The following is a 144179-nucleotide window of genomic DNA, read 5'->3' on the forward strand; positions in this document are numbered from 1 at the left end:
ATGCAACCCTTACATATAGAACACACTGATAAACTGATTAACTAATTAAGTGATTATAAAGACATGTCAAGTAAGAAAATTCTTCAATTGATTTGATATATTTTGTTTACTTTTGAATTTACCTATATACTTGTATTAATTAACAAAAACCAAAAGAAAAAAAAAAAAAAAAAATCTAAAGTCATAGAAAAACTGTTGAGAGGATACGATTCTTCCAATGATAGGCAGCCGTTAATTGTCCTGTTAGGCTTAGCAATGATATTCGAAAATAAGGCTGACAAATTCTGGAATAATTAGAATATGAATTCCAGCCCATAATGACGGCAAAATTAACGCGGTTAAGCTTTTTCCTTTTTTCTTCTTCCTAGCTAAATATCTCTTTTTAATTTTCGAATTTGTATCCTCCTTTTTTAGCTTATTATTAATTATTATAATTACACTCCATCTATTTTCTTCTTCGTGATATTTTAATGCTATTTACGTGGACTAGAATTATAAAGGAAATAGAATATTATATTATACTTATTGTTTGGATATTTTTAGTAATAAGATTCTTTCGTAAAATATAATCTTCATTTATATGTAAATAATACTTTTATTACAATATATATTATTATGTACAGAGCATAAAGCATTGTATACATATATATTATATACTCTATTACTTTGTATATGCATGATTAGTAGTTTTCACGTTTTGGTAATGTAGTTTTTGGATAGTGGTAAAATAAAGAAAACTTTCTATAGGGATGTCGCAGAAAAATTTAAACATTGAGCTTGGTACATGTGACTCGGCCACGGATTACACGTCAAATAAATGATAAATTGATAATGAACCAACTAGCCTAGCTCAACTCTTCTTCATCCTCATTCTAAATTGCCAATTAAGAAGAATGCTTATGCATGTCATTTATTTTAGGTACGTGCATCATATTTCAACATTGCTAGTATCACACTATTATACTTATTTTTATACCATTAATTACACTATATTGCATGCACTTTATATGGAAATATGGAATAGCAATCCAAACATAGGCATAACGTGACACTAGAGAAACAAGCACATGATGTTGCCAACTTAATTGAAAGTGAAGCACTGCCTTTCTACTTTTCATTCTTTAATTTAACGTGTAAAAATGTACTAATATACCGCTAAAAATGTTGTTATTTGTAAAGGGAAAAAAATACAAAACCAAAAGGCAATCCTCCTATTCTTTTTCCTTTAATTTTTATTTACATATTATTTTTTTTTTTTTTTTAAAAAAAAAAAAGAAAAAAGAAAAAAGATGGTGGAGCTTCTATCATTATCCATTAAAGGTTTGTTGCGTGCTTCATTTCCAACTAAGTGATGATTAGTAAAGAATTGACACTTTTTTGCCATATTCACATATCAAGTAGGAGTATTATATTCCTTAGATAACCATGTTCTATAAAAACTTTTTATTTGCACATATCCGTGCTTGCTTATTTAGGTTTGATGTCGATTTTTCACATGGCTTAGCTTGGAGTTGCTCTTACATTATAGCTTTGGTGCCATCATCACTAGCTCACTACTACGGAGTACGGAGTATGTACTTCCTCTGTTCCTTTATTTTTACCTCATTTAACTTTATATGGTCTCCAAGACACATGTTAAAACGTTTATATCTATATTTTTATACGCGTAAAAAATATAGGCTCTGTTTGGTAGTAAGCTTATTGGGGGTATATTAGCTTATTTGACTAACTTTAGCTGGTTGACTGGTCAAACAAGCTAATACAAGTGTTTGGTAGTAAGCTTATTGAAAGAGCTTATTCCACTAAATAAGCTCTTTTTGAAAAAGCTCATTTTATGAGCTTTTTCAATTAGCTTATTCATTAATTATTGTGAAATGACACTTATAACCTCATTTAACCCCACAATTAGCTTATTGGTCATTTCACATACTCAATCACCTTTAAGCTATCAGCTATTTACCAAACACTTTTACTTCGTATATAATCAGTTAATACAATAAGTTAGTCAAATCAGTTAATAGAATCAGCTAGTCAAAATTAGCTAACTCAATCAGCTTCAGCTTTCTCCCAAACAGGGCCATAGAAAGTTGATATTAATTAAATTTATAATGAGACGAAAAAAATTGAACCGAGTAATCATTACTCAATGTAGTTTTGAATACCTCTATAAGCTTTACTTCGTTAATAAGATGTTGTGATTTGTGTAGGGAAAAAAATGTTCTAAGTTGTATTATTATCCACTCAGTATTAATGGTTTTTTGTATTCTATTAACTTGATTTTTACTTATTCTATCGTATAATCCGAACTTAACAAAACTTATTACTCTTAATTGTAGAATACAATTAAGTTGCCTTAGGATTATCTATTAACTTGATTTTTTTTTTAAAAACGTGAGGAGAAGGACCCTGATCATACTTTAACAAGTCAGATAGTTGTGGGTTAGACGTACACTTTTAGAGTGGGAGGAAAAGGATATGAGATCCTTACACTTAAAATGTCTCTAATGAAAATTAAATTCCTAACATCATGATTGAAAGGTGTAATATTTGCCACTAAACCAAGTCTAGCTTGATAATTTTACGTAGACAAAAAGACAAGTAGTTTACATTGTTGTTAAGCTCGATAGTCTAGAAGGTCAAGTTACATGCACTAGCATTTCTCTATTTATGTTGAATAAAAAAAGGTATGTAACTTTCGGTCAATGCATATAAAGTATAAACGTATACTCCGTACTCTGTAATTCGAATATAAATCAAGTCAATCAAATACAAATTCCCAAAAATTAACCGGTCTACTACCCAAGATAAAAGTATATACCACTTCCTAAAAATATACTCCAAATATATTATTGTAATACATGTGTGGTATACGGGTAGTTTTGGAGCCACCAAAAAATGAAAATGAAGAATGATTTTATAAGTTCGAATGCGTTCAAGTTTGACTATTCACGCGTATTACATGATTTTTTTTTATTTTTTTTATTTTTTATTTTCTTGAAATTAAGCGTATTGCATGATAATTACAACCATTATATATACGAGTACATTTTTAGGTATTTACAGCCTAATAGGAAGGATGATGAGAATCAACTTTAGGTTTTTTTACACACGTACTTAGGGCCTGTTCTCATTGACTGAACTCAGCTGAACTGAACTGAACTGAACTGAATTGAGCTGAACTGAACTGAACTGAATTGAGCTGAACTGAACTGAAATGAATATTTTATAAGAGAAGGAAATTAGAAGCTGAGCTGAACTGAACTGAATTTCAACGTAAGAGAACAAACCCTTAATAGTTATCACACAGTTAAAAACTACCTCCACATCCATATTTTACCGAACACGCCCTTAGTCTATAATATTTTAAACATAGATGACTGAAAGTTGCATGGGTGAGTGGTTAACTGTAAAACGTAAAACTCGATTAACTTTAAGTTTATAACCATCAACAATAAAATTGTAATACTACGTAATACGGAGTAGTAATAAAAGTCAATTAAATGGCAAACTTTTATTATTAGGGTAGTTAACGTATGTGTCATAGCTAGCTATGATCGGCAAGCTATTTCGACTCGACCTTATGTCACAAATTTAGTTGTTGGTAGTATGAATGAGGAAAAATACGTAAACAAATATTTTTAAAAGATATAAATGTTCACACTCTATTCTTAAAAGTAAAAAAAATAAAATATAAGATGAAATAAACATTAATGAATGTATAAATAAACAAATATGGAGTATTTTTAAGGGATTAAATATCCACACACTTTGAACTTTTTAAAAAATACAAAGGAGTAAAATAAGTAACAACTAAATTGTGATCTCATCTCTATTAATTTTATTATAAAAATATCGTACTGTAACAACTATATTCTGAGTTTTTTTTTTTTTTAATTTCATTACAAATACGGAGTTCATTACTTAATTGACATTTCTTTTACCGGAATAGTACATGCTCATAGAACTCAAATCACGGTGAAAAGAGTGAAACAGTTGCAAAAAGTCACGAGTAAAAAGAACGAGAAAGGCATGAAGTAAGAAGAATGAGAGAAGCATGAAGTGAGCGGCGCTTCATAACCAAACTCCTTTAATTTATATCTAGGGCATATACGTAAAACACCCTTACATAAAAACGGGCAATACCCAACATAAACTCATCACCCGCATCCGTCACCCGACTCATCCATCATCTGTCAAATAGCCCGTTGATTTCAAACATTGGATTCGGATAATTCGGACAAAAATGGATTCGGGTTAAAATGCCAGCCCTACACACACCTATCCCGCTCCCTTCAATTAGCCTTTCATTTTCTCTCTCCTCTTCTTTTCCCCCAACTCCTACCCACCTTCATTTTTCTCTCTCCTCTTTTCCTCTAACTCTCTTCTTCTTCCTTCCAACCCACCATTCAAATTCACCAGGTTTTTTTTTTAATATTTTATGTTTACATTATTTTCCTGTAACGCCCAAAAACAAAAATAACGTCTAATTTTGTTGGGTTTTATTTATTTTTCAGGGGTATAATTATAAAAATGGAGTGCATGAAGGCAAGGGCGCTAAAATCAAACTTCTCGTCGGAAACAGCCATGAAAAACAACAACCCACCAAATTTCTTCGACGATTTTTGGTGTATTTCAGGTTTACCGACTGAAGACTTCTCAATTGACGAGTTTTTCGACCTTCCAAATGAAGATAATGTTAATGGTTCCTCGCTTTTGGAGGAAGAAGAAGAAAAAGACTCTTCCTCCTTTTCTCCCTCCTCTCATGACCCTGTTGATGATTCCAACTCCAATTTCTCCCCCGGCCTTGCAATTCCGGTAAAGGGCACTTTCGTCATTTCACTCCCCCTCCGTTTTTCTTTGCCCTAAATTTTCTTGGGTTTCAAATGCTTCTCTTTTAGTTTTTGGGGGTAATTTTTAGTTCTAATGTTTTTTTTTGGGGTGAAATTGAAATTTTAGTTCTAATTTTTTTGGGGGGTTGAAATTTTATGTTTATTTTTTTTAATAATTATAAAAAAAAATTGTAGGTTGATGATGTACAAGAGCTTGAATTGTGGTCACATTTGATGGACGATTCTATCCCATCACCAACACTTGCATGCCCAAAACCAAGTTCAGAGAACCGAAAAACAAAACCCGGGTTTACTTTCATGAACCGGGTCGAACCGGTGAGTAAACCGGGTTTAACCCGAGTGTCATGCATCGCAAGCCCATCAGCGGTTCCGGTGAAGCCAAGGAGCAAACGGGCGAGGACAACAGTGAACCGGACATGGACATTCAGTTCATCCCCAAAAACCGATTCAGCATCATCGTGTTCGTCGACGTCATCGCCGGTATCAACCCTTTTATTCCCACCACCGGTTCAATACATGGGTTTGCTGTATAACAATAAACGGTCCATGAAAAAGCCGAAGAAGAAACCGAGTTTAGCGTCTTCGGAAGGAGAGAATCCTTTGGTTCAGAGGAAATGTAGCCATTGTCAAGTGACCAAGACTCCGCAATGGAGGGCCGGTCCAAATGGGTCAAAAACATTGTGTAATGCTTGTGGAGTTAGGTTCAAGTCGGGGCGTTTGTTTCCGGAGTATAGACCGGCTTGCAGCCCGACTTTCTCGAGTGAGGTTCACTCGAATAGTCACCGGAAGGTGTTGGAAATGAGGAAGAAAAAGGAGTCGACGGAGGCGGTCACCGGTTTAGCTCAGACGGTTTTGAGTAGTTAAAGAGGGGAATTATGAACCGGGTTTGAGAGATTTGGGTTTTGGATTAACCCGGTTTAATTTGTACAATTTTAGTAGTGGTTTGGTAGGTTTAGTTGTAATAGATAGTATTAGGGGGGGTTAATTTTTAGTAATTTTAGTTTTAGTAGTAGTAGTAATATTTTTGCCTTAAATTTGTTGTAGTTTCAATCAAACTAGTTACTCCTATAATTTAATTTTAGTTTCTTAGGTTTAATTTGTTTGATTTTTTTAGTGAGGTTGAATTTTTTTCCCTCTTAACTTTTTAGTGGAGTTCAAGTAGTCTCACTACTACTCGTATCGTATATATATTCGTATTTCTATTTAGACTTCAAATTTTAAAATTTTAAATTATATTTTTGATAGGTTATCTAATTATAGGTCGTTTGGGAATTTGGACACCTCAAAATCAAAAGATTTTGTTTTTGTTTTTCACTTGTTGTAAATGGTACGGACTACTTGTTGTATGAATGGTAATGTAGAAAGATTTTTGGGGTAGTTTAAATGATTTTAGCAAACTTTAATGAAGTTTGAAGGGATAAGGTTTTAGAGCTGCGACCTTTGAGTCTTTCAAGTCAAAATCTAGTCTTTTTTTGAATTGTTAATAATCATAAGGTGTGGTTAGTTATATTTGGCTTTCTATGTTTTTATTAATCGATACATATTTGACTTTTATTTTCGTAATTTTCTTTGTTTTTTTAAAGGAAAATGCTATACACAGCCCTTAGGGCTACATATAAGCATTTAATTTACTCTTGAAAATTGTTTAAATTTAAAAAATCATGACAAAAACACACTAATTACACCGATCTGCTCGTGTTTTTGTCATGAATTCCTAACTTTATACATTTTTCAAGAGTAAATTCAATGCTTATATATAGCCCTAAGGTAGTGAAAAGAATTGGAGGGGATAGAATACGAAATTAATAAAATATGATTTATGTTGGGTCCACTAACTTAGAAATGAATTAAATATTATAAAAGCATTCCAAATAAGGAAATTGAGCAAGTATTTAAAACGATCGAAAAATTAAAGTGGAACAAGTATTTAAAAATGGTGGAAGTAGTAAGTACTCTCTCTATTCCTTTTTGTACTTATGTTACTTTGTAATTTATTATATTTTTTTCCGTTAGTAAGGAGAAAGGCTTTATCGGATCAGAATCTCTCACAGGTCCTCCCAATTCAGGTTAACAGGATAGACAATTTAGAAGTTGAGGGAAAAGATAAGAAATCCCTACCCCAAAATGCCTCTAGTAAGATTTAATCCTACAACATCATAGTTGTGGGATACTAATATTACTTTGCAATTGCAATGCTAAATTAATTAATAACTAGCTATTTTGTTATTGTTAGAGATATCAGATATCGGAAAATATATCTTCAGATATCTCATATCTCTAACAATTATACTCCATTCTAGAAGGCCAAGTTCACATGCACTATGCATTACTCTATTTAATTATTAAAAAACAAAAATGTGTGTAGCTTTTTGTCAATGCATAAACGTATATGCAAATCAAGTCAATATAATACAACCACTAAAATTTTAAACGGTCTACTACCCAAGAAAAAATATACTCCACTCCCTAAAATAAATTATTGTAATACAAGTGGTGTAATTTTGGAAACAACTAAAATTGAAGCATCCATAAGAGAATTTAAACAGACAAACTCTCCCAGGTCTTTGATATGGATCCCTCTTTTTATAATGGCTTTAATTGTTAACATGAACCGAGCTGATCTGTAAAAAATTTCGGTCCGATAAAACCTTTTCATTGCGTTACTTACCAATGAAAAAATAAAACGATTGAAGAAGGTGAGCAAATTATATTAACTTTAAATTATTTTTATTGAACTTAAATTATATATTTTATAGATAAGGTGCACAGGGAGCCCCTCCTATCACAAAGGGGGGGGGGGTGATGAGGTTCAAACCCCCGTCACTCGGGAGCGTCCCTCCATCTCCTGATCCTCATTAACTTTGTATATATGAAATATTATAGGTATATCGATAATAAAACTTTATACAATATTTTTATCTTACAAAATCTATTCATAGCATTATATATTCATGTGTCACAATAATACCTATTTGTCCCCTACATGGCACACATGGGACGACAATTGGCGAAAACCTAAAATGCTATCGCTGTATTGTAGCCTGGCTGCGAGACCTACTTTATTTATTAGTGATATGATATGATATTAGATTTTGAAAATTGACAACACAAAAGTGAAAACACTTTTCTTGTTTTTGTTAAAAATAAAATAAAATAAAATAAAATAAATTAAAGTAGTCCCTCTTAATACAATGCCTCTTTCTCTTTATTATGTGAGAAATAAATGCTCAAAAGAGGCATTGTATTAAGAGACGGAGGGAGTATTAAACTACAAACCAACCTGCTAATTTTCAAAACCAGCTCAAACCGACCCGCTAACAAATGAACCATTTGCACACAGCCAAATATGGAACCACCATGCCAAAGTGGCAGTAATACATAAAGTAGTGTGTCTACTGTAATAATTTACCGGCGTCCAGGACACCAAACCTAAAGGATTAAACAACAATAATCCATGGTTATAAACAACAATCAGTAATACACAATACTTCGCCTTTCGTATAACATCTTATTAATTTAGCTGGCAGCATATATTGATATATATAATGACATACTATAGCACACAGAAGAAAAGTACAAGGAAAATAAACACAACGCAAATTAACAAATTACATTCCTTCCGAAATGTTCTGTATTCAAACTTAGAAAATTTCAGATCTTACAACCAACCTCGAAAAATTTGATCTTTCCTAACAAAAATTCAAAAATAATATTCCTCGGTGCCTATTGTTTCCTCTTCTTTTGCTTTGATCCTTCCCGCTTACTATTTTTATGCCTTTTGTACTCTTCATGCAATTGCAGGGACAGTGTAGTAAGACCCAGCTCCCTTCTCAGTTTCTCATTCTCCACTATATCATGAACAACAGTAAAGTGATCTGAAAGCTTCTCCCTCAAGGCTTCCTCATCAACTTCTAATGAAGTTTCATCATCTCCCAACAAATTATTGTTCCCTCTTTTTCGTTTATTATTCAACTTTATGTCACTCTTTATGCTATAATGTTCGCTCTCCAATAGCAGCTCCTTATAAGCTTGCTGAGGAGAAACAGTCGGCATATAAACTTGATTCGAAGTAGTACTTATCTTGGAGATGCTTGAAGCCATGGTTGAAATAGTAGGATGATAATGCTTGGACAGCAGATTCAATTCCCAGAGGACGGAAGCAAGTGCACCGCTCAGGTGTGGATCAGAGGAATATGGCTGATATTTCTGCAGGACAACATGAATAATAATTACCCTGACAATCTATTGGTCCATTGAATTAAATTAACATGGTCCATTAAACTACAAGTGTTTCTTTGCTGTTAATGAGCACAAGTAACAGATAGAGAGTTAATTGATAAATTTTCTCTGTTGCTGCATCAATAAATTGGATAAAGCAGTGTACACAGTCTGTCTTCTCCCCCCAATCCCACCTAGCCCAAGAAGAGTCTGTATAGAAGCATTCGGCTTTAATCTTTCTGTAATATATTGGAAAATTGCAGTGCTACACGGACCAATGGAGTTAAATTATATGCCAATAAAGAAAATAATTATTCAGACGGTGCACTCCCTCTCATGTGATTAAAATTTTTCTGGGGAACATAAAGGGGAAACATTGGTAGTGCCAGTGTGTTCCTTTTTCTTCATATTGTTAAGCATATAATTGTTTAACACTTTCTTCATATTGTTAAAGCATAATTGTTGGAAATAAAAGTATGCATACCGCAACTGATCCTGATACTGAGCCACCTCCCACATCATTTTCTAGCATGTATCGGCACTTGAAATTCTTTTGCAGAAGGTTTTTGGCAGTGACGAGTGCTGGAAAGATGAAAGTCAAAAATTAACTAAACGTTCAGGAACTTGCATCATAAAACAATGGGAAAGTAACCAACCGGCCATGGATTCTGGAGAGCCAAAGCACAAGGAGGAAGACGCTAAACGCTTTATGAAGGCAGCAGCTCTTTGCATATCATGTTGCCTATCATCACATAGCATTATCTTTAAAGCTTCTGCCAAAATTTCACCTTGATCCCTGCATCATCAATATAACAGAGATTTTAAGGTATCTCAAACTCATTAACTTTTCCAATGATTCAAAATAATAAATACTTAATTAGATCCTAGGACATAGCAAACATACTTTCAACCTGAAGATATGACGAGGAAATTAACCCAAATATTTTGGTTTTTGATTATAAAAATGCAGCCCGAAACACCTGCTAATTATTGAATCAAACCCATTGGATAGAAGCATTCTAAACTTAAGCATGAAAGTTTGAAAAACCCTTATCTTATTGTGCTCTTAATTGTATAGTAGCACTAATCTTTCCTCTTATGTCTCATTACAGTTAGGAGTTTTGAAACTGTTTCTCCATCCCGGTGTTTGTAAAATTTTACAATAATCCCAGAGATCCACCTTTCTGAAGGTTAAGCATTAGAGAAGTCCCAATCATTGCTCTGATTTAGTTAATCATTATTTGAATATGCTGAAATTTTACCAGATAATACTTGTCTCATAATAATGCAATTACGACATATAAAAAATAAAATAGATCCACGAAGAGATAATCTTCCTAAGGCAACATGTGTAAGTATCCCTCAACTATGCTTTGTTGTCTTCCCACTCCCTCAGCAATATTTCCTCTTGCTCCACAAAGATCTACTCAGCAGACACACATCCAAGAAGAGAGTGTAAAATGTGGAGCTCAAGTGACAAGTTCAATAGTTCAGTACTGGAGAAAAGATTATGAAATTCTAATGTGAGAAGTGTAAAGTGTTCTCTGCAGTGGGACAATGAACGGCAGGAAGAAATTTATATACAAAAATACGAATAACGTAAAAGTGATTAGATCTTCATGGAGTCGAAGAACCTGAGAGAGGATCTTTGTGGGATAGAGGGTTGTGTATGGGAACTATTTTAATCGTGAACTCCATTTTTACACTGTCAACCCAACTTTTCATCATCGGCAATTTTGTTTTAATTCAATTCATGCAACTCTCTTTTATTCAACCAGTAACTTTTGGATCAACACAGCAATATACCTATATATAATGCATTATAATCTACTGTGAATTTTAATTATATACTTCGTATGTAATATATCATATTTAGATACTTCTATGTAGTACCATAATTGAAGTTTGAAGTAAATACACGATAAATTAATATAGTTCCTCAGATATTGATTACTTAAATCATTCGTATCTTTATACTATTCGTATGCTCTTCTTTGACCATGTTTAGTGATCTATTATAAGGATACATCATACATAGTCATGAGCGGTTTTGTTAAACTAGTCTTCATATACATTTTCAAAGTATCAACTTTTATAAAGTTTACTAAAAAATAATCAAAGATATTCACGGTCAAAGTTATGCATACCAGAATGAAACTTTGAATGGATCGAGTAAAAAGAACAGAGGAAGTATGTGTTTTTAGTCCACCAATAGGTTTTTCCTCAAAAAAAAAAAAAAAGTCCACCAATAGGTATCCTGGTGCGAAGGTGTATAAATATAGGCACAACATAAATATTCAGTCGATGCAAAAAAAATAATGGTCAACTTAATGTGCATGGTTCCACCAACGGATGGTTCTCACCATGAGGGAGATTGGCACATGAACCTCCGATGCGAGTGGTCATGCCTCTATTGATGTATTATAGTAAAATGAGCAGCTGACTTCATGTAATTCATGAAAGCATGTAGAGTACTAACCTTCCTGGTCTATACTCAATAATGAGATTGTAAAGCTGGATAAAGAACTCCTGTAAATCCACATTCAGAGCATCGAGGTTCTTCCTCATAACTTTAAAGGCAACAATACAACATTCTATCCGTTCAGAGACTGTCAAAGAATTATCAGAATTATCCAGATTAGTGCCAGAAGCAAGAATCTTGAGGTGCTTCATTAGATCAGCCATGAAATCTATGTCAATTAGGTGAGAGAACATCCCCAATCCCTTCAAGCATGAGCTAAGTAGTGGATGAGCTCTATTTAACCTGTCCAAGAACAAAATCAAGATGTTAACCAATCTAAATCATTATTAGAATTCATAATTTTGCCAATGCTACTCCACACCGCCCATGTAAATAACATTGCAATAAACAATAATAGCTGACCGGAGATGTTAAGTCTCTTTAATTCCACTCTCATACAATCTAAAGATCAAATTTTATCAACTTCTCCTTTGGCCCAAAGTGGAGCAAAGTTAATAAGATGACAAAACAAAATCACACCTTATTGTATCTGGCTGTATTGTGTGCTTCAAAACACGGAAGTATGTATTAAATACAGCAGACAACGTCTGAGATTGCATTCTCCTTCGCTCTGTTTCATCTTGGGCAAGTGAAGCAGCCTTGAAATCAGCATTTACCTGTTCATATTTCAAACTTAGTGACACAGTAAAAACAAAACATCAGTCAACAGTATTTGTATGTGATGGATAGTTTTTATTAAACAAACACCTCCTCTCTCGTCTTTGATAGTAATTCCTTCTTAGTTTTCTTCTTATCACTGGCTGTAGGTTGAGTTTGTTCCTCGGACTTCTTTCCTTTCTTATATTTCTTTCTTCTACGCTTTTCATCATCATCTGCCTTTTTAGACCTTGCAAGATCTTCATCAAATGACAAAGCCAAGAATACCTAAATGCACGAATAGCCCAAGTTCATGCAATACAATTTAATTAGAAAGGAATTGGTAGACAAAACAACAAAAAAGTGAGACACATGCATGGAAATAAGAGATATCCCGAAAATCGAGTAACATCTAGAAGGCAATGTAAGTGTAAAGACACCTACTGCTATAGAGTCTGGGTTCAATTGGCAATCATGAATTCTAACAAGATCCGCAATCCGCTGTACGGTCTCAACAGTTGCTTCTCCACCATGTTTCCCCTCATTTTTGAAAAGAGACTGGATTGTAGAAGAACATAGCTTCCTGTGAAAGGTTAAATGTCATTCATGTAAACACCAACATAATGTGCAATTTAAGTATGACTAAAATGCTAAATATCACCTATCTTTTAACATGTAGAATATTCAATTATTACTTAAAATAAAACACTTTAAAACATAAACAACAGAAATATTGGAAATTTAATACTGAAAAACATAGTTTAAAAGAAAACCCAAAATGACAGGCAATTCTACACCCGGCAAATTTAAATCAAACCACTACTGTGTTAAGCATTGCTTCCCAAATTAGATCACTCCACAAACCATCAGATGATATCCAACACAATAACCTATGTGCTCCAGCCCAAACATAAAATAATACTCCAGCAAAAAAAATTAAAGCATTGGTTTTATAGGACATGACCCACTGTAACCGATACAGGAAGCTGCAATTTATCAGTGACTTATAGGTCATGGCATCAAATTCTTTAAGCTCTCTTCAACCGCTCAACCAAGCCCACTGTATAACAAATGTACTGTCCTTGAAGACCACAATGTACACCACACTCTTATAAGTACCCACTATCATGTGTGCTGGACACGCAATGATTATGATCTAATCACTAATTGTGTTGGTAGAGTGTGATAACAGCTTTAGGCTAAACCCACTTTTTTTATGGGAAAAGAAGCTCAAAGTGGTTTAAAATGAAAATGAAATTGAAACAGACAATAACATATCCAAAGTCATTTGAGAACAGACTGCATATACATAAAGCCAGAGAGGCAGAGATTGATAAGGGTAAAACAAACCTCACAACATCATCTGCAGAAGCCAGGCACTTAACAACAGCTGGTATTATGTTCTGACGAAAATTGAAATGTGGGTGGGCATCTAATAAAGTACAGAGACAACGAACAGCTACACGATTGAACTCAGGGAGCGATTGTAAGGTGAACAGCCTCTGCAGATAAGCCTGAAAACAAAAGAAAAGCACAAGTATCTCTTCTCAATCATCTTGAAGGCTAACGTAATATAAGGATGTACTAGACAAATCAATTTCATGAATCATGATAAGTTAGCTGATACATCAAATTAGCCTTGCTTTAGAAAGCGAATTCATGAAAAAGGAATGCAACTAAAGTATGTCAAATTAGGGAGGTGAAGTATATGGGAAAGGTCAAATCCTACAACTGCCTGTCTTTTGTGATTTTTAACTTTTTGAAAGTAACTTGGATAAATAATCTGAACCCTTTTTAATTCTTTATAAAATAACCTGAATCTAGGTTATCTGAGTTTTCTAAAACTAAGTTTGAAGAGAGCATTCTTTGAAGGGGGAGAGAGAAAGAGAGAGAGCATTTTAAGCAGGCCTTTAATCATATACGATAATCCATGAGATTATCATCTCTATGTTTCATCTCTCTAACTTTGAGCGAATCATGGCCAATTTCAGCCCTTTTCAAAGCAATAATATAGGTAGTTGTACATCTTTTAGATTGGAGTGGAAACTTTTTCTTTTATTTTCCACGGTGACTCTAAACTGCTAACTCCGCCAACGAGTTTCCCACTACCAATCCTAGGGATAAAGGAGGAGGGTTACGGTAGGCCAGTGATAGCAGTGTAAAACTTTGTGACATCGCTTGACATGAGCCACAATGATTGAGAGTAGTACTAGGATGGGTCCGACCAACTGGGAAGTCCTCATGTTGGTTCATGTAACCGACCGTACTTATGGGATTAACACGTTCAAGCAAAAGAAGAAAGTGGCTCTAAACTTCTGACTCGTATATTTCCATGACTGTATCATATAAAATCTATTTACAAAAATTTAAATAAAATTTGTTCCTCTTCTCCTTACTCTCCGCTAGTTCAAGCACAACTACCTAACCAACCAACCTAACCTCTAACCACCACATACATTTCCAATTCTTGCTATTGATGAAAATGGTGGCGTCATCGAGAGTCCAACAAAAGAGAGAAAGGGGGGGTGAAAGGAAAAAGATAGAGATGGTGGTTACACGAGCAAGAAAAGGGAATTCTAAAGGAAATTTGCAAGTGGAGGTAAAGAGAGAATGAGTAGAGGTGGAGGTGATAGAGGAGGAGAGACAGGTGAGTTGGAGAAGGGGGGTGTTTATGTAGGAAGGGGATGAAAAGATGATTTATAACCCAAAAAAATATATATCCACTCTTCGGAAATTTACAAGATTAGAGTTCATCATCTATAATTTCCTTAAAAAGTAAAAGGAAAAATTCATTTATATAATCACAACTATGGGCAATTTACTTAGAATAATCCCAACTAAAGATTATTAGCTAATAATCCTAACTTTGCTATTAAGTTGCCGCCAGCGATCCCAATTGATTAACAACCTGTTATAACAAATTACCAAGACACGTGTCAACACGTGATTAGTCCAAAATTTATTAAAAAAAATCCCCTAGAAAATGACCGATCAACCCCCCTAACACCAGAAACTGGTCGGCCCTCTACCATCATATTCTCCTTCAATGGCTATTTTTAATAGCCGTGATTAATGACAATAATTGGGTATTATTCCATCATATTCTGTTTATTATCTCCTGATTTTTTGGAAGATTAAAAACCTGTCATTACTCTAGAGTTATATTCTAAGTATTATCTCCTGATTTTTTTGGAGGTTTGGAAACCTTTCGTTTTCTCGAGTTTAATGATAATTTTTCTACTTTCATTATTAAGAAATTTGGTGATAAAAAATATCATACACTTCTTCTCCTCCTGTTTATTCAGTATTTTTCATAAGAAAGATGCATACAATATCACTCATCTTCTTTCTTTTCTATTAAAGAGATAAGTTCGTGTGACTCCAATCTCTAACCTAGAATTGCCATTGTGTGAGAGAGGTGAGTTAACCTCAAGGAACAAAATGAAAAATACATCCAAACACCCCAGTACCGCTGAATTGTCGCTTTCAAATCAGTGGTTCCACATTGCCACAACCCCCCCCCCCCCCCCAATAGTTCAGATGTGAATTCGAATGCGAGGTTCCTCCATTGCTTTGTTTTGTTCTTAATTTAGGCCTGAGACACTTTGATTCCAACATAATTGAACTAAAACATTAAGTGTACTGAACCTCTTTAAACATCAAATATCAAGTAACCAGATCTTAACAACTAGCTAGAAGTCCTCATACTCCTCAAAATAAGAAAAGACATTCAAGATTTCTACCTTCACTATTTTCACCTCTACAAAAACAGTAACCAAAAGGCAGCCAGACAAGAAACATAAATGACAGTCAATTGACTCAAATCAGCATAAGTCAGAGGAGTAAAGCAGTAAAGGTACTGACGGGTCAAGTGTTCATTCACAGCGTTAAGCAATGTACTTAAACTAGATTAAATAAGGGCATAAAGGTAGGACCAACTGCTTCACAAATTAAACCATGCTGTTACTAGTCAGCTGTTACTAGTGAGAACAAAACAACTGCATAGACAAAACAACTGCATAGACAAAACAACTACATAGACAAAACAAACCTTATATGAGAACAAAAGCGTTGACTCAAAAAACCGCATCTTCTTCACAGCCTTAGAAATAACCATCTCTTGCTCTTTCTCAGTAGGAAGCCTAATGCGATAACTGCAACATACAGCCAGTGTGTATAAGAATCAAAGCATCAGACTCGTGTTGAGATGCAAAGGAATATTAAATCAGTTTCTTACCCAGGAATGATGTCTCTAAAAACAACTAATGTTGATAACAATGCCGCCTTTGCAATATCTTTATCTCCATCATTACAGAAACTTAGGAGCTCTTTCAGAGACTTAATATTTGACTCGGGATCTTCAAGCAAGGCAGTACCCAACTCTGCAACTTTATGTTGCTTAGTTTCAGCAACTTCTGCAGCAGTGAGATCTTCTTTAACCTCAGCCTATAGTTAACAGTTGTAATTAAGTAGCAAAGAAATAACCCTGGAGAAAGAATACACACTCTCCATAATAAGGAAAATTCATGTTACAATAGATTTTTAATTCCTCTAGCAGAGATGAATACACATATATGGTTGATCAATGTCTTCAATGAGAAAGTTAACTAGAGTTTATACAAAAATATTCAATATTTGCAGGACACTTTGTATAAAATCTACTAAGAGTGTGCAGAAGCTTATGCCTTGAAAACATTCATAAGAAAGGCATGAAAGCAAACCATACAATCAAAAACTAGGGTTAGGGACATCCATCTTTGGCTGGGTACAGATTCCCTTCAATGTGTAAGTACCCCAGTTTAGAGCAAAAGTGTTTCCCACATTGCTACTTACTATGCTTATTTTATTTTGAAGAGCATGGGAGGACAAGAATGTATCAAAAGCAAGCAAGAGGTAACGAAAATGACTTCCAAAATATTAACTGGATAGAATATAGTGATAGGAAAGCGATTAGAATTCTTCTCACTTTTTGTATCACCGAGACATGAACATGCACAGCCCCATTAGCAACTAAGCATATATAGAAGTATGCTACTCAATGCAGATACCACTTTATATGCAATTAAGGACAACCAAATACACTTCCATCAAGAAATCTATGACTTAACATGGAGAAAGAGAGATGATTGAACATTAAAATAACAAGAAAAAAGCTCCTCTCAGTACAGTGTTAAACACTTTAGGATTGTAATTACTCCTAACGCTTGATGTACATGGTTTAAGGAGTCGGATATCATCTGAATGCCTTAGCTTATTATGTATTTGGTGATGCATTGGAGCGTGCAAATAACATAACTGAGAGAATTTATGGTCATTAACCTTATGTGGTGACCTTTTTTATTTTGTGAAAAAATTGAGAATCAAAGAATCACACTCAAATTGACAGCATGAAAAAAAAAAAAAAAAAAAAAAAAACTTACCAAAACCTCAGACTGAGGGTTCTTAGTATCCTCCTCAGACTTAGCAGGTTCCTTCACCTGCTTCTTTTCGTCTTTCTTCTTTTTCTTCAACTTTGCCCTCCTTTCTGCTTTAGTTAACTTAAATATACCTTTATCTTCATCACTATCATCTTCTTTGTCAGAAGTTTCAAGCTTTCTTTCTTCTTTTGGAACTGCAAATGTTTAAGCATAATGATTACTACTACCTAACTGGCTAACTGACCATCTAAACAAATTTCCGAGAACATAAATGTTAATTACAAACCTGTCTTATAATAAAGCTTCCCATCCAAGGTCTTCACCGGAAGCGCGTCAACACGATTAACCTCTATACCCTTTTCTTCCTTATTCTCAAGCTTTTTCTTTCGTAATCGTCTCTCATATAGTTCTTCCAGCTCATCTTCTTTGGCATTGGCAACACGATTAACATGCCTACCCAGATTAACATAACCAGGAAATCAGCATCCAAATATCCAACTTAACACAACAAATATTACAAACACTACTATCATTTCAAACATGCTCACTACATTCCATCAATTAATTTCCCACAAATTTCTTCAATATACTCTATCACTCAATACTATTTAACACTTGAAATCAACTATCAAGTCAATAATCCAAGTGGGTTCGGGCCGGGTGTGTCGGGTCATATCGAATTTATTCAGCTCTGCCCGAAATCCCAACACAACCATCAAATTTTCATTTACTAAACACCCAAATTTCCAAAATCAAAACAATAAACAATAATAATAATGCAAATCAAAATTAAAGAAAAAAAAAACATACTTGGTAATTGATTGAGTATCCAAACGAGAAACAAAACCAGCATAAGCACGATTTTCAGCGACAAAATTGACATCTTCGTCTGAAACAACGATATCTTCATCTGGAATTTCAGGAGGAAGTTCAGGAGGCAGTGTTACTTTAAGCTTTTTCTTCTGCTGTAATTTCATAGTTCAATGGAGGACGTTGAGTGTGCTTCAATGGAGGACGTTGAGAGAGAAAGAGAAGGTAGGGTTAAAGTTATAAATGGGTTAGATCCGTTTAATAAATAAATGGGCCGGGTCTTGAAAACAAATAAAAGGACTTAGGTTGGATTGGGCCCAACAATTGATATTGAAAAATCTACGTGGAACTGTGGATTCTTTCCATATTCGGGCCTACCCGCATTAGAAGTCCGTACTGCACACTCAAATTCCTCAATTTTATTTTATTTTTAAATTACAGTTGTTTGTCATCAAATCCAATTGATAGGATTTATTTTTTACGTCATAAAAAAATTTGAAGGAAAATACAAAGCCAATTAATTATTTTAATAAATCGAAACGCCTTCAAGTTTTGACTGTTCACGCGTATTGCAATTTTTTTTTTTTTTTTTTTTTGGAAAGTACATGTATCCCATGAAATTTTTTTTTGTATAAATTTGCTTTATACTAATATAGTGTACATCGAGCAATATAAGGGTAATGTTTAGCTAATTTTAGAGTAATTTTTTTTCTTTTTTGTGTAACTTTAAATATAATACAATTTTTATATAAATAGATAACAAGAAAAGTTTTATAAAGGTAATTTAATTACATTCAATAGCTAATGATTGATTTTTAATCATTTAAATTGTGATTCTTTATTAATGAATTGTGGCTAATTTTAATTTGTATTGAATTACTTTTTATGCATATTAGGAGTAACTTTTAATCACTTTACACTATCTTTATAATGGATGTGTTGGAAATAGGTAATGCAAACGGATGACTCACGCCCGATCGGGCGGAGATGGTCAAGGAAAAATAGGGAACTCTCGCGCCCGATCGGGCGGGCTTCGCCCAACCGGGCGGCGGACTCGAGTTTTTGACGAGCCCGATCGGGCGGCTTCGCCCGATGGCTCGCCCGGGATGGGATTTTCAGATCGCCCGACCGGGCGGTATCGCGACATTGCGTCTGGAGAAACCGATCGGGCCCGCCTTTTTTCCTAGGTCGGTTTGCTTTGCGTGTTTCCTTTTCCGGGACTCATATAAATACGAGTCTTATCTTTCATGAGAATTATTCACTTTCTAGCCAAAAACACAAATCTACCTTTTGAGATCTGAACAGATCTTGAGCAATTCCACTCTTCGAGTTTGGGTGCACGGATTACGGAGAGAGTTGCGTCAAACTTGGAGGCGTGCGTCACTAGGAAACTTGTACCGGTGGTGGCGTATTTCGCTTCTAAGGCAGTGGATTTTGTTCCACGGCGCGACTGTGAGTTTGGGATCTTCAATCCAGGAAAGTTCTAATCTTTTTTGTTTGTTATTGATTTTAACAGTTATTTTACCAACAGGATGTACAATAATTATTGTACACCTAGTTTTTTTTAAAAAAAATTGTGATGGCATGATAAAGTGTAGTTATTCCATACAACACTATTACTCAATTTGCTTAGGCGTATTTGGTAATTTTTGTAAGGGTCTGTGTTTATTTACCTTATTTTCACTTATATTAGGTGTAATAAGTTTAGATAATTTTATTTTAGGAAAAATGAATTCTAATAAGGATTATCCGAGTACAAATTACAACTAAATTTTTAATAAGTTCAGATAAAATTTAGAGTTTGAATCCTATCTCACTCTAACTCTAAATTTAATAAGGCCTAAACATCCCCACTTGATAGGATTCGAACTCTTAATTTTAATTTGAGTATAGTGTATTATGTTCACATGATTTTTGTGGGGAATATTTTCAAGCCTTTAAAATCTCACTAGCTTGAACCCCACTGTGATCATACACTAAAGTACGGTGGCGTCCAAAAGGGAAGAAGATAGAGCAAAAGAGTCGCCAACAAGTTTTTAAGGAACTTGTAAACCGTTCACGAGGTGAAGGTTACACCCCTTAACGATCCAAAAGATCGTCAACTCCATAAGGTCATGAACCAAAATAGGGTTCGGGGATGATGGTACAAATCCAACCTAAAAGAGATTGAACCTGCCCTAATAATAGGCCTCTACTTTATTCTGCTCGTATTCATGTGCGCTTTCTGATTAACATACAATCAATAGGATTAACCCTAAACCTGTTTAATCTATGTTAGTTGAATTTAATGCACAAACAAATCTATTATTGGCGATCACTTGAATTATAATCACAATTAACCTAACAAGATTATTAATTATCTTATTAAGCGTGGTTGCAAGTACCAATTCCCTTTAAACATGCAATAAAAGGTGATCAAGCAATAACAAATAAAATAATACATATCAAGCAACGTAAATAAATAATCAATATCATGAATAAAATAATCATCATTAAAATAATCACAATCTCCATGATAACCATAAATTATAATTATAATCATGTTAAAGCATAATAAACATAGCAAGATCCTAGGCATGATACTAACAAGATTAATAACAAACCCTAGCATGTCACTAAGCAATAAAAATCAAATCTTTAGCCCTAACATGATACTAACATGAATAAATATTAGGAAGAAAATAAAAGGCATCATAACAATCATATTTAATATTAAAATTAACCTAGACATGATACTAGGAATCATAATAACAATATAAACATTATTTCTACATCATAATATCAATTAATCAATTAAAGTACTTACTTGGATGCCTCGTACCTCTTTCTAATAACAAAATACACACGTTAGTAACTTCAAGGAAAATAATTATCAAAACAATTAAATTAAATAATTGAAATAGAGATTTGGGACCAAACCCTCAGAAATTAAAACCTTTCACGTCTAGGGCGAAGGCAACTTCGAATATGGCTAGGTGTTTCTAGATCTAATGAATGCGGAATTTTGTATGAAAAAGCAAGAAAGAAAGAAAGAATGCTAAAAGATTAATGCTATTGAGAATTGATGAAAGAAAGATGATGAATAAAGAGAATTCGGTGAATGAGATGAATGATGATAAAGAATAAGGAGAATTAGTGAATGTTGATGATTGTTGATTGTAGATTGATTCGTGAATCAAAACGGAATTTTTGTTACGATATTTATAAAGAAAATCGGCCAAAAAAGATAATTTATCAAAACAGAGTCTGAAGATCACAGAACCAAATTGGCGCCAGGACCAGTGGCTAGCGCCAGACGCCAATGGCTGGCGTCTGGCGCCAATCCTGGTTCCAGGCGCCAAGACCTGGGGTTGGACGCCAAACCGGCTTTTAACACGTTTTCGAAAATCTGATAATTTTACCGTACTGGAAGATAAAATAATATAAGTTCAGTCGAAAATGCTATTTGATCTAATTAAAACTCTAAAGAATCCTAATTGAATTAAGAATGATAAAACCTTCTAGAATGTTCTAGAAGACCAAAACCATTCCTAATTACATTAGGAATGATAAATCATATTAGGCCCTCCCCTAGATCATTGGGCCGTACTTAAAACTCAAACCGGGCCCAGTCTAGTAAATTGGCCATAACTTCCTCAATATTCATTGGAATTGGGCTTATAATATATCGTTGGAAAGGTCTTTGCAAGCCCCATCCAACTACACCACTATTGGACCCATATCATGGACCAACCAAACTGGATCGGCTGTTTTCCCTAAAATAAAGTTTTCAAAAACAGAGAGAAGAGAAAAGAAACTTTCCGCAACACTAGACCTTTCCACACTTTCGTTTCATTCGATTATGGTTCGACGTGAAAGGTACTCATCACTGGGTTTGGTTTTGGGGAGACACAAATGGGTGTCTACAATTTTCATTTATCCAAACTTAACTAACGATAAGTTCAGTTAAGAAAAAATAAGTTTTGATGAAAGCTACTCTAATACAAATTACAACTAAAATAAGTATTGTTAAGTTTAGAAAAGTGAAAATCAGATGAATATAACACGCCTTAAGTTCAGATAAGGTTAGTTAATTCTCTTTTATCTTGGGTGATTTGGGCAGATAGGAATGAGTGGGTGCTTGAGGGAAAAGGTACTCCTAAAAACATTTTGCTAGCAAGGGTCGAAAGATTGGTGGAAGAGCATGGAAAATACAGCAAGAAAATTTACCATTATGTTCGGGTCAAGAGGTACAACAACCCTTCGAAATGGGTTGCCCCACCCCCAAACCCTGTGAAGTTGAATGCTAACGCTTACTTAGCGCAAGAAGGCTGGATTGGAATAGGGGTGATTCACGACAGTAGGGGGTTGGGTGTTGTTTACTTATGTGTGTACATGTAGGAGTGTGCAGAAATGGACCTAGACTGGAAACCCGACTGGGACCAGATCGAAGTTGGACCGGCCCGATTGATTCTGGTCCGGTCTTCGGTCCTCACAAATTGGGGATTCCAGGTTTTCGGTCCGGGTAAGAATCGGAATATTCCGGTCGATCGGAAAGTGTATTTATGTAAATTTTTGGGTGAAAGTTTTAAATTTTATGTTTAAATTTCTAAAAAATTTAGTACAAAACTTGTAATTTATAAATTCTAGGTACAAAATAGGAAAGCACGCAAACAAAAAAAACAAGACGTTAAAAATGTATGTATATATTAAAATACTAAAATGAAAAAGAAAAATAAAAAAATAATGTAACCGGTCCATTCCGGTCCAAAATTGGACCGGAATAAACAGGTCTGGACCGGAACCAGGACTGGTTGAATACGGTCCGGTCCCGGTCCCCAAAAAAAAATCGATTTCGGTCTCGGTCCGATCTGGTTTTGGACCGGTGCACAGCCCTACGTACGTGGAGACAACTAGTCAAGGCATACTGGCCAGTGGAGGTGGCATAAGGTAGAGCGCTCTTCTTACGACGATCTAATTGGCGCAAAAGACAGAGTTTCAACAAAGTGATTTTAGAGTCAGATTGTCATGTTCTAGTTCATCGTCTTTTGAAAGCTACCATTTAATTTATTTTTCCTGAGCTTAATAATGTCCTAGAAGATATTGTTGGGTTAGTGTGACCCAAATCCCATAAGCCCAATTAATTATGTCTCAAGGTATGCAAAAAATTCTAGGAAGTTCTATCATATTGAGAAATTGATGGAGATTTGTGGAAGAATTTAAAATTGGTGAATTGTCATGAAGATTATGGATTTATGTGGTAATTTAAAGAGTATGTGTGTGGAATCTTCCACGCACTTTTTTCACGTTGATACATCACCTATATATAGTGGCGCTGAGCATCATTTTTAAAGTATGTATCCATCTTACATATCTTCCAATAGACCAATACTATCATACACTCTATGAATGTCCCTTTATACATATCATGCTCATCGTTCGTGTTTTTTTTTTTTTGAAAATTTTTCCCACGTTAAAAGTCCATTAATTTACTACTTTTGTTTATATTAACCATAATTATTTCAACAATCTATATATCTTTAATTTGCTTCCGCTAGGCACCCACCAATCCTAACTGATATTCTGTATAGAACACATTTTAAGTTCATATACGTTTAGTTTTTTTTTTTTTTTTAAAAAAAATACGTTCAGTTAATTTTACATAAATTTAAATAAGTAAAAATATGATGAATAGAACACACGTTCAGTTAAGTACTTAGGTTTGGATAAATTTAAATAAGTAAAATTATGATAAATACAATGTATAGGATTGTATTTAAAAAAAAAAAAAATTATAAAATTACAGGAAATAAAAATCTTGACTAGTCGCAAGATTTCTCATGAATATGTTTTATTTTATTACACAAGCTTTAGAATCTGTAATATTTCAAATATGATAATTAATTAGAAATTTAGAAAATATACGAGTTTATTTGGATGAAATTAGGATTTGAAATTATTTGGAAAATAGAATTTCATGTAAAACATTTGAATTTAATTACCCACTATACATTGGTCAATGAAATTCCCTTGTTGATCTTTGCATGAAATTACATTTCTAGCCTCATTCTTAACCTCTAAAATCGGAAAAGGTTATTATATTCATGGTTATTACATACGGAGTAGTAATTTTAATTGCACATGTTAATTTAGAATTTATTACGAAAAATATATGTTAAGCGATGCAATTAAGAATTGTTGTTTTAATATTTTATTTTTCATACCTTATGGGCAACATATACTTATTTCCTATTAAATTTTATTAACAATATCTTATCCAATATACAAAATTAATAACTTTGATTCTATAGAATCTTCTTTAATTTTACCTATACTATTATTACATGTCATATAAAACCACACGCTTAGGTAAAATCAGGTAAGATACAAATTTCATGACAACCTCATCCCATAAATAAGGCAATAAAAATCAATAAAATGTCAAACACTATTGGTAAAATGTCAATATAGATAGAAATTTCCCTACACACACCTAACAATTTTATTTAAAATAAAATTAACAAAATTATTAATTTTATGAACGAAATCCAAAATTCAAAAATCAAAAAACCCCAAAAAAGATTATATAAAAAGTTAGAGAGAGAAAAAAAAAAAGTTGTAAAATTTTGAAGATAAACCATTAACTCACCCACCTATCCCGCCCTTGAATTAGCCTTTCTTTTAGTGTTCTTTCTCCTCTTCTTTTTTCCCCAACTCCTACCCACCTTCTTTTTCTCTCTCTTCTTTCTCTCTAAAATTATTTCTGACTCTCTTCTTCTTTCTTCCAACCCACAATTTTCATTCTCATTCATTCATTCACAAGGTATATAAATAAATTCAGTTAATTAATTAATTATATATGTTGTTATTCTTTGAATATGTACATGTTGGGGAACATTTAATTTTACGAAACGCCCTTTAATTTGGGTCATAATTTAAATTAATTAATGAATTGACAACAAAAACGTTTAATTTTTATGTTTAATTTTGTGGGTTTTTGTTTAATTTTTCAGGGGTATAATTACAAAAAAATTTTGTGGTATAAAAATGGAGTGCATGGAAGCCAGAGCGCTAAAATCGAGCTTCTCGTCGGAATTAGCCATGAAAACGAGCAACCAACAAAGTATTTTCGACGATATTTGGTGCGTCGCAGGTTTACCAAGCGACGATTTTTCAATTGACGAATTTTTTGACCTTCCAAACGAAGAAAATATTGATGGGTCGTCGCTTTTGGAGGAGGAAGAAGAAAAAGACTCTTCCTCTTTTTCTCTCTCCTCCCATGACCCTGTTGATGATTCCAACGATAATTCAACCAATTTTTCACCGGACCTTGCTATTCCGGTAAGGGTACTTTCGTCATTTCACCCCTCTATTATTTTCCTTGTCCTAAAATTTATTTATGTCTAAAAATTATTTTCGGGGGTAAAATTGAAATTTACTTTCTAATTTTTTTTTTTTTGGGTGAAATTTGAATTACAAGTTTTTTTTTTTTTTTTTTTGGGGGGTGAAATTGGAATTACAAGTTATATTCTTTTTGGGTGAAATTGGAATTACATGATTTATTTTTTAGGGGGTAAAATTGAAATTTAAAGTTATAATTTTTGTAATTTAATTTGTGTTTTTTTAATTATTATTAAAATTTTGTGTTAATTATGATTGAAATTTGTGTATAGGTGGATGATGTGCAAGAGCTTGAATTATGGTCACATTTGATGGACGATTCTGTCCCTGAGCCAACACTTGCATGTCCGAATCCAATTTTAGATGCGCAAAAAACCAAAACCGGGTTCAATTTCATGAACGGGGTCGAACCGGTGAACAAACCGGTGTTTTATAGAATTTCGTGCATCCCCAACCCATCAGCGGTTCCGGTGAAGCCGAGGAGCAAACGGTCGAGGTCAACCGGGAACCGGAGTTGGGTATTTAATTCACCCCCAAAAACCGATTCATCATCGTCGTCTTCACCGACATCATCACCGGTTTCAACACTGTTTTTTCCACCACCGGTTCAGGACATGGGTGTGCTTTTCAACTTCGGAAAGCCACCCATGAAAAAACCGAAGAAAAAACCGATGGTGAATTCACCGGCCGGAGAAAATCCTCCGGTTCAGAGAAGGTGTAGCCATTGTCAAGTTACGAAAACCCCCCAATGGAGGGCCGGTCCAAACGGTCCGAAAACATTGTGTAATGCTTGTGGAGTTAGGTTCAAGTCGGGGCGACTGTTCCCGGAGTATAGACCGGCTTGTAGCCCGACTTTTTCGAGCGAGGTTCATTCCAATAGCCACCGTAAGGTGTTAGAGATGAGGAAGAAAAAGGAAACCACCGAGTCAATCACCGGTTTAGCTCAGACGATTTTGAGTAGTTAGAGTGAGAATTATAATGAACCGGGTTCGGGATCATTGGTTTATATATTTAACCCGGTTTAATTTGTACAATTTTGGAGGTGGTTGGCTTGGTAGGCAGGTTAGTTGTAACAGATTTTAGGGGGGCAGTTAAAATTTTAGTATTTCTAGTCTTTATTTTTTTTAGTAGTAATATTTTTGCTTAGTTTGATCAAATTTGTTGTAGTTTCAATTAAACTAGTTTTACTTCTATATTTAATTTTAGTTTCTTAGGTTTAATTTGATTTATAGTGAGGTTGAATTTTTTTTTACCTAACTTTTTATGTGGAGTATTTGTATTACTCCTATTATATATATATATTTATATATGAAATACTTTTATTTAGACTTTATATTTTAACATTTTAGAATTGTTTTATTGATATGTTTTCACTTGTAATTTTAGGCGCCTTTAGGAATTTGGTCACTTCAAAAATTAAAACTTTATGTTATAAGAAGTGGAGTAAATTATAGTGTAGTCCTTGTAGAAGTTTGAAATAAATTTAGTGGTGGTGGTGCAACATTATTGTGCTCATGCTAATTTATGACTTTGAGTGCCCACTAAGGGCGGTATGCCCCACGTGTCATTCTTCAATTATGTATGATGTGATTTATCTACTTAGATTTTTTATTTTCATTTTTATTTTTAATTTTTAAAATTATTCATTAAACGAGATATTTGTCCTATAACAATCAAGACACTAGTACATTTGTACGAATACAAGTTGAGAGTGTAATACAATACACTCCCCTTAAGATGACTGGTTCAACCAAGATATATGTCCCATGATGGCTTAGACTATCGGCTAAACTTTTGAGGTCACAAATTCGAATCCTACTCAGAGTCTATTCTCTTCGGCTTATTTTCAGTTCAGTTCTTAATATTCAGTTAAGTTAATCTCCAATCAGTTCAATTCGGCTCAATTTAATAAATTAAAACAGGCTTTCACTATGTTCAAATCAATGTTGAGAGAGTGCACGATATGTGTAGGTAGGCGCGCCCATAAGGCAGGGTGATAGACCTTTATGATTTATAGAAAGTGTAACGTCTACATTGACAATTCTAACCGAAAGGATTAGTAGGATAAGCTTACAAGTTATGTCAAAACTTCCATGTGCAATTCCCAAATTTTCTGTTCAAAGGGAGGCATATAGATGTTGACATGTTTATTTCAAATTTGTGTAACTGAACCAAAATATTTTCTAAAAGAAACATCTTTCAAAATATTAAAACTCCAAATTGTTCCAAGTTATTAAGCTACACAAATAATATTAAATAAACGTCACAAATTTATAACGTGTCAAGAAATAGACAAATATAGATAGAATTTAGAAAATCATGGCCGCCAAAAAGACCATGTCAAATATTGAAATTTGGTATTATATGATAAAGACATACATGATACAATGATAGATTGATAGCACTTAAAATAATCCTTTAGGTTATAATTTTAAAAATTTTAAATTTCAAAGAAGTTAAGAGTTTAAAAGACTTTTAAGTGAGAGTGAGTGAGTGAGTGTTTCATGCAATGAAATTTCCGTGAAATTGCTTTAAAATAAAAGGGAGTGGAAAATCATGTGAGCTTTGTTTTTATGCACAATACATGCCATATTTTAGAAGAAAAAGCATACAAAATTGGTATAATTCGGTACTATATATTTTTGCATTATTAAAATTTCTTCGTATTTAAAGAGGAGAATCGAATATTTTTTAGGTCTAATAAATTCAAATAAGATAAGCTTAGAAAAAATACATTCTGATAAGAGTAAATTAAGTACAAAGTACAAATTACAACTAAAATAAGTTTTAATAAAAACTAATAATTTCACATAAATTCATAAAATAAAAATCAGATAAATAGAATACACACTATAAATGACGGGGGATTATTAGTAGTATTATTGTACTCGTATAATATACCCTAATTTGGGGTAAAGTTTACGCAAAGTTAAAAATTTGTTATAGTGGGAAAGAATTAAAGAGGAAAATAAATGTGGGTGCAAACGAATGAAAACGTTTGCCTTTGCTTACAGCTGAGGCAAGGTTGTTAACATTTGTCAGAATCATGACGGCTTTGTTTGCTCTTAAAGATTTTTTATTATTATCATAAAAATTATTATTGTTATTTGTTTTTGGATTGGATTATTTTTTTAGCTTTATTTTTTGGTTTGCTTTTTATGATCAAAGATTGCTATTTACTTCTTCTGTATGTTATCTTAGTTTTATGTTTAAAGTGTTGAAACTATAGTGAGGAGACTGAGGACTACTGAGCTACTGAGGTGGCTCTAAAATCCAAAGTTAGGTACACTTGTTTATTGACTAAATTCTTTTAGAGTACTTAATTAATGTTTCTTAACCGTTTATCTTTGTTTATTTGTACAATGGTTGGTTCTTACACCAGTACGGTGCAATGTACAGTCGTTTGGTAGGAAAGAATATGATACATATATAAAAGTAATGAACATATAGGTATAGTAAAAAGAACAAACTATTAAAATGTAATGAACATATACCTAGAGTGAAAATAACATACTATAAAAATATAATGAATATATACTTAGAGTGAAAAGAACATATTTGCATAAAAAAAAAAAATTAAAAAAAAAAAATGAACAGAACATATGTTTATGTTGTTTGATTGTTAGTGTAATGTATTTGCGACATAATGTTCATTGCTTATTGTGAAATGTTTATTGAATTTTGTCTTCAAATTATGGTTATATTTACATATACATAATGTTTATTACATAATATTATCATGTTTATTTATTTATTAATGTTACAGATTTTTTTTGAATGTGAAAAAAATATATAAAATTGGACGTTCATTACAAAATAACTATATTTTCTTTACAAAAATACTGTATATTCTTTACAAAATAGTTACATGTTCTTTTTGCATTTTTTGGCTGTACCCAGAGGGGGACCTTCCGCCGAGGCCATTAGGGGTCAGGCCCCACATAAATTATTGTAATTAATTAGTTAATGTATTTAAATAACATATATTTACTTATAAAATATTGGGGTGCAAAGATTAGTTTTGAGCAAGAGGTAAACTTTTTAAATTCCGGCCCCTCTAATATTCGGCCAAGATCCGCCACTCGCTGTACCAAACAAGGTACAGCCACCTACACCTTAAATTTTCATTATTTGTAATGTCAAGATCTTAGGGTGTATTATACTCCGTAATCACTTTACATGACCTTCACTTATCTGAACTTATGTTAATTTATCTAAGTTTATTGGTTTTCTGATCCTATATTCATCTAAGCTCATTGAAATTGTGGATTATTGAACTTTATATTTTCAAATAATTTTTTATGTCCACTTTTGAATTGGATTTGTAAAGCTTTTAAAGTAATAGTCAGGACTAAACTTATTCAAATTTAATTATTATCCGGTCTAAATTAAAAGTTTAGTCTTTCAAGTAACTTACTTTATATATATGGACTTTTATTTGCCTTAACATTTTTTTAAATAAATAAATAAATAAACTCAAAATAATTAAAAATAAGGTAAGGACTGCACTGCTATTAGCTCAAATGGCTATTAAGGTGTACCAAAAATTTGGGAAAATGTGAGTTTAACCTCGACAGAAAAATACTTGTATTGATTCATATTATTTATTTCTAAGTTAAGATCCCTCAAAAAAAAAAAAAAAAAAAAAAAAAAAGTTAAGGTGAATGATCATGGATAATATTAAATAAAATAGCACCTCTCACAAACACAATCAAGTCTATATATCTTTATAGGTTAGATAGACTAGGATGAATGTAAGGGGGAAAAAAAAATTAAAGATAAGGAAATCTAAACCACCAAAAAAACCTTGATGAAATTTGTTCCTATGAATTTCAAATTATAATATAGAGCCAAACTCTTACTACTAGGCCAAAACTTGTTCGATAAAATATGATAGCTTGTAATCTTGTATTGAAAAAGGTAGGGATGCTACAAAGTACAATTCAACAAACAAAAAATTAGAAACAAATCATGATTTGGTTAATGACTAATCATTAAGTTTTTTATTTTCTATTTTAATGAGGTTGTACCTTGTACCACATGTACTATGGCCGTAGTTTGAAACTTTACAAATAAGAAAGAAAGATATACCACTACTATTACTAAATGAGTAGATGATAGCTTAAAATAAGATAAAATCAATTTTTATTTCTTTTTACAAGTAGATATGAAAATCAGCAATTATTACTAGAGCCGTCAAAAGTTGACCCGATCTGAAATATCGACTCAAATTCGATTATTAAACAAACCATCTGAACCCGAAAAAATGGGGACCCAAACCCGACCTGACTCGACCTGAAACTAACCCTAGACCCGAGTATGTGAGACCCGGACTCGAACATGATATGAACTGACTTGGAGATGACCCGACCCGAATGTAACCCGTAAATTATTGACCTAAACCGAACCCGACTAGAACCGAAATTGACCCAAACCCGTTTTAACCCGTCAAAACCCAAATTTAACCCGACTTGCTACTAACTTGACCTGAATTCAACCCGGCTCGTTCCTAACCCGAGCTAAATTTAACCCAACCCGTTACAAACCCGACCTGAAATCAACCCGACTTGTTATTAACCCGATCCAAATTCAACCCGACTTGTTATTGACCCGACCCGAATTTTACCAGAACTATTACTTACCCGACCAAAAAATTCAACCCGATCTGTTACTAACCGGACACGAAATCAACACGACTTGTTATTGACCCGACCTAAATTCAACCCAAATTGTTCCTAACCCGATTTCAAATCACCTTAAATGCAATTTAGACGACCTAATTATTGTTGATCAAAGCATTTTGTCTAGGAAGACCAAGTCGATCCAGGCCAACAAAACAAAGGAGCATCATCCTCAAATTTAAGAGTTAAATATATTATATATTTGTTGTATGGTAAAATGAGATAATTATCTTCCTAAATTATAGACTATAGTTTCCTAGTATATTGCCATATATATTATAGTCAAAGGAAATAATTAGCTTGATAAAAATGATAATTATCTATTTATAATTAGTTGAACCCGAATAACCTGACTTGAAAATTACCCGACCGAGATGTATTCCTTAGAATTTCAATACTTTTCGACGTCGGGCCCCAAATACTCTAAAAATTCTCAAAAAGCATGGATATAGAATTTAATTTAGGAATATTTTGACTTTTTTTTTTCTCCCGTAAATAAAAATTGCCAAAATGTTTACCATGGTCTCTAATATACTCTGGGAGTCCAATTGGGGAGCGGAACCATCCAATTTGCCTTTAAACGGCCATTTTACAACTAGTGTCGATTTCATCAACTCAAGCCTAGCACAAACATTTATGACAACATATAATGATCATATATGGTTCCAAACGGCATTATATGAACACGAGATGTATCCCATAAAAACTAAAGGCTTTTCGACCCCGGGCTCTGAAACGTCCAAATTTTTTCAAAAAACGTGGATATTAGCCTTCAATTTTGGAATTTTTTAACTTTTTTTTCGTCCGGAAATAAAAATTTTCGAAATGTTTACCATAGTCCCTAATACCCTCCGAGAGTCCAATTGGATGGGTGGAACCATCCTATCTGCATTTAAACGGCCGATTTACCGGTTTACAACTTGCACTAATTTAAATAACTCAATCCTACTACGAACATTTACGACAACATATAATGATCATATATGGTTCCAAACGACATTATATTACCCCGAGATGTATCATCTATAATCTCAAGGCTTTTTGACAACGGGCCTTGAAACCTCCAGAACTTCATAAAGAGCATGGATATTAGCCTTCAATTTTGGAATTATTGACTTTTTTTACCCGAAAATAAAAATTGTCAAAATGTTAACCATGGTTTCTAATACCCTCCAGAAGTCCAATTGGGTGGGTGGAACAATCCAATTTGCCTTTAAACGAACAATTTACCGGTTTGCAACTTGCACCGATTTAATTAACTCAAGTCTACCACAAACATTTATGACAACAAATAATGACCATATATGGTTCCAAACGACATTATATGACCCCGAGATATATCCCCTAGAATTTCAATACTTTTCGATACCGGGCCCCGATGAAACCTCCAAAATTACTCAAAAAGCGTGGATATTAGCCTTCAATTTTGAATTTTTTTTTCGCCCAAAAATAAAAATTGTTGAAATGTTTACCATGGTCCCTAATATCCTCTAGGAGTCCAATTGGGTGGGTGGAACCATCCAATTTGTCTTTAAACATCCAATTTACTGATTTAAAACTTGCATCGACTTCATTAATTCAAGCCTATCACGAACATTTATGACAACATATAATGACAATATATGGTTCCAAACGACAATATATGACCCCGAGATGTATCCCCTAAGATATCAAACATTTTCGACACCGGGCTCCTAAACCTCCAAAATTTCTCAAAATGCGTGGATATTAGCCTTCGATTTTGGAATTTTTTGATATTTTTTTTCGCCCGGAAATAAAAATTGCCGAAATGTTTAGCATGGTCTCTAATACCCTCCGGGAGTCCAATTGGGTGGGTGAAACCATCCAATTTGCCTTTAAACGACCAATTTACCGGTTTACAACTTGCACTGATTTCATTAACTCAAGCCTACCACGAACATTTATGACAACATATAATGATCATTTATGGTTTCAAACGGAATTATATGACCCTGAGATGTATCCCCTAAAATCTCATTTCTTGTCGACACCGGGCCCTGAAACCTTCGAAATTTCTCAAAAAGCGTAGTTATTTCAATTTTGGAACTTTTTTTTGACTTTTTTTCACCCGGAAATAAAAATTGACGAAATGTTTACCATGGTTCCTAATACCCTCCGGGAGTCCAATTGGGTGGGTGGAACCATCCAATTTTCCCCTTTAAACGACCAATTTACCGGTTTACAACTTGCACCGATTTCATTAACTCAAACCTACCACGAACATTTATGAAAATATGATGATCACATATGGTTCCAAACGACATTATATGACCTCAAAATATATACCTAGAATTTCAAGACTTTTGGACACCGGGCCCCGAGGACTTTAAAATTTCTCAAAAAGGTGGATATTGGCCTTCAATTTTTTGACTTTTTTTTGCCCGGAAATAAAAATTGTCGAAATGTTTATTATGGTATCTTATACCATTCGGGAATCCAATTGGGTGGGTGGAACCATCCAATTTGCCTTTAAAAGGCTAATTTACTATTTTACACCTTGCACCGATTACATTAATTCAAGCCTACCACGAACATTTATGACAACATATAATGATTATATATGATTCCAAACAGCATTATATGACTCCGAGATGTATTTCTTAAATTTTCAAGACTTTTCGACACCGAGCCTAGAAAAGTAGAAATCTCCAAAATTTCTCAAAAAGCTTGATCTTAGCCTTCAATTTTGGAATTTTTTGACTTTTTTTTTTCGCCCGTAAATAAAAATTGCCGAAATGTTTACCATGTCCACCGGGAATCCAATAAGATGGGTGTAACCATCAAATTTGTCTTTAAACGACCAATTTACCGGTTTATAACTTGCACCGCGACTCCATTAATTCAAGCCTACCAGGAACATTTATGACAGCATATAATGATCATATATGGTTCTAAACGGCATTAAATGACCCCGATATATATCTCCTAAAATCTCATTGCTTTTCGACATCAGTACTCGAAATCTTCGAAATGTCTAAAAAACGTGGATATTAATTTTCAATTTTGGAAAATTTTGAATTTTTTTTCGCCCGAAAATAAAAATTACCGAAATTTTTACCCTGGTCCTTAATATCCTCCGGGAGTCAAATTGGGTGGTTGGAACCATCCAATTCGTCTTTAAACGACCAATTTACCGGTTTACAACCTACACCGATTTCATTAAATCAAACCTACCACGAACATTTATGGAAACATATAATGATCAAGTATAGTTCCAAACGACATTATATAACCCCAAGATGTATCTCCTAAATATTCAAGGTTTTTAGACATCGGGCCCTGAAACCTCCAAAATGTCTCAAAAAACGTGGATATTAGCCTTTAATTTTGGATTTTTTTTTTACTTTTTTGCGCCTGAAAATAAAAATTGCCGAAATGTTTACCATGGTACCTAATACCCTCCGGGAGTCCAATTGCCTGGGTGGAACTGACAGGGTAAAGTCGTATCCCCTAATAAAAAATAATTACCTAGGTCCTCTAACTAAAGTAGATAGGGAAGTAGGGTTGAACTCCACAGGGAAACAAGTCTTTCTATTCCTAATTAATTATTATAATCTAAATTATCTAAGTAACCAATATGTGAATTTGAATAATAAACTAAACTATGGAGATCAAGAATAGGGAGAAAATAATATATAAAAAGATCTAAGGCACAAGTTACCAATAAATAATATTTCAGGGTAAAATATAATAATCATTCATCAATGCATATATTAATCAGATTATAAAGGGCTTTCGCTACGTATTATAATCACACAATTAATTTATCGGTATTAAATCTCATCTTTCGAATCTCGACCTAACCATTTATAAATTAACCTGCCTATTGAAACTAGACCTAAACATCAATTCTCATCTGTCGAATCTCGAATCAATATTGTCAAACTCGTGCATAAAAGATCAGGCCTAATCTAGTCACAGAGCATTAAATCAATCAATAGGAAATTAATCTAGCATTGACAATCAACAACAATAAATTAATCCTTCATATTATTTATGGATCCCCATAAACCCTAGAAAGAAAACTACTCACACATAATAGATATTAAACTAATCAAAGCGATAAAGCAAGACATGATTAAAGGAATAAAATAAACAACTAAGATTAAGAGAAGAGAAATCGTTACCAAACAAATCTGGAATTAAGAATGGATTAAGAACAAAGGTTTAAGAGGGAGAGAATCTAAGAAAACAATTAAGAGGGTAAAGAAAGAGTGAAAGAGTGAGAGAGAGTAAAATCGTATTACGGAGGAGTATTTATACTCCGTACAAATCCTAAACTAAAACAAACTAAAACGACGCTAATCGTCTCCTAACAAAAACACGCACCCGATTGGGCGCGCCTCCGGGCGCCAGCCTCTTTGGCCGGGCGGCTCACTTGGGCCACTATTTGGACTACGATTGGGCTCCAATTCTTCGGGCCAATCTGGGTTTCCTCTTCCGGTCTTGAATACTCTGTCCAAATGCCCCGGTATCACCTATACCGAGCCCTTAATCACCGGTTCGATGGCTCTAACCGGCCCTGGGCTATAAAATCTGGTCGTGTTTCTCCAATGCTCGTGATTTCTCCAAAATAACTCGGGAAAGAACTCCAAAAGTGTGATTCACTGCAAAAGTCAACCAAATCTACGAAAACACTAGAAAACATCAATTAGTAATAAAAGTGGCTCTAAAGAGCAAAAAACACTACTAATTACGACCAAGGGACGGGGGTAAAATACTATATAAAATAGACGCATCAGGAACCATCCAATTTTCCTTTAAACGACCAATTTACCGGTTTACAACTAGCGCCGATTTCATCAACTCAAGCCTACGACGAACATTTATGATTACATATATTGATCATTTATGGTTCCAAACAACATTATATGACCCCGAGATGTATCCCTTAAAATCTTAGTTTTTTTTCGACATCGAACCTCGAAATATTTGAAATTTCTCGAAAGGCTTGGATATCAGCCTTTAATTTTGGAATTTTTTGATTTTTTTTCGCCTGGTAATAAAAATTTGCCAAAATGTATACCATTGTCCCTAATATCCTCCGGGAGTCCAATTAGATGGGTGGAACCATCCAATTTGTCATTAAACGACCAATTTACTATTTACAACTTGCATCGATTTCATTAAATTAAGCCTATCACGAACATTTATGACAATAAATAATGATCATATATGGTTCCAAATGACATTATATGACCCCAATATGAACTCCTTAAAATTTCAAGACTTTTAGACACCGGGCCCCGAAGACTCCAAAATTTCTCAAAAAGCATGGATATTAGCCTTCAATTTTTGAATTTTTCAACTTTTTTTCGCACGGAAATAAAAATTGCCGAAATGTTTACCATGTTTCCTAATATCCTCCGGGAGTCCAATTGGGTGGGTGGAACTATCCAATTTGCCTTTAAACGACCAATTTACCGGTTTACAACTTGCACCGATTTCATTAACTTAAGCATACAACGAACATTTATGACAACAAATAATGATCATATATGGTTCCAAATGACATTATATGACCCCGAAATGTATTCCACAAAATTACAAAACTTTTCGACACCGGGGCCCCGAAACCTCTAAAATTTCTTTTAAAACGTGGATATTAGACTTCGATTTTGGAATTTTTCAACTTTTTTTTCGCCCATAAATAAAAATTGCCGAAGTGTTTACCATGATCACTAATACCTTCCGGGAGTCCAATTGGGTGGGTTGAACCATCCAATTTGCCTTTAACGACCAATTTACGTACAACTTACACTGATTTCATTAACTCAAACCTACCACGAACATTTATGACAACATATAATGATCATATATGTTTCCAAACAACATTATATAACTCCGAGATGTATTCCCTAAAATCTCAAGGCTTTTCGACAACGTGCCCCGAAACCTCTAAAACTTCTCAAAAAGCATGGACATTAGCCTTCAATTTTGGAAATTTTTGACTTTTTTTTGTCCGGAATAAAAATTGCCAAAATGTTTATCATGGTCCCTAACACCCTCCGAGAGTCCAATTGGGTGGGTGGAACCATCCAATTTGCCTTTAAACGGCCAATTTACTGGGTTACAACTTGCATCGATTTACCGGTTTACAATGACCAATTTACTACCTCCTTTAATGGTTATATGCAACTTTGGGGTATTATTTGTGAGGTATAAAATATTCTAAAGTGGTAGATAACTATTAACGAAGGTAGTAATTAACTTGCACCGAACCCGACTTGAACCGAAATTGACCCAAACCCGTTTTAACTCGTCAAAACTCGTATTTAACCCGACTTGTTACTAACCTGACTTGAATTCAACCCGACCCGTTCCTAACCCGACCCGAATTTAGCCCAACGTTTTACAAACCCGACCCAAAATCAACCCGACTTGTCATTGACCTGACCCAAATTAAACCCGACTTTTTATTAACCCGACCGAATTTTACCAAAAACTTACCCGACCCAAAAATTCAACCCGATATATTACTAACTCGACTCGAAATTAATTAACACGACTTGTTATTAACCCGACCTAAATTCAACCTAAATTATTCTTGACCCGATTTCAAATCAGCTTAAATGCAATTTAGACCACCTTATTATTTTTTATCAAAGCATTTTGTCTAGGGAGACCAAGTCGGTCCAGGCCAGCAAAAGAAAGGAGTATCATCCTCAAACTTAAGAGTTAAATATATTATATATTTGATGTGTAGTCAAGGAGATAATTATCTTCGTTCCTAATATAAATTATAGACTATAGTTCTCTAGTATATTGCCATATATATTATAGTCAAAGGAAATAATTAGCTTGATAAAAATGATAATTATCTATTTATAGTTAGTTGAACTCGAATATGACCTGACTTGAAAATGACCCGACCTGACTGTAACCTGCAAATTATTGACTTGAACATAACCCGACTTGAATCCGAGAACATATAACTCGACTGCAAATTATTTACACTTTAAGGGTCTGTTCTGATTTACTAAACTAATCTGAACTAAATTGATTAGAGCTGAACTGAACTGAACTGAATAGAGTTGTAATGAATGATTCATGAGAGAAGGAAATTAGGAACTGAATTAAACCGAACTGAATTGGTTGGAGATGAACTGAACTAAAATTAAATTGAATTGGAAGAGAACATGCCCCATGTCAGTAATTCGGTAACACATAATAATAAAAGATTATCCTTTTGTTACATGCAGCTTGCCATATTTTTTTTATTTATAATAATATTATAAAAAAAAATAAAAAAAAATTTTTTTTGCAAATAGTAAACATCAAAAATATTAAAGGAGTAAAACTGTAAAGTAGTATGTACATCATTTATCGTTTATAGTTTTGATTAAAACTTGGAGTACAGCATGTACAAACTTTTATTCATTGAATTAGTAATATAGTCAAAAGATTTTATTTATGTTAGAAAAAGGAAGTGAAGTGAAGAAAAAGAAATGAAGGAAACCAACCTTTTTGTTTTTCTTTTATTTTGTTTACTTGGTTGATTGTAAGGGTGGAAATTTAAACATTCCTTTGTTTGTTTGATTAAATTTGTGTAAAAATGAGAGGGAAAACGTCAAATTTGTGATAATTGCTTTCTTTTCGTCCAAAATATCCTCATAAAAAGATAATTAGTTGATAAGAATGGTGAGAGTTCAATTAATATAAATCTTTGTCACTTAATTAGTTCTAATATCTTTTAAAAGCATATACTTTTTTCACATTCTTCCAAAATCTCAATGCCTGTCTCTCATCGAATCCCGCTTAAAATTACAAACAACATTATTCAAAAATTGAATTCATTTTTAAAAGAAAATTAGTGCACTATACAAAAGTATCAACTATAGACTAATAGACTATAGTGATCAAATATAGTCATTCAAGCCTTCAAAGACACAGTAATTATCTGTCAAAAAAAAAAAAAATTGTAGTAATTAGCTAAAAAAGCGCATCCCTTATAGCGGCTTGTGACATCATTATTTCCTAACTACATTAACATAGATAACTAGGATTGATGAACACTTAATATCAGTAAGCATATTTCACAATTATCTATTTACTAATTGTTTTTAAGAATTAAGAAATTACTTAACATAACTAATTAATAATAATTTTTTTAAAAAAAATATATATTTTAAATATTTTCTTACTCATTTTTCTTTTTTTAGAAAAAATCCAATATTTTCTCACTCTTATCATACATTGATACATCTTTCAAAAAAAAAAAAAGAAAAAGAAAAAAGAAAAAAAATCCTACATTGATACAAATACATTAATTTAGGGCTTGTTTGATATTTTTTTTTGTTTTTGGTTTTCTGTTTTTTAAAAAACAAAAATCTAAAAACATGGAAAAAAAAAAGAAGGTATTTTTACTTTACTGTTCTTAGTTTTCAAAATTATCATGATGTTAATAAATTTGTCAAAATTTTATTTCATTATATGACATATATCATATGAGATTTAAAAACAAAAAACCCAAAAACAGAAAACCACATCGATGCCAAACAAACCTTTAATTTTTTTGTGGCAAAAGTATCTATTCCTATATTCAAGTTCCATTATTTTGTTTATCATTTCAATATTTGGGGCATAGGCAAGTGAGTGTGCTATGGCCTATGGGCCATTGGTGTCTTATCTGTAGTCGTTAGCGTCAATCATGCTATAAATGTACTTAACACTTAACAAGTGAGACATTTCCACCTTCAACCATGTTACCTAGATCCAAAAGAACAAATGCACCATGATTATGGGAATTTTTATTTTATTTTATTATTCTACCCTTATTTCTTAGGTGATAGTGACAACTACCCATTCAAATTGGACGGGAGATTAGTTTCAAATTTGCATTGCCTCGCATTTCAAATTCATTATTAGCGTACTTCCTTCATTACACGTGATCATATATGGAGTAAACTTTTACTTACTAAAAATATCTTTAATTATGTATCAATAAAAATTGTAAAAAATTGAGTAATACCTTGTACAAATTTACATTTGATTTAAAGCTTGGTCTTCAAATTAGAAAATAGTGTAAGTAAATTATTGACTCATTGTTATTTTCTTACAATATATAATTCTCCAACAAACGTGTTAGATTTATATTTGAAGTATAATTTTTACTGGCCTATATAATTTAAAGCTCTTAAACTCTATAAAGTGCCACTTAATAAACAAAATCGGATTACTAGCTTTATTACTACTCCGTATTTACGAATTAATCAATCAATAAGTCCAATTAATATAATTGTATAGGACAGGTGTGAGTCATACAACTAGTATAAAATTCAATATGATGTAGCTATATAATGCCAAATAAAAAAGAATTAAAAAAAAAAAAAAGTTCTCATTGTGCCTATCTAATGCAAATGCATATAACATAGTCCCTCTATTTCTTAAGATTTATTCTATTTTTTTAAAGTTATTTTTAAACAATCGTTCCATATCATTATGCACGGAGATAGATCACAATTTTACTGTCATAATAAAGATTACTTTAGCTCTTACGTATCACTGTATTTTTCTCCTGTCAATTTCATTCATTTACCCGAAACTTTTCATAAAATTAAAATATGGCTACGGGATAAACAATCGGAAACAAGAACGTAGCATCCAATCAATGAATACATAATAGTATAATACTAATACCCCGTAGTAGTAGCTAGAATAGCATGCATGCATGAATAATGTTTTACTACTCCGTACCATGCATGGGCAGTGATAGAATTAAAACTGTGTTTGGGGAAGTGTGATGGAAAGGATATAAGAAGGAGTGTTGGGAGGAACACAAAAACAGTGGTAGTGGCAACAGAGGGCCCCCTGGTAGATAGATAGATAGAGCAAGTAAATGAAGATAACATACAAATACTATACATTATATAGTCAAGATAATACGTACTCACTACTCATACACATACTCATTATGTATGGATAGATTGCATAGATTGATGGATAGTGTAGTTGTGAAACTTGGGACCTTCCTATAATGTAGTTCCATACACTTGATATGACCAAATATTTGGGCTTTGGGATATTTAATTACTTTAATTGGTTTAAAAAACAAGCAATTAAGAAGTTGGAATATAATAGCAATGTGGTCATGTGGAGAGAAAGGGTGCGACAAAGAGTCTTTATTGATATTGACGAAATAAAACTGGATGGTTTTTGTTGACGTATAATGAACTTTTGGAGTTTAGTTTTTCTAAAATATGTGAAAAAAAATGTGAAGAGGATATAGTTGAAGGAAAACATACGGAAAAGTAAAACTGTGTTTTCATATACCAAATCTTTTCGGCTTTAGAAAGATTTGGCGTATTAAATGAAAAAAAAAGGATTTCTTCGTCCATTTTTCTAGTGTTCTCTTACTCGAATTAATTTCTACATTAAGGAGAATAAGATTTGGCGTATTAAAGAAAAAAGGATTTGTTCGTCCATTTTCCTAGTGTTCTCTTACTCGAATTAATTTCTAAATTGAGGAGAATAAGTACATCACTTTTCCTTCTCTTCTTTTCCCTTCAAATCCTATTATTCAAATGGATTGTTAAGCAAATCACAATATGTTTTAAACTCAAAATTTGAAACAATCATTTGATTCTCATTGACTTATTTCATAGGAATATCTAATGTCTTTATTGAAGATATTCCATTACATTTAATTTTAAAGTAGCAAGTTTAATTTTATGTTGTACTCAGTTAGCTTGGGTGTAAAACATGATTGAATCAAATCAACATAAAAGGAACCAAATTGGCGGCCCTAACACAAATCATACAAACTTTACAAGCATACTGAGATAGATTCTGCAACTTAACATTTTGTATTTTATAACAACATTCTCATATAATAAAGCAGACAATATTTTCATTAATTAATTTAATTAAATTTAATAAATTAAAACTTTATTTCCTTTTCTCCACATACACAAGGTGTAGAATCTCCGTTTGTCGGTGCTGCATGTGACAAGATTTACGTATATCAATTTAATTTTATTCTATCAAAATCTTAACAGCCGGCTTCATCTTTTGGAAGTTTATACCTTAATTATTAAGCAATTATATTATTCAAACCCGCGTATTATATACAACTGGTATCAATTATCATGGTATGCTATTTACATGTGACGTAATATAAGGATAATTTATACTTTTTCATAATAATAATATACCAATATATTATGTGAACTGCATGTATTAATTGGTTAAAGTATTGATCTGAATTCGGTTATATTTAAGGGACAGTTCTGATTTACTGAACTGAATACTTTATGAGAGAAGGAAATTAGAAACTGAATTAAAAATAAGCCGAAGAGAACATACCCTCCTAAGTTATGAGACAATGAGACTAGTACTTATATCATAGAGCTTCATATTGAAAATATTAAGAAGTGAGACAGAATCATGTTTATCCACTTATTGTATACTCCGTATCAATTATAGAATTACAGAGTATTTAGGATATGAATGAACTTGAACCCCGGTCTACAAAATAAAAATAAAAAAGATTATTTTTATTCATTAGCACTCTTTTTACAAAATAAAAATAAAAAAAGTTATTCTATGCTGTATAGTTGAACGAATCTTAAAGTTATATTCGTAATCTTAAGTAAAAGTCATAGGTTTTAAATTTGACTGTTCTAAATTACAGAATAGAAGGTAAATAAAAGTCAAAGACTCAAAGTTTGTACATATTGTCTAGTAATAATTTAATTTACTTGAATGTTACAGTACATAATACAGTTGGCATGTCGAATATTAATCTAGTTAGAATGTCAAATTTATAATTAAGACGTGGAGAGGATTATTGAAGGTAATGAGGCCACCATGAACAGGAGAGAGAAAACGCCATATACATGTTGACAACATGGTAATCAACTAAGCCATGAACAAGCTACTACCTACATGCTAGTGACTTGCCTCACCCCCCATAATTAACGATAAGCCATTATTAACTAATAGACTTTTTAAAATTAATTATTCAATAATTTACGTACTTTTTGTATCGTTCAACTCACTAATGAGCCTTTTATATCGCGAAAGTATGTACATGAGAAGATTTTACCATTTCAAAGTCGTGGTAAACATGACATCTTAGTACGAATTTTCAAAAAACAGTCGTTATATAAGGTTCAACTGTTCATCATGGTAGTAGTAAGGCATAAAAAAATATTCAATGAAGGTGACATGCTAATCACACAATTTCTGGTAGTCATTCTGTTGTTAATTACTTCCTCCGTCCCAAAAAGAACGACCCATTTGGCCAAAACTTTGTCCCAAAAAGAATGACCCATTTGCATTAAAACACCACAAATTTGTAACAATATTTGTGCAAAATTAGCTTCCCCATATAAAAATTTCATTTTTCATGTTATTTTATTACTTTCTCTCTCTATTTTTTTACAAACCCCATGTAAATTTATCTTTCCAATATACTTTTACTTCTTTTTACTTAACTTCCTTAATACTCGCGTAATCAACCCAAATGAGTCGTTCTTTTTGGGACGGAGGGAGTAGTTCCTTTGAAAATTGACAAATTTATATAGGTTTATTCACTTATTGACAAACAATAAAAGTAAAGATTTCAAGGTTCTCAATGAGTTAAATTTACACAAACTTAGTGTGTGTGTGTGTTTTTTTTTTGGGTGGGAAATTGTGAATTTGACCCTAGAATTTCATGTCATGTTAATTTTTTTTTTTTTCTTTTTTAAACAACAATGAGACATTTGCATCAGCAATGAAGGCAATGGAAGAACTGTTTAGCCCATTAGAGCTTTGATAAGCCCAAAAGGCCGGAAGTCGTAACGGGCCTTTCCAATAGCCCAACATGGTACCAAATGCACAGTCTCAGCATATCATTGCTAATGGGAACACTGAGGCTCCAGTCTCCGCCTACAATATCTGTCCTTGGTGAGATCTCCAAGGTTGCCATCTTTGGCGTTCTTCTCTTCCCCCGTTCACATCACGGTCAATGAATTGGTTGAGTTCAAATCGGAGTGGGATGATAGGGACATATAACCGCGGTAAGTGTGCAGGTACTGATAGTATGGACATAAATCACTTAACCAACACTTGTGAAGACAAAACATTTTAAATTATGAAAAACGATGAGTGGGCCAAGGCATGAATGAGCCCAAAGACGTTCCACAAGCATAAAGTTAGCTCTTTTTGGTAATTAGGGGTAATATAATGTCGTTTGAAATCATATACAACCATTTGTTAATTACATTAAGGCACGTGGTGATCTTGAATTAATGAAGGGTGGTGGGTATGTTAGAGGTTAAATCAACAGTTTTAAAGATAGATGGTTCCTATTGCCCAAACGGCCTCTCGAGGTTTCATGGGGTCCATAGAAAACAGCAAAACGTCCCGACCTTTCATCTAGAAGTAAAGGCTATAACCCATACTTTACAACTAATTTCAAAAAAAAAAAAAAAGTACCTTATGTGGCCTTGAAGTCATATAATTTGATTTGGAACCATACCAGTCTCACAAACAAGTTTATAAAATCTGGAGAAAGAATTTGGTTCAATTATTTGGCTATTTTGAATTCTAATTACATTGGTAGTCAAGCACTATAAAGATGATTCCATTCACAAATAATCTAATATGACGTCCCAAGATTAAAATATCAGAATCCTTCTTTGGGTTACCAAACCCTAACTCACCCATTCATTACTTACCAAGTTACAATACCACTATATTGTTTATGCATGCATAACATGAGTTGTTTCTATTATACTATAATCCTCATTGCTGATTTTGGCTGTTTGTTGACGATTGTTCATAATGAAGCTTTATTTGAAGGAAAAGTGCACGGTTCAACACCAATTAATTCATTCTTTTACATCAAACTAAAAAATCTCCATATTAAGATATACACCACGTAAACTATAACAGCATTGTAGCATAATCACAAAGCAATAGGTGACTTTTACTTTTAATTCTTCCCTATTCCAAAATTCCTTTCAAATACAGTTTTTTTCATACAAAAAAGACTACACAGATTTAAGACTACAAATTCTGTACACAGATAACCACTCTTGCACCAAGAAATTAGTGTTAACAAGTCAAGTGATAGCTAGGATGTTATCAAATTTCGACTTAGAAAAAAATACTAAATTCTGGCTTAGAAAAAATACTGCCAGATAAGAATGAATTTGAACCTTTTTCGTATGGCTATGGTCATAGGCTCCTAGTGGTCTTGAAAAGAATCATGTATGCTTGTAGCCATTCCATTATTACCAAAGTGAACCTACTTGAACACTCGAAAGAAAGCAAGACCAACAGCAACAGTGGAGGCAAGGGTACCGATGCAGAATCTGATCAACTCTACCTTTCCAGCTTCCAGTTGAGCTTTCAGCGCATTAATTTCCTGGAGGCCAGGGTTTATGAATCAATCATTTAATCCAAAGTTAACCTCAAAATTGAAGCCACAACTCAACTCAACTCAAGATGCAATGTAAATTTACACCAATCAATTCTCTTGTCAAATATTGAATTGAAACGTCAATATGCAATCAGCCTTGCAAAATACAAAATGCAAAACTTCAAACTGAAGCTCTAAAATTAATGAGGGCATAATTACTCACTCGATCGAGTTTATTGGTAAGGTTGTTGTTTTCTGCCTTCTGATTAGCAAGTTCATCACGTATGCGCCTGAATGCATATTAACTATAAGCTCAGAGTAAACCAAGGAAGATTCACGAGACAAAATATCACCAGAAAAACTGCTAGTTCAAGTAAATAAAGTGTTTTCAGTGCTCACCCTTTTTCAAGATTTAAATCCAAACGCTGTCCAGCTGTTACCTTGTCAACTTCATACCTAATCCAAATATCAATTAAATTCTAGGCCAAGGACTAAATCCAGATATCCAGTTTAGGTAAACAAGAAATAAGAACTCACCTCAGCTCACTACGCAGCTTTTCAATATCATTCTGAAGTTTCTCATTTTCTCTTTGTAACAAGGAAAAATGATGGTCCTGCAAACGATAAAAAGTAGTTCAAAGTAAGGAGTATTGCATTTTTGGTCTCTCTAAACAAGGAAAATAATGTCCCTGCTAATAATCGAACCACAGTTGTTGATAGGAGATAAGTGCCTTATGTAATTGTTATGAAGATATGTACTTAGAATTTTATCTACACCCCCATGCAGTGCCTTAGTCAATCATGTTTCAAAAGTATATTCCCTTCATTTGTCAATCGTACAAAGCCACAGTTAAGTTTTATGGCCAAATGTTGGACAAAATTTTGATAGCTAATTTCAATGATTTTGACAAACATAAATCTATCTATGCTATTAGAAAAACTCTGTAAATGTTGGACAAGTTCATGGTCAAAGTTAGTATATTTCACCCATCAAAGTCACAAGTAAATCCGAAGTAATATTTGGAAAAATAGTAATACTATAAGTTATAAATCAGTCACTTACATCCATCTGAAAGCCACTAGCCCAGCAATTTTTTGTCTAAGGCATACAGGATAGTTGTTGCCGTTTATTCAGCTGCATACAATTATACTAGCCTATGACAAAGTGTATGCAGCTGAATATATACCTAGCTTAAGAACTAACGTTGTTTGGGTAACAAACTATATCAAGTAGTGAAAAACTGTATAAAAAAAAAAAACAAAAAAATTCACAATTCACAAATATAAAGTGTACAACACATCAGGTTTTTTATTTTTTTTAAAAAAAACCTCTCCAGTCCATTGTGTTTTTGATGTTGACTTTTCACAACTCACCAATAGAGACAATTAGTTATATACATACACAGTCATTAACTAATTAGAAATTTTCATTAAACATCCCAAAACAAAAAAAAATGGACAGAAGGAGGGAGTTAATAACAATGATCTGTTCATCTCATCAATAAAAACGCAGAGAGTCTTTTTGCTCTCAAACAGATACAATTAGGGGCTGTTTGGTTGGAGGTATTCAGAAAAGGGAATGGGAATCAATCACCTTGATTCCCTTTGTTGTTGTTTGTTAAGCACTTTCTTTCATTCCCTTTACCCCCTTCATTCCCCCAAATCCCTCTAACTCCATTCCCCACCGCCCCCTAGGTATTTCCATTCCATTCCCTACCCACCTTCACACCACCACCTTCACACCTACCAACACCACCGCAAACCAGCCCACCTTACCACCGCCGACACTACCCCAACCACCGCTGCCCCTCCCCCGACCCTCGCCGCCCTCCCCTACCCCGCAAAACATCCCACAGCCCCCGCAAAACCCCTCCCTATCCCCGTAAAACCGCCGCCCAGCCCTCCCACCACCATCGCCGACCCTTCCCCGAGCCTCGCCGCCTGTCCCCTTCCCCGCAAAAGCATTCCTCCGCCACTTCCTAAACCCCTCGTCGATCTAGGGTTTTTTCGATTAGGGTTTTTTCGGGGTTGTGGAGGTTTTGCGAGGGGCAGGGATGGCCGGAGAAGGGAGGCGAAGGGTGAGGGAGGTGCGGCGACTGGTTTGGTGGTGGTTCGGTGGTGGGAACGTTAGAGAATGAATGTTACTGGTGGTTGTGTGGTGGTGGGACAGGTGGGTCTCATTCCCTTTGTTTTTAAAACAAACAACACCCCAAATTTTAGGTATTTTCATTCATTTCCTTCTCTTTCCCTTTGTTCATTCCATTCCGATTACCCCGTGCGAACCAAACGGCCTCTTAATGTAATCAACATTCATGTACTTTGGCAACATCTCTCTGATAACTAATAGAGAGGCTTTAAATATCATATTAAAAGCTCTTGCAGTATAATTAATCATACTATATGTTATCAGACTTGTCACTCTCTATGCAGAAAAGATGGCATTTATATTTTCAATATTTACACTCCAAGATCAATGACCCTTCAATGATGCCACACTTTTCACCTTATCAGAAACATAGTGCAGCGAAGAAACAGCTTCACCCAGCTAAGTAGGCAAAGAAGTGCAATAAAACTGAGATGTAAGGAGGAGAGTATTCAACTGGCACTGTTTGGAAGTTGGGATGAATGTTATAAGCTTGAGGGTGTGACAAATAATACAAACTTTGTATGAAATTGATAGTCTCACTTATAACTCTATAAGCCTTGAGATAACTAAAATCAAACAAAAAACAAGTTAAAGTTTCAACCTGATGGTGACTGCTAGTTAATAATTCAGCTCAAATTCACTATCTTGCCTTACACTCCCAAATTTTCCAAAATTATATCAATATCAACCTTGATAACTATATGTAAAGGGGCTTCTTAGGCAGAAAGGGGAGTTAAAAGTGCAAAAATCCTATTGACAATAGATAACAAAGAAAATGTTTTCTCTGAAACGCAACAATATGATTTTTACAATAAGAATAACAAGCTACTTCTAATCTAGAATTTTAAACAACCGTGGTTAAGGGATATTTCTAATGAACATATCGATACAGCACAAGTATCATCTGCCATAAGAAGGTCCACAATCTCCATGCAAGGAACATCTTTTCCCTGCACTGTCCCTTTTTCTAACTCACATGACACTATTTTGATGAGTCAGCTTAGCTTTCTTATCAATAGAATAATTTACTTTTCCTCAGTTACAGAGAGTATTCAGGGATGTAAAAAGGTGTAAGACAAGTGACTGTCGTTCTTTATGAAGAACTCTACCAGTATTATTTTGCTTTCTATAATAACCATGAAAAGCTCCAGGTACTATATAAGATGAGAGTCGTATTGTAGTCTGGTCCATATGCTTTATTCAAGTTATTGAGAAGTAGAATTGCAAGGAGGAGGTGAGGTTTAGCTGGACAGCATAAAGAAGAATGGAATGAAAAAAAAATAATAATAAGCTTGGTTTTAAAAAGCGCGCCTCGCTCCCAGGCTCTGGGAAATGGGCTATAGCTAGGCGAGGATCAGTCAACTATGGAAGATGTGCGCCTCGTGCGCCTTAAAGCACCTTTGGCAAGTCGCGCCTTTGCGCCTCAAGCAAAATAACTAAGATTTAAGTTATAAATTGAAGAATGATGGACATTTTTTCAAATTTAGACTACCTTAGCTTTACATATATCATTATTTAATTTATTATGAATCTTATTAATTGGTATTAAGTAAAATCAAAGTAAAAAATAATTTGAAATAAATATCTAAATACATGCGCCTTGCATACAAAAGGCGCGCGACTTCGCCTTGCGCCTAGGCTGCAAGGACCATTTGCGCCTTGTTGCGCCTTGCGCCTTTTAAAACTAAGATAATAAGGCTTCAGTTCCTATTATCTGAAAGTATAAGCCTTATCCAGGCATTCCAACTTTTCAGACAGAAAGGGTAAATTCATCTGTGAGTTCTCACCAATGGTAAGGTAACACCAATATAAGTGATGAATCCGAAGAAGCAAGAGCAAATGTTCATCCTTTCATTATATGACATTGCAAAGTTCGATGCACTATATCTAAAAACTACGGAGTATATTCTCCATGTTCCAAGCTAAAAGTCTATATTCAAAAGACCCTTTGTATGTTAAGTGAATTGTCTGCTTGAACAATTAAAATTTAAAAACCCTACCCTAATTGACGATCTCACATAAAAAAGTTTTTTTTAAAAAAAAAAAAAGTGCCAAAGGAGAAAGAGAAAAAAAAAAGGCAATGACTAGTTGATAAAAAGACTTCAGATAAAACAATTCAGGGGGAACAAGACACACCTATGGGCTACGGAGTATACTGTTAACAAAATCAAATTGCTCTCCATGAGTATATTCAATTGCTCAAACATGAGAATCTTTCAGACTGTAGTTCTAGAATTGCTACACTAACATATATTTGGATCAATTCGACACATATTCAACTGAATCAAGTCATCCAACCAAATAGAAATCAATCCATATTCATGCAGTAAATATCATGGAATTTCTCCAATACAAAGCACTTCACATAAATGGTAAATGAACATTGAGCTTCTTATTTACATAGTAAAGTATCACTTTATATAACATTTCATGCTTAATATTCAATATATTTTGCAAGGCAAACTAGTATAGAGTACTAATAGCTCGTTTCAATACCTGAGAGGTTTTTACTTCACCTTTGAATCTGGAAATGTTTGAATCCTGAAGCATTTCCGTCTACACCACATTCAGACAACAAAAGAACAATAAGTTCGATAGGAAGCATACGGAAACTTTAATACTACTCGAATACTCGTATATAACAAAGCCTGAAGATGTCGAAAAAACAAAACAAACAATAATTATACCTTTTCCATTTCCGACTTAGAAACAAAGGATTGTGACATATTTTCCATGCTGTCACCCACAACCTGAATAATTGCATTTGTTATTGCCTCAGCCTGCTTCTGCGGAACACCTTGTGCCTCCAAATTCCTCACCTGTATTCATCAACAATAAATCTACATACTCAAACCTAAAAACTCGATAGATTTGCAATGTTCAAAATCAGCCAAATTAATAGTACATGTTTTAGCAGTTAAATCGCAAACAGGCAAAAACAGCATAACATTGCAATGTACTTATTTTTACTACAAAATCAAACAAAATCAGCCATAAAAAGAACTTCAATTCTACTAGTAAATTTGAATCTAAAACTACAAAATGAAACTAAAATATGAGTATAACACAATAATTTCAATGCGAATAATTAAATATTGATTAACAAATGAACACATAGAAAATATGCACGAAATCGGATGAAATGTGGAGAGAAATTAAGTACCAAAGCTAAAGTATCAACAAGTAATCCACGCCGATTATTATTAGGAGCTTGAAGCTGAGAGAATTGCCGAAAATTATGATTGAATCGGCTAAATTGCGGATCGACAGCAGCAAAACCTCTCGAATTAGCGAAAAACCTAGTCGAATTTACACCGAATTGAATCGCGCGCTTAGCAGCTGCCATTGAAGAATCAGATGAATTTTGGTAAAATTTATGAATTTCGAAGAATTTAACAAGTAGAAATTGCAGGAAATTTAAGCGAGGAATTCCACCATTTTTCTGGAAAAATGAAGAAGAAAGTGGCGGGAGACGAAGGGAGAAAAAAGGAGGAGAGAGAATTGGAGGAGGAAAAAGGGGCGGCCTATAAAATGGAAAGTTTTTCAGGGAAGATATTCAGCGAGTCGTATTGGCGTGTAGAGTACTTCCGACCCCGGGATGCTATGCTTCCGTGTTCATGTAGTCAAACTGTAAAACGACACCCCATTTCATTAGTTGTACTCGTGTAATTACGTCTTCTCACAACACCGTGCCTTAATTAAACTTGGGTAAGAATATACGTGGTAAGAAAAATTATGAAGTATGAAGTACTATTTTAAGAAGATTAATATCTTGACAGATTGATGAAATATGTCTATTGAGACTTGAGACAACATAATTTATTGTTTTATTTGATTTCTGAAAATCATATTGAGATAAGAAGGAATTGATCAGTCGGATTTGTACTTTTTTTTTTTTTGTTTAATAATGTTATCCATTAATATATGAATTTTTAAATGGTACAGTAATTATGATGGAGAGAATTCATATTTTTTCTCCTAGATAAACTTGATCCAGCCATATTTTCATCATTACCTACAAAAAGAGTATGGGTGTTTTAGGAATTTTATCCAATAAGTCAAATTGAGTATGACGAATGTTTGTGGATGTTGGGTGACCAGGACTTAACCCTGGGTTTATTACGGGAAGAAAGAAAGTAAAAAGTAAAGTAAGTTGGAGAGAGAAATTAAAGTCCCGACTTGGAGAAAAAAAGATTAAAATTGGACAAACACGAAGAACGCTAACCACGAGAATAAGATTAAGTAGTTGAAGTGAAGCAACAATTGGATGAACACAAAGAACCCTAACGTTGGTGGGCACATATGCAAATCGTAAATGTTTGGTTACTAAATTTGTGAATTTCATCTCTTTAATTTTCATTTGATCTTTTTGAAACCATGATTCACTAATTTGATTTGATATAATGATATTAATCAAGTGTGTAATTCGTACATATCGGTTGAGTAAACTAGTGAGAGTGCCAAACGCTGCTCCAATATGGCTACAACTATTTACAAGAATAGTTCTAACTCCTAAGAATAATTGGATCAGTGCTTTAGCTAATCTCATGTGATATGTATCATACAAAATTACTTATAAACAATATTAACGGAAAAGTTTTTGTTACAACACTTGTTAGTTTTACATGGTACATAGTATGAATTCAAATTGAAATTTGACCAATGATCTCGTACATAATATTCAATCTTATATACACATTATTCCACCACATCAACTTCGGTCAATATAAAATAAATAATACTCGGTAATAATATAAAAGTCAAAGCTACTAACCTTGTATACTTGTTAAAAAAAAAAACAGTAAAAATAAAAAAAATCCAGACTAGGTGTAAGAAAAAATAAAAAAAATCTGATCGTTGATATTATTTAGATCTGACGGTTAATATTACTTATTTCATTAATCTTCCTTTTCTTTTTTTTCCCCTTCGGAGCTTCTCACTTATACGCTGCACCCCCTCTTTCTCTCTCCTCCATTGAAGCGCACTCTGAGTTCTCCATTGAAGCAGTTTCCGAGGTAAGGTGTTTTCAACTTTCTTTTTTTAATCATCTTATCAATTTCAAATTCTAGGGTTTAATTTCGCATTATCGTTAATCTAATTGTTAGTATTGTTAATTTAGGGTTCCTCTAACGTGGATTCTTTCTTCAATTACTGAAATTTTGATTGCAATTACTGAACTTATGAATGCTTATACTGTTTTGTGCAATTTACGTTGATATTCTTAAGCCAGGATAATTTTACGTGATTTTTCGAGACTAATTTGATAATTGAGTCAAATTTGGTTTTAAATGTGTTGCATTATTCAAACCTAATCAGCCGAGCTTGGTTTTTGAGGTTCTTCGAGCTTCGATCTCTAGTTGAGCATGTCTAAAGCCAAGTCGAGCCTACTCTTGTTCAGGTTCGGCTTGAAGGTTTAGCAACTATAATGGAAACCTCTTACTTTCTTAGTGTTGGGCCTGCTCCTTGGCATCGGCTCCGGCTAGTCCGGATACCCAAACTCGGAACATGGTTAAGCTGTCCCAAACATTCCTTGTTTCCTGAAACATTAATCACTTTACTATGATGGTAGTACTTGTTGATCTCAGCTACTCGTTCTGTTCAAACAAAGGATAAAAAATACTGAAATGGGGCGAAATCAATTGTTTGATCATTATAAAACATAGTGAATTCTCTGAATAGTTCGCTTATGCTGGAATCATATATGTAAAGGCCTATTTGTTTCAGGGAAACACTGTAATTAATGAATTTTTATACTTTTTTCCACTAATTTTTTTGGCATGGGGGACTGAGGGAGATATGTGAAGTGATTATTTTAGTGTCAAAATACTTGGGCAGCGCTATCAGTTTCATGCTACTCTTAACATTAATAGTATTTTTCTTTATTTAAAAAAAAAAAAAAGGTTTTTAGTATATTACTGGTATATATTGGGAACCAAGGGCTTTTCAGCTGAATGTTTAAGGTCACCATGATAATGAAGGGTAAATATGAAGGAATAAATGGGTCGAATTAATAGTTAATTAATCATCAAAATGACAGAATCCTTCTATTTTTTGATGGAAAGTTAATACTTGTCCTATCTTTGCAGGACACCAATTATTGGGAGTGGACTCTTTGAAATTCTCACCCTTTTTTGGAGTATAAATGGCTTCTTTATTCAAGGTAAGACCCCCCCCCCCCCCCCCACCCCTTTTATTGTACTGTTTGTTGTAGCTGCCTATCACATGTAGATATCTTAAGCTTATTGTAAAATCTTAGGCATTCATGTAATATTGAGCTTTTGATTGTTGGTTTGTGATTGAAAGAATTGGTATTCTTTGTGAAACCCAAAATTTTGACTTGATCCTGTTATCACGGGTCAAAGCTCAGCTCTATTAGATGATTGAGGCATCCCTCAGCTCTAATTGTCTAATTGAAATGCTGCCCACTTTTGCTGTTCTAGATTCCCATAATGAACGTCCTGTACTCCTGCCAGAGTAGTGCATGTATTGGTTAGTGTGTAATGTTTTCTTGACATATCTTTATTACTGTATTGTAATTAGGATTTAAATAAGCTCTCGGCGTACCGAGATAGAAGATTTCCTGGATCTCAAGAAGAATTTGAGGAAGCACTCAAGAACTCAACGACTGTCTATATTGGAAACATGTCTTTCTATACAACAGAAGAGCAAGTTTATGAGCTATTTTCTCGGGTTGGAGAGATTAAAAAGATGATTATGGGTTTGGATAAGAATTCGAAAACTCCTTGTGGTTTTTGTTTTGTATTGTAAGGACCACTTCTCTTCATATATATTAGTCTGAGGTGTAGGGAATTTGCAGTTAATTATACAGAGCACATTATTTTTTCAAGTATGCTATGCAAAATGTGGAAGCCCTTCTTTATTTAATCATCTGTTTCCATGGCATACTTTAAAAACTTGATGATGTGTATTTAAAAAAATTGATAAATGATTTTATGATACATGATTTGGTTATACCTTATATGATTGGTATTTTCTTATCAAGCTACTTTTTCATTCCAGTTTAAAGCTAATCTTACATTATGAACAAAGAATATATTTTTAAAATTATTTTATTAATTATTATTATTTTGTTCCACCCTAGCTTTTATAGTTTCAAAATTTCACCCTCTTTTTTCAGATTGTACTCAACAAAAACGAAGTTATGGTGTACAATAATTTATTTATTTGGTATAAAAACTTTCTTTTGGTTATTTGATAACTACGCATCAACGAACTTGACAATTGTTTTGACTTGTGGCAAAATATGTGATTAAATTTTCTGTACATCTTATTACAACATCAAAATATATTTGACAGATATTACTCCCGAGAAGATACTGAAGATGCTGTGAAGTATATAAGTGGTACAATTCTTGATGATCGCCCTATTCGTGTGGACTTTGACTGGGGTTTTCAAGAGGGCAGGCAATGGGGACGTGGTCGAAGTGGTGGTCAGGTCTGTTTGTGATGTTGTGTCTCATTTTCTCTCTCTTTTTTTGTTAGTTTTTTTTGAGGTTAGATATCTCCTTGTTTAGCTCTTACCTTTCTGCTTATTCTTTCACTGCCCATTTTTCCAGGTGCGGGATGAATATCGTACTGACTATGATCCTGATATCCTTTTTCTATTTAAGTCAAAAGCTCAGTTAATATTATCGGTGTCGTGATTATTTCCCTATTTGAAGGTCGTTTGGTTTATGTTATTCCTTTGATAGTGTGCTGTCATGTCATATCTCATATATGCTTTACTTCAATAGGATTAGGGTTCTGCTGTATCTTAGCAGGACCGGAGTCAGGCCTCTTGATTATATGCTCACTTTTTGTTCATTTTTTTATTGCTTTCATGCCCGTAGATATGGTTTTTTAATCAGAGGAAGATCAGCTTGTACAGTGCTTATACATCACAACATCATACCAAACCCATTGCCTTTTTCTCGTCTGCCATTACTGTTGGGATTCTTGGGACTGAATGTTTAAGTGCTGGTTAATTTATATGTTTTACTAACCTTGCTAACTGGTGTACCATTCTTGTAATTGCTCATCATTCAATCAGTTACCTTAACTCATCGTACGTAGGGGTGGTTATGGAAAATTGGTCCAGAGAGAGCTTGAGGTGCAGAGGACACTTGTGGATTATGGTGCTGGAGCTCTGGGAGCTTTTCAGCCTGTTATGCCATCTAACAACTGTAAGTTCTTATATTATATCTTGTTAATTTTTGGCGCATCATGGCAAACCAAAGAACTCAAATGTAGGCTATAAATTGCACTAATAGTTACTTCGTAATTAGTATTTCAAATTCGTGTTTGTTAAAATTCACTAATACTTACCTCCTTGGCAAGTATAAATTGAAACAGTGTATATTCGACTTACTTTTTACAATAGTTATCTTTTCAACTAATTACTTCAGATTGTTTACATTGAAAATGATGACAAATATTAATGCAGATGGTAGAAATGACAGAAGTCATGGTCATGGAGGCTCCTACCGGCATGGCAGAGGTAAGTACTACGTGACTTCATATTTTTCTTTCACTGTGTCCTATTTGGTTAGTGAGTCAATTTTTGCTTTCTCTTAAATCTAAAATGATTTGTTTTTTGGACTAAAAGATTTCCAACGGAAGCGACACCGTGAGGATGATCGTCATCCTGTTGACGTGCCAAAGAGAAGTGAGCATGAACCACGTAGGAACGTCGACCATGAATCTAGACCGGTGGGTTTTATGTCTCTTTTAAACCTTGGTTGTTATTCAGTTGTTTCGTCGATGGCTTTACCTCTTAGAGGTAGAAGCCTGGCAGGTGTGAACCACCAGCTATGTTTTGGCATTTTTGAGGAGGGCTGGCTGCTGCTAATTAATTTGCAAATTATGCAGGAGAAAAATCCACGTTTCCGTGAAAGTGGAGACTCCGATGAAGATGAAGATGATGACCGGAAGCGTCGTACTTAGGGAAACTAGGTAATAGCTGAAAGCATTGTTGATGACGATTCAAGCTCAAGAGTGTTTAGATTGCAATTTAACTGTAACTTCTGTTATTTTGATAGTTTATCTTTTAAATGTTGTACATCGGTTTAGGTTTGAAGATACCAAAAATGTGTTCATGCAGCCTCTGAGTGTTGAAAGGTGCAACACTCTTGATATGAGCATGTGAATTTTTTCATTGCAAAATCTTATGTCTCAATGCTGTTATTGAATTTATTTATGTTATGGACTAAGAAGAAAGTTCGTTATGAAGTTGCTATCTGGACGAAGGAATTAGTAATATCCTTGGATACCTCTACTGATCGTCCAGAAACGGATTCATAATTTTGGCATATTTTGTCTGGCTGGCCTAAAAAATAAACAGGGGTTATTCAGATTAACTCGAATTAGTACTGGGATGCAGGTTTTTGTCCTACCGGATCTTGATTTTGAGTGAGCAACTGTCATGCATGTCGTGAATTATTCACAATATATGTTACTTTCAACATCTACACAAGGATAAAGATATTTCCTCTGTTTTTTTAGTTAGCACGTTTTTTACTATCTTTTTGTGAGGCAAGGTTTGAATAAAAGGAAATACATTTAATTAAGATTATTTCCATACAAAGTGTATATTGTAAAGAATAATCGATTATACTGTAGAATCCATTTGAAAGTCAAACATGTTAAAGTTTCTTAAGAGTATATCATTTTTTTGTCCATTTGAGTCCTATTTCACTTTTGGTATATGTACCCTTTTATTTTACTCTCATCAATAACGGGGTTCACTATTTTATTATATTACAATCTTCCCTGAACCAAAATAAATAAAATGTAATCGGTGCATATTCAATCCATCAGAAGTAGCTGAGCACTGCCATTAACAATTTATGTTTACACTAATCAAGCAGAGTTCTCGAATCCAAAGGGGGTGAAGTAACAAGAGTATAAGGCCGAGCAATTTAATCGCTCCGACAGTCCAACAAGATAGAACGTGCCTTATATTTAACACAAAAGTTGTTTCAGTAATTAAATGACCAGTGAACTACTTCCTCCGCTCTCCTAAAATTCCTTATTAAAGTATTGTTAAATTTCTGGTTGGGTGACATTGTTGAAATAGTAAGTTCAATCAGATAAGTATGTTCAGAGCTAGGTTGTGGTATATCATACTTCCTCCGTTTCTATTTAGTTAACGCGTATGATTTAGGCACATATATTAAGGAGATGAGAGAGAAAGAATGAAAAAGCAAGTGAGATAACTTGTAAATGCAAGGTAAAAAAGTTACCCCTATTAAAGACGTGTCAACTAAAAAAACCTTCCTAGAAAGGAATCGTGTCAACTAAAAAGAAACGGAAGTAGTATTTAGTTACGGTAAAAGGTAAATCAAAAGAGAAAAAAAAATTAGGTCAATCTTAGAGACACAAAGGGGGCACAAATGAAGTAGATGAGAAAAAGTGGGAAATTATGAAGCGTCAATGATACTTTAATGATTTTGACTGGTATTTTAAGCTTTTAACATCTACCCAATAGCTCGCATTAACCAAATCTGAACAAAATCTAATACCCAAGAACCATATTTTTTTTACTGTTAACTGTAAGTCACCCTACAAAATCCACTATTACACTGGTCAGAGAACTGACAATACCAACAGAGAGGAAAATTAGGGTGCTGCTGATAATAATTATTTAAGCATGTGACATACAAGTATCTATAAAATTAATGAGCTGCTACCCCTCCTCCAAGGACGAAAATTACTGTACATGAGAAGATACTACCTAGTATCTACTACTGAAAATTCAAGAGTGCATAAAATCACATGACGAACCCTTCCTGCAATGGCCGTTTTCATGGAATCTGCAGACTCCTCTTTGTCCTCCACTACCAAATGATGATTGCCTGTTCCATTGAGCCCCTCCGTCATTGCGGTTCTGATCACCTCCCCATGCACCTGTGTTCCCAGGTGCAGCAACCCAAACCATGTTACTGTTTCCGGCAGAGGGACTGGGTCCTGTACCCGTCCAACCCACAGTTGGCTGCGCAGCTACCATAGCTGGTGCTCCTGGAGAAGGGCTTGTCAATTGTTGGCCCATAGCAACAGCTGGTTGTCCAGCCCATCCTATGTTTTGGTTAACTGGCTGTTGCTGTTGCGCGCCCCATGGTATGTTGGCCTGAGTAGGTCTCCAAGCATTATTCGCAGGCATAGCAGGAAAGTTTGCGGCAATATTTCCTTGTCCTGGAGGATATCCAGCAGCATAAGGTGGAGGCTGGTTATTTACAGCAGCACCAGTCCACTGACTATACGAGACTTGTGCGGGCAAAGCATTTTGATTATTGGATGTCGTCACATTAGCATTCACCATTTCTGGTCTTGCAACATAACCAGTTCCCCAATTGTGAGTATAGACAGGAGGATTTTGTCCAGTGCCTTGTTGAACCATGTTGGAGAAGCCCTGAACAGCACCTAAAGCATTGGGTCCCACATTCGTTTGGTTCATTGTGGTATCAGAAGGGACAAATGGCTGATTTGCTGCTGCATGTAGGCCTGTTTGTGATGATATTTGTTGGGCATTTACCATACCTGTATTGGAGACAAACTGAACAGGAGCATGTTGAACTGTTCCTATAGGTGCTGCCACATTTTCTGGCTTGTTCCCAGCTACTTCGCCCTTAGATTGCTGAGAAATTTTGGCCTTATCCACACTGCTTGGATTTGAAGCAGGTGATGTGGGGGTAGGAGAAGGTAATCGTTCGTTCCCTCGAAATTGATTAGTCGATTGAAAAGAACTAGAATTTTGCATTCCACTCCAGGCGGCTGGGCTTCGTCCAGGAGTTGGAGATGGGAGGTTAGAGGAATCATATCTGCTATCAGAGAGTTTGGAAGCATCTGTTATAGGCAGTGTATTCCTAATATTAGAGCTAACATCTAAATTTGATCCAACGGAGCGGGAATCCTTCTGAAACTTTCCAGCTAATGCTTCAGTTAGAAGAATAGAATCATCTTCAGTTAGTGAAGCTCTCCAAATTTTTAGTTCAGCAGGAAAGTATCCTGTGCTACTCCATTTACGAAGCTGTGTCATAGAGAATGGTCCCTGGACCTTTCCAGTTGGATCTCTGTAATGCCACATTTTTTCTTTCTCGTCAATTTGCCCATCAGTTTGTACTGCTGTTGAAGATAAAGGCAGTGTAGGTTCTGATGCAGCCGCCACAGATAAATCTGATCGCATCCCAGAATGTTCAGCTCGATTGCTCATCAACGAATCCGGAGTACTCCTTGTTTTCTCCCAACTATTTGACTTAGGTGTACCCTTGTCTACCCCATTATTCCAAGTATGCTCACTTCTCTGCGGGGAACGAGTAGCATCGTCCCTTCTGTTTGAGAAACCCTTACTGGTCAAATTTCTGCCTGGTTCCCAACTCTTGTTCGGAGGTCTTGCATTTGCACTTCGTGATGAATAATGATCTCTACCCCTTCTGAAAAAACCACTTTCTCTTGGTCTCATGTTACTTGCTGCGCAAAAATACAAAATATAAATTTCAAAATAACAATTACTACAATCAAGTTGACTTAGCAGGTCATGGATATACCTTGTTTTTTATCATGTTCAATCTCATCATCAGACTCACAGCTAGGATCCATTTTTGGATCTGCATGAACTTCTGGAATTTCATTCAACCTACGTTGGCGTTCTTCTGGAGTCTTCAGAAGCTGCAATTTCTCCACACATTCTCTGAGCGTAAAGGTCAGTTAAGGACAACCAGAAAATAACGATGTCATCATACCAAACAAAAGCTTTAATAGCATACTACATGAGCAAAGCAAGACTTGAACTTTATGCATATGTCACATTCTCCCAAAGCAAAACTCAATCGCACACTCTGCTTCAAAACGATGATATTGAACATTCGATAGAAACAGGACCTATTCTCCAAAGATTCTGCCAAAATTAAATGTATCCATTACACAAACCTCCAAAGGAACTGTCTCAAACATGTACTGATTTTACAATGTTAGGGAGATATCAGTCAAATGTTAAGAAGAATTTAAGCAGTAATAGCAAATGACAGATAGGGTGTTTAGTTCACAATATCATTAAATGAAATATGGGTTTAGAATAGTTTGAACCCATAACATGTGTTTGGTAGATGATTTTAAGACATTTAAATCCATACCTCAAACCCACAAGGTATGGGGTTTGGAACCTATTCATTCCAGATACTTTCAGGTATCATATAAAAGAAAAAGATATTCATTCCAGAATTGAACCAAGCACATGATATTAAATTTAATGTCCATAAGGCATGGTATTGAGAATCAAGTTAATCAATTCAACCTGTTTGTGACAAAATTGTGCGTTGAAAATAAGGGTCAAATACAACAGAATTGCAGAAATGCTTTGGGAATAAACACAGGCTAAAGCAGTGGATGTAAAGAACACAAGTTACATATCCAATTCAACTTAACAATAGCAGGCATGCACAATAAGAAATACTCTCTTATATTTTTATCAGCTGCTTAATAGAAGTAATTTTGGCTGGCAGAGTGAAGAACACAAAGATAAGAATGTTAAGATGTCTATTTGGCACCACAGTGAAAAAAAAAAAAAAAAGACTAGAAACAAAGTTAAAATTAAAGGCAACACATACGACAGAAGGAGAAAGACTCAACGTGATAGGCAATTCAAAAGAGGTGTTTCAAATTTCAAAAGTAAAAACAAGATACTGATCAGATATTGGAGTTTCCCTGAGATAGGTTTCAATAGAAAAAAGAAACCATGGAACAGAATCACAAATTGAACAAGGAATCTTTATTTGGCTACAGTTCACAATGCAACAGTCAGAACTTATATTGTCTCACTCACATAAACAAAAAGAAAGGAGAGACAATATGCACAGATTCTAGTACAGCATCTTCATGATGAATATGAAAAGGAATAGGAACTTAATAGAAAAAATGGTAATTAATTTATTAATCAGAAGGTTCCATTTGTTGTCAAAACACTTTCTCCTCTATTGATTGGGCAACAGAGGGAGAGGGCAAGGGAGCAAGTAAAACTTCAAAAATGGGACTCACTCCGTCCCCAACAAATTCCCCATTTTCTTTTTTGGGTGTCCTACAAGGATGCTTTAAAGGTTTAAAAGGCATACTATCTCCCACATCATTACTTTCATTAGCTCCACTCAATCAAATTACTAAGTACAAAAACCACGTAATATGTATTTGCAGCATACATTAAGAAAGACATTTCTATCTTCTACGGTACTCAAATATTAAAAGAAAAGGAAAAACATGGCTGTAATTTCTAAGGCTCTATTGCTCCTGACATTTTTTTCATGTCTCAATACATAACCTAGACTAGTTCAATAAAGTTTCCTGGTTTAAATATGCCCAGCAAAGCACCTCTCTTTGTACCCTGTCATACGACTTCGCGAAGTCAATACAAACACGAGCACAACCTTCTTTCTTGCCCTATAATACTCTATTATTCTCATAAGAAGGGCAACTTTGATACATATTGTTACTCTTTCTTTGGTTAGGGATCAACCCAGCATATCATTCGTTATATTAATACATTTCCTCAATCAATAGTTCAATCACCCTTTTCCAACACTTCATTGTATGACATATGAACTATCCTTGGATAGTTTGAAAAGTCTTGGGTGTCTCCTTTATTCTGTGGTTCTTCTTAATTCTCATATATAAGTACAAAGTGGATTTACAGGCAAACAAATCCATTGACCAACATAATTCATGCATTCCCAAATTTTTCGTGCCATCCAAATCTCCTCACATAGTCCATAAACTCACAAAAACAGGGGCACAAAGGAAATAATCCCTAACCAAACAAAGAGTAACAATATAATTCAGTTCTGATCATTAAAAATATTCAAAGAGTATTATTATCTTTCCAGGCAACCTCAATAGATAAAGATATATTAATAATAGTATGGGCCATCTATTAGCTACAGAGTCATCTGAATTTGTTCATCTAATTCCCAATGCTTCTACACTTGAAAGGAAAATAACTTTTCACAACCTTGACATAAGCCACTAGGCCATTAAATAATGGACCATCATAAAAGACAAACAACACAATTACATGTCAAGTGTTGCCCTTGGCCATTTGCCAAATACTTCATTTCTTCCTATTAAAAAAATAGAATAAAATAAAATAAAAAAGAAAGAAAGAAAGAAAATTACTCCACGTACCACAATTTAAGGCTGTAGACTACTTGAAGGTTATAAACTTAGAAAGTGACCCCTGTGACATTTTTCCTCTATGTTTATCTTACACTTAACTATTTATAATATTTTATAGGTTTAACTCGTTTAAGTATCAATGAACTGCTTGTCACTTTGAAATCCCAATTTAAACACCAATATACTAACGAATTATTCTTTAGTTTGTGTGCACGTAAGATTATTTTTTGAAGGAGACACTAAGAGAGTAGCTCATTACTGAGTTGAAAGCTTGCAACAAAATATGAAAACCTTTTAAACATGCAGAATTCTATATAGAAATCCAACTATTATTCCTGCACATGCATTACCATCTACATCTTTCTCCACAACTACAAATTTCAGAAAAGACCAGCTCAATAAAACCAGGAATAGATCTGAAAATCTGAAAAAACAAGGCAAAACAATATCATGACAACTAGATGATAGAAGAGCAAAAAAAATATACTATTGCAAAGATGCACGGTGTGTGATCAGAAGATGGGATTGTAGTGTAGTGTAGTGTAGTGTTGTGAGAATTTTCTCAATGAGCATGGATAGCATAACACAATCTAGCATTGGAAAAATTGCTTGAGGACATATCAAAAATAAATATTGTTCGTAATATGGACTTAATGACTAAATAAAGCTAATCCTCTTTAGCGTTAGTGTTTAAATCTAGATTCTATTCTCACCATTTACACCTCTCCCCTCTCTCCAAACCTAACTGTCTTAAATATATCCTCCTCAAAAAGCTTCAATAATTAACAGAAAACTTAATAATGGCAATCTAGTCATTAGTCTGTAACATGTATACCATATATGCCATTTAAACATTAGAAAGATATTACCAAAAGATACAGACTATATAATGAATTGAAACGCAAACTACTTTACAAACATTGCAAGTGCATAACAGATGTTATAGTACTATAAAAAGGATATTCTTTCTTACGTCCAGTTTCACTAGCTCGATCACGAAGATGACTAAGCCTCACTATCTCAGCTTCCAGCCACTGTGAAGTTATGGCAAAAGTATTACTTGTTGAGCCTTGTGAATATATAATACAGAAAAGAAAATAATAATAAACTTTAAGATATGAACTCCACAAGACTTAAACAACACCTCACTGAACAGGTGTTGGTGAACAAACTAAATAACAAGGACCACCACAAAGATTCAAACAATAGCAACTCCATCTTCACAAATCACCTTGCCAACAACAATAAAGTATAAAAACCATATATTATACCAAATAACAATAAAGTCAATAAAACTCCACGGAATGTCAACAGTATTGTTTAGCCTTAGGGTTGCTTTCAAAGATAAAAAAAAATTTAGAAAGATTATTGTTTTTTTTACTAAACCCCCCATCTATAAGTTTTACTGAATACAAAATAAACAACTTTGACAAATGACCTATATAATGGAGTAACAGCTAACCCGAACAATAGTATAACACCTAAAAGAAAATAATATGACAGTTTGAAGCTACTATAACAGGCGCTTTTGGTAAAATGAGACCTAAGGCAGCGAAGAAGCAAGCAACAAAGCTTCTAGAAACACAACATAACCCACTTAAAGCAAAATACTCAGATTCAATAGAGAGGAAGGTGCTTAGTTACTCACATCAGTCACTCTGACTTCCTGCAGTTCCCTCGCCTTTTCCAGAATATCACCCTGAAAGAAAATAATACATCTCAATAGCATACAAAGTCCAAGCATTTTAGTCCTCATGTAGAGCAAAATAGCCTTACCACTGTCATCCTGCTGATAAGTCCACATTTTATACTCTGGCGCAATCTCTTGCACTCATCCTAAAATCAAAACAAGATAAAGTTTACACTCTCTCTTAGAAGGAAAAGGGAATCTTACAGACTTACAGATACTGGCCATACTGCTGCATGTAAAAAAACACACCATTGGTCACTACCTAAGGCAACAAGCAGTCAAGCAGTGCATGAAACTGCTTCCACGGTAAGAACTCCGCATGACAAATAGTACACAGTCCCGCCTATAACTGTATGCCTCAACAAAAATCAGTGTGTCCTACTTCCTTAATTTCTCAATTCATGCATCACTTTGCCTTTCACATATGCCAACATACAATTTTGACCATTATTAATATTGATTATGTTACCAAAAAATCATAAAAATGTTTTTTGAGAAACACATTGAAATTACCCAACAGTTAAAATAAGAACATTTGTTTTAACATAATAGTAAAAAAATGTGGTAAAACTAGTATATGAATAGTGTATAAAGTTAAGTGATGCTTGTATAGAAAACCCAGAAGAAATTGTTTAAAAGAGATGGGAAGTAAAAGACTTAGGACGAAATTTAATTGTAGCAAGTTTGTAGATAGTGAATAATAACAGACACCATTGATCACTAATAACTCCCAAGTTGAGGCAAATGATTACACAAAACCATGACTGACAACCATCCCCTCAATCTCATTTCAAAATATAAGCCACTTTCATTTTTCGTGGACAATGTTATACATTACTTTCTTTAACCAATTAAAGAAACTTCCCCTGATAAGAGGGAATTCAAAATATTTGGCTGAATATATTGACCCTTAAATGTATCATTGTAGAAATTGGAAAAGCATTTTGGATACATTAAAGTAGAGAAATATTTATATAATACAGCTATTACAGAAGGGTAACAACGTAAGAATGCTTCAGTTGTTTTCAAATGAAGTTAATTTACCCCCACCCCATTCCACCCACCCCATTCCACCCACCCCATTCCACCCACCCCCTTCAGGAGGATATCTTAAATACAACAGACCATATATCTGCATCATTATTATTCCACTTTGGACCCATGCGGTCATGCTCAACTGCTCAAGTCACTAGTGCAGAGCAGCCATAAAACATCTAAACTTTTCAGACACAAAAAAGACCGCCAAAGGAGGTTGATTAAACAAATAAAATATTGCAATGTAATTAATTACCTCTGTAAATTCCTGATTAGATATAGTATCTATTGATACGATCTCTGTCTTGTCCAAATTCAAGATCTCAAGCATAACATCAGTTGTCCTTTTACCAACTTTGTACGATTCAGGTGCCTTGCTTGTACCTGATTCAGACAAAAAAAAAATGAATCTTCATTTTATAGAAGACTACATTACAGAAAATAAAACATCATAAATATATTGGTTACCAATTATTTGCACAAGCCTATAAATGTCCTGCTTTTGGCTGCTGCCAGATATTCTTATCCTCACAAAAGAACCGACAATTTTGTCATGGAATGTTACAGGATCATCCATGAGAGGCTCCATTAAGCTCCGGCGCAAGTAAATTAAGTTAATATTATGCATATCTATGGCAGCATAATCATCGAGGTTGGATTGCCCCCTCTCTTCACCTCTTTTGCGAGATTTTTTCCCCTTACTTTTGCCTGAGTCCCATAAAGGATCAGTATGATCATCAACATCATATTGACTGACTTCGGTATCAATAACGCTTTCATGATTATCATCTGCACGAGCATCCTCCTTCAGAAAGAAGTGTGATTCAAGCAGCTTCAACATTTCAAAGTGACCAACTCGTGCTTTTCCAAACAGCTTTTGAAGCATTGAATCACAGAGTATTTGGCTTTGTCGACGCGGATCACGAAGTTTATTTATTTTTATGTATTCTAGCAAGAGTCCCTGCACATCAAACTGAGTAAGAACAGAGCTATCACCATTTTTCATGTGCATCACAAACTCCAATAGCTCCTTTGATGCCCACTCAATATTGCCTTCAGCAGTAGCAGATCCACCACCCTTTGAACGAGACTTAGCCAGCCTTCTGGCCCTGCTCCCCCTCTTTGAACCCTGGTTTCCTGAAGAATGTTCTGAATCTGAATATGTCTCCTTAGCCTGGGATTTTAACCTCCTTTTAGATTTTCTTTTCACCGTGCCTGTTTCCTTCTCAGAAGAGCTATCTGTATCAGAATCTACTGGCTTTGACTTCCTCTTAGCCCTCTTCCTTCTTAAATCAGTCACTTCTACGTTTGGAGGAGAACTGTCAGAATCAGTTCCCACATCATTACTACCCTCAAGTAGTTCAGCTGGTGTTCGTCGTCTGTTAGTTGCATCAGAATTCTTCCATGGATTTTTTGCTTTTGCTAGCTCATCAGATGTAATACCCAGTTTCCCTTTTTGTTCAATCCAGTAATCTTTGAAGAGATATTCCCAGCTACTCTTGTCATCGAAAGCAGCATGACTCTGAAAAGAGAATGAGAAAGAAAGAAAGATGAATTCAAATAATGTAGAGAAATATACTCTGTAACAAATTTAAATGATCTTCATTCAGTCAACTAGAGGCAATATGAAATACATATTTGACTGCAAAGTCATCTATAAGTGCTATGTTGCATCTTCTTTTGCCAGCAAATGCAGCCAAACTCCAATAATAATGCAGGGCATGGTGCAAGGAAAGAGTACAGAAAAATCCCATCTGCTGGTAAATACTCATTTTAAAAAAAAAATTCAAACTACCACCCCACCAAGCACATAGAAATTAGACAAACTACGGTGATTTTGACAGATTTATATCCCCTCTAATCACATCAAACAAATCATGAAATAAAAACGCTGTGTCACCAAAATCAGATGTAAAAGTTTCTACTTAGCACCATTATGTCTAAAAAGCAAAGTCACAAATAAGAATTAATTCCAGACATCAATTTAACAATGAAGACGAAATGGGGCAGAATTATCGACTCAAGCTTACAAGCAGTAGTAGGACTAGCAAGCTGGCCCTGTATAGCTCAACATCATATAAACAAAATAGATGACTCCCTCATTTTCCCACTACAAATTAGGACCCCAAAAGAAATTTGTGATAATACTTCAAATCCGTCAGTGTATAGCCTTTAAAGGAAGAGATGAATTATGAAGGTCCAACCTACCTAATAATAAATAGAGTGGGAACATTAGAGATACTTCAGCGTCGTGCTCCTTTCAAATACTTTGTTTTTTCCAGCAAGAGCACATCTCATTAATAGAAGCTCGCTTTCCTTTGTTAGCAGAACTAGCTTCCTTTGATTTAGATAGGGCAACAGTAGGTGTTTGATGAGTGCAAACTAAATCTAGACTTTTTACTGTAGACATTCACGATATACTTTGAAACAGAAAGCGTAAACTCCTCTTAGCACAAAGACATGTAGCTTTCACTTCCTTTAGCAAGTTCCTAGCTTCACATCACTACATAAGTAAGCAGTTGATCATTCCTCAATCCTCATGGCCCTTGAATTAATCTATGTTTGGGATGTGTTAGGTTCAGCCATTGAAGAACAAATAAATAGCCTACAAAAGGAGGTAAAAAATAAGAATACTTCCATCTTCATTTTCCCAAGAGTTCCCTAGCGTACAAAAACATGAAATGATAAAAGCAGATGTGACCAACTCCAATCCCTCTTATCTCCTTCTCAAACTTCCTCCCCATGCTTACGGCGACTCTTAATGAATCTGTCTCTGTTGTTGCTAGCCAACAAACAGTCAGGATCTACAAGTCATTGGTAAGACCTCAACCGGTCACTCCTCTCCTCCAATCCTCACTCCCTCATTTATATCTTTCCCCTGCAATACTTTGACAAATTCTTTCTTTACCCACCCCGGGCAATAGGGCACGACATGAGACAGCCAGGCTCACCAATGGTAACAAGATCATCCTGGGGTCTTTGCCCCTCTCTCAACCAGTTCCCCATCCTCAAACATGAAAGTTAAGGGTTTAATTTCAAATGTTTGAGTTGGTGGAACAAACAGGATACAATTCAAAATAGTTTGACCGACACATATTGGCCATGTTTTATAATTAGAGTTTTGACCAAAATGAGCTTATTTTGACCAAGTTAGAGGTTTGACTACATAAATCATCTAATTTGGTTGTTTGGTAAAAGAGCTTTTTAAATGAGCTTATTGAGGCAAATAAGCTAATTTGTAAAAAGCTAAAAAATAGAGCTTTTTAGATTAGCTTATTGAGTAATGGATGTCAAAAGACAATTTTATCCTAAAAGTTACTCTAATTCACATTCTTGCCCTCCCAATTTCTTACCCTAATCAAGTAAAAAAAATTTATCAATGTCCTAAATTGTCATTTCATATGTTCAACTAACAGATAACTACGAATAATAAGCTAATTCTACCAAACAGCTCGACATAAAAAGCTCTTATAAACCAGCTAGTCAAAACAGCAAATACAACCAGCTCTTACCAATCAGCTAACCGCTAATTACCAAACAGGGCCATTGTTAAATCCATGGTGATATTCTCCTTGCTTCATCTCTGTTTCCTTCTCATCTAACATCATTGTAGGGATATCGGCTATATCATTGGTGGTACGACAGAAGCCCATTTTTCTAGTTGTTTTGACTATTTCTAGATTGTTTAGTTTCAGTTTACACTCTCAACAACGATAGTCTCTCTATATGTGGAAGTTTTTGTCTTTGTGAGACTTAGTTAATTGTCTCGCTTGTGGTCCAAAAGCTTAAGCTTTTGGTTGAAATGGTCCTCTGCATGGTATCGGAGCCAGGTCACGGGTTCGAATCTCATCCACCCCTCCTTCAAAGTGGAATTATTTCGCGCCGGATATAAGAGGGCATGTGCTGCATTCACATTTCAAGCCCAAAGGGCCTTTCATGTGAGGGGGAGTGATAGAGTATAAAACTTAATTATCACTAAAGTTGTCATAAGATTTCTCTTTAGAGCAATTATAGCATGGATTGTTGACAGAATACAATCAAGCATCTCAATAAGTCTTCCAAATCCTTTGCACTTTCAGGTAAAATGAAAAGATAGTTTTCCAGAGATATTATTAGAATGCAATGTTTCGAGTTGGCATGTTAAACCTCAGAAATTTAAGATATAAACATAAAACTATTAACTTCAGAGCTTAAAGTAATCTAATCAACATTTTGGAAACAAAAGGGGAAAAAACGTTTTCTAGAAATCAACAAATTAGGAATATCTGGTGTTGACATTGCATATACGAATACAACTAGGCAACATTTACAGGGATTTCTAGCTTTGAGTAGTGAGTTGAGACCTAATCAAAGTCCTTTCTCTGATGGAACAAACACTTGGATCTGCTAAATTATAGACTATTTTGAAATGGTTCACTAAAACTGTCATATCCTTCTTATTGATAGAGATATATCACGTGGACAATGCATTGTGAAACAAGTGTAGAAGAAGAAGCTCTAAGTTGTCACTGAGGTATACTGACAAGGTCTCATCAACCATATACGACATGCATTTGTGTTGATATCCTTGCCACAGCCACAGAACACGTTTCAACAGAGTAGAAAAAGAAGAAAATAGAAACTTAACCATAAAAAGAAAGGAAACGAATACGTACCATCGCGTTTTGTTCACTATTTTCAATCATCATTACAGCTTTCATGCAGGATTCACAAAAGCCTTTGGTTCCTTTAACACAAAATATATCAGCATCTTTACTGCATCCTTTGCACAATGAAAATGTGCAGGTATAACACAAAAAGTAGGCGTTCTTCCCACATTGATTGCAGAGATGCCAGCCTGTTCATAAAGTGAAAAAAAATAAATAATCAGCCATTGTGATATTAAAAAAATAAAAACAAAGTGGTAAGGGGGAACATAATACGGAGTATAAGATAAATTTCACATACTGAGAGTAATGCAAGAATATGAAGCAAGTAGCAATTAAAACATCACCAACTAGCTAAAAGTACAAACCAGAAACTCTTAGAAGGTTTCATATTTGTGATGCCAAGCAGCATAGAAGCAAGGAATCTGCATTATGGCTGATTATAAAACTTAAACTTATCATTTTAATATCAGTAATTCAGGTTCAGACACTGTAGCTTTGCTACTCATCTAAAATCATGAATATGTATGAACTCACATTAGCAGCAAGCCAGAATTGCTGAAACAACACCAAGAGACGAGAATGTGTAGGCAGCAGCACAAACCACCGCAGACATTGTGATTGCACTTTATATATAGTAGACCATGAATCCCAAATCATGAAAGACTGTAAGGGCCTAAGGGGGATTATTGCAAAACACACTAAGAAGTGTAATTGGGTACTGCAGACTGTAACATGCATAAATTTCAGATAGTTTGTAGGATAAAGAATCAAGGATTTTCAAATGGCCACGATATGAAAGTACATTACCAACATGCAGTTCTTCCACATAGCTGCACCAGTTATTCAATTACAGCCTTTACACTCCCCTGTCAAACAGATTATAATTTTCATATAGGATTCTATATGTATATTTCTCTTCTATAGTATCACAATATTCAGGCCAATACCTGGAAGTAGCATATATCTGTCTCTTTCTCTTCCTTTATTATTTTGACTAGCCATTTACTCACAAGGGAATTAAATTGAGAAGAAAGGAGTACTTGAAAAGTGGAACCATTTTGGTAAAGACAGGGTAAAGGTAGGATTATTAGAATTAAGATGAAAATTCTCTAACAGACTAACAGCAGACTTTAGGATCCATCAGTTTCCCTTCCCTAGAGAAAAAAAAATCTGAATTGACAGTAAAAAGAGGAGTCTATAAAAGGTACAGGCCGTACAGCTACACAAGATATATCTCAATTATATCCTCAAAATTTCTTACATGCCCGTAATCTTTTGGTTTAGGGCCTAGAATGAAAGCTTAACATGACAGTAGTTCTCTCAGGCAACAACAAAATAAACACGTCTTAAAAACGCCAAAGTACAGGGCAAAAAATCAAAATATATAGCCTAAAATTCTTGTAGATAACAGCCTTGCAAATTGTAATATGCATGAGCAATGTCCAGTGACATAATATTATCAAAACAAATTCAAATCTAAATGTTACTCCCACTGGTTTATATATATATATATATATATATATATATATATATATATATATATATATATATATATATATATATATATATATATATATATATATATATTATTTTTATAAGCTAGTGTAAAATTTACACATTTGCTGAGACACAACTTTGAGCATCAATATTTTGAGTGTGAGATTAGTAAAAATTATGAAAAAAAAAAAATTACAAAAGTAGACATTATGACAAATCCAACAACATATTATATGATCATATTTATATATTATATATTGGTTAAAAAATTAAGTCAATGATGACATATGAATAGTGGAAAATCTCTAACTCTAGCTTATAAAAAAAAATGGAGGGAGTATTAACTTTCCTGTGGTCAAGTAGGCACAATGTGCAAAACTAGTTTCAATATAAAACATCTTAAAATTAGACTCATGTAAATTGCTAATTGGCCATGAGATTATACAACCATATTACTCCCCTTGTCATCAAACCATTACTCTATATACCATATAGGTCCATTCATATTTACCTTTAGCGGAAATTTTACTTTATCCCAGCATCTCAACCTATGTGCTATGGGATTCACTATACGTGTATTTCATGTGATGTGGAGCCCACCACAAACATTCTCTATCCTTACTTTTGTACTAACAAACAACAATATAGTTCCCTATTTATACTCTCGATTGGTAAGCCTAACTTGAGAGAGCAATTATACGAGGATGATGGAAGTAGCAAGACTAGCAACTATTATGGATGTCCCCAACATAAAGCATTTAGGATTTTAGGTTAAAACAATGACAGTTAAATGAGACCAAAGGAGATGATTTCAAATAAACAAGCAAAAGACGCACATGAGTTTTTGGCGTAAACAACACATCCAAAACAATACAAAATTAATCAAACTTACCGCAGTTCCATTTACCCTTTGATTGGAAAAACTCCTCATCATGATCCACGCATGAAGGATGATATGCCTTGGGGCAGCCCCTGAACCACCAAGAATATAGACTTAATATATTAGTATCTTTCAGTAATCCATCCTTTTTTAAAAAAATTTGAGACATCTGCCCGCTATACAAGTTCCCTCATTTCAAAACATCTATTCACATATAAGTACCCATGCAGCAGTACTTCCAAAATTATATAGTCAATCTATGTTCTGCTAAAATGCAAAGCCAATGCATGTTACCATGCTACATGATGCCCCCTCACTAACACTAACATCGGGCCATGCCAACTACGAGAGGGCATGTCATTACCAAACTGTAATCAGCCCCAAAACTCCCTCCAATCCAAAAAGCTAGACCACTCAACTAACCTTTTTCATCCAAATCATTTGCCTCTAAAAATATAAATGCAATATCCCTTGACCACTTAAGTTACAAATACAATCTTAGTTGCAGGTTTAAATACCAATGAACTAACGCCCCCTTTAAAGTTCTGTATTAATTCAAACAACAATGAAACTGAAACTAAAGGTAGTAATCATACAAATTACAAATGTAATAACTAACAAGTTCAGCATAAATGCTTTAACATTTTTCTTTAATATATTGGAAAGGACCAAAAGGTGATAAATGGAGTATAATATATCAAGCACTCAAATTTGCAAAAACTAACAGAGATATAACTTCCTATTCACAAGTAAAGGTACAAACCTCCGGTCACATAGCACAAGATCCCCTCCATCAAGACATACAAAGCAAACATCTTCACCCACAGTCTTCCTTGCTGGAGCCTTCGTTGGAGTGGGCGCCTTAGAATTCCGCCCACGTCTCCGCTTCCCACCACTACCAGGCTTCTCCACATCCATTTCTGCATCAGCAATAGGCGTCTCTTCTCCTTTCATTAGTTCCTCGTCTTCTGCCACAACAGATGAATCCTCCCTTTCCCCACCTTCTCTCACATCCTCTTCCATTTTATCAGCTTCCTCCACTCCTTTTGCCATAACCGGCGAATCCCCCATCTCCCCACCTCCTTCTCTAACATCTTCTTCCATTTTGTCAGTTTCCTCACCTCCTTCTCCCACTACCTGTGATGCCTCCTCACCTCCTCCTTCTCTCATGTCTACTTCCACCTTGTCAGCTTCCTCCCCTTCTTCTCCCATAACCGCCAATACCTCCTCACCACCTTCTCTCACATCTTCTTCCACCTTTTTAGCTTCCTCAGCTTCGTCTCTCACATCCTCTTCCACCTTGTTAGCTTCCTCACCTCCTCCTTCTCCCACAACCCCCAATGCCTCTTCACCTCCTCTTACATCTTCTTCCACCTCTTTAGCTTCCTCACCTCCTTGTCCAACAACCGCCGATACCTCCTCACCTCCTTTTCTCACATCTTCTCTCACCTTGTTAGCTTCCTCACCCTCTTCTTCTTTCACATCTTCTTCCATCTTGTTATCTTCCTCACCCCCTTCTTTTCTCACATCCTCTTTCACCTTTGTAGCTTCCTCACCCACTACCTCTCCAATAAACTCATCAACCTTGTCAATTTCCTCACCTCTTTTATCTCCCCCAAACTCATCCACCTTATCAGCTTCCTTGCCTCCTTTTTCTCCCCCACCCTCTTCTACCTTATCAGCTTTCTCAACTCCTTTTTCTCCCCCAAATTCTTCCAGCTTGTCAGCTGCCTCACCTTCTTTTACTCCCACAGACGGTTCCACCTTATCAACTTCCATACATCCTTTCTCTCCCACTACCTCTTCCGGCTTCTCAGCTTCCTCACCTCTTTCTTGTTCCACTAAGACCTCGTCTGCCTTCTCAGCTTCCTCACCTCCCTCTTGTTCACCCACGACCTCTTCCGCATTCTCAGCTTCCACACCTCCTTCTTGTTCACCCATGATCTCTTCCGCCTTCTCAGCTTCCTCACCTCCCTCTTGTTCACCCACGACCTCTTCTGCATTCTCAGCTTCCACACCTCCTTCTTGTTCACCCATGATCTCTTCCGCCTTCTCAGCTTCCACACCTCCCTCTTGTTCACCCATGACCTCTTCTGCATTCTCAACTTCCTCATCTCCCTCTTGTTCCCCCATGACCACATCCGCCTTCCCAACTTCCTCCCCTCCCACTTGTTCACCCATGATCTCTTCCGCCTTCTCAGCTTTACCTCCCTCTTGTTCTCCCATAACCTCCTTCGCCTTCCCGACTTCCTCGACTCCTTCACCTCCCAACACCTGGAATTCCTTCTTAGCTTCCTCACCTCCCACCTCTTCTTCCTCCTCCTCACCTTCCTCGCCCCCTACTTCACCTCCCACACCGACCCGTCTCTGATCAAGGGCAGGCCCAGGGAGAAAAGGTCCATTTTCATGGCTCTTTCGCCCTGACATTAAATAGTTATACAAACCAAAACCTGCAACACATTAGCAACCAAAGTTGACACAATTATCAAATTAGGCTCCAAAAATTACGATAAATTCTTCTCGCTTAAGAACCCTAAATTGACTATACTGATAATCAAATTAACGATAGTGTGAAATTAAACCCTAGAATTCGAAATTGATGTGACGATTAACAATGAAAGAACAGAAAAGAAAAAAATAACATCTCACCTTGAAAGCTTCTTCAATGGCGGAGAGAACGCTCACAAGCCGCTTCAATGGAGAAATTCAGAGTACGCTACAATGGAGAATAGAGAGTGCAGCGAGGTAGCGAAAACGTGAAATGGAGCTTAAGAGAAAAAAAAAAAACAATAAAATAGATATACGAGGAATTACGATGACACGTGTATAAAAATATTAACTGCAAAAGGGTTAAAAATTAACTCGATACGAAAATTTCACATTTAATTAAACCACATAAACACGATTACACGAGTAGCATTAATGGTCCGTAGATCCAAATTCGTTGGTAATTTCGTAAGATACGACTATATGAGGTATAACTTATTAGAAGTTTAGTTGAAATCGGTTAGATAATGTACAACGAAACTCAATCTATAACAGAATATAACTTGATAATTCTATAATTGAACTCGATTTCACTAAAATGATCAAATTATTTAGACTCAAAAATTACCTTATTTTACTCAAACTTGTTATTACCTACCCACTTTACTTAAATTGTTTTGACCCAAGCTAAAACTATTTGTAACCCAATTTGACTTGACATTTATTTAACCCAACAGTACTCAGATTCCACATCAAACAAATATATTACATAATCAAAATTACTAGAAGTTAAACAAAAGTTTGACAAAGATAAGTTACGTTTAGTAAAAATATTTTGTAGTTATTACGTCAATAAAGAATATAATTGTAATTTAGTATATATAAGTACTAATTAATATTCTTCAAAAAAAAAAAAAGTACTAATTAATAAAAATACGCCTGAGTTTACTAAAAATAAAAAAATAAATAAAAAAGTTTTAGCTTACCAAGTATAAATTAATATTGATAACAAAAAATAATTTTAATTTAGCAAAAATTAAATAGTATAAATTTATCATAAAAAAAAAAACAAAGACTAAGGGCATGTTTCATAGACTGAACTGAGCTGAACTGAACTGAAATGAATATTTTATAAGAGAAGAAAATTAGGAGTTGAACTGAACTGAGCTGAGCTCAACTGGACTGAACTAAACTGCACTGAATTGAAAATAAACGTATGAGAACAGGCCCTAAATGTTATTTGTCTTTAATTAATCCAAATTATGTAGTATTAACATTGCTCAACCAATTTCTTGTTAACATTTTTTTCAACATAGACTGACATTAAAAACTTCTTATTTGTAATAATTTTTTTTATTATTATTTATTATTGTTGTTATTATCGTTGGCAAAATTGGCAAGAAAGAATATCTTGTTTTAAGTCAATTCATGAACTAGTTACTTAGGGCTTATTTGACCTTTTTTTTTCGTTTTAAAAAAAAAAATAAAAAATAACAACAAACAAGAAAAAGGTATTTCCATTTTTATAGTTGTCAGTTTTCAAAATTAGCATGAATTTTATTATTTTTTTTTTGAAAGAAAAATTAGCATGCATTTAATAAACTTAACTAATTTTTTTTTATTCATTATGAATTTTTTTTTTTTTAAAAAAAAAAAGAAAAACCGTTGTGATGCCAACAAACCCTGAATTTTTTGTTGTTGAAATTAAACATATGTCTTATTTTGTTTTCCTTAACTTTCATTAGACTCTACCAAGCTAAGCTAAGTCTAATAGAAAGGGTTATACCATCCAACCTTGAGGTTGGGGGTTTAATCCTCACTAGAGACACTTTAGGGTGGGAATTCCCTCACCCTTCACCCCACTCCCAAAATGCCTAGTCCGCTAACCCGAGTCAGGGAGGAATTGTTAGAGTTCCAACCTGGTAGGGCATATCTCCTTACCAAAAAAAAAAAAAAAAAAAAAAAAAACCTTTATTAAACTTTGGGGAAAATAAACTTAAGGTGTGCTTTATACATTTGATATTTATTAAAAACTTTTGAACTCCCTCCGTCCCCGAAAGAACGACCCATTTGGGTTGGTTACGCGGGTATTAAGAAAGTTAAATAAAAAGAAGTAAAAGTATATTGAAAAGATAAATTTACATGGAGTTTGTAAAAAAATAGAGAGAAAAAGTAATAAAATTACATGGAAAATCAAATTTTTATATGGAGAAGCTAATTTTGCACAAATATTGTTGCAAATTTATGGGTGTTTTAATGCAAATGGGTCATTTTTCTTGGGATTAAAATTCGGCCAAATGGGTCGTTCTTTCGGGGACGGAGGTAGTACAAAATACTTAGGTGACCTTAGGCCCTGTTTGATTCACCTTAATTAACTGAAATTATTTTTACTGAAGTGAACTTATTTTTATTGAACTGAAATTGAAATTATTTTTACAGAACTTAAATTATTTTTACTGAACTGAAATTATTTTTACTGATTTTTTATTATAATTCTTCTTTAAGAAAGCTGAATTTTACTGAACTGAACTTATTTTTACTGAACTGAAATTATTTTTAGTGAACTGAACTTATTTTTACTTAACTGAAATTATTTTTACTTAATATTATTTATTTTAAGGTGAAGAGAACAAGGCCTTAATCAAAACTTACTTTTTCCAAAGTATTATGAATTTTTACACTTAAAATAAATGACAATAAAGTGAACAAACTAACCCCTTAACTGAAAGTTTGAGATAAATGTGGCAAAATACAAAGACATACAGTGTAAGTTCAGATTATACCAGGTTAAAAAAACACATTATTTCGGTAAGTTACAATTACTTTGTAAATTCGTAGTTCCAAATATAAAGATATTAAGAGCCATTTAAGTTTAGTTTCACGATGAATTAAGAATAATTCGTGCTTTTAAGGTTAGGTTAGGTTAGATTAGATTAGATATTAGATAAGTGCAATTAAGTCAATGCGTTACCAAATCAAGTGAATGGAACTTGGATACGAATACATACTTGTTTTTCTCTGAAACCCTACATCAGCAACGACAACTCTCCAATTGAAGCATACGTAACTTAAAGTTGTGAACCCAGGTATTCTCTCTTCACCTTCTTAATTTAAATTTTCAATCCAATTTGTTTCAGTTCAATGCAATTTATCTACTTTATTTGCAATTAAGAAATTGAATTCAGTATTTGAATTCGTTTAATTTGTGTTATACACTTCCTTTGCCTGTATAAATTCAACATGTAAGCCTAAAATTCATCGAATCCTTGTTGTTTACATTCGTAATTTGATGTTAATAGATTGTATCAATGTTGAATTGATTAATTTGGTGTTCAATTGGTTGATTAAAAACAAGAAGCAGTGTGACGGATACAGGACATTTAGTTGATATCATATTCTTTGTTTTTGGTTGAATATGACAGATTAAAATGTCAAAAGTTTTATGTTGGATTTTGTGGAAAAATGAAATTGAGTAGATTTGAGTTGTTTTGCAGCTTGTGAAATGAAGGGTATGAGTAGTGGAATGGGTTATTGCTTAACTATCAGCTGGGTTCCGGGTGACCATCTAATCCCCGAAAACCACAATATTACAATGGCTTCGATGTAAACTTTAACATGATTAAGGCATTATTATTACATGTGCATTCTGGTTTCAAGATTTTGTTTGTGACTTTTTGACAGTGCGTTCGAATTGTCAATTAATCATATCTTGTTTCGAGCACTCATAAGTGGTTCATATACATTACAACATTATTTGGTTAACATGCATGTTGTTGCTTTTAGCATAATTATACGCTTCAACTTTTTTTTGAGTGTATTTGGCTGTTTGTCTTATAATCAACTCGTCATTGTCCCATAGATGATTTGATAATAGTCGAGTTGTAATTTGTATAGCTTTAATGTCATTGCAGTTGAGATAAGAAGATGATTTTGCATTGTTATGTGGGCTATGTTGAGGTATATAATCCAAAGGGATATTACTTGTAATGTTTTGTTCTATGTTTGGGCACTATTTTTGTGCACGATGGTAGGATTTAATTGGAGCTTTGCATACTCGAGTGACCAATCTGACCACATCAGACAAACTTCTTATACTGGGAGCATCTGGATTTTCTAGTGTGCCTGTTTGTATGATTGTGTTTGCGTAATGCTGTTTTGGTTTACCCTATATCACAGTCCGCCTTCGTAGTTGATAAAATCTCAAGGTTGACCCATGGTAAAGACGTTAAGAACTGGTGGTGCAAGGATTGCTTAATGCTAAATAATGTGATATGCAGTTGGTAGATGGCTTGTTTTGTTATTTTTGTTTTTCTGTAATGGAGAAAGTAGAGGAGTTTTATTGCATCTTATAGATGTGGCATTGGGTGTGCTGTATGATATGGACAGGGAGAAAGTTGCAGCTCGTGGGGGTGTTTTTGTTTTGGCATTTGTATACACCGGAGGCGGGTAGTTGGCGTACAGAAGGAAGGTTGTGAGAATGAGTTCAGACGGGGACAGAAGCAGGAGCAGGAGCAAAAGTATGAGCAAAAGTAGAAGCAGAAGTAGAAGCAGAAGTAGAAGCAGGAGTCCAGTAGATCGAAAGATTCGTAGTGAACGCCAGTCATTTCGTAGTGCACCTTATGGGAGAGACCAACGTCGGGGTTTCAGGTTTTTTGTTATTGCTTGTTGGGCTGTTCAATTACCTATTTGCCTAGTCTTTTTATGAATAGCTGTGGAGAGGTGGTAACTTATTCTATTAAAACAAAATATAATGGTAAAACTGACGTGAGATTCTCCTGTTGTGTGTGTGTGTGTGTGACCTCTCTAAAATCATTTCGTTGTACCTCAATGTCTTATGGAATGAAGGGTCTGTCATGGTGTGCTAGTAGTTATAGTACGATGTTCTTCATTAGGAGTCCTGAAAGTTTGGCGCTAGTACTAAGTCTGCTGGCTTTTGTTTTAGTTATTTTTCCTCCTCAATATATTTTGCAACTGTTAATGGATTTCTTCGTAAGTTGATTTTATATAGGGACTTTATGTGAAACTAGTCACACTTCATATTTGGGATAATTTCTACAGATCTTGAAATTATTAATTGAGTATAGTGTCTTGATAATAATTCCTTTGAAATCAGTTTGAAGTGAGGTTACTTACAATATGTGTGTTTGTGTGTCAATGGTTTCTGACATGATTATTTGCATGCAACAAACTCTTTACCTGCACATTTTCCATTTTAATTTACAATTGGCGTGCCTCAACTCTTACTTTGGTAAGTTGCATAACAGCCAACATATATGAATGCTGGGATGTAATGTTCTAGGGAAGTCTGATGGTTTTAATAATCTGCCAATTTTTATGACTAGCCCTTTAAGACTAGAATAGACCGGGTCTACAATAACTTATTGTAGACCCAACCTTCTAGTATACCATACGAATGTGATTATATTACTACAAAAGTGATTATATCATCTTGAAACTGTTATGTAAATGTATCACTCAAAAAGTAAATTTATCATTATAAAAAGTATCAAATAGTAAATTACATCATTCAAAAGATGTTTTTAAAATTTTATCATCTTAAAGATAATTATATAATCTCATTAAATGGTTTAATATGAGATTATATAATTCAAAAAATGACTCACAAAAAGATAATTATATCGTCTAAAAAAGTGATTATATCATCTAGAATGTGATTATATTATTTGAAAGTGTCAAATTTTGGGTCTATAATAATTTATTGTAGACCGGGTCCATACAAGACCAAATGTTTGGCTAAATGATTTTAAAGTGAAAAGAACTGTGATCAAGAAGTATTTTTGTGGGACAACTCTCTCTAGCTTCAGTGCCTCTGTGCTGATGTGAACTCTCGCCCTTCTCAGTGGACTTTATCATTTGTGGTTTTCTTAAATACTGAGTGAATTTAAATTGGATTACGTTAGGGTATAGTTTTCTTGAATACAAGAGTTAACTTCCCCCTTCTGATATTTTTCCATACATTCTTTATGGCTAAAGATGTTGAATCTTTTTTTTCAAGAAAAACTAATATAGTGTCTCCATATCTTATTAAGTCGGCCTTAAAACTCAAGTGGACTTCAAGAAGACAAGGGAAAGCAAATAGTTAGTGTGGCAGAGCCATGAAAGAAGAAATATATAAACGATTAAGAGAATTATTGCTAAACCTGATAATAATGAAGAGGCAAAGCGAAGATGATATAAATTGTAGAACTGGTTGTAAATAATATCAAGGCGACGCTATGTTCAACGGAGGCTGCATGTGACGTGTAAAAGACTCTTTAACAATGTTTTCTTGTCATGTAGGCATTGTTGTTATTAATGGTTAAGTGCTTTTTTATGATTCTTGAAACACATTTTATTTTTAGCTGAAGTAAATATTCATGGATATAGGAAGCTTATTGCCAAATATTTATGCTCCCCCAAACACCCCCTCTCTTTTCTCTTAACTGAGGATTATGACTTTTCTTGATTGTGTATTTTCTTTCAGCCAGAACAATCTGTGCAAGAATTGCAAGCGCCCTGGCCACTTTGCTAGAGAATGTCCTAATGTAGGCATTTGTCATAATTGCGGTCTTCCTGGGTAAGTATGCTGCATAATTATCATTTGCTTTGAATTGCCAGCACAATCTCTGTTTCTTTGTTTACTTTTTTTTGTGTGTGTGTGTGCGCGAACGCGCGCGTGTGTACACTCTTTATATTTAGTTTGCGCGTGTGTGCGCGCGCGCGTGCGTGCGTGGGGGGGGGGGGGGAGAGACAGAGAGAGCTCTTGGTAGATGATGTTTTTTGAAAGTTAATCAAGAAACTTCAAACTTGTATAAAAATCTCCTTTCCAAGTTTTGCTGCTTTTCATAGCAACCTTACCTTGAGTTGATAAACTATAAAGTTCAAGGTATTAGTTTATGTGCTTGACCAAGGTTCAATTCATGTTTTAGGAAGTTGTAGGGCAATTTACATAGTGCCGTAGTCCCTTTTTCCTGCTGCTTTAGGAGGCTCTAAGCTTCTAATTGCCCTAATGATCTCTGACTTAGAGGGTCAGTGCCTTATTATCACTTGTTGTATGTAGTGGGATTGGTTGAGGGAGTTCATTAATATTATTTTTTCTATCCTGTTTTTCAGAATTGTGTTTCTATTCCCTCCCCCTGGCCGCCGATCTGCCACCTTTGAGCAGCTAGTCATAAAAACTGTTTTGAAAATGCTGTTAGTTTTTTGGTTGTTTGTTATAACAAGTATGGTTTCATCATAGTTTGTCTGGTTATTTTCTATCAGGCACATTGCCCTGGAATGTACCACAAAGTCTCTTTGTTGGAACTGTCGAGAACCTGGCCACACAGCCAGCAGCTGCCCTAATGAGGGCATTTGTCACAGGTGTGGCAAGGGTGGTCACCAGGCCAGGGACTGTCATGTCCCACCACCGCCACCTGGTGATGTGAGGTTGTGCAACAACTGTTACAAACAAGGCCACCTTGCACCGGATTGTACCAATGAGAAGGCCTGCAACAACTGTAGGAGGACAGGTCACCTTGCTCGAGACTGTACTAATGAACCTGTCTGCAACCTGTGCAACTTGTCAGGACACGTAGCAAGAGGTTGCCCAAAGGCGGATGATCTTGCTGGGAGAGGAAGTGTGGTTCGAGGTGGCGGTGGTGGTTACAGTGGTGGGGGTGGTGGTGGTGGTGGTTACAGGGATGTTGTATGCAGGAACTGCCAGCAGCTAGGGCATATGAGTAGGGACTGTGTTACACCAGTGATCTGCAATATGTGTGGAGGTCGTGGTCATCTGGCATATGAATGCCCTTCAGGGAGGTACTTGGACCGCTACCCAAGGAGGTACTGATTGTTGAAGCTTATCGTGTAATGGCTATCCATGATAATTAGGTGTAACGGCATATATTTTGCCAGTTAGTTGTGTTACCAGAATCTTGAAGTAGACTTTTTTTAGGTTCAGCTGAGGTTTTAAGTTAACAAGTTTCAATTTGGTCTTTGAGTGCTGTACTAGTGAATGGAAATTTTAGCATTATTTGAAGTTTGTTGAAGTTGAGATTTGAAGAATTTAGTATTTCAATCCATTTTAATTTTATCATATCAAGATTATTAAAAACTATCTTGTTGCTTTTATCTCAGTCCTGATTTCTTTTAAAAGCTTGTTTATTTGTTAGCCTCATTACAGATTTGACCCCTTGGTAGAAGCCTAGAAGGATATGGAAGAGTCTTATTGGCTTTGAAGGTGAATATATATTTTAAAAACTCGATAAACTTCAAGGTTTAACGTCGTGCTCTTCCTTATGGGCGAGCCTTTGCTTGATTACGCTTGATAAATACATTAGCTGGTGTGTTTTTAAAATGCCTGTTTGGAGCAGCTTACACATACCTGGATCTGTGCCACCTATTTTGTCAAGGTACAATTACTAACCCTTGGAAACTGTCTGCATTTCAAAACTTAATGTGTGTATAATTCTTACTCCTATCATCCTATGCAATTATATTATGATATATATCAGTAAGTTATGTAATTTGTATGCATTAGTCATAGGTGGCTAAAACATAAGTTCTTGTGGCTTGGTGATGAGAGTGCAATATTGTATCAGGAAAAATGGCCTGCTGGATTGTTACCGCCAAACTTCTTATAGAATGAATATGATTGTCGATAGGCAATTTTGCACGTTAAAGATCTAATTACAATTTTCTTGGGTTTTTAGGACGTTGTCTCCTATTAGTTGCCTAATTAGTCGACAAATAGATGTCAGAAAAGTTGTAAACATTGAGAAGAGTACAACAATATCTTACTCATGTTATCATCTTTCACTAAACACAGGAAAAACTCGAAAAGTAAAATCGAAAGCAAAAGAAGCTTAATTAAGGTTTCAGTAGTTAACTCCTAGGTCCCTCTGATTCTCTTACTTGAAACATCCGCAAAGGTTTCTTATCAAGAAACTTGCAGACATAACAACCCTTAAAAAGCCAATAAAGAGTCATCTTGCTTACTGCAGACTGAAGATTTCTGCTGTACAACTCTGCTTCTGTTTCTGTTTCTGGTTCTGTTTCAATTGATTAAGTAATTATTAACAAGAAAGCAAAAAGATGAATCTACCAAAACATGTAGAGGCCACTCACATGCAGTTTGATTACCTAAAAAAGCAAAAAGTATTTCTTACAAGTTATAATATAAACAAGATTTGGAAGAATGTTGTTGGTAGGATGACAAAAGTGTGATCCAAGTTTTCTCAGTTGATTCTTCTGATTCAGTGAATTATTGACAAACAGCTGATTGTATGACCACAACTTTTTTTTATGCTTCGTTTGCTTCCACTCATACTTTTGCACTCCACTCTCACATTATACAGTACAATTAGTTGAGGAGAATAGCTTATTTTATGTTGTAAAGTTTTTGTTAGGCAACTTTGAATAATACAATGTCGAGCTGAGTAGTTTGTGAACGGATCATCTCATTTACACCCCTATGTAACATCTACTGTTAGCTTGAAGTACAGTATGTGTGATTTATACTAATACGATGGACATTAAAGACAATTGTTTTAACTGCTGTTATGTTTTCGATTGTGCAATTCTAGTCGTAAAAATTCCTGTCAGACGATGTTGTCTGGTGTGTGAATTGTTTCTGTACATGAGATGGATAGGAGAATGGAAATCGTTTATCCTTATGAATATGAGATACTAACTCAAAATATTAAGAGCTAACAATAACTGAATTGTCAAGGATAATGTTTGGGATGAACAACATATATGAATTGACAAGCTAAGCATGGTTGCATACATGTAAGCCAGAAATACTGGTTGTTTCAGTCTTTCACATATATTCTCCATATTGAGGCTTGGCAAAAAACTAACAAATACGAGTACATATTATCACATTGCGTATTATATAGTGATTAAATGATACTTCGTATGATACTTCTGCATACCATTTTTATACCGTTGTTTAATACAATACATACTTTTTCACGAATTCTATTATCAATTATTGGTTGTAGTTAAGAGTAGACTTTGATCTAATAATTGATGATAGCCATCAAGAGTGAAGACATGACAATTGTAGCAATAACAAGACATAAATCCACATAAAATTAGAATATGTATTTATGTGTTATAGTCTTTTTATCTGTATTTTTGGTTGTTAGTGGTAAAGTCATTATCTCATAGCTGAGGAATCTCCAAGTCTGAAGCAAATACAAAGGTCTGATGCAAACTGGGTCTCACGTGCAGCCGCTATTTACTCACAAGAACTACCATTATTCATGCTCTCTTGTAAATTCTTTCCATAGTAAGTAAAAATAAATTAAAAAAAAAAACATGATTTTGTTTTCATTAAAAGAAATAAACAAGAATAACTAATCTTTTTTTTACACCAAGAATAACTAATTACTTTTTATAAAAGTGAGTAATACGCCATTTTAAATACAATATTATATGTCCCACACTTGTATTACTTGAGAATCTGCTAACCAATCAATATCAATTAAAGTACTACTTTATTAGATAATCAAGTATACCCAATGCTTCCTCTGTTTTCATAATAATCGAGTTTTATGCTTTCGAACACACAAATTAAACATTTAGTATCTTTACTTTAATGTTCAATAAGAAAACTATAAAATGTTGACATATTGAAAGTATAAAATCAACAACTCTAACATGTATGATATTAGAAAACTGCATATTACCTTGTGTTTGAATTACAACCGATGGTTAGTGAATAAAAGTCCGATTGATGCAATATTATTGGAGAAACGGGGAAGTAGTATAATTAATTTAGCAGCCTACCATAATATTGTTTTGCAAAAGCGTGAATGATACATCAAATGTCATCACATTATTCTCATCTTATTATTTGGCCGGAATGATTGAGTTTGTGCACAATTGTTTTGTTTAATGGTTTATTATCTTAATCTCAAGTTGGAAAGAAAGTGAACAACTTGTATACTACTAGGTTTTTTTTAAAAAAAAAAATTTTTATTATTTTTTTTTTAATTTATTTTTATTGACAAGTGCTAATTAAATACTACTAGTTTTGGTTGAATATATAGTTTGTTGCATTTGCAATATGTTTTAGTACTTTTTTTTATCAATTTATGTAATTATTCATCGTTGGCCTTATTTGGTAGGCAAAGTTTGGTGGCAACTCATTATATTCGAAATTCATGAATATTGACATTAATCTTATATTCTAATGTCTTCTTTTGAGTTTAGCCTTTTTCCGAAAAATATATATATATATATAAAAATGATAAAATTAATATAGATAGAAGATAGAAGAAAGAAGAAAATTTGGTAGTTTGATATAGTGAACATAATTGAATTATCATAATTTTTATCCATTATTGTAACCTAAAATAACAAAACAAAAAAAAAAAAAAAAAAAAAAAAAAAAAAAAAAAAAAAAAAGTGTCTAGTTGCTCCAACAGAGACAAACATTCCATTTGGTACAAAACTTCAAACTCAATTCTAAATTTAATAAGTACAAAAAGATACTTCATGAAAATTAAACTTGGATTACAATTTATACATGTACCATTGGTTTCTATGTTCTTCATAATCCTTCTTCCGTTTTAAGTTGATCATTAGTAAAGTATTAAAAACCGCACTAAATAAAATACTTCATTCGTTTAAAGGACGTCCATGTTTACAGTCATGTAACACTTCAAAAATGTTTATCATAAATTTATAATTATTGCTAGTTTGTTGAACTCACTTCAATGTGAAATTTTAATTATCAACTTTATATTTTACCAATAGGATTAAACGAGTACGATATAAAGAGTAAAACCTCATAAATAAGTTGGAAAAAATACAAGATGGAAAACAATAGAGTAAAGCCAACACAAGTACTACTAACTTCAACTTTATGCTTATTAATTGGACCTACATATAATAAACTATAGTCTTCAATATCCTTTTTATTTTGTGACTCATATTTTTGCTATGCATGTGACTTCCCAAATTAAATTACCCATCTTGTCGGTTATTACAACCTTCCCACCCCCACCTCTTCTCTTCTCTTTTTCTCGTGAATAATCCCATTAATATTTTAAAAAAAAGATTTAATTTATATCCAATCACAATTTTACACGCAACTACCACCCCCCTTAATTTGGCAATAAAAGCCAACTTTCTTCTCAACTAACAAACACAACTTAAACCTCTCCCTCCAAAAAAAAAACTAACTTATTAACAACCTTTACTAAGAAAATGATGAAAATGAAACACACATTATTTCCTCATTTTTTTGTTACACTTCTAATGTTGTTACTTACTAGCATGCCATATTTGGTGTACTCATATCATGATTACCATGAGGCACTTGTTAAGTCTATACTTTTTTTTGAGGGCCAAAGATCGGGTAACTTGCCCCGAGACCAACGGGTCGAGTGGCGTGCTCACTCGGGTCTCGGGGATGGATTTGAGCATGGTTTGGACCTTACGGGCGGGTACTACGACGCCGGGGATAATGTTAAGTTTAATTTTCCTATGGCCTTTACCACCACAATGTTGGCATGGAGTGTGGTGGAGTTTGGGGAGTTTATGCCTCCTAGCGAGTTAAGGAATTCTTTGGTTGCTATTAAATGGGCTACTGATTACCTCCTCAAGACGGTTTCTCAGCCCAATAGGATTTATGTACAGGTAATTTAATTGATTTGTTAATCTTATTTTAATTTATTTTTATTGGTTCATATGCATGGCTGCTTTTGGAAACATTATCTCTAATGTTTAGGATAAAATTGCGTACATCTGCTTGAAGTCTGTTAGTTTTGTTGAGCGAAATAATGGATTAATATTGGGTTATTGACTTATTGTTGTTGTAGTAGTATGCATGGAGGTTTTGTAATTTTGCATTTGCGTTGAGGGTAATGTTGGAATTTTTTTTGTTTGTGTAGGTGATTAATTGGATTTAGAATCCATAATTAAGTGGGATTAGCCTAATACGCCACTACTATTAGTAGTAGTTAAGGAGTGTGTTTTGGTTCTTGTGTGTTAGTGAAGATATTATAGTACTCCGTATATTGGACCCACAATTTACTTGTTTATTCACCAAAAAGGTTGAATTGGTGGGCCATAGTGAAAAATATGGCAATTATCTTGACATTAGGGAGGAGAAATTAAACCAATTTGATAATTAAGACATAAAATAAAACACCTAAACATAATTTTGCTTGCTTGTTATCAAGTAGCCATAAGCCATGCAACAAGCCAAATTAGCCATTTTGCATACAGAGTAATAGAGTACTACTTTTACTCCTTCCGTCCTATTAGAATTATCTTATTTAACAATTTTTATGAGAGTTTTTTTTAAATCCATTGGTCAATCTTAGTGTGACGGAAAAAGTATATGATGGATTTTCTAGTACTTGAAGGGCGCTAAACTATAACTACAAGGTGTTTAATAATTGAAATGTAAAGACAAAATGCACATAGTTTGAGATGTTTCGCATAAATGCTGTCTAGATACAAATTTTTACAAATTTTAGGAATCTCTCGTACATAGACGAATGTGTTTGGCAGGAAATTCATATTTCTGCCCCCATTTTTTTTTTTTCCATAGTTACTGATATTAGATATTTTTTCCCTATAAAATTACATTTAAATTCATTTCCATTACTATCATTTTTATTACACTTCAAAGTGTTCGTAAGATGTTTAATGATCCATACACTATTTTATACTATTAGAGATGCGTGAATCTCTCACCATCATCGTCAATGCAATATGGGACATAAGTCATGCATATATCTTTTGTTCCCTTTCCTAAAAGATCCGCCATTCTCATAAGATCGAGAGGGTCACCCCATATCGTGTTGGGGCTATGTTTGTTTAGCCATTTATAACAAACCACGCGTGGAGAGTATTAATTAGTACGAGTACTATTTTATAACTTAATTGTACGGATATTCTTAAGGCTTAACAATACGTCTCCTTTATTACAATTAAATTTATCACTAGTTATACCATAAAGTCACGTGGGTGTCAATTAGTTTAGTTGATATTAAAATTTGTAGCAAACACTTGTCTTCTTATTCTATTAAGGATTGTAAAAGCCAAATGTTTATGATGATACCGACATTCTTGTTAGTCGTTACTAACTTACGATGTTACATACGTTGTTTAACTTGTGTATGTTTAACTTGTGTTAACTTACTACTACATGCAGGTAGGTGATCCAATTAGTGACCATAATTGTTGGGAGAGGCCAGAGGATATGGACACTAAAAGGACAGTCTACATGGTTGATGCACCCAATCCGGCTTCCGATGTAGCCGGAGAGACTGCGGCAGCCCTGGCAGCCGCTTCAATGGCCTTCCGATCAGCCGACCGTGGCTACTCGGAAACCTTGTTAAGAAATGCCCAAAATGCCTTTCAATTTGCAGATAGCTTTAGAGGAGCTTATAGTGACAATTCAGATGTTAGAGGTGGTGCCTGCCCTTTCTATTGTGACTTTGATGGATATCAGGCAAGTAATTTTATGATAATCCTTTAATTAATTACGATGGTAATTAGATTGTTATATAAACAAACACAAACTATTAAGTGTAACGAGTATATGGTGTGGCCAAACAAACGTGTCACATAGTCGAGACTTAATAAATAGATTTAAAATTTACGTAATAATTATTGATTAGACTAGAACAATAAATAATTAGGTGACATTATAGCCGAATAAATCATTTCATTATCTATAAATAATACTCCGATAGTTATTAGAAATTGTCTAATCAATTTATTATATATATCTTAGTCAATTAACTAACTTTTAATTAATTTTTGGCAGGATGAACTACTTTGGGGAGCAGCATGGTTGAGAAGAGCAACTGAAGATGACACATACCTTAATTACGTAGCGAGTAATGCCCACACTCTTGGGGCTGATGACAATATCAATGAATTTGGTTGGGACAATAAACATGCTGGTCTTAATGTACTAGTCTCCAAGGTTGGTAACATTTTTCTAACCCTCTTTCTTCTAACAACTTCCAAGTAGTTTCGAAATCATATATAGGATCGGCCGTTGTCATGGGTTCGGTATTGATGTACATGCTCGGATTTTACTCATATGCATTCTTAGTTTCTTACTTTGACGGACCTTGATTTAATTCAATAATATCCCGTTTCATTGTTGTTAATTGTTTGTTGATCGATCAATTTTCATTGATGATGGAAGATTTAATGTGTTTTACACTATGCATGAGGTAAGAAATAAGGTCAATCTTTTTTCCAAGTGTTGGAGTTGGACCATGCAATTTATCATAATGCATGCATCTTGAATTCTTGATAATCTGTTTTTTGTTGGGCCTACACAAAATATGATAGCGTATTCCTAGGAACATGTTTGGTAGAGTCAAATTTTTTTATACTTGTACATTTATTTCTAAGTTGCTATGATTTTTTTCTTGTCAAAAAAAAGTTGCTATGATTTTCTGTGATGCTCAAGTCAAGGCAATTGAATTTACATGTCTCCCTTATAATCTTTATGATAAAATTTTGCAATAGCTTTTTTGCTAGGTAGTTTTACCGATTAGGAATAAGATTGCGTACATCAAAATCGTTCTATACCATTTGTGAAACAAACTATGTTATTAGGTCTTTATTGTTTCTATTGGTTAACTTAACACATATATTTATATTGCAGGAAGTGCTAGAAGGAAGCACATACTCTCTACAACTCTACAAATCATCAGCAGATAGTTTCATGTGCACATTAATCCCCGAAACCTCATCTTTCCACATTGAGTACACCCCCGGTGGCCTCATCTACCGCCCGGGGGGCAGCAATCTCCAACATGCCACAACCATATCTTTCCTCTTACTCGTGTACGCAAAGTACCTCGACAAAACGTCTCAAACCGTGAATTGTGGTGCCGTTAGCGTTGGGGCCGACAAGCTCCGGCGGATAGCGCAAAGGCAGGTTAACTACATTTTGGGTGAGAACCCCTTGGGAATGTCCTACATGGTAGGATATAGTCTCAAGTACCCTCAAAGGATTCATCATAGAGGTTCATCATTACCTTCTATTAAAGACCACCCTCAGCCCATTGCTTGTAAAGAAGGGTCCATTTATTTTAACTCGACCCAGCCCAACCCAAATGTCCACATCGGTGCTGTTGTGGGCGGGCCTGGAGAGGATGACTTGTACGACGATAATCGGGCTGATTTTAGAAAGTCCGAGCCCACCACCTACATTAATGCCCCATTAGTTGGGGCCCTCGCTTATTTTACAGCTAATCCAGGCCCAAGTTAGTGATAATGGGCTACTAATCACATTTTGTATATACAAAAAAAAAACAAAAAAAAAAAAAAAAAATCAGTAGTGATTACATCCTCAACCACACTTGGACAATACCCCGTCCATACTCTAGTTGAAAACTCGAGCAGGGTAAGGTGAGTCATAGCATGTGCTACGCGATCCTCAATAGTTCTTAAGCTCAACCCATAGGTTTTTTTTTAATGTACACGGGAAGTGTCTCTCATCTTGTGTGAAGCCGAGAAGGAAGAGGCTTATACGTCCTTTTTTTTTTTTTTGTGAAGAGAGAAATTAAATTTCGATTTTTTTGAGTGAGATTGAGGAAGGGAAATCCTCCTACAAGTCACAATAAATCATTGTGATTTTGCATTAATGATGTTGTCAATTTGATTTGTGTTTGATGTAATGAAATAGTGATGCCGACACTTTTATACTGTAGTATTGGTGTTGCCATTGGTACTTCCAAAGTTAGTTAAAAGAGTATAAATATAGTACTATTCCATACCTTTTTTATAATGCTTAAATCTTAATCAATAATATTACAAAAATGGCTTTACCCAAAAGATAGTAGAGGCAAGAAATTTACCCAAATTAAACACCTTAGTCAATAGTTACTATTTACGAATCGATTTGTTTATATTTTAGAGATCAAAACATTATACTCACACAGTAATAATGTATCTTTTTTTTTTTTTTTTTTATTTTTTTTTATTTTTTTTTTTATGACAAATCAAATAGATAGTTCAAAATGCACTTTGATCTATTCAACAAGATTAACTAGAAATAACTAATTTTTTTAATGTATTATGTACACCTAACTAATACGAAGTATGTCATATTAACGTCTAGATTTTCTTGAGTCTTGACACACTCTTAGGGCCTGTTCTGATTTACTGAATTAAATTGAACTGAACTGATTGGTGCTAAACTGAACTGATTGGTGCTAAACTGAACTGATATTTTATGAGAGAAGAAAATTAGGAACTGAACTGATATTTATAAGAGAAGAAAATTAAGAAGTGAATTGAAAATAATATGAAGAATTGAAGAGAACATGCCCTTAATTAATATGGAGTCATACTTAATCTATAACTATAACTAAAGTAGAAACCACTTACATCACCGCTGCCTATGTGTCAGGTTTTTATTAAAAAAATTCCCGCCAAAACTATAAGTGACATCATCCTTTTTAAGGTTTTTTTTTCAAGATAAAGCTAATGTTTGGAAAAACTAAATTAATTACACATTTTCATAAAAATTTAATTTATTTTTTTTACTAAATTGACTAACAACACAATTTCCTTATTAAAAAAAAAAAAAAAATACTGCGTAATTGGTGGTAGCTCCTTCATCTTTCCTTCTTTCCTCCTATATTAACCACTAAACACTAATGCTATCATTTTTTTTAATTTTATTTTAATTTTAGTTAGAATATTTAACATCATGTCTTCTACGGAGTAATACAAATGAACAAATATTTTATTGCCAAAATTGTGCATCGCACCGGACTAACCTAGTGTAAAAGTAAATAAATTTCTTGTAGTGGAATGTCAATAGAGTGTGCAATAGTTTATTGTATGATCCAATAATTATTCCAATATATTTATAAGAAGTTACAGTAACTAATAACTTCCATACACGTAGGTTACAAAACTAATTTTCCAACAAGAATTTCAACTAAATTAATAAATTATAGTTAGTTTCCATAAGTAAGACAATTATGTTCAAAAATTTGGAGACCATACACATTAAATGAGTGGGGAATTAATTTTGATCAAAAGACTGAAAATTGGACAAATAAGTCAATTAAATCGGTGCCCGCCCGATAAAATTCGTGGAGAAATATGTATGGTCGTATGGATCAAAAAAATTAAAATTAAAGCCATTTTTATTCAACTACTCGTATAATTAGGACAAAATGTTTAAGACATTTAATTCGACAATGACGCAATAAATAGTGTATTATGCTCACCATTGAAAAATAATTACATAACAATATAACATCCATAATATTATTAAAACTCAAAGACACAAGTGCACAACCGCATAACATACTAACATCATGTGTCACCATTCCTTTGTTATGATTATGATTTGGTGTTACATGTCTTAAATGTCACCTTATGTGTCATCACTCTTCTCTCATTGTGTTGAATTGTGTTAATTTATATTTAGTCTCTTTGAAAACCTTTTTATTAGCGTAAATATAATTCTTTATATTTTTATAATAGTGTTTAGTTTTTCATATGTATAACCTCTTATAATCTTATTATATTTTTATTTACTTATTATTCAACATTAACTAAATTAACTTTGATTAAACTTATAAATTTATGATGATTCGGGATACCACCTGAGCCAATAACTAACGCCAGTAATTAAGTAAGTTGGCATTTGAATACTAATTTCATAAAAGAAGGATATAGAAGTTGGCATTTGATTCTTGTCGATCAACATAACTACATGTATAATGCATTAATTGACTACTTACGTACCATTGACGTATTGTACCGTACGACCACATTAATTGTAGTTATTAGTAGGGTATACGGTACGGTTGGGTCAAGTAACTAATTAATCAAGCTTGATGTGATTAGCAGCCATCAAGCATTTGAGAGTCTAAGGTGAATACTGAGAGTCCGAGATCATATGTTGTCTATATCAATTTTTTTTTTTTTAGTAAGTCTTTTTTTTTTCCTTTATGATTCTACAATCTTCCTAGAAAAAAAAAAACAGAAGAAAAAGAACTCATATTTTTCAGTATAGATGTGTATCCAGCCATCCAGGTATTAAACTCAACTATTTTATTCTGTGATTTTTATTTTTTATTTTTTTTTGATATTAGAGAAAACTAAAAGGGATGAATTAATATAAGAGTAACATGAGAGCCAATGATATTTTTAGAAAAATAAAATAAAAATGTGAGTACCAAAATTGAGTCACATGAATACATGCATGATGCTTTGAAAAATTGATGATAGTGCTTAATTAAACTGGCAGCCCAAAATTATAAAACGCGTCTAAAGATATATACATGTAGTTTGCCAGCCCAAGATTTTGCCTGTGATTTCATTTTCAATTCAAAGATCCTTGACTGTCAACACGTGTCACAATAAGAACACTCAAGAGAGCTCACCTGTTAACATGACTCAGCCTCTGTTACAGGTAAGCTACCAATTATCCGACGTGGCCCAATTAAATTTTGCCCAATTTCATCTGGAAAACTATCAAAATTAATTGAAAAAAAATCTCAGAAAAAGAAAAATCTTATTCTCACCAATTAAAGAGATTCTCAATATTAATTAAGCCTAAAACGTGAGATGAGTTATAATTTTCTTAGCACATCTTTTGTTAGTTTGTTGCCATTTGTATTTTTGAGATATGTTAGATTAGTGAATCTTGTACTACTGAAAAACTTTTTTAGATGTTGATTGTTGACATGGAATGTTAAATAAATTGCAAAAGTATATATACCAAAAATTAAATTGACTAAATTTGCATTAATATTTTTATTTATTTATTTTTTGTTGTTGTTGATTAAATTTTATTAAATCGGCTATATCTTAGATCTTGGGCGACCCAACAACAATTATGAGGGCTCGATCTACTTACAAAAATATAAAGTGATTTAGCTCTTTTCTTCTCCAATATGCAACAACTTACATATTAAGTAGACAACTTTACACTATGAAGGACTATGTGTAAGCTAATATCAGTCCCTAGTAAATAGTAATGTACTCATGCAAAGGCAACTAAAAGGCCCTAGTAATGAAATTGATAGGGTGTTCAAATTTCAAAATAATGATTCTTATATTGAAAATCTACCAATTTATTTTTATATAAAACCACCCTGACATGCAATTCTAAAAAAAGTCGTCAGTCTTGCCTTGGGTCAACCCATGCTAAGTTTTAAAAATGATATCTATGCATAATATATGACCACTATAACCCACCACCAGGCCTCTCATTAAAGTTGTCAAAACCTAATTCACTCGATCTCACCGACTTCGATCCGAATACTCGAATTAATACATCTACCTCTCATGCCATATCAAATCAATTTCTTGATTGGCATCAATGACCCTTAGTGCTTGTCCCATGCCAAAGTCCAATAGTATTGGGCTTGAAAATGAAAACCAAACCAAATGGGTTGGATAATTTCTATAGGTGCATGGCTCAATAAGCCTCAATTCAAAAACGTTGACCAAATAAAATCTTCAGATTTTTTTTCCCTTATAATTTCCTTTTTGTGTGTGAAGGATATTATAGGAATACAGTGTTACTGTGACATAGTAATGAAAAACACGGGTAAGATCATGTCAACGTTGTCAAAAAGCAAAAAAATTAATCCATCTTTCACTAACCAACTATCCCTACTGTAATACTACGTACTACTCTCCATAAAAATGACTATGCATGTTTTTAATCAGTCAACTAGTCTAAACTATGAGCTGGTATTTTGTTGTAACTCACAAGTTTATTTATGACCCCTTTTTTCTCCTTTCCACCCTCATATAAAGGTTACCATACAATTCACCCAAAAAAAAAAAAAAAAAAACCTCACCTTCCAACATATTCCACTCCTAAGAAAAACCAACTACCTTACTCCCCACAAAATGTCAATAATAACATTCCTCATCCTTTTCCTCTTCCTCTCGCCCTCCTCGAACCTTGTCGAGGGCACGAGGCCACTAGGCTCGAGCTTCAGAGATGAGTATGTGTCATTGTTGGTGCCACAACCAATTGGGACTCCGGGCATGCCAGATGGGTATACCGGTAAGGAATTAGATGATTGCTTACCAAAGCACTTTCGGCGCAACTCGGCCCCTAGCCATTATGTCAACTACCACACTATGGATGAAACATTGTGCTCCAACGATAAGAGGACGGTACCAATTAAACCTTGAAGATCGATGTGATGTCGTATGTGACTAACGGAATTTGCGTGCTCAAGTGTTACGTTGATCGGTCGATATTTATTTTTTCACCCAAATGACTATGCATTAAAAAGACAATTATTGCTGTTTATAATCGTTCATAACTTCATATACTATACAACAACCAAATGTATCAAATTATATATGTATGGGTATATTACATGTTCTGAATTTTAGTGGAACGAAATATATGTATTAACCTCTACGTATTGTACATAAATTATGTTTTTCTTTTTCTTTTTTTTTTTAATTTATTATTTATTTATTTATTTATTTATTTTAATTGACATTATATGGCTTTTAATTAGTGATTAATTATTGCTAGAATTACTATAGCATGCAAAATTTCAGTTTGAATTTTATTACTGGTAGAATTAATGAGAGTAGAGATATTTAGCCTGGATTGGTATATTTGACTATTTGAGTGGAGGAGGCTTAATTTATTTTTACGTACTTCATGAATTCATTCATGCTATAACTCTAAAAGTTGACGTCTTTTTGCCAATCCACTTTTTTGAGTTTATTGATCGGTAGAGAAAGGAAGGCCATTGATATTTTTTTTAAATAGTAATTATAGTTAAACATCATATCAATTTATGAAGCTAGTATCTTTAGAATGATGGTACACAATATCCGAGATCAAATTATACTACCAATACTGATATTGTTATATATACATACGTATTTATTTGAGATTGTAGGGTGCAGTGCATAATGCATACTAGTATGTATTATAATAGATATTCAATTATATATAAAAGGTGTTATCGAAAAAATTATAAAGATGATAAAATAGTCATTGTCATTGGTTTTTTGTCAATTGGAAAAAAGCCGATCATTTTCAATGTTGAAGCAACTTCATTTATGTTTATACAATTATTATCAAGCTAAGTCACGTACTCATGTTAGTTTATTGTACTATTTACACTAGTTCACATATACTCTTCTTTGACCATTTTTTTTGGAAATCGATCCTTCTTTGACCATCTTTTGGTTTATGCATAAAATAGCGTTAAATTTTATTAGATTTGTTTTAATATCCATTGTTAATATGATCAACTTTTATAATCTTTATTCATAAAGGATTAACGTTTTTTTTTTAACAAAATCCACGAAGGATTAAGTTATTAAATTAATAATCAAAGTTCTTGTATAGGAAAAAAAAAAAGTTCTTGTATAGGAATTTGATTGACCTAATTAAGAAAAAAAAACAGTAATAATTATTGACCTAATAATAATCATTTTTTTGGGGTGAGAATAAAATGATTAGTGAAAAAAATTAGTTATAACTTATAAGTAGAGAATTATAAACAACAAATCCGTTGTAGTCTAGTTGGTCAGGATACTCGGCTCTCACCCGAGAGACCCGGGTTCAAGTCCCGGCAACGGAATTTTTTTTTTAATTTATTTTTGCCGCTTCGAAATTTATCGTCTTCTCCAAATATCTAGCTTGAACCCTTTTATTTTGCAAATCCCCTTTTTCTCTCTCCTTTGATTCCTTTATAATTCCCTCAATTTGTCCCCAATTTCGTCCCTGTTTTTTCTGCTCTTTTCAAATAACTTCAAATTTGGTTAATATTCAATTATTCTTTCTCTTTTTTTCTTCAGAAATCAAAAGGTAAATTTCTAAAGGGTGTTTTTTTTTTTTTTTTTTTTTTTTTTTTCATTTTAATTTTAACTTAATTCTGGCTATTAGTTCATTATTTGATGATTTGTATGCAAATTTGAAATCCATTTGTTCAATTAAAATTGTATAATTGATAGTTTTCTATCAATTCGAACTGTTCATTCTCACTTAGGGTTTTACTTTACGTCTAATTAACCAACTTGATGATTCTAATCAGATTCTTAGTCGATTTTGTTTTATTTGAAACGAAATTAAGATTCCTGACAAAATTACGAGATATTAGATGTAGACGGAAATCCGAGGTTTTAGGTAGTGTTGGCATCCACAGAATCATGTTATGTTACTGTTTCATGGTTTTGTGCATCCTTTTGGTAGTTTTGATCACAAAATTGGTGTAAGATTGTTTCTACAATATGTGTGTACTGAATACTGATTTTAAGCTTTAAGGATCATAATACTGTATTAGTAAATTGAGAATCAAATGAATATCGAATGTAATTATAAAAGGTCCCTTTTATTGGCTGTATGTTGGTGTTTCTTCGATTGTCGTTTCTTGGATACACACTGAGATTTGTTCGAATTCGTCTAGGATGAGGTTAGGTATACTCTTCTAGTTCATATAAATATGGAATTTATGATTTCTGTGGCTTTTTTTTTCTTTTAGTGTTTAGATATTGAAAAATGTGGTGTACATAATAAAATTATGAATGAGGGTCCATTAAGCTTTTATTAGCTATTAAGTATGTTTTGCTGTGCTCATAGATAAGGGTCATCTTGTTATGGAATGATGAATGTTGATTTGCTAGCAATGTTGTTTATGATACAGCACGCGTTTTAGCTTTGAGTTGATCAGACTTAGGAACAATTTAAAAGATATTGTGAACAATCCATAACTTAGTAGTTTTGCATAACTAGAGTTAACATGTGTTGGTAATTGATCTTTTTGTCATTCCTTTTCATGGAATAGAGCCATCTCTGGAACTGCTAACTCAGCATTGATAACAGGCTCTGAAGTTCGAGCTTTAAGTTTTTTTTAACATGAATCAGTGGCAAGACTGTTGTTCTTTTAATGACCTGCTCTTGATAATTATGCTTGGGATGTTCAATCATATCTTACTTTTTATGTTTGAATTTTCTCTTTTGATTAATTTTTCATGGGATATCCATCTTTTTCATTACATTGCTGATTGCTGGATGTTCTTCTTTCGTATTCTGCGTATGCCTAAAGAGTTGTACAGTTGTTCTTGCCTGCTTCCTTGATTTTGTTTAACTTGAGTTGATTACAATGGTGAATTTTTTATTCTGCGCAAGTACTCATCTTTCCTTTTACTTGTCTGCTTGCAGGTGTGGTTATTTCATTCTGAATACTTTCCACCTATCATTAATTTGATTAATAGAAGGCTAATTTTGCAGCCTATGGCTATAGTAGATGATGATATGAAGGAAGACTCACTTCGTTCTGTCTTTTTGAACTCCCTAATATCCAACGTCGATGAAGAGAGTCTCTCTCTTGAAGATGTAGCTTGGGCTGATTCATGCCTGAATAAAGATGTGGATGATTCGGATACAGACTGGAGTTCTATTAAAGATGCATTATTGGAGATTATCAGCGCTCAACCAGAACCTCCAGCCACGTCAGTGGTGCAGAGCAGTATGCAACTATCTGCTGATGAAATTCCTCAATTCAGAGAAAATCTGATTAGTATGGATTTTGGCGGAGGATCTGATGAAGATGAGGATCTCATAGATGGTGATTTTGGAGAGATTGAAAGCATTGATTTATCTGAAGATGATGAAGATGATTTTGTAACCAGAAATAAGAGAGGCAGGGTGAGAGGAAAAGTTCTTAACGTTTTCCGCCCAAATTATTCTGAAGACGTAAAAGCAGAGAACCTTGATTCTGATTTGAACTCGAGTTTGACAACATTTGAGGTGAATACTTCATTGGAAGACATCTTCAAAGTCTGGGATCTTGGGATTTCAGACGAGCAAGATGAGTTTGGAAAACAATTGAACAAAGCCCTTGCTGATGTTCCTTCACAGATTCAATCAAGTTCCAGTGATTCAGCAGTAGCATTAAATGATCCGATGCAGGTGTCTATAGATGATGTCATTGCTGGCATTGGTGATCTGTCTCTCAAGCAGTATACAGAATGAGTTGTTCGTTTGCTTCTAACTTTTCTTGTTCATATACAGAATGAGTTTTTGGTCATATATTCATCTGGTAGTTTTACATTTCTGCCTTCTACTTCTACACTATGAAACTCGAGTTTCTGTAAACTTGTTTTTGGCCTTCTGCTTTTCCTAGAAATCAGAAATGTGCTGTTGAAATGTTCTGCTTTGCTGGTAAATTGTTTATCTTCAAAGTATTTAATTTCAATGGAAGTTGAAGTGCAAGTGTTCTTTTTTAGAGTAAGCCTGTAATTGTACACTCCTTTTGGATTTTTTCATCTCTATTGGAAGCTCATAAGTTCAGTAATCAGTATCCATGTCATTTAAAATTGATTTACAGGGACTTAAATCATTTGAGTATTATAGCATAACACGAACATTAACTTTATGCTATGTGGTAACGATAACGGGTAGGGGAGGGAAGGAAAGAGGGGGAGAAAGGAGTAGGCTAGCCTTTTCCTTTCTATGCTAGCCTCTTTCTTTCTATCGCTCATAAGCATCCTGTTCTCTTTCTTTCCAAATTCCTGAGTCCAAACGCACTGCAACTTCTTTTTGAAGGAAATGAGAACCAAGTTCCATGATTTTGACATAGTCACTCACTGTTAGTGATACCGTAACTACTTTCTGAAACGGGCATTGAATGACATATTCGGACATCATGATTAGCACGAGGAATCATGTGATTATACGGTAATTAAGCAGGGTATTATTGTAAGTATTCTATACTCTACAACTTTATAGTTTGTATATCTTAAATGTCTAGCTTTTTTTTTGGATGTGGATGAGAATATGTCAAAAATGTATTTGGTTGTGATAGTATTGCTACTGATATCCATACTGATGTGTAAAATCCCATTTCTTCAAGTTGAAAGATAAAGCCAAGATAATGGGACATAAGGGTGGGCCCACACCCTTGATCAACGAAGATGGTTCATCCACATGGTTTTGAACCACAATCTTTGATTTGAAATGGCCAATTATTAACCGTCAAATGTAGTTCATCAAACCTTACCCTCAAAATCCAGTGATTAACTAATAACCATTTATCTCTAAAATGCTAAAAGACATTTTTAGAAGGATAATAGCCTCATATTCACCTTTCACTGATAGGAATACATTGCAATCTCTGCATCATCTGTCATTTTTTTCCTATTTTTTATTTCTATTTAGATTTTCTCGCTTATCGAGCTCGAGGCGTGCCAACTAGGCAAGATTTATCATCCACATGGCGGTACATCACTGGCCGAAGCATGACAGCCTCTCAAGCAAGACATATTATGATAACATGCATAACTAGACTTATATAAATTTGTAGTACTGAAGCATTGATTAGCCTGTGTGGTAGAGTTTGCTAAGAGGAGGGATAAGACTTTGCATATCTTTTGGCTAGTCTATTCTGTTCTCTTTAGCATACACAGTTCATTGAAGAAAAATGGCCTCAGCTTCTCTTCTCAAGACCTCACCAGTCCTTGACAAGTCTGACTTTGTCAAGGGCCAGACCCTCCGCCTTCCTTCAGTTGCTGGTGTCAGGTTTGCTCCCTCGGCTCCATCGTCTCTGACTGTCCGCGCCAGCTCCTATGCCGATGAACTTGTTAAGACCGCGGTACGTTAACTTTGCCTTTTCTATCTCTTACTGATTAAATGTTATGATGTTTGCTCATGTACGTCTGTTAGCTACAGTATATAGTTATGATTGCTCCTGAAATTTATGCCTATGATTCTGAATAGTACTTCCTCTGTTGTTAATTAGTCGCTACATTACTTTAGTCATGTTTGCCAACGCATATTCTCAACCATTTATACTTTTAAATATCAATAAGGAATCGCTATAAAAATTGATATCTATAGATTACACATGGAGATTAATCTAATCTAACAAGAGTTCACGTGACTTTGTTTTTATTTAACACAAAGTATAGTCTAAGTAGATTATATGGATAGTTTATAAAAGAAACATAGCAACTAAGTAATAAAATACTGAGGTAGTATAAAAATAGAATATAATAGAGAATAGAAGTTATAAAGAAGAAAATAAAAAAAAGGAGTTTTTGTAGACATATATAATGACCGGGAGAAGTATCTAAGTGGAGATTCTATGATTCTCTGACACTTGTGTTTATGATTTTGACTACCTTAAAAGCTTATCCATGTTGAAGAACTGTAGTGAATGGTTTACCAAACTGATGCTAGCTCTAGTAGTTATAGTTGTCTACTGTAACATTATTAAAAAAGAATTCAGAATCAAAGTTGTTTATTTGTGGGGGTTGTATGCAGAAAACTGTGGCATCACCTGGCCGTGGAATCTTGGCCATGGATGAGTCGAATGCCACCTGTGGGAAACGTCTTGCCTCAATCGGTCTAGAGAACACCGAGGCTAACCGCCAAGCCTACCGTACCCTTCTGATCAGTGCCCCAGGCCTTGGTCAGTACATCTCTGGTGCTATCCTCTTTGAAGAGACTCTTTACCAATCCACCACTGATGGCAAGAAAATGGTTGATGTCCTCATTGAGCAGGGGATTGTTCCCGGTATCAAAGTTGACAAGGTTCGATATCTTGCCACTCTCTGACATGTAGATTAAATTAGAACAGAAAAGTAAGTATGCTAGTATAATATTGATATGTGAACATTGATAATGTACTATTTTACAGGGTTTGGTGCCACTTGCTGGTTCAAATGACGAGTCATGGTGCCAAGGTCTTGATGGTCTTGCTTCCCGCTCTGCTGCTTACTACCAGCAGGGTGCCCGCTTTGCCAAATGGTACATAACATGATTTTACTCGAAGTATGACTAATTGACTATGTATTTGCTTGTTAGATAATGTCAATATTCACAACAAATATTGGATTGTTGATTTTCTACAGGCGTACTGTTGTGAGCATTCCCAATGGCCCATCTGCCTTGGCAGTGAAGGAAGCTGCTTGGGGTCTTGCTCGCTACGCTGCTATCACCCAAGTAAGCAACTAAAAACCAGAACCTAAACTTTTTATTATAAACTATTTCACTTTTATTGGTTCTAATAAATCGTATGTTGTATTTAGGACAATGGATTGGTCCCAATTGTTGAGCCAGAGATCTTGCTTGATGGTGAGCATGGAATTGACAGGACATTCGAGGTTGCTCAGAAGGTTTGGGCCGAAGTGTTCTACTACATGGCAGAGAACAATGTGCTCTTTGAGGGTATCCTTCTTAAGCCAAGCATGGTTACCCCAGGTGCTGAGTGCAAGGAAAGGGCCACCCCTGATCAAGTTGCCGATTACACCCTCAAGCTCCTCCACAGGAGAATCCCCCCATCCGTCCCTGGAATCATGGCAAGTTCCTATACCTTCATTACACTTAATACTAAAATGCTGAATTTAATTGACTTAAAATTATTCATTTATTATCTGTGTACTTTTATCATACATTTTAGCAAAACATCATGTACTGCCTTCGACCCTAAATTGTAGGCCACATAGTACCCGATAAGCTATGTTGATTAAGGTTTATCTCTTTATCGTTCATGGTTTCTATCCTGTCCATTCATTGCCCCCTAATACTTGAATGTTGAATATAAGGTATTAAGGTTGATCCCTAAATCGTTCAGTTATTAATTGTGAATGTTTACTGATATTATACATTTTATAGAAATGTCATGTATACTACCTCAGTGTGAAGAATTTAGTGTTTCACCCCTTTGATCATTTCCTGAGAATATTGTTGTGATTTTTGATTTGTTTTGGTTGGCAGTTCTTGTCTGGTGGGCAATCTGAGGTGGAGGCAACCTTGAACTTGAATGCCATGAACCAGAGCCCCAACCCATGGCACGTATCTTTCTCCTACGCAAGAGCCCTTCAAAACACCTGCTTGAAGACCTGGGGTGGAAGGCCCGAGAACGTGAAGGCTGCTCAAGATGCCCTGTTGCAACGGGCCAAGTCCAACTCTTTGGCTCAGCTCGGTAAGTACACCGGTGAAGGTGAGTCCGAGGAGGCCAAGAAGGGCATGTTTGTCAAGGGCTACACTTACTAAGAAGATCATTACTGAGTGGGAGTTCTTATTAGATTAAGTTTGTTTATTTTAATGGAGGTTGATCATGGACCTAAAATTTGTGTATTTAAGTTTGAAGGCCCTAATGATGTGATTAACGGCCATGAAACAGACTTTTTTGGTAATTACTTAAATTGTATGTACCTTATACTCAAGTTTTAATAAGATTGTTCAGCTACTAATGAGATTTACCTTAGCTCTTGGAAATTTGTTATTGCTTTTTACAAGGGTTTGAAATGAATATGAATTGAATCGATTTTCTTCCAAACTTAAATTTTAAGTATTCTTTACTTCTGCCACCATTGTTTACAGATTTGTTTCCTTGGTGCTTGCTTCATGTTAATTTGCGTTTTAGTTACATCAAACATTTCTTTAAGATAAGGAAACAAGTAATAATGAGGAGTCCCTCTCTTTAAGGGAGCGTCTACCCATGATATAGAATCGAGAGAAGATGCAGACTATTTCAAAAATTTATATACATAGGGTGTATAACAAGGTGATCAAAGTTTGCCATACTTTCTTGTTTCTTCAGAAATATGTTGGCTATACAATTAGTCGCTCAGTTTTTTTCCTAGATATGTGCAGTATCTATGATAAACTCTGTGTAGCTGTTGTCATTGCTTCTGACCAAGATCGTAAAATATCGTAATAGTCGTGTTGAGGTTGTTCATGTGGGCTGGGACGTGGTTGCTGTGATTGTCGTGGATGAAGCTGATGAGGAGTTGGTTTTACACGAGCCATCAAAATTAAGGTTGTAGCATCAATAATCCCATTGAGGAAGTAGTTGGTGAACCACCGAACAAAGGTATGAGATACGTAGTGTTATGGTTGATGGGATTAAAAGAAGGTGTTGAAAGTGTTTGAGGTAAAAAGGTATACGTGATTACAACTTACAAGCACATGAGCAAAGAAATAACCTTAGTTGTACCATGCATAAGGTACAACCGATTGTACATTAAAAAATCACTAATTAAGTATTTTTCAAATTGCATATACACAGTAGTATAATTAGAAAATTTTGTTTTTTTCAATTTATGATATGTGGGCGGTAGAACTATTGAAATTGAAGGGCATTTTTCTTACCTAAAAATATTGAGAATATAAGCATATACTCTTGTGCTCCTTGTGTATAAGACTTCATATTTATTAATTATATTTAAATTAACAAGTAGCGTTTGTAGTCCAACGGTTAGGATAATTGCCTTCCAAGCAATAGACCCGGGTTCGACTCCCGGCAAACGCAACTTTTTTCAATACCATCCTCTGTTTTATTATTGTCTTCATTGTCATGGTTTGCACAAACACTTCTACTAGTAATTGTGATGCGAGTCCACTTGTTGATACGGTTGCCTACTTTCATATCGCCACTGGTTTGCTCCCCGGAGCCATTGGTATTGTTTACAATATTGATCACACAACCCCCGTGAGGCGGAGCATGAACGGAAGGTAAAGGATTATAGCCGTAGTTCGGGTTGTGAGGAGCATGAAAAGCAGGATGATGATTATATAGTGATGATGGTGGAACATATGCATGAACAATATTAGGAGGAGCTCCTCTTTGAGTTTTAGGAGCATAATTATTTTGGTTTGTTTCTTGCACTTTTGAAGTGAATATATTGATGATACACTTTTGAGTTGGGGAGGAAACCATGTCGTGTGAGATGCAAGAGAACAAAAGGGCTTTGATCATAGAAGAAGAAGGACGGGTTAAAAAAAAATAGATGACTCTGATACCATGTAAAGAGAGTAATATGCGTATATTTAAGGTCGAATTAGAGGATACATGTACAATTATAAGCTTCATTTAAATTTGGAAAATTTGTAAATTACCATCCAAAAATAGGTCCATTTTCTAAATAACCACCCATTTAAAATTTTATTTTAAAATACCACCCATTAAATTAATTATTTACTCAGATTACCACCCTTTTTAAATTTCCGGTGGAAATAAGGGGAGTGGGGCCCACAGTCGTTACTTCCCTCCTTAATTTTTTTCTTTTTCCTCGACTTCACTATTGTAAGCTACAGTAGTTACTTCCCTCTTTCAATTCTCTCATTCAATTTTCTCTGCAAACTCACCCAACTCCATAAATTCTCACCCACCATTGAGATTAGGATTGAGAATTAGAGATTAAACCCTAAATCTGTTTCAGTTCATTTGAAACCCACCATTTTAATTGGGGTTTTGCGAGGAGCTTGTTTGCGAAATTCGCCATCTTTAGGGCGTTTTGCTGGGGACCCTAATTAGCATGACAAATTAGCAGCAACTCAATGACATAATGTCAGTAACAAATAACCCCCATTTCTGCCACAATAAGAACCCCCAATTCAAACAGAAAAGCACAATTGAGTGTAGAACATGAACCCTAATTAAATAAAGACCCAATTTCCCCCAATTCAAATACAATAACAACCCTAATTTGCGAATAATTAAACCCTAATGAACCATTCAATCAGTTTTCCCCAATGTAGGTGCAATAAGAACCCTAATTAAACCCTAAATTTAAAGATTTAAATACATTACCTGATGCGAATTAGCCTCTGAAATTTCTTGCCAAGCTTCTGCAATCAGTGAAATTCGTCAAATTTGGGGAGATTTTGGAGTAAAAATCGCAACAAATGGTTTGGAATTATGTTTTATAAGACAAAATCGGGGGGGTTTTCTTTTTAGAAGCATCAACAAGCCGTTAATAGCCGTTATGTGGGCCCCACTCCCCTTATTTCCACCGGAAATTTAAAAAGGGTGGTAATCTGAGTAAATAATTAATTTAATGGGTGGTATTTTAAAATAAAATTTTAAATGGGTGGTTATTTAGAAAATGGACCTATTTTTGGGTGGTAATTTACAAATTTTCCTTTAAATTTATTATCATAATAACTTTTAAATTTTATTATATGATTCGTCATTAATCAATGTCTTCAAATAGTTACGATTCTATATACTACTATAATTGTAGGACAAAGATGAGCTAGATACTACTCTTATTTGTGATTAATAGGCTATTTCATTGTCACAGAGATTCGTCCCATGGTGTATGCAATATGCATGTTGTAATGTTTAGTATTAATTAACCTAATTACATTATGCTCCTTTACATAAACTTTGCACTCAGATTTTTTTTTTTTTTTTTTTTTAAAGAAATTTTGGCCCCTTATCTTCTCAAATGAATTGAAATTTTCAATCCATATATTTTGAATTTAATTATAGTACATAAACGAGATAATCACAAAAGTTCATTGGATCATATTAATAAGAGGATTCATATATATTATTCATGATTTATTGCGTGAGATTGTGAAAGAGAAGAAAATTATCTATGACAAACCAATGCTTATGATCATTTTTCTAAATAACGACAACTATTAGAACATAATTTCTTAACCGTAGTATATGAAACCTTAAAGGCTAGCAAGAACTTAAAGCATACCTATATACCTCGTTACAAAATTATTACAAGCCCTATTATTATTAGTACGTATATATGTAACACGTACATGACAAGTCAAACTAGACATGAATAGTAAAGTGCGTTTATGTAAACAAGATTCACTTAATCCGGCCAATATCCCCTAGGGTAACATCCCCGGATTTGTTCTGGCTGTCTATATTGTCATGATTTCCACCAATACTTCTGATTTTGACATGACTCAAACTAGTGCTGCTATTGTCGCCAACTTTCACATCTCCGTTGGTTTGTTTACCGGAGCCATTGGTATTACTTCCGGAATTGATGAATCCGTAGCTACCTGGCGACGGGGCATGGAAGAAAGGAAAATGATTATAATTGTAAGGGTAAAATAGAGGAGTATAGCCGTAGTTTGGGTAGTAAGGAGTACCAAAAGGAGGATGATTGTATAATGGTGGTGGAAAACCATGACTAGCATTAGGAGGAACTTCTCTTTGATTAGTAGGAGCTTGATTTTGCATATTTGATATATAGTTTCTTTTTATTTTGGTTGTGTAACATAAGAAGACTAGCTAGTTTCCACCTTTTATAGACACATCAATGAGACGTACTAATGGTGGTATTAAGTATTATATTGTTTTTATTTGTTTGTTTATTATCATATATAAAGAATTATAGACCAAAGAGCATATGCTTTAAAGAACACTACTAAATTAATAAATATGCATGCATGCATGATTTTTCTTGGATGGTGGCTATAGGTCTTCTCTTTAGATATCAATCTTGGATATTATCGTTTCCATTAAACCACTCGTAGTTTTGTTCTTTTGTGATGGAAAGATAGATTAGTGGATTTTATTAATTCAGTTCGAGCTAGTTTTGTCAATGTTGTTACAGGACTTGAGAGGAAAAAACCAATGTACATGCGATTTGAACATAATTACGAGTATTTCACCTAGCTAAGTAGCTAATAGACTTCTTGCATATGTGCAATGCCTTCCTTCACTTATAAATTCCCCAATTGTGTTATCTAATGGTACTTCTTGTACTAACAAAGTGCATTTATATCTTTAAGCTAGAACTTACCTGTTCAAAAACTCCACAATAATTTAAGCATGCTTGGTTAGGAATTTTAAATCATTGTTAATACGGAGTAATATATATGGGTGACTTAATTAGCTAATTAAACCTAATTGTGCATTAAATTACTATGGAACCACAACAATTTGGGAGAATAAAATTAAGAAGAGGGTGATTCACACATTTTAAATTTTTTTTTTTTTTTTGACAAGACACATTTTTAAAGATAGACAACGTTAGCTAGCTCATAAGGCAAATTAAATTTAAAAGAAATTTGACGTACTTATTTGAAAGTTAAAACAACATTTCATCACATGTTTATTAGGAGATTATTTATAATTAATTATTGTAACTTTTGATAAGATTATTCTTCTTTGATAATTGTATAAAGAAAACTGAACTAGATACAATTCTCTTTATTACTGATTGGCCTTTTCATACAGATACGTCCCATGGTGATTCGTCATAATTAATAGTTTAATACAATATTTAAACACTAATTAGCCTCGTTATGTTCCTTCTTACATGGAGTTTGTATATTTTATTTTGGTCCCTTATATGCTTCTCGAATGGAATTTGTATTCCATAAATTAATGTTTACATACCGTTTCTTATTAGAGCAGTCGGTGACAATTAAAATAATTAGTAGGGTCAAAGTAATTCAGATTAAAACAAAATTAAATTGATCAAATAATTTTTTTTTTTTTTTATCCGGATTGGATTGATTTGGAAAAAAAATAAAATATGTATTACGGTTTAGATTCTGTTTGGGGTTAAAAAAAAAAAACTAAAAACCAAATTACAAACCGAAATTTTAACCCATTACATTAAGCCCATTTTCTTTTAAAAGTATCCCAACCCATTTCCCCTTTCATATAAAAAAAAAAAACAACTAATTCTCAATCATCCTTTCTCAGTATCTCGGTCTCTCACAAAAAACTTGGGTTTCAGGTTTGAATGTTATGAAACAAGAGAACAAATTTTAGTTTGGATTGAATTCTAATTAGAAAAATCGAATTAATTTGGATTGATTTGGACTGAACTGAATCTTAATTCGGTTTAGATTTGGTTTGAGAAACCAAAAATCAAATTAATTTGGATTGAATCTGTTTTTGCTATAATCCAAACTGCAAACCGAATACGTAGTACTGTACTAGATAACAAAGGTAAAATAAATTCTGAACATAAGCTAAGTATACTTTATTAATGAACATCAAGCGTTTGTAGTCCAACGGTTAGGATAATTGCCTTCCAAGCAATAGACCCGGGTTCGACTCCCGGCAAACGCATTTTATTTTTATGGTTGTCAACGTTATATAGCTGCTAAACAAGTAGGTGTCTATATTATTGTCACTGGATTAAGCGACTTGAATTACGAAGTACTTAAAACAGCAACATTTTTATGAGAAACAAAAATGATTAATACGGAGTAATATATTTTTATAAGAGGTGACACCCCATGCACCTTAATGGCGTGGCTATGCCTATTCAACGGAAGAGAAGTTCATAGTTTTTAGTAGTACAACAAAGATAATACTTATAAAGCTATTGTGGTCCAACAATTAGCCAATGTTGGCTAGTTTAACATCACCAACAAGTTGTTGTCCACCTTGGTTGCCAATGTTGCTACCAATACTTCCTATCTTAACACCTCCAGTTCTTTGGCTTCGGTTCCCAATTTTGATATCTCCATTCTTTTGAATGCCTGATCCGTTCACATTGTTACCCGTGTTGTAGTACGATCCATACGTACCATTAGGGGCATACGCGGGAGGGTATCCATAACTCGGGTTGGAATAGCAAGGCGGGTTTGAGTTTGATTGAAAGTTGGATTGATGATAATAACTACCATTTTTTGGAGGAGTTTGTGTTGGTGAGGGAGGAGCACAATTAGCATTAGAGTTTGGAGAAATTGGAACAACATTATCAATAGCATCAACGAGGCCCATATTTTACAATTGAAATTATAAGCTTATGTATGTTGAAGTAAGTTGTTTTTTGTGATATGAAAAATATTAGCAAGAGATACAAATCCTTTCTATATAAGAAGGTATGTAAGATCAATTGTCCTAGCATAAAGCATCTGCTTAAAATTCAAGCTAAGCAAATTACTTGGTGATAAGATTCGCAGTAAAGTGATTATTTATACGAGCATAAATTAAAGTTTTTTTTTTTTTTTTTTTTAATGATTTTACATAAGTTTTTCCTTTTACAATAAGACCACATGATCAGCAGTGTTATCCAGTCACAACTAAAGACGTGTCTGTATTGATGGGAGATTAATTTTGATTGGCCTAGAAAAGAAATTGGATAGATGCTTCAAGCTAGTGGGTGATAACCTAAGGGTAAAGGGTCATTATCATCATAACCTTTGAACATATCCCATGATTATAACTTTATAAGGCACATATATGTATAGAGAAAATCTAGCTCTTGTATGTAAAAAGCAAAGGAATGTAACTTTTTTGAATGTTAGAAGTATGTATTTTTGTAAAACATGGACGGTGGCTAAATAATCAGTGATTCTATACCCACCATGTTTGAAAAGCATATATCCTTACTTCCTTAGAGTAGCTCTCTTCAATAGAAATAGACCGCGAAAACAATAGTTATCATGACTTCGATTAAAATTTTGCATTGACATTAGCCTTTGCCCATATTCGTTATTCTGTTGTGGCCTCACCATGTTTGAAAGGCACATATTCTTAGGGTAATTAATTCTCTTTGTAAGAAGTTAATCGCGTAAAATTAAGTCATATGTTATGTAACACACAATGTAAGTTCAATTTGATCAATTAACTTTCATATAGCTCACTTTATTCAATCATAATGAACATATCTAAAGTTCACATGTTTAAAGATCCTTAAAACATAAAAGGATAGACAGTCCATTACATAGTGGCTACAACATATGTTACACAATAATATAAAACCCGACCTGTTTAATTAAACGTACATAAGGTCAGCTTTACGTTGTAGTACATTGTTAAGTTTAGTTGTTACGATTGCCAACTTTGACATCTCCATTCGATTGTGAACCGGAATGATTGACATTAAAGCCGGAATTATAAACATTTCCCGCTATAGGAATATAGCTACCTGGTCCCCAAGGAAATATAACGGTAGGATATTCATGAACTTGATCAGTAGGCTGAGTAGAAGCTGGATTTGGCGGCGATTGGTGGTTAGTCACGGATTGGTTTTGGTTGTGATCGGAAGGAAGACGAGGAGGATAGCCATATTTTTCGTATTGTTCCGGTGGATAACCTGGTGGGAAAGGCGGAGGGTAGCCATATTTTTTTAGTTCTTGTGGATAACCTGGTGGAAACACTTGAGACATGTTATTGTGTTGCAAGAAAAACCAATCCCCTTGATACCTTATATAGTGAGGAAGTGAAAGAAAATATCGAAATTTCATAAAATAAAGGTAACTAGAATAAAATTGATATTCACAATTGTGCATGTAGCTTGTCTTTAAGTATTAATTAATTTTTTCTGGTTTTTGGCCACAGATTATATCGTGCACCTGGGATTACTCAGGATGGTGTTTCGAATCTAGCTAATACATGCGTGCTGCACGTGATTGCATGAAAGGATCACGTGATTGGCAAGGGATGTTGTGCATATAATTTAATCTCAAAGAAGTTATGCATGTTTGGTTCAGCCCTATTAATTGTCTAATTGGCAATGATTAAGAACGTGATTAGATCTCAAAAGTAAAAGTATCATCATGTTTCAAGTTTAGTTGTTTGTTCAATCTACTACTGATTATAATGGACAAAAAGCCTCAAAAAGCCTCAAAATAACACAAATATCTTGAACTTCAAATATATTAAACTTGAAATTCAAAAGACAACAAATTGTCAAAGACATCATAATCATACAAATGATAGCAAATCTTCCGAGTTACAAATTATCACAACTAATTAACGATACAATAATAAGCATAACAAATCAAAATAGCCTCTTTTTTTTTTTTTTTTTTTTTTTTTTTTTAAAAAAAAAAAAAAAAACTAATACATAGATTATAAATTATTCGATCAAATATACAAAATCAAAAGATTAAGCACGACCACCAATGTTGCCAAGAGTAACATCACCAGCTACTTGTTGTCCATTAGTATTACCATGATTTCCACCAATTTTACCTATATCAACACCTCCGGATTTCTCCTTACTATTCCCAACGTTCACGTCCCCGTTCTCTTGCGTACCGGACCCATTCGTGTTACCCCCGGCGTTAAAAACACTCCCGGGGAACGCGTTATAAGGGGCCGGGTACCCCCACGAGTAGTAAGGAGGGTAGCCACAATTCGAAGGCGGTGGATAACACGGTGCCGGGGCATAACCATAAGGAGGGTACCCTTGTGTTGGAGCTGAAGCAGGAAATTGCATGGCTAATAAATTTGTACGACTTTTCTATGTAATTTTAATTTTTTTGACGTGTTTGTAAGAATATCTTGTTTAATTGTATTTTGAAGTGATATATTTTGTGACATATATCATCTCCTTTTATAGAGGTAGGCAAATATAATAGACTACCTGATTCAAAGTATGTACTACTATAATTATACGAGTACAATAATTTAATGGTTTGCAACTTGCTTGTGAATTATAAATTGGTCCTAAAATTATATTCTTAAAATTATCATGATCAATCACTTTGTTCTTAGAATTGTGATAAGAGATAGGATGGAATTTTACTCATGATTGGACTTGGATAATGACTTGTATGAAGTTGTGATCCCTCAATCTCAGCCATAGAATATATCGTGATTAATGTGAATATTAAGGTTGCGTCACATATTATTGTTGCTCTGTCTCCATGTTGACTTTGATCATACCAAACATACGGTCGTAAGATTGACCTTTTTTCATGTCTAATATGGTGAATTTTAAATTATATAAGAGCTAATAAATTCAGATAAGACTATATAGATAGGGTTAATAAGTCAGGCCAAATAAGACATATAATATAAGAATATAAGATAAAGATAAGTTCCAATAAAATTTCAAGGTTCAATAAAATCGATAAGATAGGTAATACGTACAAATGGAGTAATACGAATGAAATAAAGGATGACGGATTCGGATAAAATAAAATGTTGATGATTAAGTTGAGATAAGATAAGAAAATTACTAATAAATTCAGATTAAATACCCATTTAATTTGTGAAATAATGTAATTATGTAAAGCCTCATTTAGAAAGAGGAGTCAAGACATTAATGTTCACAAATCACAACTGGACAAGTCGCAACTCGCAAGTTCCCCTAGTAGGCTAGTCGTATTTGCAAATGGAAAAGGAATCGGAATAATTCTGTAAGTAGACTTAACAAGTCAAATTATTCTAGATTTTTGTTATATATGGACTCACTATAAGCTAAATTTATTTGAATCACAAGTTTAGCATATGTGAATGTCTTGTTTAGCTAAGAATTTTTACATGGGCCACTATATATGCTTATATCATTATATGCAATCATGCATGGCTTGATTGGTCAATTATTATCTTATTTTAAAAAAATGATTTTAACATTTTTCATTTTTTATGTGCATTTTTAAAAGGTTTAACATTATTTTTCCCTTTCTTCTGTATTTGACAGATCCATTTTATTGTTTTACTCTTCTTATCTCACAACATTTATTCATTTATTTATACTCACTTTATCTTATGATTTAATTCTTACACCAACACACCTTATTAATGCTCTTTCTGATCTCCAATTATGTTAATCTATATACTATCTCCGTTAATTGTTATCTGCAACTTTGAAATATTTTATATTTCTCAAATAATACCCTAAAATTGTAGATAACAATTAACATAGGTAGTAGAATAGATTTTACTTGATATTCCATACTAACTTTTGGACATGAAGGGAGTATATCAAAACAATACTCCCTAGACCTACCCAAAGGTCCCAAGCAATTAACTACTTTTGTTTTCTTCCTCACAAAAATTAAAGAATTGAAGAATCTAGGTATCTAGCTATGTATGTAGCTTCATGATCACCAATCAAGAAAGTTGGCTTGTCCAAGTAGATTGTTTGAGCAAACTTTTGTGTTTGAATTTTAAAACTTTTTTTTTAAGTATTTGCTTTAAATGTATATTGTAGTAGTTTGAAATTTGACTGTTATTACAGATTTTACGCATTGATAAATTAAAATAAACTTTTACTAAGGTAAAAGTTTGACAATTTGTATTTTAGTAAAAAAAATTCCTTTTCTTTAATGTTTAGCCGACATATTTTTCTTTCTTTTCATACGAAGTAAACAATATAGATTTAAAATTTTCTAATTAATTTTTTCCTTTTAACCCACTATTCACTAATAAAAGAAAAAAAAAAATTAATATTTGATAAATTAAAGGCTATGTGTCTTTGAAGACTTCCATACACGACTTGATATTTTTTTATTATTATTATTATTATTATTTTTTTTGTTTGTTTGGAAGACAAAGATATATTAGCGTGTGTTAGTTATTTCATACATGGGTCACTCTATGCATGGTATGATTTTAAGTTAGCCAATTGATTGAGACAAAATATATAATATCGCATGTGAGCTTTTTAAAGCACAATAAGCAAATAAAATTAGAGTAACTTTTATATACTTCCAATGTAAAGTATTAGAAAGTAATTTATTGTATATCGAATATCACTTTTATCAAATTTAGGGTCACTTTTATAATTTTTTGGGTAGTTTTTATCAATAAAATATAAATATTTCGTAACTTTTATTTATATTAGGACAAGTTTTGCTCATTTTAGAATAACTTTATAACGGAGGTACAATATTTATTTTACATCCGATTTTATTTAAAAGTTTGTCATAAAATTATCTCGTACTTAAAATGCTCCTATGACTTACCCAAAGGCCAAAGACCCTATTTACAAATTTTTATTTCAACATCACAAAATTAAAAGCTTAATTAGCTAGCTTTATCACCAATCTTGAATGTCGGTTGCAATTCTATCAAATGTTGGCTTGTCCAACTTTTTAGCACGTTTAATTTTACTTGTAAGACTACTTAACGTACAAGCCTAAAAAAACTTTAGTGGTAGATATTTTTTATCTTAACCAGTGTGAGATGACGGTTACGACCTATCTCGAGGTAACTAAATTCCTTATCTTCTTAGGAAATCCCAATTCTCATGTTTGCAACTGCGATTGTAACTACTAACTAGAGTTATTAAATTTCGCTTTGTTACAGTACATATTCAAGTCTGTAACAATTTAATCTAAATAGTAACATTTTATCAGTCTATCTAGGCCATTATATATCGTAAACTCTTAATTATAATTAACTTTTAGCAAAAACTTAAAGCCAATTTGAGTGACAAATAAACTTCAGGGCATCTGTTGATCTGTATATCTTGTGGCCAGGTAACTGATCTAATTTGAGTCCTAAATTATGCAAAAATCTAGCAAAAATTGTCATACATAATACAGTAGTAGCTTAAGATACAGAATCAACATGAATTACATACTAGCTAATATTATCTACTGCAAATCATTTGAGGATGATCAAGATCTGCTGCTATAAAAGTTGACAGAAACATCTCTGGTGTTACCAACAGCAGTATGCACATTCACATCGCCGTTAGTCTGTGTACCGGAGCCATTAACGTTGTGGCCGGAGTTATAATGAGAGTAACCACCACCAACCCCAGGAGTGAAGTAGTTCAGAACCACCTGTCCTACGTTCCATCCAGTAAGTTGGCTCAACTGATGAAGACCGCCGTTGTTACTAACAGGCGTTCTTACAGCAGCAATCTCTTTACTAACAGTAGTAGTCGTAGTAGTAGTATTACTAGTTGTAGGAGGAAGTGGAGGAGTGTTACTACTATTAGTAGAATTCTGTTTCTTCTGATCTTTTTTATGTTTCAGTAGCTGCTCTGCATCAACAAGCTGATGTACTATCCAGTTATGCAAGCGCGATTTACAGGCTGAAGTGTGAGGCTCCAATCGAGGAGTTGCAAATCTGTCATAGCTACACATCATAGATTTAGGACCTGCAAGGAAGTATCTAACTTGCTGGTAATCGATTGTGAGCTGAGCTTCGATCCCAAGACCTTCTCCGAAACTGACTTGCTTCAAGCTGAGGTTCCATTCAACCTCAGTGCCCTGATCTGGGGAAGGCCAGCGGTCTTGGTATACCCTTATATATCCCTGCTGACATTCACCTTCACGGCGAACCATCAGGACCTTTTTGTAGATGCTATGAAGGCGGCATTTACCTGTGAAAGCACCAGTTGGACCTTTTATCCACTTTACTCTCCACTCTGCTCCGTTAGGGAGTGCTCCAGACTCACTCCACTCGTGTTTGCGAATAAGAGTAACTGTTTTCTTGTCTTCACAGGCTGTAAGATAACAGTTACAGTTTTGTTCAAAGAGACTTACCACTTTGATGGACTTCAAAAACTTGTCCATGATACATACATATATCTCTCATACACATAAACACACGATGTATATATACAACGTAGTAGACATTACACTCTAAATTAAATACTAGGCCTAATTTATGTAAGCAAGACCTGGAAGTGTGGTCCAAAAGTGCATTACACTCTACAAACTATATATTGATTATAGTGATAATAACTAATGATATGGTATGTTAATAATTAATTAATTTATAAGCACCATGTAACACAATTGACTATAGGTTATGCATTGTATACCAGCAGACAATGTTGAGTGATGAATATATCCCATGCTATAAAGTATAAAAGAAGAATGGTATCCTTAATGAAGTGCGTTGAATGAATGAGGTGCACATTATTAGTATCTTTCCTACATAACTAGACGTTTAGGCGACGGAATTTATCTGTTCAGCCTACTCAAGACCTCATAACCACTCGTAGCAAGATTCTTTTGAGATAGATATAAGATTCATTCTATTGGCAGTATAATAGCAAATTTTTATCAGTCGTAATGTCTGTTTCTGAAAAATTACTATATATTGCTACTGAGTATGAACATAGCATGCATTTTCGTTACAGCAACTTCATCTTTACATTGAATGTTTGTCTACTAAACTATATATTAGCGAAACATACAAGGCATTGGCTTTTTTGCTATCTTGATATAGTCCAAACTAAAGAGTAAGGCCCATTCATTTCACATTATTAATTGAAATTATTTTTATTGAATTGAAATTATTTTTTTACTGAATCTCTATTTTATTTCTTCTTTACATTTACTGATTTTTACTAAACTAAAATTATTTTTGCTGAACTCAACTTATTTTTACTGAATTGTAATTATTTTATTGAATATTACTTCCTCTGTTTCTATTTAGTTGACGTGTTTGATTTAGGCACATGTATTAAAGAGAGGAGAGAGAGAAAATGAAAAGGCAAGTGGGGTAGCTTATAAATGTAAGGTAAAAAATTTATCCCAAAAGGAAATGTGTCAGCTAAAAAAAACTTTCTAAAAAGAAATAAGTGTCAATTAAAAAGAAACGGAGGTAGTATTTTCTTAAGGTGAAGTGAACCGGACCTAATTTGACATTTCTGAGTACGTGATCTAGAAAAATACATTGTCAAGTATTATATATATAGGAGTAATAATCTTGATGGACACGGTTTTAGTATCTAAATTACCAGTGTATCATAGAGTACGTTGCTGTACAAGTTTATGTTGCGGAGGACAGATCTTAGAAGGGTGCTCTTAGAATTTGTTACATGTTTTAGGGGTTTTAACAATATCGATCCTGCAAAAACAAGTAAGGATAATTGCATAGAAAATCAAATAAAATAACGAACGATATTTAATTTAGAAAGTAATAAACAAAACTGAAATTAAACCTTTAAGTTGGACCATCCATGCTAATAAAGAATGGGCGGCCCAACTAATTAGGGAGAAATACATAGATTCAAAGCCCAGTCCAACACCCTTTAATAAGGGCTCTCATATTTGGAAAAGGTTGGCCAACTTTCGAGCAAAGCCTTACCACATTACTAGGGTACCACACTACTTTTTGAAACAGACATTTTTTTTTTTTTTTTTTTTTTTTTTTTTTTTTTTTTTTTTTGAAGAATTGAAACAGACATTTGAATCTGGCTTACTAAGGTCTAAGGGTAACTGATTCACAATCAAAAGCTCAGATTCTAAACCCTCGTGATAAGCTGAAACTAACCAACCTACCTTATATGTGGTCAACTGGACACTGGTCAGTAGTATGAAAGTAAAGGTTACATAATACTATAGTAGTGTGAACTGTGAAGAGATGTTTGGATATATTATCCTTAAGAGAAATAATTTCTTGAAACATACTGAAATACTGATATAGAGTATAATATAAAACATATTTCTAGACCTTAACCATCATCTTAATCTTTTGGTTGAGTTGGTCTTTTAACATGGTATCGAAACCAACATGGATTCTGCTTATAAGATTAATACTGTTAAGTGGAGAAAGATGTGGAGAAAACGGCTTAGCCTCTAGAAATTAGAGAGGCATGATACCATGTTAAGTGGAGAAAGATGTGGAGAAAACGGCTTAGCCTTCTGTATTCCATTAATCACAAATATATACTCAATACAATAGAATATCTAACTTGCCTAAAACTCCTAACAAGATAGACTTGCCAAATATACAATATTTACATAAATATAACAAACCAAACTCCTAGTAAATACAAAATCTCATGATATCATATCTCTAACAAAAATAAAAGGGTTTATCTAAGTTATGCCCTTGACGTTATTGAGTTTCTAAGGTGTGTCCATACTTTTTTAAAAACAAGTTTTGCCCTCCAACTTAAGGTATTTATATTCAATCAGACTCTCTAATGTTAATCCAATAACAACCACGAGGGCATAAATTAGAAAAACCAAAAATAAAACCATTTAGTACTCGTTCTCTTCAATTGAAAAAAGGTAATCTAATTTGAATTTAATAAGATATTATCTAAATTTTTATTATCTAGTCTACTTTGATCTGAATTATTAATTAACAAAAAATTGACCGCAGTTGAATACTAATCTATAAAGAAAAACATAATCAAAATGGATCTTATTAGATTCGTCTAATTATGTACTTTTCAATTATGTAATTTTCATAATTCTTTTAATACGCAATTAAAAATATTTAACAATTAGTAAATGATAATTCTAATCTGATATGAATTTATTAAGTTTAAGTAATAAGTATCTGAAACAAGGTGAAGAGAACAAGTCTTTATAAGACTAAAACATGTACACATATATGGATTTTCCAGCTTGGCATTACCAATTATTGATGAAAGAAGCAACTCCATCAGCTTATATAGAGCATTACAGCTTCGTGCTTAAGTTGTTCGTGCCTAAAATAATGGTAAAAAAATAGTTAGGTCGTGTCGGGTTGTGCCGCACCAATGAGCCACCCTATAGTTTATAAAATTTTTAGTAAGTTAATACGGAGTAAAAAATAAACGAGGTAGAACAATGCAACTGGCTCGTCGTGCTTATGCCGGTGTGGTTTTGTGGCAAAATTAAAAATGAACCTATAAACGGCCCAATGGCTCACCGACTTGCCTTTCATGCTGAGCTGTGCTTAAGACGGGCTCGTGCTAGGTCAGGCCATTTTTTTGTCATGTCTAGGCCATTATATATCTTAAACTCTTATTATAATTAACTTTTAGCGAAAACTTAAGCCAATTTGAGTGACAAATAAACTTCAGGGCATCTGCATATCTTGTGGCCTGGTAACTGATCTAATTTGAGTCCTAAATTAGGGGAAAATCTAGCAAAAATTGTCATACATAATAGTAGCTTAAGATACCGAATTAACCTGAATTACATACTAGCTAATATTATCTACTGCATATCATTTGAGAATGATCAAGATCTGCTGCTATAAAAGTTGACAGAAACATCTCTGGTGTTACCAACAGCAGTATGCACATTCACATTGCCGTTAGTCTGTGTACCGGAGCCATTAACGTTGTGGCCGGAGTTATAATGAGAGTAACCACAACCAACCCCAGGGTTGAAGTAGTTCAGAACCACCTGTCCTACGTGGCATCCAGTAAGTTGGCTCAACTGATGAAGACCGCTGTTGTTACTAACAGGCGTTCTTACAGCAGCAATCTCTTTACTAACAGTAGTAGTCGTAGTAGTAGTATTACTAGTTGTAGGAGGAAGTGGAGGAGTGTTACTATTATTAGTAGAGTTCGGTTTCTTCGATTCTTTTTTATGTTTCAGTAGCTGCTCTGCATCAACAAGCTGATGCACTATCCAGTTATGCAAGCGCGATTTACAGGCTGAAGTGTGAGGCTCCAATCGAGGAGTTGCAAATCTGTCATAGCTACACATCATAGATTTAGGACCTGCAAGGAAGTATCTAACTTGCTGGTAATCGATTGTGAGCTGAGCTTCGATCCCAAGACCTTCTCCGAAACTGACTTGCTTCAAGCTGAGGTTCCATTCAACCTCAGTGCCCTGATCTGGGGAAGGCCAGCAGTCTTGGTATACCCTTATATATCCCTCCTGACATTCACCTTCAGGGCAAACCATCAGGACCGTTTTGTAGATGCTATGAAGGCGGCATTTACCTGTGAAAGCACCAGTTGGACCTTTTATCCACTTTACTCTCCACTCTGCTCCGTTAGGGAGTGCTCCAGACTCGTTCCACTCGTGTTTGCGAATAAAAGTAATTGTTTTCTTGTCTTCACAGGCGGTAAGATAACAATTACAGTTTTGTTCAAAGAGACTTACCACTTTGATGGACTTTAAAAACTTGTCCATGATACATACATATATCTCTCATACACATACACACACGACGTATATATAGAATATAATAGACATTCTACTAGGCCTATTGTGTTAAGCGCAATGGTGAAAGCATAACAAGTTGTTAAGGATTTGACAAGGAGTAAGGAAGATCTGGACGCGTGGTCCACAAGTGCGCGAATGTTAGCATACACTCCACAATTTATATATTCACCATAATGATAAACTAATATTGGTATGCTCATATATATTTGATAAGCATCATGTAACGATGTGTTACGTGATGCTTAACAATTGGCTGTAGTTTGTGCATAGTACACCAGGAGACAATGTTGAGTGATGAATATATCCCAAACATTAAAGTACAAAGAAGAATGGTATCTTCAATGAAATGCTTTGAATTAGGAGCACATTATTAGCATTTTCGTAATCCCTACATAAATAGACGCTTGGACGACGGAATATATCTGTTCAGCCTCCTCAAGACCTCATAATAACCATACAACACTCCTAGCCATATTCTTTTGATATAGACATCCACTCCCATCTTTGATATATTTTTTTTCTTGTACAAGATTTGAATATCAACGCCTTTGTGTGCTCTCAAACTTGCATACCCTTATACGAGTATTCTTTGCTCACAGAATCTGATCTAAGGTACGTGAAACAAACTCTCCTTGAGACATATTTCATCCTTACTATACAACAAGATAGTTCATATAGAAATGCAAAATTGTTTTTAGTTCATAAAACACAATTATTTGAACATTAATATAATGTTAGAGCCAGAACACCATTGGCAATATAATGAATAAATTTTATGAGTTGACAAAATGTCTGTTTTTCTGAAAAATAAAGTTACTATTGCTAATGAATATGAATATAGCATGTTGCAGCTTCCTGATTAAGCTTTGTTTACATTGAATTTTCGTCTACCTCTTAGCTTATTAACGAAACATAGAAGGCATTTTTGCTATTTAAATTAGGACTTGAAAATAGTCCAAATAAAATTTTATCAGTGTAGGCCAAATTTATAACTTAGAGCGAAAACATAAGCCAATTTGAGTGACATATAAACAGGACATCTGCATATCTTGTGGTCTGATAACTAATCTACTTAGAAAGTTAGAACAGGGGAAATTCAACATCTAGCAAAAGTTGAGATAAATAATAGTAGCTTTAGATACAGTATCAACATAAGTTACATGCTAAGATCATCCAATGCAACTTATCGAGAATGATCAAGATCTGCTGCTATAAAAGCTGACAGAAACATGTCTGGTGTTACCGACTTCAGTATGCACGTTCACATCGCCATTAGTCTGTGTACCGAACCCATTAACGTTGTGGCCGGAGTTATAATGAGAGTAACCACTACCAACCCCAGGGGGGTAGTAGTTCAGAATCACCTGCCCAACCTGCCATCCAGTAAGTTGGATCAACTGATGATGACCGCCGTTGTCACTAATATTACTAATTGTTGGAGGAAGAAGTGGAGGAGGAGTGTTACTAATTTTATTAGTAGAATTTGATTTCTTCAATTCTTGTTCACGGTTCAGTAGCTCCTCTGCATGATCAAGCTGTTGTACAGGCCAATTAGACTGCGATGAACTACCTAAAGCGTTATAGCCAAGCATCATAGACTTAGGTTCTGCAACGAAGTATTGCTGCTGCCGCTGCTGATCCCACTTCCACGCCCACCCCCGCTCCCACTTCTGCTCCCGCACCCGCTCCTGCTCCTGCTCCTGCTCCTGCTGCCGCTCACACTGCTCTAAAATCAACTGATCACCTTTACGGATTGCACACTGCCGACAGTGTTGCTCGTGATTCGTCTTCTGTTTGCTATAGTTGTTACTCTTAACAACCTCTACAGTCCATATATAAGGCGGCCAATTATCAATAGAGTCTAAGCAGACTCCATTATCAGTAGTCTTTAGATACCTACTTTCACTGACATATTGGAGCGCAGCCTGAAACTCTTTAGCATTGATGCTGCTCAGATTCTTAATTCGGAGGCACCAATCACCAGCACCATTTGACACAATACATTTTTTTGTTTTTTTTGAACGGGACACAGGACATGACTCTTGAATAATCAACAAACAATCTCCAACAGTAAGCATCTTTTCATAGATGCTATTGAGACGGCATTTTCCGTCATCTAACCACACCACTTTCCACTCAGTATTATTCTTTGGAACAGACACATCTGAACCTGGCTTACTAAGCGCAACCGATACACGGTCTTCATCAGCTGTTATGTAACGCCCTTCGGATGTCCTAAGCCTTATTACCTCGATGGACTCAACGAGATGGCATTGACAGTCCATACTTGTACTATGCATGGCTATTATACTAAATTAAATTATGTAAATCTTCAATTCATTTTCTTGAGCTCAAATAATGAAAGCTTAAAAAGGGTATAGCCTGTCTCATTCGATCTATAGTAATTTGGATTCGAAAGCATCTAGGATTTTTATTAGATGCTAATTAAATTCCAACACAGAATTTTACTAATTAGGTTCAGATTCTTAACCCTCATTAGTCATAACTATACTTTGATTAGTTGAAATTAGCCTAACTACCCTGTATGTGGTCACTAGTCTGAAACTGAAGGTTAGTCATAATAGAGTCAAGAACTCAAGATTATTATGTTTTTTTTGAGAAAATATTGAAGAAAATGTTTAGGTTAGGAGAAATTATATTATAATTATATATAGTAGTAAAAGTTTAAGCATTGATTTAGCGTCCCAATTTCTATCTGTAATAGTATTATGAGGATAAAAGAGTCGTAGCTTCCCTAAATTACATTCTGTTTTCCTCTATTATGTGAGGAATAAATGCTAAAAATAGGAATGTAATTTAGGGACGGAGGGAGGAGTAGTTCTAATGAGTTCTTGAAACATATGAGGCCTTGTTCGATTCATCTTATATATTTCTATTAATTTCAAAAAAAAAAATTAAGTTCATTTAGGAAATATTTGTATGATATCTTGGAGTTACTAAAATTTATTATATTCTTTGCTTAGTTCGTCTGTAAATACTTTACAGTCTCTCATGTTAAGAGGGTCGGAAATCAGTAGCCCACTTAGTTGTGAGATGGGATACTCAAAATAATTTAGACTTGGTTTGTATGAACTCTTTCGGTGTTTCTTCTCTAGCGGAGCTTGATTTGCAATAATATTTTGACCTAACTTTTCCTTAAAAATTAAGAAAAAAGAAAAAGAAAAAAAAACATAAGCCAATTTGAGTGACAAATAAATAAACTTCAGGGCATCTGCATATCTTATGTCCTAGTAAGTGGTAACTGATCATCTAATTTGAGTCTTTGATTAGGGAAAAATTTAGCAAACATTGTCATACAAGATTGTAGCTTTATTTATAGAATTAACATAAACTACATACTAATGCCATCCAACACAACTAATTGAGGATGATCAAGATCTGTTTTCTATTAATGTTGACAGATATGTCTCTGGTGTTACCAACTGCAGTATGCACGTTTACATCGCCGTTAGTCTGTGTACCGGAGCGATTAACGTTGTGACCGGAGTTATAATGAGAGTAACCACCACCAACCCCAGGGGTGTAGTAGTTAAGCACCAACTGTCCTACAACTCCTACCTTCCATGTAGTAAGTTGGCTCAACTGATGATGACTAATAGGCGTTGTTACAGCAGCAACCTCTTTACTTGCAGTAATTGTAGTAGTAGTTGTTGTAGGAGGAAGGGGAGCAACCTCTTTACTAGCAGTAATTGTAGTAGTAGTTGTTGTAGGAGGAAGTAGAGGAGTGTTACTATAATTGGTAGAGTTCGATTTCTGCAATTGTTCACAGTTCAGTAGCTGCTCTGCATGATCAAGCTGTTGTACAGGCCAATTAGACTGCGATATACAAGCTGAAGTGTAAGGCATCAATCGAGGAGTTGCAAGTTTGTCATAGCCACACATCGGAGGACCTGCAACGAAGTATTGCTGCTGCTGCTGGCCTGCTGCTGCTGATCCTGCTTCCACTTTTGCTGCAGCTGCTGATCCTGCTTCCACTTTTGCTGCAGCTGCTGCTGCTTCTGCTTCTGCTTCTGCTCCTGCTCCTGCAGCCACTGCTCCACAAGCAAATCACGTTCAGAGATTGTACGCTGCAACAAGTGCTGCTCGCTGTTCATCTTCTGTTCGCTATTGTTGTTACCCTTAACAACCTCTACAGTCCATAATTTAGAACGAACATAACCCCTATCAGTAGAGCCTAAGCAGACTCCATTATCAGTAGTCTCTAGATACCTACTGTCATTGACATGTTTGAGCTTCGCCTGAAACTCATTATCATCAATATTCATATTTTGGAGGAGCCAATCACCGGCACCATCTGACACAGGACATGACTCTTGAATAATGAACAAACAATTTCCAACAGCCAGCACCTTTTCATACATGCTCTTGAGACAGCATTTTCCGTCCTCTAACCACTCCACTTTCCACTCAGTATTTTTGAAAGGGGAACATTTGAACATGGCTTACTAAGGGCAACCGATACACGGTCTTCATCAGCTCTTAGGTAATGACCTTTGGGTGTCCTAAGCCTTATCACCTCCATAAACCCTGCAAAACAACCCATCGCTCTACCTATCCGGCAGACATGCCTCTCTGCTCAATCGATCAATGTTATATAAATGTTATCCTTCAATTCTATGTATAAGTATGATCAAATAATAAAAGCTTTAAAAGGTTACAATCTGTCTTATTTGATCATATGCTAATTGAATTAGCAAGCATCTAGGATTTTTCTTAGATGCTAAATTCCAAGACAGAATTTTATCAACTAAAGATTCAGATTCTAAACCTTCATAACTATACATTGGATATGTGGTCAGACAGGTCAGTAGTCTGAAAGTGAAGGTTACGTAATAGAGTGAAATTTTTTTTTTTTTTTAATTCATTTTTTGTTTTTGAAAAATAGTTTGAATATATAATCCTTGTTTTACAAAAATATTAAGATTGGGAGAAATTATGAAATTTTAACATTGATTTAGCGTCACAATTTTTATTTGTACATCGTAATTTTGCCACATTGATTGGATTTAGCATGCATGAAATTGCACATGGAATGTGGCATAACTATGACATACACAGAACGTGTTATGTAGGAATGAGAGTTTAGGGATTAGAAAATGGGATAAAGATACGAGATCAGAGATACTATGCTAAAACAATCGACAAAAGCTAGTCTCCTGATCTCTCCTCTTGTCAATAGCGATATAAATCTTCTGTACATGAGTGTGGGCTGCACTGTGGGAGCAAGCAGGGCCAGGTCTTGCTATGGGTTGTGTTGGCTACCTTGTGTGGTCCGACTGCGGGCCAAATGTGAGGCCATGTATATTTTGGGCAGCCATGTTATGGGTTGCAGGTCTAGGCTTTGACTTAAGAGGTTGCATGTTCTAACACTGTAAGTTCTGTTACACAATTGATTTTGTGAGTATCTCTTTCAGCTCATTTTTCACTAACTTAATTGGTCTGCTTCAAGAGATCATGAACCACGGTACCAGACTAGCAGTTACCCCTTCCAAGTACATGCTCGAAGGCTCAAAAATCTTCAAGTGTTCGAAGGTTCAAAGAGTCGTGGATTCATGCCATAACTCGAGAAAAATAAATGATGCAGAATGAAGGAGCTGATGAAAACTGTGAGCACCATGCCCGACCCTTGTCATACTAATGATGTCTAAGTTACTTAATTTTGCTACCAAGACTTGAACACTTTATCATTATAAAGAATTATAGCAGATGCTTCAAACACTGTATACTAGATGAAATTTTGTTGCTGAAAACATTTTTACTTGAACCTAGACCATACAATGTTAAATTTTGAGAAAATTGGAATTGGAGCTGAGCCATGTCTATGAAGAAAGAGGAAAATAAAACCACTTATAAGCCTAATTAAGGTTTTATCCCAAAAATCAATGAAGGGAGCAACTCCAACAGCTTATAAAGTGGTTACTTTCTCTCATCTTCACCGGTGTGTAACAATTCACACCTGTACACATATATGGAGTTTCAGCCTGAGCAATATCATTTATCCGTAATCACTTACTTCAGCGATGGTAACAATGGCCACAGTGAATCCACTTTACTTACAAAGAACACCCAGTTTAAGTTATGGAGTTTGTCCTCAGGGGCATGCCAAGATAAGGGACTTCATATGAATGTTTTTTTAAAGCCTATGACTTTGGCTTTTTACAATTTTACATGCAAGAATAAACTTCAAGTCCCAAGGTATAATCAGGATTATGGGGCCTTCAGTAAGCATATTTGCATTTTGCGATCTGAAAATGAAGATAGCAATCAGATTATTCTTAGACTCGGTATGCAATCTCAAAAGGAAGATAAACTATCAGTCATTGCTTAGAAATTACAGGCAAAATGCAGAAGTAAGCTACCAGTTCTAAGACTCCAAACTATAGCAGATACTTGAATCAAAATAAATTTCCCACCACTCCCATATTAATTATTAAAATTCGCATACTATACGTTCTATTTATCTGCTTTAGAGGAAGGAAAGAATCAGACAAAAGGTTCATACATGAAAATGGAAAGGTGCTTGTTTGGTTGACATGGGAAGTAGAAGCTCCTAAGAAGTGGAAGAATGAGAAGTTTGTTTGGCAGGCAAAAATGTAGTTAGTGACCTAGGGCCCCTCAAGCAGGTGGAACTTCACGTGACCAACCAAGCAGCTTATTGCACTTCCTAGTAAATGTAACTTCATACATCTTCCTAAAAAATGTTCAACCTAAGAGCTGCTAAAACAATCAGGTTGAGGGCCGGTATACAATAGGTAGCAAGTACAAATTCCATTCCTTATCCCCCCCCACACACACACAAAAAAAAAAAAAAAAAAAAAAAAGAGAAAGAGAGAGAGAGAGAGACCAGCCAAGGTTCTAAATTCCAACAATTTGCCACAACTGGAGCTCATGAACCATTATTTCAAAAAGTGACATTTTCCAAGATCACCACTGAAAACACGACATTAAAGAAACACCATGATATTTAGTTAGCAAATTACAGTTATAAGTAGTAATAACCTGATTCATTTTTCCGGCTCACTTTTAAAAGATCTAACAGGAACAACACTTGCAGAATCACCATTAGTTCCAGGAACATAGTCCATTCCCTGTGTCTTAATCAGCCAGAGGAATACCAGTTATCAGCAACATATTTTATATTATTTAAAAAAGGCAAATTATTATAAACGAGTCGCGACATGCACCTGGTTATTGTTAGGAGACTGCCCAGAAGTCCTTTGGGGTCTGGCATTAAGATCAATCATTTTGTTATCCATTTGAGCATCAGAAACACCATTACCATCTACATGTACTACATGATTTTGCTCCTTCTCCATCACAATTGCGTCAGATGATTGATTTGGTTCCCTCCTAACTTCCATTTGATCACCTTGTGTCCCTTGTGAGCTCATGTCTTCAACATTGACATATTTATCCCCTGGAAACTACATGCAAATACCCATCAGTGACGGAATTTAAGTAAATTAAAACAAAATCCCTAAGAAAAGAAAAGATGCAACAAGCAGACCAACACTAATCAGTAATCAGCATTGAGACACAGACCTCTGCTCTCTGCCTCAATAAGAGATATCGTCTGTGAGTTCTTTTACCGCCAACATGAACAACCATGTCGCATTGCAGGCAAAGCGAACTCCCATCAATCTCGCAATAAAAGAAAGCTGCATACATGGGCTAATCAATCAACTCTACAGTAGGAAAACAAAAACACCACTCTGATGCAGAAAGCTACCCACCAGGTGCATTTTCGCAAATGTCACATTTTGGTACAGCATTCGGGGCAGCAAGTCCAACACGTATATGTCGACTAGCAAGCTTGTTACACATATGAACCTGCCACTCCAACTCATTAAAATTATATATTAAAAAAGGAATTCTTTTGTACATCAAGTATTGCTCCAATATGAATATATGATCCATAATAAAAATATCAAAGCTCTCAACTGTAAATTAACACACTAGTCTAGACTCTAAAGAAAGATACTCAGTATAAAAAACAATAAGCTGAAATAAAAGGTTTTTAAGGCTATGAAGTAAGATCAGTCTTCTCAACAGCAAAACAGAAATTTGCTGTATTAGGTATTTGGTAACAAAATAGTACTGTATTAGTTTGTCAGAAAATACCTTTTAAAACATGAATTTTGTGAGACAACAGCCAAAAAAAAATTATTCCTATTCTATTTAAAATACACCAGCCAATTAGTTAAGTTCCATGCCATTTTGCCACTTACTAACTTTCCCAATCTTTCATGTATGTCACATGCACACTGTGCATCTTCCTCCTTTCTTCCTTAACTGCTGTTCATTCTTCCTCATTACTAATTATAATTTAATTAATTTTTTCCACTAATAACTGATTTATTTATCAAGCATACTATGAGCATAAAATATGCTCACTCAAATCAGTCCATATAGATTTATTCAATTTGATTTGATGAATAATAGGTAATACATCCTTAGACCTCTGTTACAAAATAAATTTTTTTTTTTTTATTCCGAAAATAAGAGAAAACACTGATTAGGAGAAGGATAAACAAGACCAATTCCATTTCCAAAGCATAATTCTGACACTAAAGTACTGAAAGAAGAAACTAAGATTATATTTTCTCAGAATTAAGGAAAAAAAAAAGGCACCTAAATCAATATTGTTTTGCTGGACTTACTCAAGAAGAATATATTCATATTCTATCACCATCAACATCTTTTTTTATTCACCTTAATAATTCCACTACAAGTTATCTCCTAAATTACACCCCATATAAATAAGAATTTTATTCAGGTACAGATGGAGTATCGATTAATTAAAAAACCTATCTTTAACTCTTTATAGTTTATATTCCCAGGGTTCAAATTTTTACTCTGAATGGTTGGCTATAGAGGTCTAATTCTTCTTAAGTTGCAGTAACACTAGAATTTATGCTATTTGCACAGAGATCAGTAGATTTACTTTCACATCAAAATCATCTGAAGTAAACAACAAGGAATCTGTGGATGATTCAAGCTACAAATAATTGTAGGTTTCATACTACAGGTAATCAGAATGCACTGCCATCACACAGCTTATACGTCAAAAGTCAAAACACAAAGTTGAAAAATACATTTCTCTAATCTCTTCCTCTATCTTTGCCAATGCCTGTTACTATATATATTTGCCAAATCAAAATTGAACTTCAAGCAAAATGCTTCCACAAACTACAATAGGGAAAGAAAAGAAAAGGAGAAGAGAACGGGAGGAGGGAGTAAAAAGAAGCTGGAGGAAAAGATGGAACCAAAGCGAGAGATAAGGCTAAGTGAATAGGTGTGAGGAAGAACACCGCTTATAAGTTATAACTTACAAGAATCTTTTTAAATTAATCCTACTTTACATTTACTGATAACTACCAAAAGCGGTCAACCAGAATAAACATCCTTTTGACGAGTTCCACAAAAGAAATAGGGCCCCAAGCATTGGCGGATCCACGTAGTGACCCGGGGGGGCACGTGCTACCCCCGGAAAAAAAAAAAAAAAAAAAAAAAAAAAAAAAAAAAAAAAAATTGTTTACAAAAAGGCCTTCTGTAAAATAGCTTATAAAGATTAAAAATGCTAACTTGACAACATTATTGAAGGTGCTTCAGTGGTTGCTATGTAGGAAGTTTAAACTTTCTAGTATCCTTGGAGTCTTAGGTTCGAATCTCCTCCCCCTAACCCACAATGTTTTTTTTTCAGTTCATTTATATGACTTTTTTTTTTTTTTTTGAAAACCATCAATGCTTTATTATTATTTTTTTTTATCTCCAAATTACTTTCTAACTCTCATAAAAAACTGGTTAAAAACAATTAATAGTATGGAATAAAATTTGTTCGTGAAGAAAATTAGTTATTTCTTATTAATTTGACTAATTTTATTTGATTGTAATACCAAATATTTTGATATATATTGTACATAATTTTATCCGTAATAATAACTTGGTGCAAAATCTATAGTTATTTGAAAAATTGATGGTAACTTTTTCTACAAAATCCCATTACATTAAGCAAAAAACTTGGCGTGTTATTACCAGCTTAAATTTAGCTCTTTTTTTTTAGTCTCAAGTTAGTAGGCTAGTAGCTGTATATTATTTTTCCCTATTATTTAGTGCTACCCCTACTTTGGAATCCTGGATCCGCCACTGGCCCCAAGTCCGTAGGATAGAACCTAAATATAACACCGAATATTCTTTTCCGGTGAGCAAAGGTAATGCAAACAAATGGAACTCCAGATGGCCAAAGAAGCAAAAATGTAGCTTAGACCTATTCAAGCTCCTAAATTACACCTGGTAACAACAATGCTTCCAGACTGAGGAGATTATATAACAAAACATACGCTTCTATGTGAGAATGTAGCTTTTGTCAGGAGCATCAAGCAAAGTTGATGGAAGACATTTGATCCCATCAGCTGGTCCTTAACCAGAAAATACACAACAAATGACAGCAAAACACCCTAACCCAATTATCCCCACCAAACACCCTGCCTCCACCCCACATCTTATACCATAAAAGAGACAGTTTAATGGAATCCTCCACATCTTGAAACAAGTCACATTCAAGATTTTCCCTCCACACAACTCCGGGCTGACTCGAAACTCAACATGTGCAACCACATGTCACATTCAATTCAAACTTCCCATAAACACCACAGCCACCGACAAGCCAAACTAACCTTACTGTATGCAAATGCCAAATATAGCATTGTATGTGGCCCGAACTTTCTTCTTCCCGGATAGCTTATGTAAAGGATTGTGATTGACAATCTAAAGTCAAACACAATATTAGCAGCATAATCATGAGCTGTAGCTATGCCTTGATTTAAGGAATTCAATTCCATTATCATAGCTGTAATTATTCCTTTGACATTATCCTCCTTGATTCAAGAGGTTGTAATCTTGTATTACCGTATTTAGTTAACTCTTGTACTACTATATATACTTTGTGAATATTCAATGAGAAAAGTATTCTTCTTCCATCATTCTTTATATGGTATCAGTCGCTTGATCCAAATTAAAACTCAAATTAATTCAATTTTTTTCCTACTTCAATGGCTCTATCAAACCCCAACACCTCCTATCAAATTCCCAATGGCAATGATCCCACAAAACCATTCACCTTTCTCAACATTAACAATGCCATCAGGCTTACCGCTACGAACTATCTTTCATGGAAAATGCAAATTGAGGCCATTCTAGTTGGTCATGATCTCTACCAGTTGACGGCACTCTCCCTTGCCCTCCTCCTACTATCACCACTGATGGTGTGGAAAAACTCAATCCCGACTTTTCCTTTTGGACTCGTCAGGATAAGCTTCTAATAGGTGCTTTAATTGGCACCCTCTCACAAAACCAATACCCTCTTGTCTCCGAAGCCCGAAGCTCTAAGCAACTTTGGGACATTCTTGCCAAGACATACGCCACACCTAGCCGTGGTCACATTAAGCAACTCAAAGATCAGTTCAACCGCATCACTAAAGGCAACCGAACCATCACCGAGTTCATGCAATCTGTCAAGGCTTGTGTAGATCAACTTGCTGCCCTTGGCAAGAAGATGGAGCATGAAGATATAATTGATCGAATACTCCTTAGTTTAGATGACTCATACACCTCTGTCATTGAATCAGTGAATGCTAGGGACACCCCATCTCCTTTGAAGAGCTACATGAAAAGCTAATCAACAAGGAGCTAGCAATTCAACAAGCTCGTGCAGACACATCCCTCCCTGCCACTGCCTTTGCTACTACCACAAGGAACCAGAATCGCAACTATAGCCGCAACAATGCATCAGGTATCCTCCCTACACCTACCACTTATAACAAACAACCTCGTCCCTTTCTCGGCAAATGTCAGTGGTGTCGAGAACAAGGGCATGTTGTTTCCCATTGCTCCTTGTTTAAACAACAATTCCCTACTGCCACACCTCCTCCTCAACCACCAATGCAACAAAATCGTCCTTACTCCAAACCGCAAGCACACACTAGTGAACTTGTTGCCTCCACCTCCACGTCCCCTTGGTTGCTTGATAGTGGAGCCTCTCATCACGTTACTTCAGACCTCAATAATCTCTCTCTCCATGCTCCTTATGATGGTACTGAAGAACTAGTCATTGGTGACGGTACGGGTCTTAAAATAAATCACTATGGTTCTATAGATCTCTCTTCCTCTCTTAAACTCCATAATGTTCTAGTTGTTCCTGCCATATCTAAAAATATCATTTCTATATCTCAATTATGTCAAGATAATAATGTCTCTGTTATATTCTCATCCAATTCTTTCCTTGTGAAGGATCTCAAAACGGGGGAATCTCTCTTCCGGGGGCCAACTAAGTCAAATGTTTATGAAGTTCAAGCACATTCTCCTAAGGTCTATACAAGCACAAAAACCACTCCTCTTGATTGGCATCATCGTCTAGGACATCCGTCCAAAAATGCTTTTAGGCAACTTATATCTAAAAATAAACTCAATGTTGCTAGTATTTCTACCTTAGATTGTAATTCATGTGCTTGCAATAAAAGTCATCGTCTTCCTTTTTCTATATCTTCTATAAAGTCTACTGCTCCCCTTGAATATGTGTATACTGACTTATGGACCTCCCCCGTCTATTCCCACGATGGATTCAAATATTATGTCATATTTGTTGATCATTATACCAAATATATTTGGCTCTACAATCTCAAGAAAAAAATCTGACACGAAATATGTGTTCATTCGGTATAAAGCTCTAGTTGAGAAATTTTTTCAACTACCTCTCAAAACACTTTACTCTGATAATGGGGGGGAATATGAGTCTTTACAAAAATATTTATCTATCGACGGGATTTCTCATCTTACAACTCCTCCTCATACACCCCAACATAATGGCTACTCCGAACGCCGTCATCGTCACATTGTTGAGACATTTCTATCTCTCTTATCTCATGCCAATATGCCACTTGAATATTGGTCTCATGCTTGTTCAACCGCTGCTTATCTCATAAATCGTTTGCCTACACCCACTCTTAACAATGAATCTCCATACTACAAGTTATTCGGCACTCAACCGAATTACACAAAACTTAGGAGTTTCGGCTGTCTTTGTTATCCATGGTTAAAGCCATATACTTCCCACAAATTAGACCCAAAATCAAAACCTTGTGTCTTTATAGGCTACTCCCCCACTCAAAGTGCCTACTATTGCTTGGAGTTAGATTCCCACCGAATATATACATCTAGGCATGTGCATTTTATTGAAAATAAATTTCCTTTCTCTGAGAAAACTACTACCCCAATCTCTCTGCCTACATTACTAGAGGAATGGGCCCCTCTAACTTTATCAATATTAACTCCTCCATCCCAACCACTTACTCCACGTACTACACCTTCTCCACTCCACTCACATTCCTCTACCGCTGACGAAACTGAACATACTACACCAAACTATAATGACACACCATCTTCTCCCATCATATCACCTTCTAATCCACAGAACAATACCCCGTCCTACTCTGAACCATCTTCTCCTAAACCCACACATCAAATGTCCACCCGTCTCAAACATGGCATTCGAAAACCAATCGACAAGCTCAACTTAAATGCTGAAGTTGTCACTGTCGACGTACCTAAAAACATCACTCAAGCTCTAAAAAGCCCTGTCTGGAGGAAAGCTATGGATGAGGAAATAAATGCTCTTGTGAAAAATCACACATGGGATCTTGTTCCGCCAGACACATCACAAAATGTGATAGGTTGCAAGTGGATTTTTCGAATCAAAAGGGATAGCTAAATACGGTAATACAAGATTACAGCTTAAGCCTAATTTCAGTATTTTCTGAAAAAATCACATTACTACGAAGTACAGGTACTGGACTACAGGTTATACTTTAGAAATCCTTATTAAAAAAATTTCCCAAACAACCTATTGGGTAATCATATCAAAAACTTTCTAGAACCACTAGAATTTCCAACCTCACATAGTGCACCCATTAACTTGTATAGATATGGATGGCCTAAGATCGAATCTCGTCTACATCATTTGCATGTTAGTTGCTCTCTCTACATCACCAAGCAAAAAAAAAAAAAAGAAAATCACTTTGGATAAGCTTGATTTTTCCACTTACCTAATTTGAATACTAGATTTTGAACACAAACCCAAAAAATTACCAATTAAGCTAAATCACTAAATCTAATGAATACATTAAAATTGGTAAGGCAATTAAAGTGGCAATTAATCAAAACCCCATCAAAAAATCATTAAATCAACAACAATCAAATTAATACAGACTAATCAAAGTTACCAAAAAATCAAAAGAACCCAGATAAAAGAAAGTACCTTCTCATCACAAGCACGGCAAAGCGCAGCCTCATCAGCAGCACAAAAGAAGATTGCAGCAGCACCTTCACAAACATCACACAAAGTCCTCATTTTTCCCTCTTTCTTTCTCCAAATTCTGAGCTTCAAGTATCACAAAATCATATTTTTGGATGGAATTTCCATGGATTTGATGATGGGCAATTCAAAAAATCAATAAAGATTGAAACTTTGGGTTGTATTTGATGGAAATGGCAGATTGAAGAAGAAGGGTTATAATAAAATTAAGTAAAAGTTACAGATAAATGATGAAATTATTTATCTAAAAGAAGAAACAGATGGTTGAGTTGGAAGAAATAGGTGGTGACAGTACCAGATTGTTGGATGTTTCAGAACCCACTCACTGATACGAGAAGTAATAAAAGACTACTCCAGAAAATTCAAATTCTCTCTCTAGTTTCTCTCTCTAATTTCAATTGTCTTGTCTCTTTGTTGTATTTTCCTTTGGCTTCTTTTTCGGAGGATCGAAAGAAGAAAGGGAATGATGTAATTGATGGTACGTCTATAAACTGAAAATAAGAATATCCCTTTTTTAAAAAAAAAAATCTATTTTATTTATTAATTATACATGGCAAATTAAATTTCATCAATGGCTAAACAAAAAATTGTGGCAATTAGAGCATACACAATGGTAAAGAAAAAAATAGATGGGTTCTTATTTGTCATTTTTTTTTTTAACTATCTTATTTGTCAATTTAGGGTATTTTCTGATTTACTGAAATAAACTGAACTATTTATGAGGGAAAAAAATTGAGAACTGAATTGAAATGAACTGAAATTAAGCTGAAGAAAATAGGTCCTTAAACCCTTGTAATAGCTAAATAAGGACCCTAAGAATGTAAAAATCAATCAATCCAAAACAGATTATTCTAATTATGATGTCCAAAAGGAAAAGTGAAAAAAATATATATATTTAATCCAATATGAAATATTCTAAAAATATCTATTTGGTTGGTTGGTATTGATTGAAGATAATTTTTAAAAAAAAAAAATGTTTGATTGGTATGTTACCAGAGTGTAATAAACATAATTGTCTCTGATGAGATACCACACACTTATTGATATGGCACTATAAAACGGAACCACTTGGAGTTTGCTCTACTCTCATTAATCCTACTTCTAAATAATACTCTGTAAAATAATTTTTAAATTATACTCCGTACTAGTTTTATTGTGTTACCAAAACATGAATTAATTATCTTTTAAAAAATCTTTACTTGAGTTATTACTTATTAAACTTTTGTAAAAAAAAAAACAAAAACAACTTATTAACTTTTGTAAAGAAAAACAAAAACAACTTATTAAACTTGTCTTCACCTTATATCAACACTTATCAAACTTGATTAAACTTGATTGTCAATTTCCATAATATGATAAACAAAGCAAGAGTTTGATTCTATTTTCCAATTGTATATATTGAAATAATAATACACATGTACTCGGTGGCTATAATCTAGGTCTGTGTGGTGTGAGACTTGTTTTGATATGATACACTGAATAATATCATTGGATATTAACAAATCCAATTACTGTTCATATTCATGTTTGATTATAGTTTAGTTTTTTATTTTGTGTCTCACATAGGATATTGTTATGCCAGATGTATTGATGCAGACGATAACCAATCTTGTATCTTGTGAAAAACAATTGACATCCACATAAAATTGTAAATCTCAACTGTGGTTATAAAATTTTGGTTTTCAACTTGAGATGAAAATGATCGAGTAGTTTCTTGAAAATAGAGTGATTAATCACTATGTATGTGCCATGAATTTAATGCAACTTGAAATAATGTCCACAAACTAGATTAAGAAAAAGAAATGATGGAACGGAGTCATAAAAATTGGGTAAAAGCTATTTTCTTCAATTTCATCCACTAATTCAATGGACTTTTTCTGGCCCACAAATTTCTTTATGAACCACCCATTTGGCCTTATTCACTTCTCTGTTTTTTTGTCCATTTCGTGCCAACAAAGTCAATCATTCTATTTAAAGAAAATATTAGGGGTTTATCTTTTTTTAATTTACTTCTATTAGCCATTATTAGATGCTTTTAGCTTTACATTATTAGATTATTAAACTTTAGAAATCAAATAGATTCTTTATTTTAATCTTGGGTTAGATGTTTTTTTAAAAAATGCCTAATATCCATTCTTAGATATGTTATGCTTTTTTGAATATTTTAATTTGTGGCCATAAACTAATGAGAAGTATAGTTTTGTTCATCTAAATGTAGTTGTGGTCATTGGTCACTAATGGAGTGATATTGGAGTAGCTATTAATGGTCGATTAAATGTTATTAGGTATGAAAATAGATTTAATTTCCCTAATTATGTACTCCAAAAAATATATCAACATCTACTTAAATCCCTCAAAAACTAAAAACTTAAACTTTTTTGGCAAAAATTATTTTCTCTACTAATCACTAATAATAAGTGCACATTGAAACTATGGTTTTTTTTATTTATTATTATTTCTATAAATCACAAATGTTAGTCAAAGAAAAGTTTATAAATAGTGTTAAAAATTTAAAACCTGTTTTTTAATAAGAAATGGAGGAGGTATTATATTATAGCAAGTCCAATAACACTTTATAAAATCTACATTATTTGTCATCATTCATTATCCTAAAACGCTTCATTCGTTTAACTTTTGTACTTAATTTTCCTTAAGAATGTAACTCCTAAATAATTGCACAATAAATATGATTAAATTTGTAAGACACTAATCACACACTAATAGTAATAGTTGTTGATTCCTTCCATGTTAATTTTTTAGATTCAATACTTATAAAATAATTATACAATACTCTGTAATATTTACACAAGTTATTAGGGAGTATTTAATTTTATTTTGACAAGAAGTTATTATTTTATTATGTAAAGTAAAATGAATAAAAACTAGAGCCCATTAATCTTACTTTATTAATATATATTTTAATTCACTTATAAATATTGTTGAACACTAACTTAAAAACTTAGCTTTTTATCAAACTTACTATTCCGTAATTTATAGTGATCTGGGCATTGCCCATAGTGGCGGATCTTGGCCGAAAATATTAGAAGGGCCGGTATTTAAAAAGTTTACCTCTTACTCAAAACTAATCTTCGTACACCAATATTTTATGAGTAAATATAGGTTATTTAAGTTTATTGACTAATTAATTACAATAATTTACGGGAGGCCTGGCCCCGATGGAAGGCCCCCTCTGATTGCCCAGACCAGTAATTAGTTTAACATAAATAAAATATCAAAAACAATTAAACAAGTGCAGAGTATGATTAGATGTTCAATTGTTATTACATGCACCATGGGCCAAAATGGGCCGAGCATCATGGGCCTAATTATTCTTTAAAAGCTAATTTGTTTTGTGCTGATTGGCCCATTGAGTACCTCTTTGGTCGGCGACGAAGCTTCATGAAGTCATGAACATGATTGAGGCCCTTTCACCTTTCCTTTTTTTAATACTTCCTGTGATTTGATCTTTCAGAAATAGTATTGGAAAGTTATAAGGTTCACAAACGTATAAATATCCTCCTAATCTTTGTGTAAAATTTGAGAGTCAAGGATATGTCAAGTGGTTAAAGCTTTTTTCCTTAGTTAATTTTTGAATTGTTATCATACACGCAAACATTTAAAAGGAGGTTGATGATGCAGGAATTTAATGTTTAATTTTAGTTTTTTTTAAATATAATATTCAAAACATAACTAAGGGTCCGTTGTCTTCAAATTGTTTTAAATTCAGTTCAGTTTTTAATTTTCTTCTCTCATAAAATATTCAGTTCAGTTCAGCTCCAATAAGTTCAGTTCAGTTCTGCTCAGTTCAGTCAATCAGAATAAGCCCTAAGTTAGTTTACTTGTATTTACTGGAGCATGTTGTAATGATGTTGTCTCGATTGTTCATGAAACATTTAAAAGAAGAGCAATGATGTAAAAACTACATACTAAGGGCCTAAGGCTCTCTTTGTACATACAAAATTCGAAAAGTTTTTTTTTTTTTTAAAGAACACCAAAAACTCTACTTAAACGTCGTCTATTAGTCTATAAACACCAATTTACAAAATTGTCTTCAATAAAAGTTATTTAAATTCTTCAATAAATCACCAAAACTAATTTACAAGTAAACAAACTAAACACAAATTAAATAAAAGTGAACATTTGTTAGAACACGTCTTAATTATTTGCCCTCTATAAACAACCTAAAACGGTATCCTTTGGGAGTACCATATATAAACTCCTCATATTTTTACTAAATCTCTCACACTTCATATAACAAACATACCAAGAAATACATTGTGAGTCAACAATGTAGATTTGTGTATTTTTGTTTGATTTTTTGTTAATCTTTATTCTCCAAAATTCATGCATATATAATCAAACATTATTAGACAAACTACAAAATGACATGAACAAGTCATAGAGCCAATGCAGAAGAACACGTACACTACTAAAATGGGTTTATTGAATTAAATTAATTGATTAATAACAATCCTTCCAACATACTTTTTACTTCGTAGTAGTTAACTTTGAAATCAGTGTAACTGACCACTCATATTGACAGATTAGACTATAATAAGATTAGCCAAATTAATTAGATTATTATATGATCAGAGCTAATGTTTCTCCTTTGGTTGGACAATTGTTGTTAATTGACAAAAGACAACGAACACTAGTAAGTACTAAGTTTGTAGTAATTACAGTAGTAATTAGTGAATTGGAGTACTAATACAATTATATCAGCTAAGCTTTTAATTATGAAGAGAAAGTAGTAAGTAGTAATTAGTAATTAGTGAAATGGAGCACTAATACTAAGATGTTAGCTAAGCTTTGAATTACGAAGAGAAATCACATAATCTTCATATATAAACATCTAAGTGTGGTGGGTAAACCTAATTATTACAACTATAATATCTTTCTCCAATAACTATCAGAAATAGTTGGTAAGTTACCACTAATAAGCATGCAAGTGACCTCAAAGTACAATTTTGTGTGTAGCAAAAGTATTATGGAAAGTAATTAGTGGTTAATCTTCTTGATTTATAAGCAAAGGTGTATAGTCTTTTTAATTATCATGATCTAACCATTTGCCACTTACTCTTATTGTTTAATTGTTCCAAACTCGATCTCAAATTTAAGAATAAAAATTTATTTTACGTAAAAACCATTTTGATTAGTAAGGCTTGTTTGGCATTGTTTTTGTTTTCGGTTTCTAGTCTTTTTTAAAATCAAAAATAGGAAACAAGAAACAAGAAAAAAGGTGTTTCTACTTTTCTGTTGTCAGTTTTTAAAATTTTTATGATTTTAATAAGTTTGACTAATTTTTTATTCATTATATGAAATATATCATATGATTTAGAACAACAAAAAACCAAAAAGCAGAAAACCACAATGATTTCAAACGAACCCTGAAGTAATTAATTTTCTAATGAACAAAATCTTGTTTGGTAACTATAGCTGGTATATAATGTACCCCTATCATATTCACAAGTTAGACTTAGGGCCTGTTCCGATTGACTGAACTCAGCTGAACTGAACTGAACTGAACTGAGCTGAGCTGAACTGAACTGAGCTGAGCTGAACTGAACTGAACTGAACTTATTAATTAGTGATTTTTAACTACGGATTAGTGATCTTTGATTATTTATTGATTATTTATTACTATACATGTGTGTATATACAAATGTACATATTATTATTATTATTATTATTATTATTATTATTATTATTATTATTAATTATTGATGATTATTATTATTATTTTTTATTGATTATTATTATTATTATTATTATTTATTGATGATTATTATTATTATTATTTATTGATTATTATTATTTCAATTATTATTGTTATTATTATTATTATTATTATTATTATTATTATTATTATTATTATTTATTGATGATTATTATTATTTATTACTTATTATTATTATTATTATTATTATTATTATTATTATTACTATTATTGTTGTTGTCGTTGTAATAAGAGCTTAAAAGAATGAAATTTGACTTTATATTATTAGCAATATCATTAGACGTAAATTAAGAGCTGAACTGAACTGAACTGAACTGAATTTCAACGGAAGAGAACAAGCCCTTACTTCTCAAAAGTTGATTACATCATTTTAGTCCATCTCCACTACTCTATCCATTAATTAAAGAATGTTTATGCATCAATTAATTCCGTAATATTTTTTTTGCTTCAAACTTTGACCCATTGCATAAAAAACACTAAATTAATCATAAAAACACTATATATATGATGGTCAAAGCTAAGTTTAACACAAAGATTAAACGGTAAGCACTCATTGTTAAGCCGGTGGAGTTGTTGACTTGTTGATCTCTCACTTTCATCTTAATTCTCACTTTAAGGTTTAATGCCAAGTATAAAATAGGGAATTTTGATTATTTCCCAACATCCCCCTTAAGAATTGGGGCAAGTTTAGGAAGACTAGTTATTGCTATTTTTAATTCATTTTTTTTGGATCTCATCTTTATCAAGAGTACGTCTATATCTCTTTTTTAATTTCTTTGGTTACAACTTACAAACTTTTTTTGATAGATTTTGTTAAGATTTTTGGTATACATGGCTTTTAGCATTGTGGACACACATGTGCATAGAGGTGTTTTTACATTATTCCAATCAGGGTTTGGTTTAGTGGAGGAAAGATTAAATCTCACAACTTTAATTTTTATTTATGGGAGCCTAGACGTCTAGTTGATCCGTGTGACATGTTTACACGCCGATATGATTTTTTTTTTGAGAGATTGATCGATGTTATAGATTACGATCCAAGGATTTTGGGAGCTGCTTTGCATATATACCCGACTCTACATAATTCTTACATTCTCCTTACATGCAATTCAAGTCAATTAGAACTTTGAAAGTGTTAGGGAACGATAAATGTAAGATGAATGACTCAACTGGATGTGACTCACACAATTTTTACATTACATCCTTAGAAGTCGAATCCTTTTAAAACAAGCCGAAAATATAAGATTAAGAAATATCACCCAAAGTGTGGACTTATGATTGATCTTAAGACACAATGGTTAGATTAGTCATACATCAATCAGCTCAATCCTTATCATTAACTACACGTACCAATTGTATTAGTTGGTCCTCTATATCGTTGCTTAATGAATTAGTTGGTCCAATACATCGCTACTTCATTAATATATGAATGTGTGGATGCGTTGAAAGCTTAAGGCATTGTACCAAACTACCAATACAATAAAAATCTCAACGTCAAAATTATGAATGTTCAAATTGAAGTAACCCATCTATCAATGCTGAGATCACGGCTTCTCTTCACCTTTTTTTTTTTTTTCCAAGTTATAATAATATGTTCCTAGTAAAGGTGCCTTTTTCCCTTTGATCTAGGCCTTTTTACTTGAATCGATAGTAGTTACAACCTACACACATGAACCTTAATGATTTGGTATGCTTTTCACTTGATTGTATTTTAAACTAATTTGCTTTTCACTTAGTTAAATTTAATTTAAATAATTAAATGTCGAGGAATAATGTCACAACTTTTTATATTAGTTATATAAGCAAATAGAGAAATAATGCATGTGCATTTCCTCGGCCAATTTAGCCTTCAAATGTTGTTGACTATAGTACAAATGCATTATTTTTAAAAGAAAATGATTAGCCTAGCAATAATTAAAATTTGTTAGCATAAAATGATTTTTTGGTTTGAAAAAGAAGATGCACCTAATCTATATCCATAACATTATTATTGATTTGGTCATGAAGGTTTACATAGTACATACCATACACCAACCTGAGAACCATGACAACCTTTTATGTCAATTGTTCAATCTATAAGTCTATAACACCATTATTGATTAGCTACGTCTACATGTATGTTTATAATACACCAAACTAATATATACTCGTATACACAATCTTATTACATATTCGCAAAGTTGCTGACTTGAAATTTTGTCTATATATTTAGCTCGGTGATGATATTTGTAAGACTGCAGGTCTATCCCAACCAATAATTATATTAAAAATAAAAATTGTTACATAGTTTAATAACCTTTAAGTAATAACAAATTATCTTATCGCGTACAAATGAATAATGATACAGAGTATATATTAATCTAACATTTTTTGTTTTGTCATTTTGTTTTTCTTGTTTCATACT

The 144179-nt window shown here is 34.0% G+C and overlaps 11 protein-coding genes and 3 non-coding genes across 16 annotated transcripts; 10 read left to right on the plus strand and 4 right to left on the minus strand.

The window, feature by feature from the left end:
• The first annotated feature begins 4263 nt into the window (after positions 1-4263).
• On the plus strand, positions 4264-5946 carry LOC145558887 (GATA transcription factor 7-like). Its single transcript, XM_081620248.1, has 3 exons — positions 4264-4419; positions 4515-4815; positions 5025-5946. The coding sequence occupies exons 2-3, from the start codon at positions 4531-4533 to the stop codon at positions 5712-5714; spliced, it is 975 nt and encodes a 324-aa protein (XP_081476374.1). The 5' UTR covers positions 4264-4419; positions 4515-4530; the 3' UTR covers positions 5715-5946.
• A 2469-nt stretch (positions 5947-8415) lies between these two features.
• On the minus strand, positions 8416-18606 carry LOC145558888 (nucleolar complex-associated protein 3-like). Its single transcript, XM_081620249.1, has 13 exons — positions 18414-18606; positions 17890-18056; positions 17607-17797; positions 16424-16632; positions 16238-16340; positions 13537-13700; positions 12631-12769; positions 12298-12474; positions 12070-12206; positions 11548-11832; positions 9725-9864; positions 9553-9650; positions 8416-9056 (listed from the first exon to the last, which is right to left on the minus strand). The coding sequence occupies exons 1-13, from the start codon at positions 18578-18580 to the stop codon at positions 8574-8576; spliced, it is 2460 nt and encodes an 819-aa protein (XP_081476375.1). The 5' UTR covers positions 18581-18606; the 3' UTR covers positions 8416-8573.
• A 6374-nt stretch (positions 18607-24980) lies between these two features.
• Positions 24981-27119, plus strand: LOC145558889 (GATA transcription factor 7-like). The gene is made up of 3 exons (XM_081620250.1): positions 24981-25215; positions 25406-25733; positions 26066-27119. The coding sequence occupies exons 2-3, from the start codon at positions 25440-25442 to the stop codon at positions 26756-26758; spliced, it is 987 nt and encodes a 328-aa protein (XP_081476376.1). The 5' UTR covers positions 24981-25215; positions 25406-25439; the 3' UTR covers positions 26759-27119.
• An 18212-nt stretch (positions 27120-45331) lies between these two features.
• On the minus strand, positions 45332-51592 carry LOC145560268 (protein FMP32, mitochondrial-like). The gene is made up of 7 exons (XM_081621526.1): positions 51155-51592; positions 50679-50810; positions 50488-50547; positions 46383-46459; positions 46245-46301; positions 46069-46135; positions 45332-45851 (listed from the first exon to the last, which is right to left on the minus strand). Exons 1-7 carry the CDS (start codon positions 51335-51337, stop codon positions 45732-45734), a joined length of 696 nt encoding a protein of 231 aa, XP_081477652.1. The 5' UTR covers positions 51338-51592; the 3' UTR covers positions 45332-45731.
• Positions 51593-52972: 1380 nt separating this feature from the next.
• LOC145560269 (nuclear cap-binding protein subunit 2-like) lies at positions 52973-57153 on the plus strand. The gene is made up of 9 exons (XM_081621527.1): positions 52973-53006; positions 54078-54151; positions 54532-54755; positions 55309-55447; positions 55569-55602; positions 56061-56174; positions 56435-56488; positions 56597-56700; positions 56860-57153. Exons 2-9 carry the CDS (start codon positions 54134-54136, stop codon positions 56932-56934), a joined length of 762 nt encoding a protein of 253 aa, XP_081477653.1. The 5' UTR covers positions 52973-53006; positions 54078-54133; the 3' UTR covers positions 56935-57153.
• A 1355-nt stretch (positions 57154-58508) lies between these two features.
• On the minus strand, positions 58509-75692 carry LOC145558890 (zinc finger CCCH domain-containing protein 19-like). Its single transcript, XM_081620252.1, has 11 exons — positions 75548-75692; positions 73662-75348; positions 72911-72990; positions 70528-70709; positions 66341-67394; positions 66129-66256; positions 64924-64983; positions 64796-64846; positions 64111-64181; positions 60534-60682; positions 58509-60456 (listed from the first exon to the last, which is right to left on the minus strand). The coding sequence occupies exons 2-11, from the start codon at positions 75323-75325 to the stop codon at positions 58745-58747; spliced, it is 5151 nt and encodes a 1716-aa protein (XP_081476378.1). The 5' UTR covers positions 75326-75348; positions 75548-75692; the 3' UTR covers positions 58509-58744.
• Positions 75693-78318: 2626 nt separating this feature from the next.
• On the plus strand, positions 78319-83497 carry LOC145558891 (uncharacterized). The gene is made up of 4 exons (XM_081620253.1): positions 78319-78471; positions 79772-80032; positions 81870-81962; positions 82649-83497. The coding sequence occupies exons 2-4, from the start codon at positions 79863-79865 to the stop codon at positions 83214-83216; spliced, it is 831 nt and encodes a 276-aa protein (XP_081476379.1). The 5' UTR covers positions 78319-78471; positions 79772-79862; the 3' UTR covers positions 83217-83497.
• A 3736-nt stretch (positions 83498-87233) lies between these two features.
• Positions 87234-92458, plus strand: LOC145560270 (endoglucanase 24-like). The gene is made up of 4 exons (XM_081621528.1): positions 87234-88018; positions 89544-89843; positions 90162-90323; positions 91020-92458. Exons 1-4 carry the CDS (start codon positions 87587-87589, stop codon positions 91626-91628), a joined length of 1503 nt encoding a protein of 500 aa, XP_081477654.1. The 5' UTR covers positions 87234-87586; the 3' UTR covers positions 91629-92458.
• Positions 92459-97886: 5428 nt separating this feature from the next.
• On the plus strand, positions 97887-97959 carry TRNAE-CUC (transfer RNA glutamic acid (anticodon CUC)). Its single transcript has one exon. It is a non-coding gene; the product is annotated as a tRNA-Glu (tRNA).
• Positions 97960-98002: 43 nt separating this feature from the next.
• LOC145558893 (uncharacterized) lies at positions 98003-100674 on the plus strand. Its single transcript, XM_081620255.1, has 2 exons — positions 98003-98186; positions 99540-100674. Exon 2 carries the CDS (start codon positions 99612-99614, stop codon positions 100350-100352), a length of 741 nt encoding a protein of 246 aa, XP_081476381.1. The 5' UTR covers positions 98003-98186; positions 99540-99611; the 3' UTR covers positions 100353-100674.
• Positions 100675-101691: 1017 nt separating this feature from the next.
• On the plus strand, positions 101692-104589 carry LOC145558892 (fructose-bisphosphate aldolase 1, chloroplastic-like). The gene is made up of 6 exons (XM_081620254.1): positions 101692-101970; positions 102642-102911; positions 103018-103127; positions 103232-103322; positions 103409-103678; positions 104097-104589. Exons 1-6 carry the CDS (start codon positions 101800-101802, stop codon positions 104373-104375), a joined length of 1191 nt encoding a protein of 396 aa, XP_081476380.1. The 5' UTR covers positions 101692-101799; the 3' UTR covers positions 104376-104589.
• A 975-nt stretch (positions 104590-105564) lies between these two features.
• On the plus strand, positions 105565-105636 carry TRNAG-UCC (transfer RNA glycine (anticodon UCC)). The gene has a single exon. It is a non-coding gene; the product is annotated as a tRNA-Gly (tRNA).
• Positions 105637-110097: 4461 nt separating this feature from the next.
• TRNAG-UCC (transfer RNA glycine (anticodon UCC)) lies at positions 110098-110169 on the plus strand. The gene has a single exon. It is a non-coding gene; the product is annotated as a tRNA-Gly (tRNA).
• A 14688-nt stretch (positions 110170-124857) lies between these two features.
• On the minus strand, positions 124858-136491 carry LOC145558894 (B-box zinc finger protein 19-like). 3 transcript variants are annotated; one of them, XM_081620258.1, is made up of 6 exons: positions 135982-136491; positions 129404-129500; positions 129213-129328; positions 128855-129094; positions 128670-128758; positions 127378-127915 (listed from the first exon to the last, which is right to left on the minus strand). In XM_081620258.1, the coding sequence occupies exons 1-5, from the start codon at positions 136072-136074 to the stop codon at positions 128675-128677; spliced, it is 630 nt and encodes a 209-aa protein (XP_081476384.1). In that variant the 5' UTR covers positions 136075-136491; the 3' UTR covers positions 127378-127915; positions 128670-128674. The 3 variants fall into 3 exon arrangements, with proteins under 3 accessions (XP_081476385.1, XP_081476384.1, XP_081476383.1); XM_081620257.1 differs by having other exon boundaries at positions 128670-128764; positions 135982-136489; XM_081620259.1 differs by lacking the exons at positions 128670-128758; positions 128855-129094; positions 129213-129328; positions 129404-129500; positions 135982-136491 and adding an exon at positions 128515-128635 and having other exon boundaries at positions 124858-127915.
• Positions 136492-144179: the final 7688 nt, after the last annotated feature.

The sequence above is a fragment of the Chenopodium album genome, chromosome 9, assembly GCF_948465745.1.
Source record: "Chenopodium album chromosome 9, dcCheAlbu1.1, whole genome shotgun sequence".
NCBI classification, from domain to species: Eukaryota; Viridiplantae; Streptophyta; class Magnoliopsida; order Caryophyllales; family Amaranthaceae; genus Chenopodium; species Chenopodium album.

Coding starts and splice junctions, on each gene's coding strand:
- LOC145558887 (XM_081620248.1), top strand. CDS start 4,531: ATGGAGTGCATGAAGGCAAGGGCGCTAAAATCAAACTTCTCGTCGGAA. Junction 4,816..5,024: donor CCCCCGGCCTTGCAATTCCG/GTAAAGGGCACT, acceptor AAAAAATTGTAG/GTTGATGATGTACAAGAGCT.
- LOC145558888 (XM_081620249.1), bottom strand. CDS start 18,580: ATGAAATTACAGCAGAAGAAAAAGCTTAAAGTAACACTGCCTCCTGAA. Junction 16,633..17,606: donor ACCCTCAGTCTGAGGTTTTG/GTAAGTTTTTTT, acceptor TGTTAACTATAG/GCTGAGGTTAAAGAAGATCT. Junction 12,770..13,536: donor TCTGCAGATGATGTTGTGAG/GTTTGTTTTACC, acceptor AACCTTTCACAG/GAAGCTATGTTCTTCTACAA.
- LOC145558889 (XM_081620250.1), top strand. CDS start 25,440: ATGGAGTGCATGGAAGCCAGAGCGCTAAAATCGAGCTTCTCGTCGGAA. Junction 25,734..26,065: donor CACCGGACCTTGCTATTCCG/GTAAGGGTACTT, acceptor ATTTGTGTATAG/GTGGATGATGTGCAAGAGCT.
- LOC145560268 (XM_081621526.1), bottom strand. CDS start 51,337: ATGGCAGCTGCTAAGCGCGCGATTCAATTCGGTGTAAATTCGACTAGG. Junction 50,548..50,678: donor CTAAGTCGGAAATGGAAAAG/GTATAATTATTG, acceptor AATGTGGTGTAG/ACGGAAATGCTTCAGGATTC. Junction 45,852..46,068: donor TTACCAATAAACTCGATCGA/GTGAGTAATTAT, acceptor CCTGGCCTCCAG/GAAATTAATGCGCTGAAAGC.
- LOC145560269 (XM_081621527.1), top strand. Junction 54,756..55,308: donor TGTGGTTTTTGTTTTGTATT/GTAAGGACCACT, acceptor TATATTTGACAG/ATATTACTCCCGAGAAGATA. Junction 56,489..56,596: donor CTCCTACCGGCATGGCAGAG/GTAAGTACTACG, acceptor TTGGACTAAAAG/ATTTCCAACGGAAGCGACAC.
- LOC145558890 (XM_081620252.1), bottom strand. CDS start 75,325: ATGTCAGGGCGAAAGAGCCATGAAAATGGACCTTTTCTCCCTGGGCCT. Junction 66,257..66,340: donor TAGGCTTGTGCAAATAATTG/GTAACCAATATA, acceptor TGTCTGAATCAG/GTACAAGCAAGGCACCTGAA. Junction 64,847..64,923: donor TTATCAGCAGGATGACAGTG/GTAAGGCTATTT, acceptor ATTTTCTTTCAG/GGTGATATTCTGGAAAAGGC.
- LOC145558891 (XM_081620253.1), top strand. CDS start 79,863: ATGAGTTCAGACGGGGACAGAAGCAGGAGCAGGAGCAAAAGTATGAGC. Junction 80,033..81,869: donor GACCAACGTCGGGGTTTCAG/GTTTTTTGTTAT, acceptor ATTTTCTTTCAG/CCAGAACAATCTGTGCAAGA. Junction 81,963..82,648: donor CATAATTGCGGTCTTCCTGG/GTAAGTATGCTG, acceptor ATTTTCTATCAG/GCACATTGCCCTGGAATGTA.
- LOC145560270 (XM_081621528.1), top strand. CDS start 87,587: ATGATGAAAATGAAACACACATTATTTCCTCATTTTTTTGTTACACTT. Junction 89,844..90,161: donor GTGACTTTGATGGATATCAG/GCAAGTAATTTT, acceptor AATTTTTGGCAG/GATGAACTACTTTGGGGAGC. Junction 90,324..91,019: donor TTAATGTACTAGTCTCCAAG/GTTGGTAACATT, acceptor TTTATATTGCAG/GAAGTGCTAGAAGGAAGCAC.
- LOC145558893 (XM_081620255.1), top strand. CDS start 99,612: ATGGCTATAGTAGATGATGATATGAAGGAAGACTCACTTCGTTCTGTC.
- LOC145558892 (XM_081620254.1), top strand. CDS start 101,800: ATGGCCTCAGCTTCTCTTCTCAAGACCTCACCAGTCCTTGACAAGTCT. Junction 101,971..102,641: donor ATGAACTTGTTAAGACCGCG/GTACGTTAACTT, acceptor GGTTGTATGCAG/AAAACTGTGGCATCACCTGG. Junction 103,128..103,231: donor GGTGCCCGCTTTGCCAAATG/GTACATAACATG, acceptor GATTTTCTACAG/GCGTACTGTTGTGAGCATTC.
- LOC145558894 (XM_081620257.1), bottom strand. CDS start 136,074: ATGAGGACTTTGTGTGATGTTTGTGAAGGTGCTGCTGCAATCTTCTTT. Junction 129,501..135,981: donor GCCGTGCTTGTGATGAGAAG/GTACTTTCTTTT, acceptor TTGGAGTGGCAG/GTTCATATGTGTAACAAGCT. Junction 128,765..128,854: donor AGTCTCCTAACAATAACCAG/GTGCATGTCGCG, acceptor TGGCTGATTAAG/ACACAGGGAATGGACTATGT.